A 104,004-nucleotide genomic window follows, 5' to 3' on the forward strand; every position below is an offset into this window, starting at 1 on the left:
CTAAAAATAAAATTTCCCTTCACAATTGTTCTGCTTTCACACTGACTCTTCAGATCAATTTCACAAGTGATTTAGTCAAAGCCTTCTAGGGTAGACAAGCTCTAAGTTGAGTTTCCAATATAAAAAGCCACTGCTATACATCATAAAACAGCACAACACAGGAGCTGAATGTTTTCCTTTTGCAGAAGGGAAGATTTTCCCCTTTTAAGAAATACCCCTATACTATTTTGATGTCACTCATTTTGCAGCTCCTTGTTCCCTCAAAATTTAAATTGACAGATCACATACACTGTGGGCAAAGCAGAAATAAGAGTCACAAGCATTGTTCTACACTAGCTTCATTCTTTCATTTTTAGCAAACATACAAAGCTTTAAAAAGCATGGGACGTTTAACCACTACAATCACCTCTCCTGTCAATACAGAAAAATGTGAGTGTGTCTGCTTTAAATTTCTGGGTGCGTATTCAGCACAAAAAAAAGTTCATAAACTATTTCATTTAAAGAGAAGTCAGTACATTTTATTGACATATAGACTCTCTAAACAGCCTATTTAAGAGAAATAGGAAGATTTTAAAATACAAACTGTTAAAGCTTCTGTAACTTGCATTCAGTGTAAAAACTCTGAGGTATAAACAGAAAACCAGAAGTTTGGAAAGTTAAGTACATTTCCAATCCCACAGTGCAGAAAACAGAACTCATAACAATGGCATTCACTCTACATTTACAATAGAGAAGTGTTCCCAAGTTTCATCCTGCACATAAATATCTCCTCCATACAAACCCATTTGAGAATTTTCTATACAAAGATATTTGACATCCATTTTCCTACATAAATACATAGTTTTCATGACTGAACACATAACAGTTGAATAATTTGACTGTCAAGAGCACAAACAGAATCTCTCTATACAACAAAAATTAAAGTTTCCAATGGCAGTGTTTTAAAAATATGAAATCCAAGTAAACTAATCTTAGAAGATAGATAACTGTTGCCCATAAAACACATGGGTTGTACTACTTTGTGGAGGGATTATTGCATACATATTTGACACACCTGATTTTCGATTACAGTAATTAAAATCTATAGTTTGAAAGATGTGAGTGCAAGACAGCCAATTCTGGCAAGTGCTAGTTATAAGAAGGCTCATATGCACTATGAAAATAAGTGTAGTGCTAGTGTATTAAAAAAAAATATTGCAAGCTTATATTTCTTAATAGTCTTCCCCATTAAGACTTAAGGCAACCATGACTTGAGAAGCTTCAGTTTGGCATCTAGCTCCATCAGCTTTCCCCCGATCAGTGTATTTCATTTTAGCAGACCAAACTTGGTTCATAACACAGTTAAAGAGAAGCAAGAAAAGAGACAGGATCTGCTGTCCATAAGGAATATAAATTCAGTGCAAAGTTTAAGACTCCTCTTTAGCAATCCAGTTAAACATTCCTGATTACTATGAGCTGAACAATCTTAGATGCAGGTATCTTAACACACAGTATTATTAATCCTTTCACCAAAGTAAAGGCTTTTAGGACTTACTTCCATCTTGTGGACTATTTTCTGCATTTTAGGGTGCAAAATGACCATAGATATGATATTTCATAAAGAGTAAAAACTTGGATTTTACGAAGTACAATGATCTCCATTAAAAAAATGAGTATATATACACAATAGAGCAAGAGGTTTATGACAGGCATTTCTTTTATGGCTTTTATCACTGAGGTACTGTTATGCCAAAATCCAGCCACTGGATTCTAATATTCAGCGTTTACATGAAGGCCACATTCATAATTAACGTATGCCTCAAGTTTATAAACCAAGTGGCAACGGATTATAAAAGTCCAGCTTTATTGTAGGTGTATAAAACTATTTTTTTTTTCTATTAGCAGAGAAGGTGCAAGCTACAAAAAGCCTTGAAAGGCAAATGGCATCAAGAAGGGAGACGAGCACGAAAGTCCTACTCCATTTGAGAGGAGATTCTTCTAGTAAATTTGAGTCTTTCAATCTGACCATTACTTATAACTAGCAGCAAACATCTAGGATTTAATATATCATGGCAGCAGGACTGTATGGCATCATGGGCATGAGGAGTAAGACTAGTGATGTGAAGTGCCCTTGCGACTGACCGGTCTTTAAGCTAAGCACATGTCAAGGCTGAAAACAGCCAGACTGCCCATTACAATACCACACTGAAAGTAAAATTCTGTAGGCCAAGAAGGAATAATTTATCAGAATAGAAGTGGATGACCAATTCACAATTTCAATTCATGATGTAACGGGTATAGAGGAATAAGCCCTGGGTACCATGGATGATATTTTCTCAGCTTCAAAGAATGAAGGATTATACTTGTTTGTATATGAGTATTTACAATTCTCTACCTTTCTCCAGTTTACCACTTGTGGAGAAAGGTTATGCCAAGTCAGTTTAACCAACTACTTCCAATAATGTAACCACCTTAGTGATTATGCAGAGGTTCGTATCAAGGACATAAGTTAGAGAGAAATAGCTTAATTCCTTATGACTGTATAGCTATTTTATATTTCATTTTTTTCTTGACATACTACAGTACAGCCATTTCACAACAAAGCAGTGTTGCTCTTTAACCCATGTAAAATCTGTCTGCAGTAAACATTGCTAGACTGAAATGGAAGTATATCAATGCCTTTCCACAGACTATATAAAATATTAATTATGATAGCTAGTTCTTTCAGTGCTAAAGATCTAGGTTATGATTTTAGCATACTGGCTGAAGTCAGATGCAGACTCTTGAAGGGAAAAATTCCATCATTAGGATACAGCATAACATTTAAAACCTAAAGTTTTTAACATGTACAACTCTCACTGAAATTTGTGCCAATACTTTCATTTCTCAGCTCAAGTCATGTCAAATCACTTCACTTAAATCAACAAACTCATCATCTCTCTTGGCCAAGTCATCTTCATCTTCCAAGTCTTTCCAGGTGCTGGTGGGCAGAACTGGCTTGAGAGAATGTCTCTGAAGCAAAGCAAATGGAAACAAGGATGACAAACGGGCAGAATTTCTCAGCATTGGAAGAGCTTCCCTGCCTTGAGTGACTGTCGGACTATGTTTTTCATCCATTTTCTTCTGTAAGCGCTGAACTTCCTCTATCATGTCCAAGATTTTAGTTGCAGTGGCAACTGTACCACCGCCAAGCAGCTGTGCTTCAGGAATCCATCGTAAATATCGCTGCGCCCAAACTTTGATTCCTGGCCCTTCAATATGAGGCAGCAGAAGTCCATGAAAGTCAACAGGTTTACAGTGCCAGCTATCGTAGAATTCTGAAAAGTTATTATGAAGCTCATCTGAAGAATTTATCAGTTTGCTAATTCTTTTGCCCAGAATGTTTTTAATAAAGTGATCAGTTTCCTCCCTGAAAAATCCTCTTTTTGGAGAAGATTTTGTTTGCGTCAGTGGCAAAGAAAGCTGTCGGTGATGCTTAAAAAAAAAGTAACGAAAAAAATTAATAAATGCAGAGGTAAACTGCACTAGAACTATATTTTAAATTGAAGACATTTGAAATGAGCCACGTTATACAAAAGTTATATTCAAATAATGCTGAATTAAGACACCTACCAGTAAACAAAGTCATACTGGTTTATTTAACTCATACATTTGTCTGCTGTGTATATGGTCGATATCTGTATATGTATATGGCGGAGGCAGCCAATGCACAGAGTCAGAGAAAAAAAAGCCTGCTTATGTCAGCTTGGTTTCATAAGACTTAGTACTATACTAGTTTTGTTGCCTTGTACTGAAATTCACTCTTATTTGTTCTCCAACTATAGCAACTCAGTATCACTGGGGCATGAAGTCTTTTTTCAGCAAAATCAGAGGAAGATTTTAAAAGCACTTTTAAGGAGCTATAGCGATTAAAAGTGATAAAACAACTCCAGTAAAGCATGGATTTCAAGCAGTCCATACACACTAAAGAAAATTTATATTTTCACACTGTTCAGCCTCCAATTGCAGTTTCTCAGCATAATGTTGTAGCTGTCCAGATACACAGTTAGTTATTTGTTGAGCAGCTAGTGTTCTTAGTACAGAACAGAACGTTTAGCACCAGCCCCAGGAAATTTAGGATGAAAAACTCCTAGTTAGACAGACACCATGTAATGCCATGACAGAAACCAAGTATGTTTTATATGAATTTTTACTACCCTATAATAAAAAAATGCCTATCCACAAAAATGGATGCCCAGGACAATCTTAAAAATACTGTAACAGACCCATTAGTTACCAGATCAAACTCAGATTAAGGTAATCTATCAGCTTTATAATGTATCTATGCATTTGTATTAGATGTTTCATGAACCACAGCAAAGCAAGTCTAGTAAAGTGTCTATTAAATAGTTTGGCAATAAATGCTTTGGCACTGCAATAAGCCATATATTGAGTTTATTACTACACTTACCCTTTCGCCAACTAATCATCCAGACATAGCAGCCCAGGTTAGGTCTTCCATCTAAGTGTTTCTGCATTAGTTTGCAGCGGTAGCAGGCAGATCAAATAGAACTGCTTCTTGCTAGTGCAAAAAGAGGTCTCAGAATCCTTTGGATTCTAATGTGGGTTTTTAAATCTCACCAAATACAGTGTACATTTTGGCTCCAAGTATAAATGACTTGCACAAAAAGTGGAAAATACATTTTTATGGTTTCTGAATGAAGATGATCAACCATCTTACTTTGAATCGTGTAGTTTTCCGCTGACTTTTGTCTAGCTTTGGCTTATCCACATAAAGAGGGTTGTTGAGCAAAACTTGTGCTTTAGGTTCAAATTGCACAGACCAATCCCAAACTGTGAGAAACCTGAAATGGCTGCTTTGTGCATTGTGGCCTTCTCCAGACTGCCAAAACAAACAGATCAAATAGTTAGAGGTGGCCAAGAACGGAATTCCACAAGACTTACGATGAAATCAGAATTTTAGACCAAGCCCTACATACTCTGCAGCAAACTGGACAATTCTGCAGCTAGATCCTTGGATTCTGCAGTAAACTCAGATAAAATTAAAAAAAAACAGAGGTTTTTAAATATAGAAATTAATGCAGTCTATATAGTAACTTCTGTTTATTTTGGTATTAACCATTTTATTTTATACTGTCTCCCTATTGGGTTTTCAATATGCAAGGTTATTGCAGTGAAAATCCGTAATTGCATCATGAAGGTTGTCAAAAGGGAAACTGGAGGTTTGAAAACTAAGTAGGAGACTGACAGGGCTTGTGGCACCTGGGAGGCATGTCAGGACTGTGAGATAAGCATATTAAAGGAGAATCTGCTAAAATGATAATGTTGCCAACTGAATTATATTTAAACATCACAGTTAACATCCAGATAGATGAATGGGACACTGCATATCAGCTGTTTTTTCAGGCTGTTTGTAGACTTCGGAAGGACATGCATTGATTCACAGCTGGTTCATGTTTTCAAGGTTTTCTACTATCAAGGGGGCTACACGAAATGTACAAGAAGTGAAGCGTCGATTCTTGAGCACAATTCTACAGCAAGTGAATTCTGTGGCCATGGAATGCAGAGGACCCAGTCCACAGCTGTAACAGTACTAGACATCTTTTAAAGATATTTTAGTTACTCTTAAAGTCTTACACTCCCATAAATAAATCCCAATTTTGCTAGAACAGTAGCAAAAAACCCAGATCTAATATCTATAATGCTTCAAACACAGTGTTATAATGCTTCACACTCCTGCTCAAGTATCTGACTTTTACAGTTTGACGACAGAAAAGAGATGAAATGACTTACCCAAATCCATGAGTCAATGACAGAATCAGGATCAGAACTCAGCACCTCCAAACTCCCTACCCTGTGTTAATTCATCTAGATTACACTGCCATCAAATTTTCCTTGGAAACAATTTTGTAGCTAATTCTAATGCCAGTCAATTTTTGTTAAATATTACCCATACCGTTGGCAAAAGGGTTCTCTAACACACCACTTTTCCCCAAAAGCACACCCTTACCATGTTAGCGTCCTTTTGATGCTGTGAATTGAAGAAGAAGGTGCTAAAAATAGGTATATAGAGACTGTCTGATAAGACAGTTAAGTAAGTTTCAGTGAACTCAAATGCCGGAGGATACTGTTGTACCAACTGCCAAACACAATCTAAGAAGAGCAGAAAAACAGGAGCCTAAATAAAAAGAAAATATTAAATCAATTTCATGAAAAAAAAAAAAAAAGACACCACACATTGGCCTATCATGCAGATGGCATACTTCTAAATAATTTGAATGTCTCGAAATACACAAACCTATCTGGATTTATAGTGAATTGTGTTGAACTGTTTTACCCAATTGTTTTGTCTAAGACAGTGGTCTCCAACCTTTTTACGCACAAGATCATTTTTTGAATTTAAGTGCAACCCAGGATCTACACCGCCCCTTCCCCAAATCCCTTCTCACTCCATCCCCCCCCGACCCTGTTGCTCACTCTCCCCCACCCTCACTCACTTTCACCCGGCTGGGACAGAGGGCTGGGGTTTGGAAAGGGGGGCGTGGGCTCTGGGCTGGGGCAGAGCATTGGGGTGCAGGAGGCGGTGTAGGCGTGCGTATGGTGTGCTGGCTCCGGGAGGGGGCTCAGGGCTGGGATGCGGGCTCCCTCCGGGTGGCACTTACCTAGAGCAGCTCCCGATCAGTGATGCAGCAGGGCTAAGGCAGGCTCCCTGCCTGCCCCAGCCCACGCTGCTCCCAGAGGGGGCCCCAGTGCGTCCCCTAGAGGGGACACATGTTTCCACGCACTGCCCCTCTCTGCAGGCACCACCCCTGCAGCTCCCATTGGCCACAGTTCCCTGTTCCCAGGGAACGGGAGCTGCAGGGGTGGTGCCTGCAGAGAGGGGCAGTGCACAGAGGAAGACCCCTGCCCTCCCCCAGGGGCACGCTGGCTGCTTCTGGGGGAGCGGTGTGGGGCCAGGGCCGTCAGGGAGCCTGCCTTAGTGGCAGCCCCGCTACACCACCGGACTTTCAGTGGCCAGAAATCACAGTGGACTGGTTGGTGACCACTGGTCTAAGACAAAGCATAGTTTGCTCTTTGCTGATGCATATAGTTTAAAATTTTGTAATGCCAATTGCTAATCTATAGATTAACAATTTGCCTTTTTGCAAGAGACATGAAATGCATTAGCTTGTGATGAAAACTGTAGATCTGCCAGAACTACTGGATTAGCAGTGAATGCTAGAGATTAGTTTGGATCAAGAGTCACTGGAAGCTATGTCAAAAAGTTTCAAAAGCTATAGATTTCCTTCTCTTGATAAAAAAATAATGCAATTACCTTATTCCTAGAACTCAGACTACATAGGGAACTAAATGGTAGTCAATCCAGAGATCTAATTAAATCCATGTTAAAAAGTCAATATTGCGTGGAATCCCAAACTGTGGATGTTTCAAATCACTCCCCTGCTTGATTAGTTAACTCTATGCTCGTGCTCTATGCTCTACTATTTTCGAAAGACAACTTCGGAGTGTTTCGCTACACCTCCTTCGAAAACAGGAAGTCCATGCCAAACAGTGCAATCAGACAGGCATATTTATGGTGGAATTGTCACCTCTAGAGCATGCTTTACTGCAAGTTTATGAATGATGAAATACTTATCTAAAAAACCAAAACACACTCAACTGTAACCTAGTGTATATACTGTAACCTAGTGAATAGTAATATTCCAAGATAACATGTCATCAAGGTAAACTTTTTAAAAAGAGCTATTTCCCAACGGAATAAAGAATACACAATGAAGTATCTGCAATCCATAAGACAAGATTTACAATTAAAATATCTTCAAAGCAGACACCTTTAGCCCAAACATAATCCCTCATAGTGAACAAGCTTTGTGAAGCTGTTCATAACCAAGAGTCGAGAAACATACCTCCTCTTTGTCGTTCTGCCGTAAATGGTTGCAGCGATCCAAAAAACAATGTCCTCCCATTACCCACTCTTTCTGAATAAGGCTCTGAAAGCCAAACTTTGTTCTGTAGTGTGAATCCATCATCACTTGAACTAGACTGGAGATCACACAGCACAGATCAGAGGCATTCTCCTCTAGATAGTAGTATTGAAAAGACAAAAATGTCACTGGTAATGCATATTGCTCCCCTCACTATTCAAATGCTTTTTCACATTAGTTTGGTGTGACTGATACTTATGGAAATATAATTTTGACCAAAAAAATTGCTAAGACTTGTTTAGACTTGGATGCCTAAGGAAGAGACTTTTTAGAGGTGCTGAATACCCCCTGCATTGGTAGCGTCTTTACAGAAAAAGATGTTAATAGGTAACATTGCAGTAAGTGCTATTCTATTTTATGGTCTTATTCCATGATCTTCTCTCCCACACTGAAAATCATCCTGTTATCTAAGCACCCAAAACTTGTTCTTGCATTTTCTGTGGAAAAATTAGCAATGTTTAAACAAATTGGTACTCTCTTTCTCCCTCAAAAATGGTTCTATTGTATTTAACAATTTGTTAATTAGAGGAAATTTAGTTTGATGTCTAAAAAGCTCCTGTCAGGTCAAGCCACAATTGCCCTAGAAAAATACATTTACTAGTCAGCTTATGAAAAAAAACCCAATTCACACATTTGGCATTTTACATAGAACTAGACACACTGATGATCCACTCTGGTTCACATCTCTAGCTCACCTACTGAATCCTTAATATTAAACATGATCTTCAAAAGAGTTTTCAAAGTTTGTATGTATCAATTCTGGCTTCTGCTGCTCTCCAGCAGGGAGAGACACACTCAACATTAGACTCTGGAGGGCATCTCCCAAGTAGTTAATCTGCTTTATCCCCATGTTCTTTAACCCTCCTACACTCAATCCAAATGTTCATGATGTGAAAAGATGACAGAGGTGGTAATGATGGAGGGCTGGATGAGGTGACAGATAGCAAAAGGGAACAACTAAAGGGAGGAGACATGGGAGGAAGGGGAAGTCATGGAACAAGGTGTATACCAAATTGTGCCTCATTCATTTTGCTTTGTTATATCCCCTTGCCTCCTATACTGTCTTGTTCACTATATTGCAAGCTTTTTGTGGCAAATACCTGTCTATGCCTTTGAGACATGCAGCATGTTTGCCAGCACTAAATATATTTGTATACTTCAAATCACTGTACTCTCTAATGCCCTCTCCCCATTATTTAACATAAAAATAACTCCCTCATTTCATATTTTCAACATAAGATAGAGCTCCCAGTCTCAGTTTATGACCCAGAGTTGACCCACAATTTGAGGAAACTAACATGTCTGGGAAAATCTACTTTGCAATTAAATACACAGATATGTGGACTAAGTTTTAGATATAGACCAGTATAGTTAGGGCTTGATCCTGTATATCATATACCGTATATACTGGTGACTACATGTGAATGTAAATGCAACAACTATTCTCAGAATTGCCATGTATCAGATAAACGTACTGGGTTCTGTCTGCGTAGGCCGAATTAAGCCATTATCCCCTGTACAACGTTCACAATGACAACACTACACACATTATTTGAGCAAACTCGGGTGAATAGATTCACCTTTACATTTGCTTTTTATTTAGCGGTTTAACTATATTGGGGGTTAACCTGTAAATTTAAAGTTTTTAGACCAAAAAGCGTTACTAAAAATTTTTTTGACTCAAACATAATAGTCCTTTAATTATTCATCTTTACCCCCTTCAAGTGATTCCCTCATGGGCTGAGACTACGCATGCCAAAATCTCAAAGAAAAATACTAGTTACACTACAGACGGAAGTTTTGTATGTGAAGTGCCACAACATTAAATATAGCAGACGTTTATGAATTTTAAACTCTGTTTACCATTATTTCCCCCTTCCGTATATATATTTAAGGGTGTATCTTAAACTCAGTACATTTCTCAAGGTGGTAGGCGGGTAGGAGGAATAAAGAGAAGATTTATCTGTTATCATCTCTCGGTGAAAGATTCTTACCTACAAGGAGAACGTTTGTGTTCTGTTCTTCCAAATATTCAACGACCTCTATTGCTTTTTTCAGACATCGCCTAATGTGGTATGGAGAAATAAGACAAAACTAATATTTTCAAATGTGGTTTTCAACTAGTTAAGTTTGAGAAGCATTATGACAGTTCATATAGTTTCAGTGATCGGTTATATTAGTTTCCCCTGAAAAAAACGACCATGCCAATCAGAAGCAAGTTTGGGTAGAGCAGATTCCTTAATCAAGTCTGTGGTTTAGATTGTTTCTCTCAAATTTTAACCAATTACAATTCATGTTTTAAGTTTAATCTTTGGGCTCAGAAGTTTTCTTGTTTTCTGATTTTACAAAAGTTTCTATTTCCAATGTGCACGTTTTTGAAGAGTAGTTTTATATTTCCAGTTTATAACTATCTTTCTGTCGTAGGCATTCATAGCACATCAATATATCTAGCCTTCAAGTAGAGTTTACTTCATTCTGGCCTTTTTCTAACTGCATGTTATAAAGAAATTATTATTGTGAAGCACCGGAACTCTATACATGCTTTACATTGAGAGCAATATAGGAATCCTCAACAAGCTTGAAAGGTAGGAAAATATTTTCTGTAAGAGTTTGGGAATGGTGATTAACCAAAGCCTCTGAAAATGCAAATAAAAACCAAAAAACTTTTCACATTAGAGACAGTATTTTCTCCTAAGGAAGAACAAGTGAGATTTTAAAAAAGGGAAACGAAATACAAAAACAATTTGGAGAAGTTTTGGGTAAGTTCAAACCTATCTTTAAAGTTAGCGACTTTTTACATTTGCACAGAGGTAAGATTCTTGCAAATGAGCCAACATAAATCAGTACTTTCATCTGCAGTGTCTATTTTGTCATACTGCTTCATTCAGAAGTTTGGACTCCAAAACGAAGACTGCTCTGCAGATTCTTGGCACTTCAGCAAGCAAACTGGGCCAAATAAAGGAAATTGCTTCTTTTCAAGAGTGAGGATGTGAAGTGGGTAGAAGTTTGCATTTGGTTTGATTGTGTTTATCACTAGAAGTTATGCTCACACATTAATGCATGCAGGTTGAAAAATTCTTGTATAAAACTCGCAGGCAACCCAGAAAGGGGAAATGCAATCCAGGAAACAGGAGGAGAGAGAGTGCAAACAATGTATCATACTACTCCTCTAGTCGTGGGGTGGGGTCAGCAGGTGGGGAGGGAGGAAGGAACAGGATTTTAGTATCCTGAAAGGTAATGTCTCCAACCAGTCTGGCTGTTTTGAAAGTTTTTGGTCAGTCTCCAAGAAAGAAAAATGTGTTACACTTGATAGTACTTACTTCTCAACTTTACATACAGGAATTATATAAACACAGATGGATACTACAGAGGACATTTCAGGAGATCAGGACAGGTTTTCCATATTCTGGAGTTCAGGATCACGTCAAAAACTGAAATTTTCTGAGACCGATTCTATTTGGATCTTCTACTGAAGACAGACTTTTGCAGGACACCTAGCTTCACATGCAGTAGAATTTTTTTTGTTTAAGGCCTTGTCTACATATAAAGCTTACAAAAAATTACTACGGTTGTAATCACTGGTTCAGGTAATCTGGTGTTTATGCTATAGCTACCAGCAGTGCAGATGACCACTATTTCAGTTGGGTTTGCTTTGCAACAAGTATTGCTACACCACTGAAAAAAGAATGAGTTTAGCCACCAGACTCATCTGCACTCTGGTTCCCACCAGTTGACCTGAATTAGCATGAGCACAAGTGGGAATTTAAGTGTCCCCAGTACACAAATAGTCCACAGTACCACAAATCTCTTCTCCAGATACCCTGTCTATGGGGCGTGACGGCATGCACTCTATTGTAGTCCAGAAGTTGAAGGCTTAAAGAAGTCTGTCCTGTTAGGTTTTCATTTATTCTTCCATTCTTGATGAAGTTCATGAAACAGGTGATGTGAAGTCCCTTTCCGCCAATGAGAAAAAAGTTTAGTGACCAGAGTTTGGGAGGTTTTTGTCCTCCAAACAGCTGTTTTACACCTGCTCTTGCTGTTGCATGTAAATTTTCTATTGATATTAGATCATAAAGAAAAAAAAATTAATGTATTCTATGCATCTCAGACTCCTGAACCAAAGTGTTTTGATAAAGATCCCAAGAAATCTATTTCATATAAAAAGCATTATTGATTTAAAAGTAGTTTTCCAATAACCATAGCTGGAAAAAATCACCACAGATTCATTTAATAAAGACTGAACCTATAGAACATATATTAACAAACCTAACGATTTCCAGCCAATTTGTGCTCTCCAGTAATGAAAACCATTTTACATCAGTATCCCAGAAGTCTGTACTGTTGTTATCTGTAAAAATAGAAAATTGGGATGTGAGTGCAAGCATCACGCTAGTTAACAGTGGTCTGTCAAATAAAAAATAACCAAGCCCTTCAACCAGAGTGGGCACAAGGCACTGAACAGACATTTTCTTTTAAGACTGTGAAGACTAAATCTAACTGAAAATTCTATCAAACCTGTTCATTGTTTAAAAGTGAACACTTAGTTTGGGCCCAAAATATAAAGTTATGTAAAAAGCAGTTTTACAAGCCTTTATAAAGCTTCATGAAAATATTTCTAAAACAATCTGAGGAAAGTTTGGATTCCAGTATTCCCTACTGTATGTCCATATCTAGGTAAACCAAATAAGGAAGTTTGTGGAGCGTCATGAGGAGACAAGAGGAAATTAAACTGGAGATGCGAGTTCTCAGCAATCTTCTATATACCAATTTCTGTATTTTTAGAACACATTTTATGCTGAACAACATACTCAGGCCTACCTGCTTATTTAGAATTCTAAATAAAGTTGTCCCAGCAATGGGGAGAGAAACACTGGAAATAAGAAAATGGAATAGTAAAACCACAGAATTGGCAGTGGGATTCCGACAAGTGCAGTACATTAAGCTACATAAAACTTTTTTTTGTTAAAACTTTTCTGAAGCCGATTAAGTATCAAGTTGACTGCTTCCTTTTAAATCAAATAGGTACTAAAATCCCAGGGACCCAACAGACATATAACCAAGGCTGAGACTAGTTTGCAGAAGGGTTTAAGATTTTTGTAAATTTCATTTAAAAATGAAACAAAAACATCTGATCATCTTCTCTATACACGCTTCTCTAGAGTGCTAGACCTCGGGAGTTGCTCCAGGACTCAAGTCTACCTCATCCCACAAACGAAAAAAAGCTTCTCCCACACAAAAAAGTGTTTCTGCTGCCACTCACTCTGAGTTTGAGATTTGCTGCATATCTCTTGTTTTGATCTTCAAGAACTCTTCAAATCTTCTTTACTTCACTGACAGTTTTTTTTTTTAATTGAGAACTTTGCTTCCTTAACCCCTACCCTGCCCTTTCAAGTCTTTCCCTTCATTAATTTCCTAGTTTTCTGTCCCCATGACATCTTACTCATACTTGCCCTTACCTCTCACACAGCTCTCACGTATGATCCTTAAACCCAGTCCTTTCCTTCTGTATTCTGGTATCTGTTCCCTGTTCTCTTCAGTTCACTCCATGCTTTTTTAAAAATTGTCTCTGGTTATTTTCCTACTCCCATCCTTCCCACTAATTTTCTTCCTTCTTTCCTACACCATGCAGAACCCATCAGTTCATCCTCTGCACTCCAAGCCATTCCAAGTTCACCCTCAAACCTGACTGACCAGTTCTGCCCACACAGGCCACCCTCTCCCACTCCGTCTTTCTCAACGAACCATCCCTGAATTTCCTGACCCAACCCCCTGAATAGGTTATCTGCCTCCACAGATTTCCCAATCCACTCTCTGCCCTTCCAAAATATTTGGAAGAGCAGCTATTTCTTCCCCACCTCCTTTCTGGATTCACAGGAGGCAGCTTGAGTGCTCTTGGGGGCTGCAGGGGAGGAGACACCCTCTACTGGTTCTCATGAAGTGTTTACAAATGTGGGCTAAGAATGCACTAGAAACAAAGACAGGAACTGGCCTATTCTCAGTTAAGCTGCATGAAGTGCAAAAATACATTGTGTGAACATAGTCAATTAACTAAAACATGTTTTTAGAAAGTTTAAGAGCATTCCTAACAGGCAAAGCAGCTTTCAAAGAAGGGTCAATTTTAACTTAAGTGTCCCTTTGATTGCAGATCAGTTTTCATCTTGTGGGTCACAGGACAAAGAAAGCCCAATATATGCAACTTCTCCTTCCCCTGCAATAATGGACTGCATATAGGATCCATCCAAAAAAAAAAAACAGTAAAATCTATGAAATGTTTGCTTTAGGAGATGAACAGAAATCCCTCCTTTTCAGAGACAGACTTTAAGGGGATATGATCCTCCCATAGGTGCAGATCAGACAAGGCCAAGTTACTAAAGAAAGCAATTTTAAGTTTAATGATCTGACAGTGCCTTGAACTGCTCCAAACCCAGACAACAAGCTCTGGAAGGTGTAACAAGTAGCACTGGAAGAATCTTACAGTTGACATGCACTGTTTGTCTCCAATATAAAGAAAAAACAGTTACTCACTTTCTTGTAACTGTTGTTCTTTGAGATGTGTTGTTCATGTCCATTCCAAGCAGGTGTGTGTGCCGCGTGCACATCAGCCAGAAAATTTTCCCCCTAGCAGCGTCCGTAGGATCGGCCTGGGCGCCCCCTGGAGTGGCGCCTTAATGGCACCCAGCATAGAGGCCTGCCGATCCCCAACCCCCTCAGTTCCTTCTTACTGACTATTCCGACAGAGGGGTAGGAGGGTGGGTATTGGAATAGACATGAACAAATCTTGAACAGTTACGAGAAAGTGAGTAACCATTTTTTCTTCGAGTGATTGTTCATGTCCATTCCATGTAGGTGATTCACAAGCTAGAGCTCAGGAGGTGGGGTCGGAGTTATCCACAGAATAGAGCACGATTCGCCCAAAAGCCGCATCGTCCCTGACCTGTTGTGTAATTGCATAGTGCGACGTAAATGTATGTATCAAGGACCACGTAGCTGCCCTGCACATTTCCTGAATAGGGACTTGCGCCAGGAACGCTGCAGTGGAGGCCTGGGCCCTGGTAGAGTGGATGGTTATCTGCAGAGCGGGCTCCTTTGCCAGGGTGTAGCACTCCCTAATGCAGGACGTGATCCACAAGAATATGCATTGAGAGGATACCGGGAGGCCTTTCATTCTGTCTGCAATGGCTACAAAGAGTTGGACGGACTTCCGGAACGACTTAGTTCTCTCTGTGTAGAAGGCTAAGGCCCTACGCACGTCCAGTGAGTGTAGCCTGTGCTCCCTATCGGAGGAGTGTGGCTTGGGATAAAACACTGGGAGGAAGATGTCCTGGGTCATGTGAAAATGGGAGACAACCTTCGGGAGAAAAGCCAGATGAGGCCTAAGTTGGACCTTATCCTTATGAAAAACTGTGAAGGCCCTGAGCTCCGAAACCCGTCGAGCCGAGGTAATTGCTGTAGGATATAGATATTCAGGCCTGTCTGCAAAGGCCTGTACTTTAAGAATTTAGGTGTATTCTTATCAGTTGGCTAGATATAGAGGTATAAAAGAAAGAATCAAAATCACTGTCTGGCGGTGCAAGGTCCTTCTCTTACTGTGACAGTCTGAGGCCCTGTTCTTAGGCTAAGGCCTTTGGCTAAGCAACGGAGGCAGCCATAAGCTGGGAAGCGACCAGTCACATCCTCATATTCCAAACTAGTCACATTGAAATAAGGTCCTATTGGGCTGTTAGGTTTCAAAGTAACAGCCGTGTTAGTCTGTATTCGCAAAAAGAAAAGGAGTACTTGTGGCACCTTAGAGACTAACCAATTTATTTAACCATAAGCTTTCTTGAGCTACAGCTCACTTCATCAGATGCATCCGATGAAGTGAGCTGTAGCTCTTGAAAGCTTATGCTCAAATAAATTGGTTAGTCTCTAAGGTGCCACAAGTACTCCTTTTCTTATTGGGCTGTTAGGAATACAATCCTGTCCTGATAATGCCTATCGCCTCCAGAGAAAGGGAAGTGCCTAGAAGATGTAAAAGGAAACTTAGTTTGATAACATCTTGTCTGGCAAGAACTCACTTGTCAATAGCTGGGATGTGAAATCCTCACTTCTGTATTGTTTTGTCATTATAGTTCCCACTTTGCTATTGTTTGTCTGTATAATCTGTCTGGTTCTGTGATTGTTCCTGTCTGCTGTATAATTAATTTTTCTGGGTGTAAACTAATTAAGGTGGTGGGATATAATTGGTTACATAATCATGTTACAATGTGAGGATTGGTTAGCTAAATTTCAGGAAAATGATTGGTTAAGGTATAGCTAAGCAGAACTCAAGTTTTACTATATAGTCTGCAGTCAATCAGGAAGTGAGTGAGAGGGGGTGGGAGGGGGGAAATGGGAACAGGGAATGGGGGTAAGGAAATTGGAATCATGTTTTGCTAAAGGGGAAATGGGAACAGGGACACAGGTGTAAGGCTCTGTGGTGTCAGAGCTGGGAAGGGGGACGCTAAGAAAGGAAACTGGAATCACGCTTGCTGGAAGTTCACGCCAATAAACATCGAATTGTTTGCACCTTTGGATTTCGGGTATTGTTGCTCTCTGTTCATGCGAGAAGGACCAAGGAAGTAAGTGGGTGAAGGAATAAGTCCCCTAAAAATTGCGACCAGGAACGTGACCTTGAATGAAAGATATAACAAGGAGCATGTGGCCAGAGGTTCGAATGGAGGGCCTGTAAGCCTGGAGAGGACTAAATTGAAGTCCCAGGCAGGGACGGGCTGACGTGTGAGCAGGAAGAGCCTGTCAAAACCCTTGCAAACCCTATAGTCAGTCGTTTTCTCAAAGACAGACCATCTGAGCCCGGATGTAAGGCGGAGATAGCGGCTAAGTGGACTCTTACTGATGACTGGAACAGGTCTTGATGTTTTAGGTGAAGGAGGTAGTCCACTATAAATGGTATGGGGGCAAGGAGCAGTGACTGACTGCGTTGCTCCACCCAGATGGAGAACCTTTTCCACTTGGCCAGGTACGTAGCCCTGGTAGAGGGTTTTCTACTACCCAGGAGGACTTGTCTGACATTGTCCGAACAAGACAGCTCTGCGGCACTTAGCCATGCAGCATCCAGGCCATAAGGTGGAGAAATTCCAGATTCGGGTGCCGGAGTTGGCCCTGGTCCTGCGTGATCAGGTCAGGGACCAGTGGTAAGGTGAGTGGGGGCACTATAGACATTTCCAGGAATGAGGTGAACCAGTGCTGACACGGCCATGCCAGCGCTATTAGTATAACTCTGTCCCGGTCCCTGCGGATCTTGAGGAGCACCATGTGGACTAGGAGGATGGGTGGGAAAGCATATAGCAGGCGGCCCTCCCAAAAGAGAAAGAGTCCATCAGGGATGCCTTCCGAGCTGTGGCTCCCGGGGCAACAGAATGTCTGACATTTCCTGTTGCCCGGAGTGGCGAATAGGTTTATCTGGGGAGAGCCCCAGAACCGAAAGATTGAGCTCACCACGTCTGGCTCACCACGTCGTGGCCATGGAAGGTCCGGCTGAGGCTGTCTGCCAGCATGTTTCAGACCCCTGGGAGGTATGAAGCCTCCAGGTGGATCGAGTGCTCTATGCAGAAGTCCCACAGCATAAGGGCTTCCCAGCACAGGGGAGAGGAGCGTGTACCCCCGTTTGTTGATATAGAACATCGCCGAAGTGTTGTCCATGAGGATTGAAACACTCCTGCCCATTATGTGCGTTTTGAAAGCGTAGCATGCCAGACGCACTGCCCTCAGCTCTTTGATGTTGATGTGAAGAGCGAGGACCACTGGAGACCAGAGGGTGTTGAGGTCCCCTAGGTGAGCACCCCAACCCAGATCAGAAGCATCTGTCACCAAGGAGAGCAAGGGCTGAGGGCTGGCAAAAGGCATTCCTGCGCAAACTACTCGCAGGTCGAGCCACCATAAGAGGGAGTCCAGCACCAGGCGGGGCAGGGTTACAATCCTGTCCAATGCATCTCGGGCTGGTCAGTACACCAACGCCAACCAAGACTGGAGCTGCACAGCTACAGACTAGGGACCGAATGGCTAGGCAGCAGTTCTGCGGAAAAGGACCTAGGGGTGACAGTGGACGAGAAGCTGGATATGAGTCAGCGGTGTGCCCTTGTTGCCAAGAAAGCCAATGGCATTTTGGGACGTATAAGTAGGGGCATAGCGAGCAGATCGAGGGACGTGATCGTCCCCCTCTATTCGACATTGGTGAGGCCTCATCTGGAGTACTGTGTCCAGTTTTGGGCCCCACACTACAAGAAGGATGTGGATAAATTGGAGAGAGTCCAGTGAAGGGCAACAAAAATGATTAGGGGTCTGGAACACATGAGTTATGAGGAGAGGCTGAGGGAGCTGGGATTGTTTAGTCTGCGGAAGAGAAGAATGAGGGGGGATCTGATAGCTGCTTTCAACTACCTGAGAGGTAGTTCCAGAGAGGATGGTTCTAGACTATTCTCAGTGGTGGAAGAGGACAGGACAAGGAGTAATGGTCTCAAATTGCAGTGGGGGAGGTTTAGGTTGGATATTAGGAAAAACTTTTTCACTAGGAGGGTGGTGAAACACTGGAATGCGTTGCCTAGGGAGGTGGTGGAATCTCCTTCCTTAGAAGTTTTTAAGGTCAAGCTTAACAAAGCCCTGGCTGGGATGATTTAAGTGGGGATGGGTCCTGTTTTTGAGCAGGGGGTTGGACTAGATGACCTCCTGAGGTCCCTTCCAACCCTGATATTCTATGATTCTATGGAGTGAGCGCAGCCTGACCCTGGCGTGCTGCACCATGTACATGCAGGAGGCCATGTGTCCCAACAGCTTTAAACAGTTTCTTGCCGACATCGTGGGAAACTGTCTGAGGCTCTGTAGGATGTCCTGGAGTGTGCGAAACCCGGCTCCCAAGAGATACGCCCTGGCTTGGGTAGAGTCCAGGACCATGCCTATGAACTTTACCTTCTGCACTGGGGACATAGACTTTTCCTCGTTCAGGAGGAGACTTAAGTTGAGGAAGGTCCTCCTTATAAATTCGACCTGAGCCTCGACGTGGGCTCTCGAGCAACCCTTGATCAGCCAGTCATCAAGAAGGTATGGAGAAACCTGTATCTGGCGCTTGTGCAGGAACGCCACGACTACTGCCATGCATTTTGTGAATATTTGGGGGGCAGTAGACAGTCCGAGCGGGAGGACAGCAAACTGGTAGTGGCCTCTGTTCACCACGAATCTGAGGTAGCATCTGTGATGTGTGACTATTGCGACATGAAAATATGCATCCTTCAAGTCAAGAGCGGAGTACCAGTCTCCTGGATCCAGTGAGGGGATAATGAAGATTAGCGAGACCATGTGAAACTTGTGTTTCTTTACGTACGTGTTGAGCTGTCACAGGTCCAGTATGGGTCTGAGGCCCCCCTTGGCCTTCAGTATTAGGCAATACCAGGAGTAGAAACCCTTGCCCCTTAACTACTGAGGAACCTCCACCGCTGCCCCTACTGAGAGGGGGGACTGCACCTCTTGAATTAGAAGTTGCTCATGAGAGGGGTCCCTGAAGAGGGATGGGGAAGGGGGTGGGAGGGGACGTGAGGGTACAGAATTAGATGGAATATCCTCTCTCTACCGTGCAGAGCACCCATCGGTCTGAAGTAATTCGGGACCAGGCACAGTGGAAAGGGGATAGAAGGGATGAGAAAGTAAGATGGGAAGGATCCAAAGATCGTACTGGCAAGCCGTCCTTGACGATACCCTCAAAAGGGTGGTCTAGAGCCCAGTGGGGCTCTGGGCTGGCCAGAGCTTTGTCCAGAGGGAGGGTGTTGCCTCCTCCAAGTGCTCCTGTTTTGCCTATGAGGAGCATCCTGGCAGTTTTGGGGTTGGTTTTGGGGCAAGGGGCAGGCTAAGGCCTAAAATGTCTGCACTGGGTAGCAGGAATGTGACGTCCCAGCGAACAAAGGGTAGCCCTCAAGTCCTTCAAGCTGTGAAGTCTCTTATCCGTCTTTTCGGAGAAGAGAGCTACACCTTCATAGGGAAGGTCTTGAATGATTAAATTTATAAGAGTCTTAACTGATTCAACTGTATATTTAAAACAATCTAGATTAGTTTTAATACACGGTTTAATATCCATGTACAAAAAACTGTCAACTGTTGGAAATGGGCTATCCTGATCATCACTAGGTTTTTTTCTCCTGCTGATAATTGTTCACCTTAATCGATCACTCTCGTTACAGTGTGTATGGTAACACCCATTGTTTCATGTTCTCTATGTATATAAAATCTCATAGAATCATAGAATATCAGGGTTGGAAGGGACCTCAGGAGGTCATCTAGTCCAACTCCCTGCTCAAAGCAGGACCAATCCCCAATTTTTGCCCCAGATCCCTAAATGGCCCCCTCAAGGACTGAACTCACAACCCTGAGTTTAGCAGGCCAATGCTCAAACCACCGAGCTATCCCTCCCCCCCAGTCTCCCCACTGTATTTTCCACTGCATGCATCCGATGAAGTGGGTTTTAGCCCACAAAAGCTTATGCTCAAATAAATTTGTTAGTCTCTAAGGTGCCAAAAGTACTCCTTTTCTTTTTGTGGAGGAGAGGAGATTTCTAAGCAACAGAAGGCAGTTGGATTAGGTACCTAATAGCAGCTGCAAAGGGAAAAAACTGCCAGGAGGCAGGCTGATCGTGTGAGATAGCTGACCGTCACACCTTTAGTAGCTACACACTAGCTAGCTGAAGTCAGTGGGTAAACTAGAGGGCCTACTAGAAAGAAGGGGCAGTGGGACTACTGGAGGAGCTGCAGAACCAACTCACAAGTACATGCTTTTGATGCAGAAAGGGTTACAGAATTTCAGACTTTTATACAGATATTTTTCCTACTAAGAAGTTTTCACATTTAAAATGCTCATCTAAATTGGGGGGGAAAAAAAGAGTCTAAGGTCTCACTAATATCTTTATTCTGATATCACCACCAACAGCTGATAAATAAATAGCCCATGTTATATTTGCAACCACCACCAGATATACTGAACTTCCTTAAGTCAAGAAAACCGAAATGGTTATATGCCATCAGGGTTTGCAGCTTTAAGTCAGTAGGACTTGTGCTCTTATCACTTAGGGTTATGTCTTCATTGCAGTTAGCCCACATGAGCTGCACCCAGGTTAACCTAGCCTATGTACAGGCAGCTACCCTGCAAAGCCCTACCCGCATTCCTGTGTCCACTGCTGTAAGCCCCATGGATTTCTGGGGCATATCCCTAGGTTCTTTGTGTTGTAGTAGGATTCTTTCCCAGCAAATTGCAGGACAACTTATCTGTCCTCGGCACATGTGGAGAACTGTGAGAAGGTACTACTAGAGGACTATCAGCATTGAAATAATTTAGCTTGTGTCCTGTCCTCACTATAAAACGGGCAGGTTACCAGCCTGAGTGAAAGCCGAACCAGGTCTCTAATCCACATGCCCAGTCAGGCCAGTTAATCTGAGTTAAAAATTTAACCCTGGTGAGAGGTTTGTGTGTGTGGACAGGAGGGCTGTTAGGGGCAACATCTGATGAAGAGTCCAGGATAACCCCACAGTAAAGACACACCGAGTGCTTTTGAAAATCCCACCCATAGGAGTCAAATTTTGGCCTATACGTATAAAAGTTCACAGTAGCTTAGTCAACGGATTGAAAGTCTAATTCTTTTTTATTGTTAAAGTAATTTTGTTTTGAAGTGATAAAGATTTTACACCAGTTTTAATAAAAATACAGTTTTAGAACCTCATTCTGAAAACATTTACGCGCATGCTTAACCAAAGCCCAAGTTGTCCCACTGGCTTCAATGACACTACCTCACAAGTAAAGTTACATATCTGCTGAAATGCTCACAGGATCAGGGCCTAAGTTTCAATATTTTGTTTCTGCCTGTGGCTGTCTTATAAAATTCAAATGAGACCCTATCAGTGGCATTTGAAAAATTTAGCTTATAAATGTTAACCTAAAATTGTAAGAGCAAAAAAAAAAAATCAAATCAGTTCTACAAATTCACAATCTGATCTAAATCAATGGGTTTCGTTCAAAAACAAGTGATTTAAATTAATGATTTAATCCTTCCCCTAAATTGCAGCAGAGTGACTATACAATTTAACAGCTCTTCTCTAGCCTGTTTTAAAAACTGTTTTCTCTGCAGTTAACACAAATGTTGTCTCTATCTTTAGTCCTGTCCACATACGAAACCCCTGAATTGGAGTGTCAGGAGGTATAGGCTACAGAACAACTTGTCAGCTGCTCATAAAATCACTCTTGTTATTTTGCAGTGTCACGTCCCTCACCTGAGCTAGGTTAACACAAAAGTAGTTAACTGGAGTGTAGATAAATCCAGTTAACCAGGCAGTGAAGACATGCCTCAAACAGCACTTCAGAATTTAAAAAGGTACACCAAAAATGGTGAAAGTTCATTTAGTCATTAGGTTTGCAATATATATTGTTAATCAGGATGAAGTCAAACTTAACTGCATTTGTAGAGAATGTAGTCTCATCACCCCAATTATACTGGTGTTCTCTAAAATTCTGAAATACCTCCAAATACTACCAATGCCTATTTGCAAGTATTTTAGGGTTAAAAACATTGATATAACCTCATTTTAATTAGGTATGGGAGGTCTGAGACTTCTGCTTAACAGTGTTCTATTTTAACCATTAGATTTTAATGAGACTTAAGTTGGTTTCCAATTGCTGTGTGTTCTAAGTTTTTGTAACTCATTTTCTAATGGATACGGTGACTTGTTAGTGTGGGCTAACAATGTTGACAACAGCAGGCTTCCAGTTTAATACATCAATCAAATATGCACAGATCTCACTTGAGCTGCAGAGACAATCATCAGATAACTATTCAGAAAGGGCTCCTTTCACCCTACAATCAGAAGAAACAGACCACCAATTTCTTACATCAAGAACTGTATTCAAGATCTGTTAGAGATGTAATTGAGTATCTGGATGCAAAATTAGCAAGTCTCTAAAGGAACTTGCATCACATCTTGGTTCTTCCCACCTCATTTAACTCTAATTTTAACTTACCTATCAGAAACAGCTGTTTAAATCTAGTGTATGCAGCTTGAATGTCTTGAAGAGATGGAAGGCTGCTTGAAAGGTCATCAGTTTTCAAGACTTCATAAGGAGGTTTGTTAATTGTTTTATAAACTCTGAATAATCAAAGAGATAAAACCTTTCAGTTTAGAGAAACTGAAACACTGGTAGTTGTCACTGAAGGTAGCAAGGTTCATGTCCCACCCCATATATACTATACGTATAGCAAAAGCAGAGCAGTTAGCCACAAAAAGGTGTGCATTAGTGGACTATTTTAGAATACACAGCAACAACCTTGCTATGGGTTTGTCCACATGACAAAAGTTTTGCTGCTTTACATATGCTAGCAATCCTAACCAGCAAAATTGTCCTGGTGTGGATGCAACTATATGGTATAAGTCCTTATACTATCAGCTAATCTGTAATAATTTATGAATATTGTAAGCATACATTAAATATATACACTAGCAGGTCTGTCAGGATATGTACCAGGGAAGGGGGGGTGGATACCAACAGTCACATCTAACAAACATTTCAAGTAATAAGAGACAATGCAGAGCCAACTGGCTAAAGAGACACAAGAGAGAACAAAGAACTTTGGCTGGTTTTCAACAGAGACACTCCCTGAATGAGTGAGAAAGGCAAGATAGTCATGAATGACTGTTGTGTTAAAAACCCTTTTCTCTGGTTTTAAGAAAGCTGTTTTGGATCATTGTATTCACCACTGTCACAGCTCCCGAAGGGAGGACTTGCAGACACTGAAGCCAGTTAGACCTAAATAATCATAGTTGCCATAGAGATGCTGTAGTTTGGGGAGCCGGCCTAATGGTATGGCTACACTTGCAGATGTAGAGCGCTGTGAGTTACACCAGCCCTCGGAGAGCGCAGTAGGGAAAGCGCTGCAGCGTGTCCATACTGTCAGATTCAAGTGCACTGGCATGGCCACATTAGCAACTCTTGCAACGTCACAGAGAGCAGTGCATTGTGGTAGCTATCCCAGCGTGCAAGTGGCTGCAACATGCTTTTCGAGTGGGATGGTGTGCGACGGAATGTGTTGTGTGTATGTGGGGGGAGAGAGTGTGGGTTTGGGGAGCTGACAGCATATCACCATGCTGTCTTGTAAGTTTAGACAGCAGCAGACCCCCCCCCTCGCCCCCCGCCTCTCTCTCTCTCACACACTCACAGCAGCAACATTCCACATTAATGGTTGCTTTGTCCCGAAGCAGATAAGCATGCCAGCTGTCAGAAATGGAGCTTTGAAAGGGCATATCTGCATTCCTACAGCGGAGTTCAAAACAATGACAAGAGTGGCCATTATGGGATGTTTCCAGAGGCTGATCGCAGTGCAGTAACGCCACACTTCATTCACACTAATGCAGGGGCCTTTCGGCCGAGGTGCAGCAAGCATTATGCTTCTTGTGGAGGTGGATTACCAGGAGCGCTCCAGCTGCAGAGTCCAGGTGCTCTAAGTGTCTTGCCAGTGTGGACCGGTCATGAGTTAGGGTGCCTGGAGCTGCTTTAATGCACTCTAACTTGCAAGTGTAGCCAAACCCTAAGAGTGGGAGAATCACAAGATTCCACCTGTCACGGTGTCTGGAGTGACTCACAGCTAAGAATGCCTGAACTCAAGACAGACTGTTAGAAAATAGGGCAGATGCCCCTAAACTGGTGGTCTATTCCATCATTAGATTCACCAAGCCAGTAATAAAGAGTACTCCTGGAATACAGAAATCCCCTTGGCACTCCAGCCCCTATTTACAACCCAGGCATACTGGACTTTATGGTGTAAGGTTACTAAAACCAAAACACACCACACAATAGGTTCTTCCAACCCCAAGGGGTTGGCCACTCACCACAGGTTACTGGATACTTCAGGATCTCACCAAAAACAATACTGTGTTAGCCAATCCTTCGTAAACTAACTGAAGATTCATTAAGAAAAAAGAAATGAGTTATTAAAAGGATTAAAGGCAGATTAAATACATTACGGTTGAATCAAAATATATGAGTCTAGTTGTTAGCAGATGTATAATGTCTGCTAATCCTCCATAAGTCTCTTAGAGTTCTTCCATGAATCTTTCAGGGTGTCCTAAAATGTTTTTTTTTTGTTTGTTTTTTTCGGGTGGGGGGGGAGGGCGAGATCTCAGTCCAATGGCTCAACCTCCCCCGATATAGTATTCAGTGGATCTGAGATGCCCAGATCATGCCCAAGATCCAGAATTTATAACTGAAAATAGCCAGGCAAGTGATTTTAGCACAGCATGTGGTGTTCCTCCAATAGAAGAATAGATACCCAAGTCTGTATAAAGTCCTAATAGCTCTGAAGATCTAATGCTTCACCCCTAAGGCTTCTGTCTTGTAAACACAATTAAACAAACTCACATCTAAATATGAAATACATGCCTTTTGATCTAATGACAATTGGGTATAGTTGCATAATATAAAGGAATGATAAGGTAATATAAAGACATTAAAAGGATTTACCAACTACGGGTTATTTTGGTTCCCCTGGTATATGTCTAACAGGGTGAAGGTAGGTTTCAGAGTAACAGCCATGTTAGTCTGTATTCGCAAAAAGAAGAGTACTTGTGCACCTTAGAGACTAACCAATTTATTTGAGCATGAGCTTTCGTGAGCTACAGCTCACTTCATCGGACGCAGCTCACGAAAGCTCATGCTCAAATAAATTGGTTAGTCTCTAAGGTGCCACAAGTCCTCCTTTTCTTTTTGCGAATACAGACTAACACGGCTGTTACTCTGAAACCTTTCTTTTTAGGGTGAAGGTAAATACAACTAACATCTATTCTTGATTTTTATCAAGACAAGAGAATGGGCTTGTCTGTGCTATTTAACATGCCTTTGTTGCCCAAATACAGTGAATTAACACCTCTTTGAGGTCATGCCCTAAGCTAGCTAGCTAGCTGCCAGCGCCACACTCCCCACAAAAGGTAAGAGCATGATGCTTAACACCTGAGGAACTGCACTGAGACCAGAAAAGGAGACAGAAGTACAAGTAGCCCTGTAACCATGATAAACTTATTTTTGTTCAGGAATCTAAAATAGTTATACCAGTATAAGGCACTTCTTTACCTTTATAACTGCATCTATACAAAGGCTTTTACCAGCATAACTGTCAACAAAAAAAGTCACACCACTTACCAACACAACTATGCCAGTAAAATTAAGTGTAGACCAGTTGTATACTAGGAAAAAACCACAATGTTAAGCATGATTTTACCTTCAGCTATACAATGACAATCATGTTTAAAAACTTGATAGTGGTAGTAGTTAGCCACTAGGCACTTCCTAGTACAGACAAGGCAGAGTTCTCAGGTAGTTGAAGACAACAGCCCAAGACAGCAAATCACATCTTGTTGTGGCTATCTGCTATTTGCATATGGTTCTTTACCTTTTGCAAAAAAGTGTTTTTCAAACAATTCTGAAAGTTTATTCAACATATCCTTCCATTATGAAATTTGGAAGCATAAGAAAATATAGGGGAAGGGTTAGAAACCTTCTCTACTGTTTAAAACATATTAAGTTAATTATTTTAGCCCCCTAGAAATTTTGTTTATCTTCATCTTCTTCACCCAAATAAGCTATCATTCAGCAGCTGCTTGTGGCTCAGTCTTCTCCTTTATAATGCACAGGGTGGTAACTGTTCATAGAGCCAAGAAACTACTCCTGAAAGGGCAGCTGGGCCCATGGAGGATGGCAATTTAAAACTCACTTTCCACTTCTTCCTTAGTTTAACAACCTTTAGTCCTATTTTAGATGAATTGGGAGTTGGTTTGGGGCTGCCAGTTCACCTCAACATCAAATGTTGAAAGAATTCAACTGCCTCTGTTGGTGCTGCAGCTCATTTGGATTAGAAATTGGTAACTACTTTAAGGGAAGCAGCTACATCTCCTCTACAGCCTAAATCAATGCTGGAGAAGCAAGGTTTTTAAGATTATATAACCTCTGGAGGCCTAAAACAGGTTTAAGTTGAGCTTTTAAAAAGAGAGGTGTTTGAAGTTCATTTGCCTGCAAAGGATGCAACTAGACTAAGAGAATCTGTAGAAATGACAGGCTTTGCTGCTAACTGCAGCTAAAGCCTACAGTTACCAAAAAAAAAAAAAAAAAAAAGCTAACAGAGGAAGTCTCCCCACCTATCCCCAAACAGTTTCTGTAGAGATTTATTCTAGTGAGTACATACATAGTTGTGAGATCACACCTCCCCCCCTCTCCCCCGCAAAAAAAGTTACTTGACCAATGATACCACTATTACAATGTGTGCTTAAAGCTAAACCCCTAATAAGAAATTGCTTTTAAATACCCTGGATAGAAAACAAAACTTTATCAAAAGCAATAGTCTCTTGTTGCTATGGAGGCTCACAGACATAGAATACAGAAAACAAAAGAAGCACTTTTTATAAAGGTCATGGACAGAAGAGCTATTACTGACCCATCCAAGAAAATTTTGTGCATTTGTGAAGTGTTGTCCTCTTGTTCTTTGGGAAAAGCAGACATTTTCAGAAGAGAAGCACCATTATGGCAAGACCAACACCAAATCTACAGAAAAACACATTTACCTGGTTAGTTAAGTCTCATGTATACATGACAGCTACAGGTTTCTATTTGAGTGAACATTAGACTATAAGAAACCCCTTCCTGCTGCTTGATCACGAATAGTTTGGGGCATCCAATGAATCATTCAGCAGCTATCTTGTACTTTAGAACCAACGGCAAATGCTCCAAACATGACATTCTATAGTATTACCCTCAAGAAGTTTAATCATTAGGTACAGGCAATGGACAATGTAGGTGTAATATGTTTATCAGTTATGGTTGAGACTTTGCTCTTCCTCTGGGCTTGCATACATTGACTAGAATTGGCAATAGCTATTCCATTCAGTTTTCTTGCATAGATAAATCTTTAGACTGCTTTGTCTTGTCCAACAGATAGTAGCTGTACAACTCCTATGGTATGCATCTTCCTAAAACTAGCTCACAAATAGTTCTATTTTACAGGGCAGTATTACACCATGTCTCATTGGAAGACACAGATTTTGATGCACAGGTTTAAACTGCAATCTGAGATTTTCTTCAAGCAAGACTGACAGTATAACAAACAACAAGCCATAAAGAAAGAATGAATCTACACTCGAAAAGAAAAGAAAAAAAGTAGAAATTGCAGAGAAGTTTACTTTATGAAAACTTGTTCCTTTGTCCCTCCAATGGTCCACACTTTTGGAGTGCTAACATGGAGGCATATCCTATCAGTGGCTCCTAAAAGTGCTCCTAAAAGTGGTCACCTTAAACAACTGGGCTTTCAAAGTCAATTTCCTTTTCATACATCAACAGAAATATGATGGCCAAATTATGACTCAGTTACTCCTATGCAACACCATTAGATGCCAACAATTGCACAAGTGTAACCAAGTCATAATTTGGTCTAGAGTATCTGCTAGTGTGAAAGAAGAAAAGCCCCAGCTTGGCTTCCACATCCAAGAGAGAATATGCAGCACTGGCAATTTGGAATACAGCTTTATTTGTAAACTAAAATTTGAACTGGAAGTAATTAAGTCCAATGGTACCATTTTACAAAAAGATTAAGAGCTGTACTTTAACAGGAAGGGGACTGATTGCTTGCATCAAGAAAACTACAAGTCTGCCACATTACCCTGTCATCGCCATCTTAACCGGAACTAATTCGGTCACAGAAGTGATTTTTAAATGTAGTTCTTCACTTGGTGTTTGTAACCGGAAATTAACTTACGGGCTTCAAAAACTTCTTGCTTTCACTAGAAGAAGCCATCATGGTAACAGCAGGCTACTGTATAACAATGCCGTTTGCTGTACTCTGTCCTGTGGCATATTTGAGGATCAGAGCACTGAATTAGGTTTAATGAGGGTAATAAAGGCAGCGAACGTTTTCCTCCAGAAAGTGTCTAGTTTAGAAACTAAACGTGTGAAAGGACTTGCTTTTCATAGGTGAAGTCAATGGGAGCTGTAGGTGCTCAGCACCTAAGACAGAGGTCTCCAAACAGAGGACTGTTCAGGGGGGTATGACAGGGCTGGGGCCAATCCCAATAGGGGGGCAGGAGAGAGCAGCACCCAGCCCCTCCCCACTCCCAGCTCTGCTCAGGTCCCACCCGCAACTGCATCCCCAGATCCTGGCCCCAGGCCTGAACCCATTCCTGGCCCAGGACTGAGGCTGGGGCAGAGCCAGGAGCAGAGCTGCACCTGGCTGCCAGCCTCCACCACAGCCCAGCTGCAGCTCTGTTCCTGCCCACGCCCCCAGCCTCAGCCCCTGGCCCCACCCCAGACCACCCCCAGCCTTGGACCCCGGCGAGGTGGGCGGGGGGGGGGGGGAGAAGAGAGAGAAGATCCTAAAAAGTTTGGGGACCACTGACCTAAGATGATCAGCAGTCTCTATATAAAAAAGTTGCCTTGCTCTCTCATCTCCACCATACCTTATCTGTTCTTATGATGTGACCACACATTCAGTGCCTTAACACTCACTGCTGAAGTACTGTCATAAGCACAGCAACCCAGCACCAAGCAGAGTCCTGCAGATGCCAAGAAACAAGTGCCTCTGGAGAACCTCAAAATCTCAAGGACGACAGACTAGTCAGCAAATGCCATGAGCACGTGTGGGGTCCATTAATACTCTCACATCTGTTCATAGCCTTATTCAGATATGTAATGAGAGGTAAAGTAAAGACTGTTGCTCTATATGTTCTTTAGGGGAAAGGGGAAGCTTTATGTATAACCTCTATTTTCAGCTGCTGCTTCCACTTTTACAGGTGAGTCTGCTGTTACAGAAATGACTTTAATAGTGCAATATGAACTACATTAAGACTAATGTACTTAAATAATGCATAATTTATTTATAGACTAGTCTGTCTGAAGTACAAGTTAAAATTTTCTCATCTACATTTGTTCACACTTCAGCATCACATGTATACTCACAGGAATGCCTCTTCCTTGGTACTGCAAGATCCTCTCTTCAGAGAGGGACATGGGAACAACAAAATACAATGGCAATCTAAAGAAAAGAGAAACATTTCCTACAGCAAAGAATTCCACAGCAGATTTAATGCCCCTTGTATGATGCTGGAAGTACTAGCCACAAAAATCAGAAAATCTGAATAAATTAGTAATTCCCAATTTCCTACATCAAGCAGCAGCTATGTTCTGGAAGGCGCACAATAAAATGTACAACTTTTAAAGACATTTGATACTGAAGGCTAAGTACTTGCAATATGCTATCCAGATAGCTTTAGTAGTATCTTGAGAACTCGCATTCCATTGTTCTGAGAGTTGGTACATAACTGCAGTCAAAAGTTTAATGAAAACCTTAATGCTGCTGAATCTTAAAAACTAAAGGATTTCCACTTGAAAATAAGGTCTTGTCTAAACTTGAAAGGGTTTGCTGACAGATACAAACTCACACAACTCCCTCCAGTGGAGAGAGTTGTGTATCAGCAAAAGAGGATCTGTGGGTGTGGTTTTTTGTTTGGCTGGGGTTTCGGGGGGGGAAGCGGGCCAACGTAGCAGCCTAAATCAGTTCCCCGAATAGAGTAAACTATACTGGCAAAGGACCTTTTTACTGAAATAACAGTGTCTAAACTAGACTATACCTGACCTAGTTATATTAGTGGTGGGAGGGGAATCACACCCCTGAACAACAGCTATGCCAACAAAAATTTTTAAGCATACACCAGGCCTAAGTGTTTCTTAGGATGCTTGAGGCCTTAGAGAAATGAGTTGGAAGATGGATTCAACATGGGACGTAAAGATTTACCACTGGTGTTCATCAGTCATGTTTTGAAACATGAACAGTGACTTCAATATTGAATTTGCCACACGCACTCTTACACTTGAGTTCAAGCTTACTTTTCAGAGACTTTGTAGGCTTCGTTGGCACTCAGTACTTTATATTTCATGTTCCCTTTGGTCCGTTCCAACTCCTCACGCCAATCCTTAATAGCATCAAACATCACAGTTTGGTTTTGTGTGTCTGTCAACAGAAATCCAGTTAGATATTAGGTTTACAGATTTCAGAGTAGCAGTCGTGTTAGTCTGTATTCGCTGTGTATGTCTGTATATACATACACTGTGTATAAAAACAGCCTCAGTGCATTTTCTGCTTTTATGCAACCGATGAAGTGAGCTGCAACTCACGAAAGCTTATGCTCAAATAAATTGGTTAGTCTCTAAGGTGCTACAAGTACTCCTTTTCTTTTTGGGTTTACAGAGACAGTTGTAATTACTTTGCTATCACAAAGGCATTTTTCATTGTAAAGCAACCACTTTAAACCCAGTGCATATACAGAACCCCTAATATATGAATGCTTTGAACACATCAAGTTAATGTGCCTTTGTACAGAACATTCTATGCTTCTGTCTGATCTTTACTACTTGGTCCTCAGTCAAATGCTGCTTAAATCAAGACAAGCGTTCCTAAAGTGATGATGCACACAGGGCTGGATTAATTTTCCTGTGGGCCCAGGGCTATTAAATTTTGTGGGGCACCTGTATACTAGTCTTTTTCCTAATTTAAAACTAAATGATCACAATTATGGCATCAAGGCTATTAATGCTATACTCAACTTGCCTTTTAATTAACAAAGCCATTCTGGCCTTGGGCTGCAGCAGGGGCTTTAGGGGTATTAATTCAGTCCTGGATGAACACGAAGATCTATACATATATTTTTTAATAGTGCTCCCATATGCTTAAAGGCTAGTTAGCAGTCTACAGACAAGACCTACCATGTGCTCTGCAACACGTGCAACCAACACTGTTTACTCTGCTTATATGTTGCATCCCTTTCTCCCACTTTGTCTAGTCTATTTGGATCAAACTCTTAAGGACAGGGCCTGTCACTAGTGTTCAGTGCCAAGAACACTGTGACCTCAATGCTAGCTGGGATCTTCAGACCCTACTGGAATATTGGAAAAAAAAAAAAAATTCAATTTCAAGCTAAATGCCTGAGCCAACATCATGGTGCATCAAAACGCCTCTTGATAAAATAAATAGATGTTTTGGGTGCACAAGGAATGAAGAATCAGCAGGAACATCATTAGAACAGCACTATTACATCAGCTAGGTTTCTATTAAAACTGGCAATTTAAGAAATTGACGTTATCTACAACTGCTTTGCTTGTTCAAAATAAACAAGCCACTTTGTGCGACTTAACCAGATATGGCTAAATTGGAACTTTTAAATTATTTTGCAGGATGCGTTTCACTGATAAACCTGCTGGATTAGTAAAATTTAAGTTACCATCCATGCTAGGCTGATCAGTGCATCTTTCCTAGATGACTGGGGGGAAATCCAATCCTGGAATAAGGGTGGGTGTGTTTATATGCAAAATCTCTTTTGAATGATGCAAGAACAGTTTCACTGAGTCCAAAAAGTGAGAGCAGGAAGTTACATTCACCCTTCTGACAGTATTTTAGCTAAAATAGAAAGAAGTACGAAAGGGAAAAATCAACAGCAGTATTTTGTTGGAATTGGGGGAAAAAAATTGTATATGCCAAATGTGTGCACAAATTGATCATAAATAAGGCTACAATTTAGTCACTGGTATTTTTAGTAAAAGTCATGGACAGGTCATGAGCCATGAATTTTTGGTTATTGTCCGTAACCTGTCCAGGACTTTTACTAAAAATACCAGCTCTTGCCTGCAAGTTGCAGGCTTTGTGCAACCTCTAGCATTAGCTTAATATAATGAATTGATTCCCTTAGGCTCATTAAGTGGGCATATGAAGACCACCTTCTCTGGGCTAAAAATTGTATTTAAGTTTTATATTACATACAAAAAAATGACACCAAAAGCCCATTGGGGGCTAGGAGCATGCAGCTGGCACGTTTGGAGATTTTAGCGCTTTCTGCTTAGCATGTACAAATGAAAATGTTCAGAGGCTTATAACTCTGCCAAATGTAGGGATATTGTCATAGGTCTAGCACACTTCTGGGCATTAAAAATCACACGCAGGTATAGTCTGGGAAGCAGGAATGACAGCATGTGGTAGTTACAACAAACTAAAAAAAATAAAGAACTAAGTTTACCTGCATTGGTTGGCGCAGCTGTTGCATAAGAGAACAGAAACAAGCGTTTAAGTAGTTTAGGAGTCTGGCTATGATGAACTATGCCACTGACGATCTAAGAAAGGATCAACAAATATACAAGTATATATCAGATTGTAATACAAGCCAGCTGATGCAAAGAGCAGCTGACCCTCAAAGGCAAGCCAAGGAGAGGAAGAGATTACGCATTTTAAATGGACAGTGTCAATAAGATTCAAATGTAGCAAGATATTAAAGACCCAATTTAAAATTCAAAAAGATGGCTTTGCCTGAGCATCTATGCAGCTCCTATGTCTAGCACTATATTTAAAGGGCAATCCTGAAATCATAACATTACTCCACTTTAATTTTTCTGGAGCCCTTTAGTAAAGATTTATACTTTTTTTGAAGGAATGTCTTAAGAGTTTAGAAAGATCATTAGATGAACTTCACCCTAGACTAGGACTCAACCTTAGTTTCAGTGCATCCTTTGACACCAAGGTATTTGATATTTCACCTGAGTACATTCCTATGATGTATGTGTGAAACTCCCTTAATACCAGCAGGAGTTGCATGTGTGTATTTAGACAACTATGCTGCCTAGTTATTTCCCTTGTTTGTGTAATGTCAATCTTGGACATTCTTCATACACACCTTTTGGCGAGAGCCGTCTCAGTTGAAGGTTTTGGTTTTTTTATGTTAAAGGTCAGAACTGAAATTCTTACCAAGAGAATGTACTTTGGTGTTGTCATAAATATAAAGGGAAGGGTAAACACCTTTAAATCCCTCCTGGCCAGAGAAAAAACCCTTTCACCTGTAAAGGGTTAAGAAGCTAACAACCTCGCTGGCACCTGACCAAAATGACCAATGAGGAGACAAGATACTTTCAAAGTTGGGGGGGGGGGGGGGGGCAAAGGGTTCTCTGTCTGTGTGATGCTTTTGCCAGGACCAGAGCAGGAATGCAGGTCAGAACTCCTGTAAAAAGAGTTAGTAAGCAATCTAGTTAGATATGTGTTAGACTGTTTTGTTTAAACGGCTGATAAAATAAGCTGTACTGAATGGGATGTATACTCCTGTTTGTGTGTCTTTTTGTAACTTAAGGTTTTGCCTAGAGGGATTCTCTATGTTTTGAATCAGATTACCCTGTAAGGTATTTACCATCCTGATTTTACAGAGATGATTCTTTTACTTTTTGTTTAATTAAAACTCTTTTAAGAACCCGATTGTTTTTTCATTGTTCTTAAGATCCAAGGGTTTGGCTCTGTGTTCACCTATGCAAATTGGTGAGGATTTTTATCAAGCCTTCCCCAGGAAAGGGGGTGTGAGACATTTCCAAGTGGGCACTTCCCCTGTTCTTTGTGTAACACTCTGGTGGTGGCAGCTTTTAACCTAAGCTGGTAAGAATAAGCTTAGGGGGTCTTTCATGCAGGTCCCCACATTGTACCCTAGAGTTTAGAGTGGAGAAGGAACCTTGACAGGTGTGTATAAGGTAGATGTAGTGTTGTGAATCAGCCTGTGTCTCTGATCCAAGAAAATTGAGTTCTATTCCTAGAAGCTACAATCTTACTGTGTGACTCAGGAAAATCACCTACCTTTGAAAATACTACATCTCCCTAGATCAATATTAAAAGGTATGTATACTGAACGTGTTAAACCTTTTAAAAGTACAGTTAAGTCTGGAGGCAAACTAGCTACACCAAACTGTAAAACAACTCAAAAGCCAACTATTAATCATTGTCTTAAAATTTAAGTTCTAATTCAAAGAAAGCCAAATAAATCCTTCAGTGTCAGAAGAAATAATTTGCATGCCAAGTTATCAGAGAATTGTTAATGATGGGAGCTGACAAGGTAGCAGGAAGATAAAAGGTTAGCAAGGCAGTACAACAAGTACAACAGCTTACATTATATTCTTTAGCTAGACAAGCTCTAGAGCAATTTATGCAGTATTTCCAAGCTGGTAGAACATTTCCACAGTAAAAGCCAGTGCACCCGACATTTTAAGTTATTAGATGCACACAAAGAAAGATGGTTAAAGAAGCAAGTTTAATCAAACCAAAGAGTGACTTTTCCATGATAGTTCACCCCAACAGTGAATGACTCAAAAGGCAAGCTTTGTCATAAGGGTTTCAGTGAACAGCTCTCAAATCAGTCTCCCTATTCTCCAGAAATCCTACATCGTTTCCCTGTAATTAAAATAGCCTGTTAACATCCCACCCCTGATTTTTAAGGGGGAAAAAAGTTATCAAATATGTAATGTTGCTATACTTACCCTTTTTACCTCCTCTTCCTTTGTGTACCTCAGACAGAAGTGAAATACTCTAAGATCTTTACAGTAGATAATTAATTTATCTGGATATTTCTTCAGTTGTCCAGACAGAGATTTCTTTTTCTCATCGTAAACTACAGAGGTAAAACACCCAAGAAAGAATATAACATTAAAAATTCTGGCATTTCTTGTTGGGGTCCCAGCTAAACCGAGTCAACTTAAGAGTTTTACTAAGTATCCTAAAACACAGACTTGCAGTGCAGACAGACATACTTGTCAACAGGATCTTTACAGGGGAGATAATCTCAAGATTTTGTGCTCTGTCCTAGGTCTCCTCTTTTTCACTCAAATAGAGAGTACTGAGTTTTTGGCTGCAGTTCTTAGTTCTGACTACATACCACCATTGGTTTGGTTTGCTGAACAGGGCAGAGGCTTCTCTTATGCTGTTCACTGGTCCCTTGGCTGCTTCCCACAAGCAGCTAACCACAGTTTCAGCGTGGGCATTAAATTGTGCCAGAAAGGACAGGGAAAGAAGCCCACCAAGTTGCCATGGGAGCAAATAAAACTTAACTTGTCACTTCAAATAAAACTATGATAGCATATAGGCTTTCCTTCAAGATAATCCAGAAGAGGGGCGGTTTTATGGGAAAGCTATAGGGCCTAGTGGAAACCTCTGAACCTTGGTTCAGATAGAATTTAAAAGTTACCGTAGGGTGCTTATCTGAACTAATCTTTGGTGCGCACACAGCCACCAGCCGGGGGGGGGGGGGGTAAGAGGGGGAAATGGGGAAGCAAACCTACCTCCATAAATGTGGTCTATACAATGCAGAGTTATGTCATTTTCTCCTATGATCTTATTCTTAAATTCTGGCTCCTATAAGACAAAACATTTCATGTTATACAAAATTCCTGTCAATAAAGCCCATTATAGTCAAACTAAACAATGGCACCTTCCCATTAGAGAGCTATATCCTATGTATTCAGTAAATATATATTTACTTAAGTAAAAAGTAGCTAAATACTTGTCACTAATTGGCTTTTCAAAGCAAGAGTGGGAGATTGCACTAGTTGTATTACTCCAAATTGTTTTCTAGCCTTCAGTTATGTAATATCTTTAAAGGCAGGCAAAATCTGGTCTGCAGAATTTGTTATTGATAGTGACATGAGTAAGAAAATCCCACACAAGTTTGCAGGGTTTATAGTTAAAGACTTTTGAAATTAAATCATGAAATTAAATTAAATTTAAACATAAAATTAAATCATGCCAGCTTTGCAATCACTTTTTAGACTAGAACTTAATTTTCAGAATGGGCTTAATCTTAGTCTGATGTATTGCCATGCATATCAAGTATACTATACTACACTACTACAAGAAACACATGTACTACACATATGGAATTAGAATCTTGCTTCAATTAGTTTAGTTCACAAAATTAACTGTACAGAGTTTTGGGGGGAGGGTTTGGCTGAGTAATCTAAAATAACTTCAGATTTCTCTCTGACACCAACTCAGTGCTTCAGTTCCTAGATTAACCTCAGATATTTGAAAAAAGGAAGTCATTTTGTTCCAATGTCACTGAAGAACACTGTGCTCTATGAAACTGGTTAAATTCAGTATAATTTTTAAGTCACTTTGGCAGATGTGCTCTGTTGCTTCTATATATTAAGCATAGCAGTAATAAAGTTGATTTTTTTTAGCAGACTGTTACAAGTGTAAGTCTTCCAAATAAATGTTTTTAGCTGTACTAACTTCAAATTAAAATTTGATTTTTTGGTTCTTATTAATTTAATTGTTAATATGTCTAATTTAAAACAGACACTGAACATGTGTCATGCAGCTATTCACATTCTACAGACTCCTAACATTCCTATCAGATTCCAGGTGACAAAAGGACTGTTGAGATTTTCAAAGCCGATAAGGGGATTATTTATTTCTATTGTTGGAGCACCCAAAGGCTCAAAGACTGGGATCTTATTGTAGAAACATAAGGCCATTCCCACTCTGAAGAGCGCACAGTCCAAGTAAACTAAGTTAAGGGAAGATGTCAATTCCCTACACTGTTTTGAAGATCTCCTGGACTGGAGGGGGGAAAAAGTGTGTAAACAGCCAGAATTAGTTAGCCTCAATCAAGGATTCTCCACAGCTGTGCAAGACCTGTTCAGAAAATACCTTGTCTTACACATCTTGAGAAGGATGGTGCAGTGGTTGAGGCACTACACGTGGGATTCTTGGGAGACCTTAGTTCAAGTTCCTTGCTCTGCCACAGACTTCTCAGGTGACTTTTGGCGAGTCACTTAGGCTATGTCTACACTACAAACTTTGGTCAACGCAAGTTACACTGGCATACAGATGACAAAGTTTCTATATCACTCATGCATGTGCATATTATGTTGGTGCAGCAGGTACTTACCAAGAGCACTTAGGCTGATGTAAAGCACTATGGGTAGGTATCCCAGTGTGCCATGTGCTGCCATCTGGCATGATGCCTTTTGGGAACATTTCATAATGTGTTGCGAGATAGAAACGACAAGCGCTGGGAGGTCAGACCTCAACATGTAGCTCTCTCTATCCCACAATACCATCCATATCCTATAATTTTCACACTTTATAATAGGGGCTGTCAAGTAATTAAAAAAAAAGTAATTGTGATTAATCACACTTAAAACAATAATAGAATACCATTTACTTAAATGTTTTTGGATATCTTCTACATTTTCAAATATATTGATTTCAATTATAAAACAGAATACAAAGTGTACAGTGCTCACTTTATATTTTTGATTACAAGTATTTGCACTGTAAAAAACCAGAAATAGTATTAGATGAATTGAAAAATACAAGTACTGTAGTGCAATCATAAAAGTTGAACTTAAAAATGTAGAATTATGTACAAAAAACTGCATTCAAAATAAAACAATGTAAAATTTTAGAGCCTGCAAGTCCACGCAGTCCTACTTCTTCTTAAGACAATCGCTCAGACAAACAAGTTTGTTTACATTCACAGGAGATAATACTGCCCGGTTCTTGTTTACAATGTCACCTGAAAGTGAGAACAGGCATTCTCATGGCACTGTTGTAGCCGGAATCGCAAGATACTTATATGCCAGATGCACTAAACCAGGGGAGGCCAACCTGCAACTTCAGGGCCTCATGCGGCTCTTCAGATGTTAATATGTGGCTCCTGCATAGGCACTGACTCCAAGGCTGGAACTACAGATGCTAACTTTCCAATGTGCTGTGGGGTGCTCACTGCTCAACTCCAGGTCCTGCCACCACTCCACCCCTTCCCCCAACGTCTCTGCCCCTTCCCCTGAGCCTGCCATGCCCTCGCTCCTCCCCCCTCTCCACCAGAGCCGCCTACACATGAAAAACAGCTGATTGCGGTGGGCGGGAGGCGTAGGTGCTGATTGGGGGGCTGCTAGTGGACAGAAGGGGCTGGGGGCTAGAGGGGGATAGCGGATGAGGGGCTTCTGACATATTACTGTGGCTCTTTGCCAATGTTCATTGGTAAATTCTGGTTCCTTCTCAGGCTCAGCTTGGCCACCCCTGCACTAAACATTCATATGTCCCTTCATGCATCAACCACCATTCCAGGGGACATGCGTCCATGCTGATGACAGGTTCTGCTTGATAAGAATCCAAAGCAGTGCAGATTGACACATGTTCATTTTCATTATGGGTCAGATGCCACCAGCACAAGGTGGATTTTCTTTTTTGGTGGTTCAGGTTCTGTCGTTTCCACGTTGGGAGCGTTAATCTTTTAAAGACTTCTGAAAGCATGCTCTACACCTCGTCCCACTCAGATTTTGGATGGTACTTAAGATTCTTAAACCTTGGGTCAAGCGTTGTTGCTATCTTTGGAAATCTCACATTGGTACCTTCTTTGAGTTTTGTGAAATCTGCAATGAAAGTTGTTCAGTTCAAGAACACATGTGCTGGGTCATCAGCCGAGACTGCTATAACATGAAATATATGGCAGAATGCGAGTAAAACAGAGCAGGGGACATAAATTAATGCATTATTTTTTTAAAACGAGCATCATCAGTATGTCCTTTGGAATGATGGCTGAAGCATGAAGGGGCATACGAATATTTAGCATATCTGGCATGTAAATACCTTGCAATGCTGGCTACAAAAGTGCCATGCAAATAAATGCCTGTTCTCGCTTTCTGGTGACATTGTAAATAAGAAGAGGGCAGCATTATCTCCTGTAAAGGTAAACAAACATGTTTGTTTGTCTTAGCGATTAGCTGAACAAGAAGGAGGACTGAGTAGTCTTGTAGGCTCTGAAATTTCAGTTATGTAACAAAACAAAAATCCACATTTGTAAGTTTCACTTTCACAACAAAGACTGCTCTACAGTACTTGTATGAGGGGAACTGAAAAATCCTATTTCTTTTGTTTATCCTTTTTACAGTACAAATATTTGTAATAAAAAATATACACTTGATTTCAATTACAACACAGAATACAATACATATGAAAATGTAAAAAAAAATCCAAAATGTTTAATAAATTTCAATTGGTATTCTATTGTTTAACAGTGCAATTAAAACTGCAATTAATTGCAATTAATTTTTTTTGAGTTAATCGTGTGAGTTAACTGTGATTAATCGACAGCCCTACTTTATATTTAAAATTGCCAGTCTTCGGTCTCCCCCTTACTGACAGAAGAATGGAGCCTGCAGAGCTCTGCACTATTCTCATGAATATTACAAATAAAGGAGGCACAATTCTCCTATACCTGCAGACCCACAGGACATGACGATTTCTTGGAGGATAGTCTGCTGAGCCACATAGCAAAAAAACAAAAAACAAAAAAAACAATTCAAGGTTATTGGTAGCGTTCATGCAGCAAGTGCAGATGGTGAAGTGCCACTTCTAGGCATGAGAAGCAGTGACTGGTGGGACTGCATCATAACGTAGCCTTGGAATGATGAGCAGTGGCTGTAGAATTTTTGAATCTGAAAAGCCACATTCCTGGATCTGTATGCCAAGCTTGCTCCAGCCCTCCAGGACAGGGACACCAGAATGAGAGCAGCCTTGACTGTGGAGAAGAAAGTGGCAACCCCACTCTAACAACCGGCAACACCACAGAGTACATGAACAGAAAAGGCTATTTTTCTATGGTTATGCAAGCACTGGTGGATCACTGGGGGCACTTCACTAACCAGCCCATATTGATATCAGTGAAGGCCCACTACACACCTTTAAGAACACATACAGCTCATTGTTAAAGAGATGTCTACAGCTCAGCACAGATCTGTTGCACTCCCTTGCCTTGTGGCATGTTGCTTCTCTTTCATGCAGCACTGCAGCGGATCCCTGATGTACTCCTTTGTCTGCATCTGCCTGTAGAAGTCTACATTTCTACAGCTGGTCCATAGCTGGGCTTGCATAGCCTCTTTCCCCCAGAGGCCTGGGAGATCAAACATCTCCTGTCTACTCCAGGCAGGACCGCATCTAGGGCGTAGGACCAGCATGTTTGGTTGGGCAACTGCCCACAACAAAGGAGCACAATCATGAAAGGCATTTCAAAAATACATGCCGGGGGTTGGGGGTGGGAAGGCTTCTAGTTTCCATGACCTCTGGCAGTCGAGTTCACAACTGTTGCACTATGGGACAGCTGCTGAACAACTGTCAGGGTTGACACAGGTCATGCAGCGTTTACCTTCACGCTGCACTGATCTCAGTAGGTGGACCAGGGTTCAATGCTATTCAAGGAGATGGTTACGACAACACAGCAAAACAAGGTGCTTACATCAGCAGGACACAAATTTGCATGCAGACACATGCACAAATAGGTTGATGCACGGCAACTTACGTCAAGCTAACTTTGTAGTGTAGACCAGGCTCCTCCGTGCCTCAGTTCTGCATCTATAAATTAGGGCTAGTAGCTCTGTACCTCACAAGGGTTTGAGGATAAAAGATTGTGGGGCAATGGGGCAATTGTGGGGCAATTACTATAGTAATGGGGCCAGATAAATAACTAAGGCTAGACTTTACATTACAAGTTTCATGGGTCTAAATAAAGATGTATTTTATTTTTTAATTAAAGCAGTGTTTTTAAGATGTAATTAAACCAGTAAAAGCCCCTGTGTGGACACTCAAATAGATTTAAGCTTGACCTATACAGATTCCTTACCAACTCACAAGGAATTGATATAAACCAGGTTTAAATTTGTTAAGAGGGCCCACAGGGGCTTGCACTGATCTATTCAAAAGAATGCTTTTAGTCCCATCCCCACTTGCAATATAGCCATGGACTTAATCTTTTCCCTAAAACTTGGGAGTATTATAATATAAAAACGCATTATTCTCAGGAACAATTTTCAATAGGGTGTAGTAGTTAGTAGTTTAGTAGTTCTAAAACAGGCCATGAGAACTAGAGACTGAGACTTCACCTAGAAACAGGACAGCATTAGTTTTATCATAGCACTCTGTTCTGACTCTGGGACATAACAACTGGTGCTTTTGAAGAGAAAATTGTGACCTCTCACAGAAGAGATGGACTCAAGAAATAAAAGTTATCTGTCATGACTAAGAAGGAGACTGCTGTTGCTAATCATTACGTGCCACAGAGGGTCCTGTGGGGACAGTGAGTGTACAAACTGGGTTTAGTGAGTTTGTGGTGCTCAAGGCTTGCTACAAAGCTTTCTTTTTCATTTCTTTATAAAACATTCCCTCTAATGGGGAAGGGAAAAAAGGCTGCATAGAGGCAGTGTATATTACTTGCTACTGAGAAGTACATTCACAAGACTTAGCCAAATGAAGTTTGTCTTCCTACGTTATCATCTGAAGCAGATTCATCACCAAGAAAAGCAATCTTGAAGTTTGTGCAAATGAGTTTCCCGCAGGCTCCACGATTTGACCCATCTTCTTGTACACACTTTAATACTGTGTTTGCCTCACAGAGCAGCAATTCACCTGATTGAAATAAACAGTCTTAGCTTGCAGCGTAATGGAACATTCAGATATTAAGACACAAAGTCATCTATTCAATCTCCAACTCAACATTAACTTTGAGTCCAACTTCCAATGCATTGGCTGGCTGAGTTTACCACGTCACAGAAGTGCCAGAAAAATCAGAGAAATAGCTCATGGGACTGATGTCTTCTCAACTGGGCATTCTATCTATAGATTATTGGTTCAAGTTTAAACCAAAAAACAAATCAATGGCCTTTGAAATGAACTGCTGATCTTAATTTCTAATGGACAAATGTCCATATTACAATTTGTACCCTTGTGGACAGTTACATCTAAGCAATATATTGAGTTTAGATGTAAGGGTGGGTCCAATCCAAGTGGCTGCTCCAGATTCAAATTGGAGGCATAATTCTGGAGAAGCTTAAAGTAATGCTGCCTCCCTGTGCTGTAGACAGGGATTGCACCAAGTGTCTTGGGAGATTAGTCTCTAAGGTGCCACTAGTACTCCTTTTCTTTTTGCAAATACAGACTAACACAGCTGCTACTCTGAAACCTCCATGAAATCAAGTCTCAATTACAATTTCTCTCACTGTCAAGTTTTTGTAACCTACAGCATTCTAATGCTTTGCATCAATTTCTACCTACAAATTTAATTATCTTAATGATGTTTTGGCTGGGAATCATGACATGCATTTGATAGGTTACCAACAGTATACAGGTTCTGAGGACATTCCAAGGCCTTAAGACCACATTTGTAAGTGTCATTATGGATCTGTGATGGCGAGAATTAAGCTCTATATCCCACATGCAAAGACTGACCTCCAAGCTTAATACTAACTCCACTAGCTTTTGTTGATTTTTTATAGGATACAGGAAAGATTTAAAAGTGGACTAAAGAATTCTAAACAGTTGGGCTCGTGCTCTTTCTAGCATCTTTATGAAGAATGCAAAGGCTTGACTTTTTATTTTATTACTGCTACATTCTCCCATTTTTGTTGGAGAACATTTGGAAGATCTCAGGGATGTTTATTGTGATTTCTAACATCTTAATCAAAGGGAAAAGGGATTATCTTTACCAAAGGCTTTTTATCTAAAAGGTTAGTCACTGAAGTTGAATAGGTGTAAAAAAACCCAAAAGTGTAAGAGTAATTTTGATCTGTAACTAAAAATCTTTTCAATAGCTCAACTTGCATTGTTTTCTTGAGGTCATTGCTCTAGCTCTCCAGTCAGGCTTTCAGCCAAGACATGACCTACATTTCTAATATTATATATTTTCCTAAATTCCTTCTAAGTCTTCTTTATAAAATAAAGAAACGTAAAACCTGAGCACAATTTTTCCCCATGCAGGACACCTATAAACACAGTACTCAAGTTCAACAGAAATACCAACTTTGCATTTTAGAACAATCCATGCAGATGCAAAAACAGAACATTCAGCCTGTATGGTTACTTACCTCTCATCCTCTATTTTACTACTCAAGATACCGGTGTCTCTTGAGCGTTTACTGCACCAAACAAATGAGAATATTTTCTTATGAAGATGTGGCTATATAAAAGACATAATTTTGAGTTCTAAATTCAATACACAATGTAACACAACAATTACCTGGTAACAAGTGAAGGTTTACTTCCTTTTCTATGGGTTCCTTTATGTGTATTTCCTAAAACAAAAGAAGAGTCATTGTTCCTTTGAAAAGAACTTTAATACATTAGTACCATTTACAGAATGACTTTCTTAAATGTAAACACTAGATTACCTCAGAGATCAGCAAAGCACTATTCCGTTCAAGAGGCAGGGGGAAAAAAGTTATTAACTTTTCAGTTTGCAAGAGAGAAGAGATAGGGATATTTAAAAGGACACCATCCACTTGAAATAAATTTCAGACCAGAGCTAGAAGCTGAGGCCCCAACACCTCATGCAATATTTGTAGTTTTACAATAGTCTTTGCAATATTAGTAATTTTCCTAATTTAAAAAAGTTGTTACTCTTCTGGTTTGTGAAAGATCTGAATAAGAGCGCTGTCAAACACGAAATAAAACTGAAGAGATATTTTCCTTCTAATATTTCAATTTATTAATAACCTTAGGTAAAAAAAAATTCTAGGCAGAAGTGTGACTTTTTTCCCCTTTTAAAACAGACCAAGTTTGGCAGTAGTTCTTATAGGTCATTTGTCCACCATGTTTATGTTTAAGTTGGTGGCTGGCACCCATAACGTGAAACTGTGCAGTTCTTTTAAAATGAAGATTAAATCTCTGTGCTGGGAACCCAACTAGTATCCAGTTCAGGACTGAGTAAAAAAGATATTAAATAAAAAGCCAGCATCACTGCCATTAGTACCTTTAGCACAGGTAACAGCACAAGTAGGTAGACATTTCTCAAGTAAAATTTAGTTTCCCCAACTTCCCCGCTCCTAAAGTTACACATCCACTATGGTCTCCATATAAGACAAATCTGTCAGAACTATAGCATTAGTATTGAAGTTATGTAGCATCTTTCTAGTGCCATGAAGCTTTATATTTTAGTAACTATAATGTAACAAACAAACGAGTAAAATATGCAAGTTACACCTAAAAAGCACTGTCACTATTAAAGAGATCTCACAGAAAGTGACTCCAGAAGCTCAGACAGAAATCCTTTACACAAACTGAACATGGCATATTTCAATTAAGAGTCATACACACAGTACAACCCAGATGAGGGTCCCAGAGAAGGTCTTAATATTGATTACGCTAGCCTTAGTGGTACTCAGCATGATTAGTGCAACCTTACTGTAGCCTCCCAAGATCAAAGAACATAATCCTTCCTGCACAGGCAGTTCAGAATGCTCCCTCGCCCCCCTGGAGTCACAATGAACAGCTTCACCTAACATGCATTAGGAGCCCTTGTGGAGAACTACTGGTTAACTGGAAAACCAAAGGAACCACAGCTGTTGCAAACTAAGGTTAGTTTGTGCCCAGTATTCTAATAAGAGATTGTGACTCAACCAAGAAAGCCAGTTGGAAATTTATTAAAGGTCAAAATAAGAGGGAACAATAAACAGTATGCCTGAGTCTTGTCAAGCTAAGCACAAAGGAAGAGAAATACCTCCTGGCACAAACACAAAATTAAGAACTCATATCCAGGCATATAAATACAGATACTTGTATCCAGACCCAGAAGAACCTATATGCAAAATGGTGACGTTATTTATCAGCATCTAACAAGGAAAAGGGTATGTTTACACAGCCAAGAAAAACTGCCAGCGGACTCTAGCTTGCAGGGCTCTGGCTGAGGGGCTGTGTAGATTTTTGGGTTTGGGCTGGAGCCCAAGCTCTGGAACCCTTCCATGCTGCAGGATCCCAGAGTCAGCTGGCATGGCTAGCTGCAGGTTTTTCTTTGCTGTACAGACATCCCAAACAAAATACCAGGAATCCTTTGCAGGTCAGCAGCAAAAAGTATTGAGTGCTGGGACAGAAGACAGAAAAGGTAGTTAAACTTGTAAAAAAAGTAAGGTAAGGCAATCATGGAAAAAAATTCAAGCCGGAAGATGACAGCTAATGGAAGAGGGGGAAAAAATAACAGCTACTCGTGTGTGTTTATTGTATCATGAATGGAAGCTTGAAACAATTAAATGAAACTGAAGAGTTCAGAAATTCAGAAGTGCTTTTAAATCAACAAAGTTTGTCTACAGGCAGCAACTCCAGTAATTCACTAAAGCAGACCAACATTACATCAAACCTCCACACAAACACGAACATAAGGAAAATTGAACTATTTTCCCCCACTGTTGACGCTTCATCAACGGGAGAGAGTATTGCTATAATTGATGAAGAATTATAGTTCCCATTTTTCAGAACACAGACACAGTCGCACATGTACACACAGCCAGCTCTGCAATTCCTGTGTGCTTAGTTCATGTGCACACACCAGCCAGCTTTCCTTCTGATGGACAAACATGATCTTATTTTTAGTTTTCCTAAACTACTGAAGCCAAGTTTAACATACATAATTAAGACTATTTAAAACAACTTTCTCTGTTTCAAAATTGTATGGCTATGAATGTTAATTTATCCCGTGGAGATTACTTGTGGCTCACTAGCAGGCAGTTGGCAAAATTAGAACCAAAAGAATTATTCACTTAAATCAATGGGAACAGCCGTGGATTTTTGAAAGTTTACGTCCATCAGTTAACACAAACTGAAACACTTACAAGAGAAAAGGAGTACTTGTGGCACCTTAGAGACTAACAAATTTATTTGAGCATAAGCTTTCGTGAGCTACAGCTCACTTCATCGGACTGTCTTTAAAAGGGGTGAGCTAGAATCTCTGAAATGTATAGCTGCAGTCCTGTGAAGAGAAGCAGGCAAAACAAGATGGCCTTTTTAGTTAAAGGTGATCTACAAAGGAAAAAAAAAAAGCCTTATAAAAGATCAAAAAGGACAACCTGAAAGGTTTTCCCAAAAGAATGTTTTCTGCATTAGAAATTCAACTTGCATCTGCTTGAGAAACCTGGTATGAAATGGCAACACACCTGAGTGTGACAACTATTGTTAATAACAGGTTTCAGAGGAACAGCCGTGTTAGTCTGTATTCGCAAAAAGAAAAGGAGGACTTGTGGCACCTTAGAGACTAACCAATTTATTTGAGCATGAGCTTTCGTGAGCTACAGCTCACTTCCACGGTAAACATCTGATGAAGTGAGCTGTAGCTCACGAAAGCTCATGCTCAAATAAATTGGTTAGTCTCTAAGGTGCCACAAGTCCTCCTTTTCTTATTGTTAATAAGTAGTTTAACAGCCTGATACCTTGATAATTTCAGTTAACAGATATAAATTTGAGAAACTAATTGTCTGCTAAAGATTTAGACTTCTCACTGCCTCAATTAAGGAATGAGTTCAAAATACACATCTCAGACATCCAGGATATCTTCCTGGAAAAATAAGGAAGGATCAGACTTTACATTCCTTACTTTGTAAGAAAAAACAAGAAAAGACACTTTCAAACAAGTCAGGCCTTCTGTCTACATCAGACAGAAAGAGGGCACAAGGTCATTTTTAAGAAACATCTCTGAAGGTTAATTTAAGCAGATATGTTGTATCCTCAAGTAGTCCAAGGGTCTTTACTGGTAGTATGCAGGAATTTTACATTAAGGTAAACTGCATCCCAAAAAGTTACCCATCTGTCTCCTTTTCTTTAGCCTTATTCCCTGGCCCAGACCACCCATCCTTCTACTCAAGCCTGACCTCTACATTAGACTTACTGAAAAGTTGGGAGAGGAATAGAGGCACATTTTTCAGAGTGCAGGTTATCTTCTTCTGAAAAGCCTGGACAGCGGGTGACAATTAAAAGTAGATTTATAGTTTTTAATATTAGAATGTTTTAATCTAGTACCTTGTGTATGAATCTACTGCTTCCTCCCCATTTATTTTGGAGCAGATTAGGTACCCTTTTCTCCTTGCCTGATGGCCCTAGGGGAAAAAAGAGATATACTTCAACTGTTCCTAGACAAATGGCAACCTCCGAGTCATCTTAACCCTCTAAACTCATATTTATCAGCTAGAAGTTACCTTGTTTCAGTCATCGTTCATAGGAACTGATGGAGAAACTATGGAATTTTCTGCTGGGGCTCTATGGATTTGCAGTTTCATCTCAGGTTCTGGACAGTTCTCAATACAGAAAGATTGCTTGCAGTCTCTGAACCAAAGCAACCCAAAATACCTACTACAGCTGTTATACCTGCAAAAAATTAAAAATAAAAACCTTTGGCATTCCACACCAAGCAACCAAAAAAATCAGCCTGTGCTTTAGGAGGATATCAAACGCAGACATTGCCCCCTTCATTCCAGCTTTGATACAGTTCTCTGTGCAACAGTCTCCGAAGCCTGAACCTCCAGGAAAATCAGCTAGACTGGGAATAGCATTAGGGCATGTCTGCACTAGAAACTTTTTGCAGTGTTTGTGTATCTGTTATCTGGAGCAACCGATGTGAGCAGTGCACAATACTGCAGTGTTAAGATGATTAAGGTACTTTTTCCTTGTATCAATGAAGTCACACAGTACAGCAAAGTTTCAAAATAAGTGCTAAGTATTCTGGTGGGACAGCCTATGGTTTATTGCTCCATCACGGTTATGCATTCTGGGATTTTTTGACTGCAGTGGCTAGAATTCAGATGAGCCTGTACACACTCCACTCTCCAGAGGGCAATGAAGTCCAGGACATCTGCATAGGACAATGCTAAGCACAAGGCATACTCCTGATGATGGAGCAGTCATAACAGGTATGTGAATCCCCATGAGCTGGAACCACAAAGGACAGCACTTGGCTGCACACCAGCTTTTAAATAGGAAAGCGACATCCATTCAGGATAACTCTGGAAGAGTAGCGGGTATATCGGTAAACAAAACAATAATCCAGGTAAAGGGCAAAGCTGTGTATGATAGAAGTGGAAGGACTTGGAGATATGCAACAGTTGTTCAGGACGGAGATGTATCCACACTTACTTCATGGCGGGTACTCTCATCCCACTTCCCTGGAAGTGGGTTTTTTAAGTGGGTTCAATAACGTACAGTAAAATGCCAGACGACTCACACTAGAAGATTCTGTATGTGGACAGAAGTCACTAAAGAAAAGTAAGTTATCCCTCAATAAATGTCAAATGTAGACAAGCCCTTAGTCTTGTATCCTATGTATGAGGGCAGTTTCCTCAACTGGAGTACTATGATGCAGAAAAGCATTTATATTTTCACAAAAAAAAAGATAAATGTTTTGAAGATAAAGCCCATGAAGATTAGGGTTAGGATAAGGTAATCTGATTTCTGCACTACCTATTCGGTTGATTAGCTAGAGTTCAGGCAATAAAGCATATCCAATCAAGTGCTGTCCATGAGGACCAATTCCTGTGAGCTCCACTAAGGAAGGGATCAGAGTGGTAGCCGTGTTAGTTTGTATCAGCAAAAAGAACGGGGAGTACTTGTGGCTATGGTGCCACAAGTACTCCCTGTTTTGTTTTTTTTAAGGAAGGGATATTATTCATAACGTACTGTTTGTGAAATTTAACCAGTTCTACAAACTGCAAATTAGATATCGTCTATTACATAATTGTTCAGAAATAAAATCTGAGATCTTTTTGCGAAGCCTAGATAAATGTAGCTTTCCAGTGACACTTATCTTAGCCAAAGTCAGCAAGTGGTGGCAGCCAAGCTATACATAGAATCATAAGACTGGAAGGAACTTTGAGAGGTCATCTAGTCTAGTCCCCTGCAATCCTAGCATTAATTATTATCTAGACCACCCCTGACAGGTGTGGGTCTAATTTGCTCCTAAAAGCCTCCAATGATGGAGATTCCTAGGCAATTTATTCCATTGCTTAAGTACGCTGACAATTATGATATTGGTAGATGTCTTGATTCCTAAATCCTTTTAATCAGGTTTCAGATAGTTTTTAACACACAGCACAAACTACTACTGACCTGCTTACAGGACATAACTAGGATAGATGTTACAGCATTACACCTCTACCCCGATATAATGCGACCTGACATAACACGAATTCGGATATAACGTGGTAAAGCAGCGCTCTGGGGAGCGGGGCTGCGCGCTCTGGCAAATCAACGTGTCAGGCTCCGACACACTGCTCTGAGCGGCATGTTAAGAGTGCTGGACCAGGGCTGAGGTGTTGGACAAGGGGCAGAGGGTCTCGGGGGCTGGGGAGGAGAGGTTGGATAGTTCAAAGGTTTGGGGGCAGGGCGGTCAGGGGTGTGGATAGGGGTCAACGGAGTCAGGGGACAGAGAGCGGAGGTGTGGGGGGTTGGATGGGTCGGGGATTTTGAGGGATCAGTCAGGGGGCGGGAAGTGACTATTAATAATGGAAATGCTTGCGACCAAAGCAAGTTTGACATAACGCAGTTTCACCTATAATGCGGTAAGATTCTTTTGGCTCCTGAGGAGCCCATTATGTCAGGGTGGAGGTGTACCATGAAATCATCTCTCTCCAAAAGGAGCATGAATGTAGTGTGGGGCAATTACTCCTCTTCCCCAAAAAACTTCACCTGCACAATCCCATCAATATCTACCATATCACTGTTTGGAGATGTAGCGAGAGGTCAACAATATGACAAAATTATTTAGCTGCATTATTTTCCTCAGGTATAACCAACACAATCACAGGGATGTCACAATGCCTTCTATGAATCATCATCTGGATGAAATGGCTAACACTAAACCCAGGCATAACTGAAGAGATGTTTGTAAGAAGAGGGAAACATTCTGAAGAACTAGTCAAGATGCTGACTTCCCTCTCAAAGGGGTCTTCCTCCTAAAAGCAGCATGCAGCCTTGGAGTCTTAGTAACAGGCCTCAATAACCAGGTAGCATCACTGGCAAAGAGTAACTTCTTTCATCTCCAATTTGCTAGGAAGCATAATTTCCTCCTGGCCAGAGAAATCCATACAGAAGCATTGCAAAGGCTCTAGCTTGTGCAGAGTGCATCTGCCTGCCTCTTCAATAGGTCAGACCATCATGAGTATTTCACTTATGTGTTCCATTCCATTCAGTAGTTCTTAGCCCATGGCTTCACCTTCAAAGACATCAATGGGGTCAGAAACAAGCTACCACAACTACCATGAATTGTCAAAACAGCTGTCTCAAAGAAGCACAACAAAGCTTACAAAGGACAAAGTACATGAGTAGAGTCCTGCACGGGTACAAAATTTGTATCTGCATCTGATTTGCAAAAATGGTTCGCAGATATCCACATCCGTCAATCTAAGAGCTGGTAACTAGGCTGACAGAAAATTCTTCAGTTCACCTAGCTGCATTTATACCAGGGGTTGGATTGATCTAACTATGGAGATGAGGGCACAAAACTTTTTCATAGCTCTAAGCAACATAGCAAAGTCCATCTAATTTTTAAGCATAGACCACAAACTATAATTTAAGAAAGTTTTAAATCCTTAGGATTGAAGGTTACATCAGTTTGCATTTGGGAAATAAACATCAATTTAGTTTGAAACAGCTGAGAGGTGTGAACTGTCCCTAGTTATCTCAATGTGGGTGTTAAAATAGTTAATTGGGTTTAATAGTTAAGGGAGTATCTCAAACAAGGTGTATAACTGTGTATCTAGTTTGCATTCAACCAGTACAACTGTGAGAGTAAACTCAGTAATTGCATGGGTGCAGATGGGGGGCATCTTCTCCCCCAGATATGTTGCAGAAGCAATGCATTGGGAAGGGGGGGTACCCAGATTTCTCCCTTAGCCCTGCTTCCTCCCTGCGGAGGAATGTAGGACAGGACTAGTGGTGACATCAGGAGCTCTGTACCCTGCTGGGCAGTTTCCCCCACATGGTCTGCGTAAGGGAAGGGCAGGAGAGCTGCTCCTGTTGATTCACTGCACAACCCATGTGGGGAACTGACTGGCAGGCACAAAGTATCTTCAGTTTCTGCTCTCTCCCCCCTAGCCCCTTAGGGGGGCACAGAGCAACGTTCGGGGGGCGGGGGAGCAGTGATGCCACCCAGGTGTTCTCTGTATAAGGGGAGGGCAGAGACCAAGGAGAGCCAGGCAACTGAGCTGCTTCCCTAGCATACGGTATACAGCCCAGGTGAGTGAGCGAGTGAATTACTCCTGGGGGAATTGGAATTCTGCACCTGGCTCAGCTGCTAAGGGGGTGGGGGTAATGGGACTTCCTCTTTCCCTAGAGCAGCTGGGGCCAACCCCCAGGGACCTCCCTGGTTGGGGGAAGCTCTGCACGTCCCCTCCGCTCCCCCATCGCTCCTTGGCCTCAGGGGGCAGGAATCACTCTAGGGCATCTGTCCAACCCACCTGCATCTAGCACCCCACACACACTCAGAACCCCCTGCACCTGAATCCTCATCCCGCCAAGCCTCTCACTCCCTGCATCTGGACCGCCCCTGCAGAGCACCCACCATGATCTGGAACCCCCTGGAGAAGAAATGTTTATTGGAAAGGATCCATTGAATATGGGGACTTACAGAAGGGAGAGAGTTATGTTCAGACAGGTGTGAATCAGGAAAATATTAACATTGTTTTGAGGTTAAAAGAAAATGAAACCTAGTAGCATGTGTTTTGTCCAGAGGAGGGGCTAGCCAGGTTATACGGGAGACCTGATACTAACTTTAAAATTCAAACCATGCAGAGAAAGTGCCTCTGGTTACACTGAACACTCTGGGGACATGTGACCGCATACTGACCAGACAGAAAGGTTGCTCTGAAACGCAAGAGGAAGGATTTCACTATGAAAAGTAATCAGACTTTATTTTGGCACTACGTTTACAGACTGTGCATTCTATAATGGATTACAAGATCTGGGCAGGGACTGTCTTCACTCTCTCTTATACAGCACACAATAATACACTGTCTGTGTTTAGTAGTCTAGACAGGTTTGCTTCTATTATGACAGGTTTCAGAGGAACAGCCGTGTTAGTCTGTATTCGCAAAAAGAAAAGGAGTACTTGTGGCACCTTAGAGAGTCTCTAAGGTGCCACAAGTACTCCTTTTCTTCTATTATGAGTTTCTGCACTATCACTTTAGTTTAGTTTAGGGCAACATGAATTACGTTCAGAGAACTTTTTGGCTGAACCTGGAAAAAGCGAAAGGGAGATGGACAATGATGTCAGGTCATAAGCACAGAAAAAACATGCTGTCTTCCCCTCTGAAACAGGATCACAGATAGTCTGGAGAGGGTGTTTGTGTGCCCAGATAGGGATAAATAACCTACAAGGTACCAGGCACAGTTCCAGATTCTTCATATACAGACACTCCCTGACTTATGCAAGCATTCTGTTCCGGAATGCCTTGCATAAGTCAGAACTGTATCTCTGGCCATTACACCAACAAAACCAAAAACAAACATACAAAAAAAACCACACCCCCCAAAACCCCCCTCCACCTCCTATTTGTAGCTTACGGAAGTTTTTCCGTAAGCTCTGGTTTGCGTAAATCAAGTTTGCGTAATTCAGAAGCGTCTATTCAGAATGAGGAATGACACAGGAAGGAAGGAAGGAAAGATAGAAGCAGTAAGAAACAATAGACTGAAAAACCCCTACATAAGATCAGCATCTCCAAAATACAAGAGTCCTAAGAACAAAGAGGCTCGAGTAAAGTCATCCAAGACAGGGATATTGAGTCTGGACAGAGTGGGGGGAAAGGTAAGTCTCAGCACATCTGAAGACAGATTTTATATTTAATGAAGTTTTAGGAGCTTCTCACCTCAAAGAGATGTGGACAAAGATATTTGATCTAACATATGCTTCAGTGGCTGAACAAGAAGGTGGAAACTCAGGAGTCTAACCAGGTCACTTAAGACCCATTTAGCTCTCAAGTGTGTGACTGCTTTGAACTTGTATGTTAGATGAAAAAAAGGCTGTCAAAACTCCCACAATTTCTTATTCATACATGGCAGTGGATAGTCTAGACTGAAAAAGCTATAAAAATGAGTTGTGTTAGGAGTGAATGAGCATTCATCTGAAATTAATGCTATAGTACATGCAAGATCATTAAAGCAATGTAAAGTGTACAAGATTTAGAACATTCCAAAGCTAAAGTTATTCTGGAAATGTTAATTGTCATAATTTCATATATAGTATTTTCAATGCCTTCCCTTGTTAAATGCAAGCCTTAAGTCATACTATATTACTTATCAAGGTATATGGAATGCACCATAAAAAAAAACAGATTATGCAACATTGCTCATCAAACATGACAGGATGGAACTCTTGCCATCATCTGATTTGAATGCTTAGTTTTACAACAGTACTACTGTTTTTGCTTTTTGCTTTAGTTTCCTGTGAGTTTAAAAAAAGAATTTAGCATTAGTTTGTTTGCAAAGTTTTTGAACTCTACAGTGCATTCAACTTACAGTGCACAGATGTGTATCTATATATAATTCAAACAGTCACATCACAAACCAAAGCCAATTTCTCAAACCAAGTAAATTCCCACTGAAGACCAATGCTTTATTTATTAGTTTAACAAACAAAGGTCTATTAAAAATGCTTAGCAACCTTAACCATTATTAAAGCTATCAAATGTCTGTTATAGATATAACCAATCAGATTTTTCACAGATTACTACTACTGGTAAATTTATTTATTTCAGTCTGGAAAGTGTTGTCTCTTGATTTGAATAAAGTAATAAAATATGAACTCCAGCTGTACATGTGCATTTTAGATTCTTCCTTTGTCTTGCAAGGCCTAACCAAAATCTAGACAAACCAAACCTGAGCTTTTCAAGTTTTGCTTTGAGAAAAGCAGACCCTAAAAGGAGGTATTGATAAATTACTGCATGTGTGCACTTAATCTTAAAGCGTTTTGAGACACTATTAGGCACAAATCTGCATTAAGGACTTCATGTACAATAGAACCCAGAGTTATGAACACCAGAGTTACAGACTGACTTGTCAACCACACACTTCATTTGGAACCAGAAGTAAGCAATCAGGCCATAGCAGAGACACCCCCGCCCTCCCAAAAAAAAAAAAAAAAAAAAAAAAAGAAGCACAAATACAGAACTGTGTTATATGTAAACTACTAAAAAAAAAGGAAAGTTTAAAAAAAGATTTGACAAGGTAAGGAAACTGTTTCTGTGCTTGTTTCACAGAAGTTAAGAGATTGAAAGGAGCATTTTAATTCTGTATAGTACGGTTTCAAAGCTGTATTAAGTTAATGCTCAGTTGTAAACTTTTGAAAGAACGACCGTAATGTTTTGTTCAGAGTTACAAACAACTTCTAGTCCCAAGGCATTCAAAACTATAAATGTGTTTAACAGTTTTACTTACAGTGGAACTTCAAAGTATGCAATGTTGTTGTAGTCCACATAGAGATAAACAACCTAGAAGGTATCAGGTCATCTGAAGAAGAGCTCTGTGTAAGCTTGAAAGCTTCTCTCTCTCAGCAACAGAAGTTGGTCCAATAAAAGATATTACCTCACCCACCTCGTCTCTCTGAAGAGATTTGAATTGACGCAATCAAAAAGCATAGATCGTTTTAATGAAACTGGATCAAGCAAGCCTAAAATCTGCACAGTTTAATTTGAAGAACTACTGTATCTAGTGCTAAGTTATAAATCAATAATAGAGATTTATATATACTGACAAACTGAAGTGGGGGAAAGTGTGGTCCTAGAGTCTAATGATATTCTTCAATACATGTTTAGTAAATGCAAGTTATGATACTTGAGTATTATCTAATATTTCCATGACTCATTCAGACTGCTGCTGAGCAATGTAGGAAGTGCTTTAACAAAAAAATTATACACATATTCCAACCCAAGAGTAAAGGTGGCCAGCAGGCTACCACTGTTGTGAAAATGCAAAATACTTCAGTGCTGTGAAAACTAGAGCTTTGCTGTAAAGAGATCAGTTTAAAGAAAATTGCACTAAGATCAGACTTGCTTTGAATTTCAGATTTTCTCCTATACTTATCTTTGCAGGGCTGAACTGATAGCTTTCTTAATCACATTCCTTTCATTAACAACCGTACTTTTCATTCCCAAGTAATATTTACAAAATATTTTTTGTATTGCCTAAGGAGATTTGATACTAAAAAAAGGATGCAGTTTAAATTTTAATCTGGACTCTTTGGATAGAAAAGGGGACTTGAAGACAATGTATTTGCAGTTGATTTTATTATTCACATTTAGCATTTGAAGACCATTTCAAGAACACACCTACACTTGGCTTGACAGCAATTGGTAACACTTGCAGTTTAGAGGAACAATTTACTGTATTTAGTTATAACATTTTTTTAAAATTTATCCTGCCTCTAGTGCTTTTGTTCTCTCTCTTTTCCCAGTTCACTCCATTATTCACTATCCTGTCAGATCACGGTGTATATTTCCCTGCCTGTTCCATCTTTTTATCCTTTCCTCTTTTCCTGCATCGTTATTTAGCTCTTCTTGCTTCAACTCTTCTCTCCAGCCACACTAGCCTAAGTCTAAATCCTCTGTTTCTAACCCTAACTCATTCTCAACCTCCTGCAACAACCTCCATGCCAGTTCATATAGTAAGTGCTCCAGCCCATATTTCTTTCCTTCATCCTATGCTGTAAGTAAACAGTGACAGATGGCTTTTGAGACATCTTACATGAGACATCACTGTAGACATCTGAGCACAAAGAAATGTATGCTGCCTAAGAGGGAGCACCATAACTGATAAGGATTACAGATTTGCTGTGATGGGGCCTGACAAATATATGAAAATCATCTGTAACGCAAAGAGCCCCAAAGTGGACTCAAAATTGTAGAAGCCAAGGTCATAATATCTGGAATACAGCCTTCCTGCTGTACTTCAACTTTCATCAATATTCCATGAGGGACACAGGCCTCCTTTCCCTATGAATGAGAACTTTCCCTCCCACCTCTGCTCAGCAGGATGGATTTAAAAAGGATGATTTATTTTTATATCAGAAATAAAATTTGAAATGGACAACCCATATTAAGGCTTAACTGTATTATAATCTATTAAAATTAAATAAAACCCCAAAATTAAAACAGTACATGTTTGCTGTCAAGTTTTAAAGAAAGTCAAACCACTGAACCGATGGAAGTCACTAGCTAAACACGTGTAATCAGAGCTTGTTCAAATACTAAAATCAGCATTTGATAGCCATAGCCTCTTCCACAGGTGCAGAGAGAAGATTTTCTTCCTTTCAGTTTATTCAATTACTTCACTTCAGTGACTAGTTCATTCAAAGTTAACAAACCGACTGAGTTAAAAAAGCAGGAAAGCTTGTTTATACTTCCAATCTATGAATAAAAACTAAGTGTGAGAGGATGAGATTTACTGGTTCTAAAATCTCAAAGGACATGGTGACCAAAAATAATGACTTCAATTCACTACACTATAGACAATTCTTTCTTTGTTTAATAAATCAGTTTTAAATCCAAATAATGTTTGGGTAAATTTTGATAATTGTTTCCTAATATATTCAGTATATTTAAGGTACTTTAATTTAAAAAAATGAAAATGCTGTTTGTGAATTTAAAAGTGAACTTACACTTCCATCCAACTAGAGCTTGACACAAATCACAAGTACAAAAAAAGTAAAGAAATGCATCATTTACCATTTCCTACCATAAAAATGTAAAAATAAGTAATCTGAATAACTTAAACTATGTAATTGCTTCAGTAAATGTGTATAGATATAGCATGTTGTCCTCGTTCACAAAAAGTAAAACCAAATTTAGTGTAAAGGATATATTTAGTTCCAAGCAACACATTTTAATGGTTGCCAAATAATGAAAAAGTCAACCTTCCTTTAGAAAGGTAACTAAAGTACAAATGCAAAACAGGATTAAAACTGATTTAAATCAATCCACCCTATTGCAGAGGAATTTTCATGGCTCCCAGTTAGATAAGGGATGACACTTGTGCAAAAGTCACCAAAGTACAAATTTCACAAAGAAAGGACTGATCTAGAAGACAGGATTTATTGGGTGGCCTAGAGAAAAGGGCTAACACAGATTGTAATAAATGGAAAAATTAAGCGTCCCAAAAGCGAGTGAGGTTTTTAGGAGTGATATGAAAGAGGATGGTGTCCTGGCAAAAATCAGATTTAGAGGACATTTCATGCATAAGGGATAACACGGTAAAAGCATTTTTTAAACTTATGAGACGACCCTGGAGAAGCAGTTTAAACTCATTTTAAAGACTAAGACCTTTGGCTTTGAACTGACAGTGGGTTTGTAACTAAAGTTCCATTTTAAGAAAAATGGCATTCAGGTTGTTAGCCAGTAGCGGTTTAACATCTCAAACACTTGAAACAATGATAGAAAAATGGATGTACAGTAGAACCTCAGAGTTAAACACCTCGGGAATGGAGGTTATTCGTAACTCTGAACAAAACATTATGGTTGTTCTTTCAAAACTTTACAACTGAACATTGACTTTATACAGCTTTGAAACTTTGTTATGCAGAAGAAAAATCCTGCTTTTAACCATCTTAAATGAAAAGCAAAGAAACAGTTTCCTTACCATGTCAAAACTTTTTTTTAAACTTTCCCTTTATATTTTTTTAGTAGTTTATGTTCAACACCCTACTGTATTTGCCTTTATTTTTGGGGGGGTTGGGGGTGGTGGGTGCTGCCAGCTTGCAGGCTTCTGGTTCCAAATGAGATGTGTGGTTGACCAACCAGTTTGTAACTCTGAGGTTCATAACTCTTTGAGGTTCTATTGTATAGATGTGAAATATATACCTGTGCAGGAAAAAAAGCTTCAAATGAATCTACATTTACAATAAGAACATAAACATAAGAACAGCCATACTGGGTCAGATCAGTGGTCCATCTAGCGCAGTATCCCGTCTTCTGACAGTGGCTAATGCCAGAAGCTTCAGAGGGAATGAAAAGAACAGACAGAGTCATCTAGTGATCCATCCCCCGTTGCCCATTCCCAGCTTCCAGAAAACATAGGCTCAGAGCATAGGGTTGTATCCCTAACCACTCTGGTCAATAGTCATTGATGGACCTATCCTTCATTAACTTATCTAGTTCTTTTTTTAACCCCGTTATACTTTTGGTCTTCACAAAATCCCCTGCCAACAAGTTACACAGGTTGACTATGTGTTTGTGAAGCAGTACTTCCCTGTGTTTGTGCCCTGCTGCTTATTAATTTCATTGAGTGATCCACGGTTCTTGCGTTATGTGAAAGAGCAAATAAACACTTCTTTATTCACTTTCTCCACATCAGTTAAGATTTTATAGAATATCATATCCCCTCTTAGTTGTCTCTCTTCCAAGCTGAAAAGTCACAGGCTTTTTAATTTCTCTTCACACGGAAACTGTTCCATAGTCCTAATCATTTTATTGTTTTCTGTTCCTTTTTCAATTTGAGATGGGGTAACCAGAACTGCATGCAGTATTCAAGGTGTGGGCGTACCATGGATTTATATAGAGACATTCTGATATTTTCTGTCTTATTATCTATCCCTTACCTAATGGGTCCTAATATTGTTTGCTTTTTTGACTGACATTGCACACTGAATGACATTTTCAGAGAACTATTCACAATGGCTCCAAGATCTTTTTCATGAGCGGTAACAGCTAATTAGATCCCATCATTTGGTATGTATAATTTGGATTATGTTTTCCAATGTGGATTACATTGCATTTATCAACATTGAATTTCATCTGCCATTTTGTTGTCCAGTAACCCAGTTTTGTGAGATCCATTTGTAAGTCTTCACAGTCTGCTTTGTATTTAATCTTGAGTAATTTTGTATCACCTGCAAATTTTGCCACCTGTTTACCCCTTTTTCCAGATCATTTATGAATATGTTGAACAGCACTGGTCCTAGGACAGATCCCTGGGGGACACCACTACTTCCCTCTCTCCGTTCTGAAAACCACTTATTCCTATGCTTTGTTTTCTATCTTTTAACCAGTTACTAATCCATGAGAGGACCTTCCCTCTTACCGCATGACTGCTTACTTTGCTTAAGAGTCTTTGGTAAGAGGAATTACAGACTACTGTTTTACTTCCAAATCTGTCAGATTAGCTAATAAAAATACACGTAATACTGTAAAACAGATCAAGATATCATAGGTTGATATTAGTAAGGCTTCTTTAGAGAAAATGCAGATCTTCCTATCACTTTGAGTTGACAGGACAGTGGATAAAAATAAATTATTTGTCCTTTGAAGTGGCTACTAAGGAAACTAGCTATCAATGAACTGGGGAAAAAAACGCCAAAATTCTGTCATGACTTAGACATTGATTGGGGAGACAAAACGAAAAGCAAGAGAGGCTAATTTTCAGTATAATAAAGAGGTTAAATAGTGATATACCCAAGGGTCTGTGCTAGAACCAATGATGATATATTTATTAATCATCTGGAAGAGGAACAAACAGTGAGATGGCAAAATATGCTATTGACAAGACTATTTAGGTTAATCAAATTCAAAGTGATTTAAAGCTGTGCAATTGGGCAAAACAGTAACAGATTAAGTTTAGTAATAGATAGATGAAGGGTAAAGTACACTGGAAAAAACAATTTGAAGCATTTGCACACATACGCTTTCTAAACTAACTGCTCAGGAGAAAAACGCTGTCCACAATGAGGCCTGCTCAAAGAAAAAGTTTGTTCGATACAGAGCAGCAATTAAAAGCAAAACAAAATACCAGAAATGTATATAAGAAAGGAATAGAAAATAATGGAAATATGCCATTTTACAAGTTGATTGTATATCATAACCTTAAGCATGACATTTGGTTTATCTGACCTGATCAATTACACCATGGAAAAGTTTAAAAATTTAGCTTAAAAAGTTGGAATTAACACGCTAAAGTATGAGACACTGAAAGCTACACACATTTGTTTGTCAAGTTATCTTATGTAGCAGCATTAATTTCCGTAAAATGCTTCCCCTTGTTCTGCAAGTACAACTTATCTTTACGGAACCAGATTTGTACATTAAACCACAATTCTCCAATACTAGTTGTAAGTATTTGGTCAGCTATGACAGTGGATTTTTAGCATATATGAGCTATAATTTAGGTCTTCAGAACTCTAACAATTTCTATTTCAAACTTTGTTTTAAACATACAATTAGTACCAGAGCTGAATGAAAGTGAAAAACCAAGAAAAACCAGTACAGTGCTGGCCTCAAGGGCAAGTTCAAGTATCTATCAACTTTAATTCCTTTTGCAGGTTTGGCAGTACCATTATCCTCTCCAAACAGTCTAAGCGACCAGCTGGCCACCGGTTTTCTTTAGGTTACAAAAGACATGCTACTGTTACAGTATCCAACAACTACTTGAGTGTGCGAGTTGCATGCTGATGCCCCTTTACACTCTGCTTTTGGGAGGCAAGAGTGCAGCTCTCTGACTGATCTCACATCTGTTTGCAAAAGTAGGAGTGCAGTAGTTTGCGCAAAGTGCAGATCGGTCCCAAGACCCCTGTGTCAGCCAACTTTCGTACAATCATAGAATATCAGGGTTGGAAGGGACCTCAGGAGGTCATCTAGTCCAACCCCCTGCTCAAAGCAGGACCGATCCCCAATTAAATCATCCCAGACAGGGCTTTGTCAAGCCTGACCTTAAAAACTTCTAAGGAAGGAGATTCCACCACCTCCCTAGGTAACGCATTCCAGTGTTTCACCACCCTCTTAGTAAAAAAGTTTTTCCTAATATCCAACCTAAATCTCTCCCACTGCAACTTGAGACTAGTACTGCTTGTTCTGTCATCTGCTACCACTGAGAACAGTCTTGGGCCATTCTCTTTGGAACCCCCTTTCATGTAGTTGAAAGCAGCTATCAAATCCCCCCTCATTCGCCTCTTCCATAGACTAAACAATCCCAGTTCCCTCAGCCTCTCCTCATAAGTCATGTGTTCCAGTCCCCTAATCATTTTTGTTGCCCTCCACTGGACTCTTTCCAGTTTTTCCACATCCTTCTTGTAGCATGGGGCCCAAAACTGGACACAGTACTCCAGATGAGGCCTCACCAGTGTCGAATAGAGGGGAACGATCACATCCCTCGATCTGCTCGCTATGCCCCTACTTATACATCCCAAAATGCTATTGGCCTTCTTGGCAACAAGGGCACACTGTTGACTCATATCCAGCCGCTCATCCACTGTAACCCCTGGGTCCTTTTCTGCAGAACTGCTGCCGAGCCATTCGGTCCCTAGTCTGTAGCGACGCATGGCATTCTTCCGTCCTAAGTGCAGGACTCTGTACTTGTCCTTGTTGAACCTCATCAGATTTCTTTTGGCCCAATCCTCCAATTTGTCTAGGTCCCTCTCTATCCTATCCCTGCCCTCCAGCGTATCTACCACTCCTCCCAGTTCAGTGTCATCTGCAAACTTGCTGAGGGTGCAATCCACACCATCCTCCAGATCATTAATGAAGATATTGAACAAAACCGGCCCCAGGACCGACCCTTGGGGCACTCCACTTGATACCGGCTGCCAACTAGACACGGAACCATTGATCACTACCTGTTGAGCCCGACAATCTAGCCAGCTTTCTACCCACCTTATAGTCCATTCATCCAGCCCATATTTCTTTAACTTGCTGACAAGAATACTGTGGGAGACAGTGTCAAAGTCTTTGCTAAAGTCAAGGAACAACACGTCCACTGCTTTCCCTTCATCCACAGAGCCAGTTATCTCGTCATAGAAGGCGATTAGATTAGTCAGGCATGACTTGCCCTTGGCGAATCCAAACTCTGGCCTGGCGAAGGTGCCTGCCACCACAATACAGATAAAGGCACAGCTCACAGTGCCCCATTCCACTTGGCACAGCTCCACCACCACCAGGCACCTCACTGCCCCAAGGCTCAGCACCCAAAGCTCCGCAGCGGCTGAGCCCATCACCGCTACGTCTACTCGGCAGCCGGGAGCGGCAGCTCGGACTCACGCGCCCACCGGACCTCCCGGGTCCGAGTCGGGGGGCTGGCCTGGGTCTCTGAAGCAGCAACCGCCACATCGCTATTTTTAACGAGCGAGCTCGAGCTCGGCTGACCCCTCCCACAGACACCCACCCCCCCCCTCCAGCCCCACACCTAGCTCCCCCCCCCCCCCGAGTTCCCAGTCCCCACATGCAGCCCCCACGCCCAGCTCCCGGGCCTCTACTCCTCCCCACCTCGCCCAGCGCCACACCCGACTCCCCCACCCACAAAGCCCAAGCCTGCCCGCCCCCGCTCACCTCCGGGCTGACGTAGGACACGAAGGAAGGCTTGGCGGGCTTGGCCCCGCTGCCGCCGGCCCCTTTCCCCAACATGGCTCCGGGCGCTTCCTGCCCGCCCCAGCTCCCAGCGGCGGCGCTGGCCAGCGGGCGCGGCGGCGGCAGTAGCACCAGCTCCTCCCAAGCCTCCTCGTCGGGTTCCTCCGGCTGCAGCGCCGCCCGCCTCCGGCTCACGTAGTTAACCCCTCCCATAGCAGCTCCCGCCCCAGCCCGACGTCACCGGCCCTTTCTTGGTAACCGCCTCACGGCGTCTTGCTTCACTGTTGGACGCTGATCGCTGTCAATCAAATTCAGCCCCGCCTTAACAGCCAAATCCCCTGCTCGGATTTGCTAAAGTGGGGAGAGGCCGGAGCTCACTGCTGGGTCCTAGCGCCGGTCAAGTTCGAACGGCAAGAGGGACACAGCTCCTGTCGACAAACCAATAGCGCTTCCTTGAGCGCTCCGCTGATTGGCTGCTGGAGCTGCCTGCTCTGGGCTAGTCGCGCCGCTCTTGGAGGTGGAGTTGTGTGTCGTTTCTGGAAGTGGTGGGTCCGTGTGTTGCTGTGACTTATGGTTATTATTTAGTTTGCACCTCACTAACCCTTCTTTTCCAGTCAGGAGAGTCTCTGCAGCCTCCCCCACTCGCAAGAGACGAGCAAGGCTCGGGACCGTGCAGATTCTGGAGGTTTTGTTTGTAACATGAAATAAAACACCCAAAATGCAAATCTGCTCTAGCCTGGAGGGCAGAGGAGAGTGTTCACCACGGTTATGTCTACACTACCAGAAAAAACCGGCAGTGGGCGGCTCGGGCTGCGGGGCTATACAATTGCAGCATGTTCGGGCTTCTGCAGCTCCAGCGCAAGCGCTAATGTTCACACTGCAACTCAGGTCAGCCTGGATCTTTTACTGCAGTGTAGACATGAGAGCAGCAAGCCCATGAGAGCAGAGCTCTTCCAGCACTTTGCTAAGCCGCAAGCCAATTCTTTAAGAAATGCCAGGTCTGTCATCTGGAATAAGCCTTCCCGCACCAGACGTCTGAGACCTCACTTAGGGCACAAATTTGGCTCTGCCATCTGTGTCGAACCTAGGCTGCACTTTGCATGTCCTCTATTATCAAATCCCATAAGGTTTCCCTTTCCCTCTCCAAGTACTGTTCGATGGAAGGATTCTTTCGGTGAGCTCCCTTTTTATGTTCCTACTGTTGCACCTGGCAGATGCTGGCTTCATTCTTAACACATCCCAGATATTTTCATCTTCTTTTCTAGATAACTTTGGAGAGAAGTTAACTCTCTGACAAACCTCAAAATTTGTTGGCCTAACTTGCAAGGCTTGTCAACTCAATGGTGTTTCTCTCTATATCTATATGTTCCATGGTAACCTTTGAACTCTGCATCTGATCAATTCTAATATTTCAGGGAATGTTCTAGGCATCAGTGAACAGAACCCTATTGGTTTTGGGGACAACTGAACTATCCTAAGGGGAAACACGGGAGACACATGGACTCACAGTCATCTGCTGATCACACTCATCTCATTAACACCTTGCAGCATAACAATAACCCTGTTCATCCTCCCAATAGAGTTAACATGTTAACACCCTGAATGACAGAAGAGAAATAACTGGTTTCTGCTGAAAGTCACAAGGCAGATAAGGGAGAAGAGACAGAAGACTTCCTTCCTTCCTTCCTTCCTTCCTAACGTTCTGCCTCCTCAGAGCCTGCTCCAGTCAGGAAAGAGAGGGCACCATCTGTCCATCTCTTCCTTCTAATCTAGGGAAAGGAAGGCACACAGAGACACATAGAGCCCCTGGCATGATACAGAGAATGAGGACTGTGATGTGGGCTGTGGGGAATGAAGGAGAGCAAAGCCCCTGGTATGGTGGGAAGAATGGGGGACCTACTGTGGAGGAGGGGAGCTGTGATGGGCTGGACTAGGATCTGAGGGCCCCCTACTGGAGGCCTCCTGGCCTTCCTGCACCTGTCCCAGAAAAGGGCAGTGGAGAGGGTTCTCCAAGCTGCCTAGAGAAGCAGTGTGGGATGCAGCCAATCAGGGCCCAGCCAACTCATATAAAAGGAGTGGCAGGGCTAAAGTGTGTTCAGTCTGCTGGCAGGAATTAGGGAAGTAAGAGGTGTTTCTGGCTGGACAGATGAGTTACTGGGGGAGTGAGGAAAAAGCTGCTGGCTGGCTGGCTGCTGGGATTCAATTAAGACACACTACGGGGAAATGATCCAGGAAAATGTAGAGCAGCAGTTAGTAAAGGGACGCAGCATGAGGCTGCTATATTTAAAGTGTCCCTGGGTTGGGATCTAGAGCACTGGATGGGAAGTGGGCTACGCACTAAGTAAGGGAATTAGAACTGTGGTACCCCAGGGAAGTGGGCTGCACTGGGACTGACTCAGTAGGAAGCTGTGGTCAGCAAACTAAGTCTAAGCCCTGGTCTACACTAGGACTTTAGGTCGAATTTAGCAGCGTTAAATCAATGTAAACCTGCACCTGTCCACACGATGAAGTCCTTTATTTTGACTTAAAGGGCTCTTAAAATCGATTTCCTTACTCCACCCCTGACAAGTGGATTAGCACTTAAATTGGCCTTGCTGGGTCGAATTTGGGGTACTGTGGACACAATTCGACGGTATTGGCCTCCGGGAGCTATCCCAGAGTGCTCCATTGTGACCGCTCTGGACAGCGCTCTCAACTCAGATGCACTGGCCAGGTAGACAGGAAAAGAACCGTGAACTTTTCAATCTCATTTCCTGTTTGGCCAGTGTGGCAAGCTGCAGGTGACCATGCAGAGCTCATCAGCAGAGGTGACCATGATGGAGTCCCAGAATCGCAAAAGAGCTCCAGCATGGACTGAACGGGAGGTACGGGATCTGATCGCTGTATGGGGAGAGGAATCCGTGCTATCAGAACTCCGTTCCAGTTTTCGAAATGCCAAAACCTTTGTCAAAATCTCCCAGGGCATGAAGGACAGAGGCGATAACAGGGACCCGAAGCAGTGCCGCGTGAAACTTAAGGAGCTGAGGCAAGCCTACCAGAAAACCAGAGAGGCGAATGGCCGCTCCAGGTCAGAGCCCCAAACATGCCGCTTCTATGATGAGCTGCATGCCATTTTAGGGGGTTCAGCCACCACTACCCCAGCCGTGTTGTTTGACTCCTTCAATGGAGATGGAGGCAACATGGAAGCAGGTTTTGGAGACGAAGAAGAAGATAGCACACAGCAAGCAAGCAGAGAAACCGGTTTTCCCGACAGCCAGGAACTGTTTCTCACTCTGGACCTGGAGCCAGTACCCCCCAAACCCACCCAAGGCTGTTTCCTGGACCCGGCAGGTGGAGAAGGGACCTCCGGTGAGTGTACCTTTTAAAATGCTATACATGGTTTAAAAGCAAGCATGTGAAAGGATTACTTTGCCCTGGCATTCGCGGCTCTCCTGGATGTACTCCCAAAGCCTTTGCAAAAGGTTTCTGGGGAGGGCAGCCTTATTGCATCCTCCATGGTAGGACACTTTACCACTCCAGGCCAGTAACACGTACTCGGGAATCATTGTACAACAAAGCATTGCAGTGTATGTTTGCTGGCGTTCAAACAACATCCGTTCTTTATCTCTCTGTGTTATCCTCGGGAGAGTGAGATATCCTTCATGGTCACCTGGTTGAAATAGGGTGGTTTTCTTCAGGGGACACTCAGAGGAGCCCGTTCCTGCTGGGCTGTTTACCTGTGGCTGAACAGAAATGTTCCCCGCTGTTAGCCACAGGGAGAGGGGAGGGTTGAGGGGGTAGCCACGCAGTAGGGGGAGGCAAAATGCGACCTTGTAACGAAAGCACACGTGCTATGTATGTAATGTTAACAGCAAGATTTATCCTGAAAGAGTGTAGCCACTCTTTTATAAAATGTGTCTTTTTAAATACCGCTGTCTTTTTTTTTTTTTCCTCCACCAGCTGCATGTGTTTCAATGATCACAGGATCTTCTCCTTCCCAGAGGCTAGTGAAGATTAGAAAGAGAAAAAAAAGCACACTCGTGATGAAATGTTCTCTGAGCTCATGCTGTCCTCCCACACTGACAAAGCACAGACGAATGCGTGGAGGCAAATAATGTCAGAGTGCAGGAAAGCACAAAATGACCAGGAGGAGAGGTGGCGGGCTGAAGAGAGTAAGTGGCGGGCTGAAGACAGGGCTGAAGCTCAAATGTGGCGGCAGCGTGATGAGAGGAGGCAGGATTCAATGCTGAGGCTGCTGGAGGACCAAACCAGTATGCTCCAGTGTACGGTTGAGCTGCAGCAAAGGCAGCTGGAGCAGGGACTGCCACTACAGCCCCTCTGTAACCAACCACCCTCCTCCCCAAGTTCCATAGCCTCCACACCCAGACGCCCAAGAACACGGTGGGGGGGCCACCGGCCAACCAGCCACTCCGTCACAGAGGATTGCCCAAAAAAAAGAAGGCTGGCATTCAATAAATCTTAAAGTTGTAAACTTTTAAAGTGCTGTGTGGCATTTTCCTTCCCTCCTCCACCACCTCTCCTGGGTTACCTTGGTAGTTATCCACCTATTTGTGTGATGAATGAATAAAGAATGCATGAATGTGAAGCAACAATGACTTTATTGCCTCTGCAAGCAATGATTAAAGGGAGGAGGGGAGGGTGGTTAGCTTGCAGGGAAGTAGAGTGAACCAAGGGGCGGGGGTTTTCATCAAGGAGAAACAAAGAGAACTTTCACACTGTAGCCTGGCCAGTCATGAAACTGGTTTTCAAAGCTTCTCTGATGCGTACCGCGCCCTCCTGTGCTCTTCTAACCGCCCTGGTGTCTGGCTGTGCGTAACCAGCAGCCAGGCGATTTGCCTCAACCTCCCGCCCTGCCATAAACGTCTCCCCCTTACTCTCTCAGATATTGTGGAGCACACAGCAAGCAGTAATAACAGTGGGAATATTGGTTTCGCTGAGGTCTAAGCGAGTCAGTAAACTGCGCCAGCGCGCCTTTAAACGTCCAAATGCACATTCTACCACCATTCTGCACTTGCTCAGCCTGTAGTTGAACAGCTCCTGACTACTGTCCAGGCTGCCTGTGTACGGCTTCATGAGCCATGGCATTAAGGGGTAGGCTGGGTCCCCAAGGATACATATAGGCATTTCAACATCCCCAACAGTTATTTTCTGGTCTGGGAATAAAGTCCCTTCCTGCAGCTTTTGAAACAGACCAGAGTTCCTGAAGATGCAAGCGTCATGTACCTTTCCCGGCCATCCCACATTGATGTTGGTGAAACGTCCCTTGTGATCCACCAGAGCTTGCAGCACTATTGAAAAGTACCCCTTGCGGTTTATGTACTGGGCGGCTTGGTGCTCCGGTGCCAAGATAGGGATATGGGTTCCATCTATGGCCCCACCACAGTTAGGGAATCCCATTGCAGCAAAGCCATCCACTATGACCTGCACATTTCCCAGGGTCACTACCCTTGATATCAGCAGATCTTTGATTGCATGGGCTACTTGCATCACAGCAGCTCCAACAGTAGATTTGCCCACTCCAAATTGATTCCCAACTGACCGGTAGTTGTCAGGCGTTGCAAGCTTCCACAGGGCTATCGCCACTCACTTCTCAACTGTGAGGGCTGCTCTCATCTTGGTATTCATGCGCTTCAGGGCAGGGGAAAGCGAGTCACAAAGTTCCGTGAAAGTGCCCTTACGCATGCGAAAGTTTCGCAGCCACTGGGAATCATCCCAGACCTGCAACACTATGCAGTCTCACCAGTCTGTGCTTGTTTCCCAAGCCCAGAATCGGCGTTCCACAGCATGAACCTGCCCCATTAGCACCATGATGTATGCATTGGCAGGGCCCATGCTTTCAGAGAAATCTGTGTCCATGTCCTGATCACTCATATGACCGCGCTGACGTCGCCTCCTCGCCTGGTATCACTTTGCCAAGTTCTGGTGCCGCATATACTGCTGGATAATGCGTGTGGTGTTTAATGTACTCCTAATTACCAAAGTGAACTGAGCGGCCTCCATGCTTGCCTTGGTATGGCGTCCGCACAGAAAAAAGGCGCGGAATGATTGTCTGCCATTGCTCTGACGGAGGGAGGGGCGACTGACGACATGGCTTACAGGGTTGGCTTCAGGGAGCTAAAATCAACAAAGGGGGTGGCTTTACATCAAGGAGTATTTCAGGCAGGACTTCACGGAGGGTTCCAATAAGAAATGGTGCACCTAAGTTATTGTTCTTATTGGAACAATGAGGTTAGTCTGGCCTCTGATTGATACATGGCTAGATTTACCTTGCTGCACCTTCTCTGTGAGTGACTGCAGTGTGAGCTAGAGGAATGAGTCCCCTAGACGGGGGAGGGGGGGGAAGCAAAGGAGTACAAAACAAATCTGGTCTATTTCTTGTTTTGATCCACTCCATCTATCTTTTACATCTTTGGCTGGCAGCAGACGGTGCAGAAGGACTGCATGCCATCCACATCTCATGGCTGCCCGGCAGAAGATGATGCAATAGGACTGCTAGCAATCCATATCACCTGCCTGCTCACCATAAGACGGTTCAATAGGACTGACTGCAGGACTAAAGAGAATGACCTGGTCGAGTCACTCCAAATTTAGTCCCTGCGCCCATGTCTGTCCAGACGCTCCTGGCCAACGTGGCCAGGAGCACCTCGGACATGACGAGGACGGCTACCAGTCGTACTGTACCATCTGCTGTCACAAGGCAATGGGTTGCTGCTACTGTGTAGCAATGCAGTACCACGTCTGCCAGCACCCAGGAGACATAGGGTGACGGTTACCTGAGCGGGCTCCATGCTTGCCATGGTATGGCGTCTGCACAGGTAACTCAGGAAAAAAGGTGCAAAACGATTGTCTGCCCTTGCTTTCACGGAGGGAGGGAGGGAACAGGGGCCTGACGATATGTACCCAGAACCACCCGCGACAATGTTTTAGCCCCATCAAGCACTGGGATCTCAACCCAGAATTCCAATGGGCAGCGGAGACTGCGGGAACTGTGGGATAGCCACCCACAGTGCAATGCTCCGGAAGTCGACTCTAGCCTCGGTACTGTGGAAGCACTCCGCCGAGTTACTGCACTTAATGCACTTAGAGCATTTTCTGTGGGGACACACACACTCGAATATATAAAACCAATTTCTAAAAAACCGACTTCTATAAATTCGACCTGATTTCGAAGTGTAGACATACCCTAAGAGAGGTGGCTCAGCAGCAAGGCTGGAGTCACTGAGGACTCGAGTCCTCAAGGAAGAAGCCCTCGGGGTGCTGCTCAATTCCAGAGTAGGAACCTTGCAACCTAGCCAGACCAGGCAAGGACACTGTGATGGGTCCTGTTGGATTGGTTAAAGACTGAGCCCAGGGAGGGCTGCAGAAAACGACACACCAACTGAGGGTACCGTGGTGGGCCCTGTTGGACTCTCTTAGAAGCCTGAGTCCAGGAAGGGCTGCAGGACATTGGGGACATTTTGGACTGTGTACCCCAAAAGGGGTTTGTTTGTTTTGTACATGAACAGCGTGTGACCTGGCTGGAGGGCTGAGTCACCGAAGACCTGCCTGACAAGCACAGAGGCAGACCGAGGGCACTGTGAGCAGAGAAGAAATTGCAGGGATGCACACACTCAACCAGGGGCACTCAGATTACTCTCTTACTGGAGCACACAGAACCTCTGGTATGCAACAGCTGGGGGACCCTGGTATGGGAGTAAGGGGTTGGTTGATATATAGAAACCTTAGTGGGGGACATTGGTGGTGGGGTGAATGGGGGCACACAGAACCCATTGTGTGTGGGGCGGGGGAGATTGGAGGAGTCTGAGAAGTGGGGAAGGAGGAGACACAGAGCCCCTGGCATAAGGAGAGAGGTAGCAACCAGAGTTGCTGATATGGAGAAAAGAAGGGGGAAACGGGAGGGGTCACAGAACTCTTACCAGTGGTGAGAATGTAGGGAGTCCCTAAAATAGATGAAAATGGGAGGGTGGTACACAAGGAGCTTGTGGGGGCATTGGAAGGATGCAAGAAACTCCTGGTGTTGCAAGCCAAAGCCTGCAGAAGCTATGAAGTATGCATCCCCCCCGATTATAAATTAATTCTATTTAATGCCTAGAATTTTCATGAGGTTGCTGCTTTCGAAGGCAGTTGGCCATCTCTCTATACCCTCAGTGAATTTCCAGTTTTCACATACATATGTTAAGGTCTATCTCTTGTTTGTTTTCTGTGACAGTTGTATAGCTGGGATGTGGGCTGCTAACTAGGACAGGTGAGAAAGATCTATGTGTCTTGGTGTAGGTCTTGTGACTAAGATTCTTGGGTCTTTGACATGCCAGATGTTTGAAGTCTCTGAGTAGTTAATCTTTCCCTGTTAGCAAAGAGGTAGTGCTGGACAGTATGTCTTAGTATATGTAATTTGCAAGGCAAACTTTTGAGTAGGCAAACAGTGGAGCTTCAAAGGGGATGTGATAGCCTTGCTTGCCAGGTACAGTTCTATGCTCAGTACTATGATGGCCAGTGACAGAACAGTGGTTGCGAATCTGCAATGGATGTGGGATGTTTTCTTTTCACCCTGAAGCCAGAATGAACTTCCTGGGTCTGATGTGTAAATTGATGGCTGTGCTAGAAGAAGATTCTTGGTTTGGAAGGGCAAGTACAGGCACTATGGGGCACCACAGAGAGGCTGGAGGAACTCTTGGAAAACCAGAGTTGGGAATCATTACCACCTCAGATTTAAGGAAGACAAGAACTGGCTACGAAGGAAACACAGGAAATCAGAGATGAGGTTTGGCAGTTCTAACCACCAGCGGTAAGAGGACAAGGCAGCACTCTATACAGTTGGAGGCATACAAGGGTGGGCAGGCTGTGATTCCTCCTGGTCCTCGTCTCTCTGGTAATTCCACATACCTAGAAATTTCCAATAGTCACCAGGTCCTCAGCACTGAAACAACTGAGTGAACAAAGAGGAGTATGGGACCCATCTGTGTGGGGCTGCTCAGCCCAACCCAGGAGAAAATCAAATGTTTTCATAAAGAGATCTTCAGTCCTCCAAGACTATCCTTTTTGGGAATTCTGTACTAAGAAGAATGGAAAGAACATTCTGCAGTGGACAGGCAGACAACAGGATGGTGTGCTGCCTTCTCAGAGCCAAGACAAAAGTCATTAACATTGGACAGGCTTCTGAAGTTCAGGATCCACTGGTGTTAGTGCCAACATGCACAATCAACATTGCTTTGCAGGATACCTAACCGATCGTAGATGACTTCAGGAAACTCAGAGTGCAGAAGAACAACATCCAAGTGATCTTGGAGCTCCTTGTGTCGTGAACAAAGGAAGACAGAAGATTCTGGAAGTGAACCACTAGCTAGGTAAGTGATGCATGCGTGCTCTCTCTCTTTTTTATATATAAAAACTAAAATATGCTTCATGCAAAAGGTCTCTTGTAAGGTATCATTACAAAGCTTATAATCTACTGTATGGTCATTCTATTTGTATAAATGTATCACTCTTGTATCTGAAACTAGAAATAATATAACTGAGGGCTTATTGTAGTTATGCAAAGTGAGGGCCATTAATGGTGGTTTGGAATCTTGATCCCATCAACCAGGACAATTTACTGTGGATGGCTATTTGCAGGCAGGCCTTCCTGTGAGTCAGGCTGGGAGGAATGAAGGCTTGGGGCCTCAGAGGACATGTGATCATGCCACCTGAAATGGAATCCATCTTTAACCTGGTGCTTTTCCACTGAGAAGGAGGGGTGGGAACCCAGAGGGACAAAGGATTCCGATTCCCACCTTAAGCAAAAGATATTTAAGTGGGTGGAACAGAACAAGGGGAGAGCCATCAGGAGGAATCCCCTAGCTACCACCTGAGCTGGAACAAGGGCTGTACCAGGGGAAAGGATTGTGCCCAGACTAGGAAGGCATCCAGTCTGCGAAAGAAATTCTTGAAACATCTGAGGGTGAAATTTTATCTGTATTCAGTTTTTATTACTGTACTAGACTTAGACTGGTGTGTTTTATTTTGCTTGGTAATTCACTTTGTTCTGTCTGTTACTACTTGGAACCACTTAAATCCTACTTTCTGTACTTAATAAAATCACTTTTTACTTATTAATTAACTGACAGTATGTATTAATACTTGGGGGCAAACAGCTGTGCATATCTCTCTATCAGTGTTACGGAGGGCAAACAATTTGAGTTTACCCTGTATAAACATTATACAGGGTAAAAACAGATTTATTTGGGGTTTGGACCCCATTAGGAGTTGGGCATCTGAGTATTAAAGACAGGAACACTTCTGTAAGCTGCTTTCAATTGAGCCTACAGCTGTTAGGGGATGTGGTTCAGACCTGGGTCTGGGTTTGCAGCAGGACAGCGGGCCTGGCTCAAACCAGGGAGGGCACTGAAGTCCTAAGCTGACTGGGCAGGAAAGCAGGGGCAGAAGTAGTCTTGACACATCAAGTGGCAACTTCCAGGGGGTTTCTGCAATCCAACCCGATACAGTAAGTAGAGTGTGTTTTCATTTTGTGGAACATTGGTCTACCTTCAATGAGGAGAGGGGACTGTAGAATTCAGATGGCTTCCATCTCAGCAGAAGGGGAACCAATCTTCTTGGAGAAAGGCTGGCTAGACTAGCAACAAAAAGGGTGAAAAGAAGGAACAAATAAGCACTTATTTAGCATAAAAGTGAGGTGATGAGAGCAAAATTAATCAAGACACAAGAACTTAAAGAGAAGAAATTCTTTAATTGCCTATGTACCAGTGCTACGAGCCTGGGTAATAAACAAGAGGAATTGGAACTGCTCATTTCTGAGCATAAGTTTACCCAGTTGGGATTGCTGAACCCTGGGGGGGGGGGAGATTTGCATGATTGGAATGTTAAAATCACTGCTAAAATCAGGGCCATCCTTACCCATATGCAAAGTTGCAGCTGCGTAGGGCACCAGGAACTTTGGGGCTCCAAATTTCCTGGTGCCCTGTGCAGCTGCATGCTGCTCCAGCCCCTGCTCCAGCTCTTCCCCAGGGCTCCTGCTCCGCCCCACTCCTTCCCTGCCCCCACTCCTCTGAGCTCTGCAGCAGGGCCGGGGCTGCACTCACAGCAGCGGGAGTACAGCGACCTGGCCCCAGCCGCGCTGCTAGTGAGTGCTGGTTCCCACCCCCCGACCCCCAAGCCAGCCCTGCCACCCCATGGAGGCCTGGGGCCTGCTCCCCCCCGCAGAAGCCTTGGTCCCCCCCTCACTACATCCATTTGATTATGTCCGGGGAACTAGTCTGGCCGCGGGGTCTCACGCCGCGGTAGAGGCAAAACAGTTACTCGCGCCCTGTTGCGGTCCAAATACAAGACAGAACAAGGCTTTAAGCAAGCAAGCAGGCTGGTCTCCCAATGGGCTGGTCTCCTGTCAGCTTTCCACACTCTCTTTTATTCTTTCTCTCCCCCCGTGCATTACATACTCCAACAGATAAAAGGAATACACTGGCTTTGTTTAATATTCTTATTTACCAATATCTATCTACCGCATTCCTTGCTCTCGGGCCTTGAGCCCAGTCCTGGGAGGCTTCCCACGGTTCATGTCCTCTGGGCGAGTTTCCAAGGTTCATGCCCTTGAGAGGAGCCATGTGTGCACTGCTCCTACACAACACTCCGGGTGTGCCCTGAATGTTCCAAGTGCATGAACCTTGCATGAATGCTACATCCCCTCCTTTTTTGTTTATTTGTGCTCAGCCATCTCATGGTAGCCATCAATTTGCTTTTGCAAGCCAATTAACTCCCGGACAGACAAGGTCATAACTCGTGGAGCCTGCCAGGGCAGGTCTCGACAAAGCCTTAATAAAAAGGAAATACATTGCACACAGCAACAGCAAAAAATAAGCCCAAGAAGGTAAAGTGTAGTTGGCCGGGCCCCAATTAGCCATGCTAGAGTACTGGGAAGAGAGGTTCGCGTAGGCAGCGAGCATCATCTCATTCCCTGTTTCCTCAGGGTGATGACATCCTGGAATAAGGCACGTACCTAACAATTCTTCAGCTGCTACAAAATCAAATAAACAAAAGTGGGTAACATTTGCTATTGAAGCCAATCTTTCCCATAGGTTATACGTCATTTGGGCCCGTAACGGAGGAGGCGCTCCCGAGTCAACCCCTACAGGAAATAGCAGGCACATAAGGCACACAATCAATACAGAATTAGCAGTGATTTGGGCGAGAATGGCCACAAACAGAGTCTCAGGAGTCTCTGGCTGTTGGTTTGCTGCCAGTCTTCGTTGAGCTGCGGCGACCAATGCTTTCACTGCTCCCCATGTCACAGGCTGGCTTGGGATGCTACATCTCCTCCGTCTCTGTCCTGCCATTGTCGACCCGGGAGGCACCACGTTCTCCTCCAAGGTCAGCTGAAACTCCGGTATGGGGTTCGACAGCCCCTGGTCCCACACCGTGCTGTTTCAGTGCCGGTCGCACACACCGGGCCAGAACCCACAACGGTCCTGCAGGGAGAGACACAGCAGCATATCCCCGACCCCAAGTAATTAAAAGTACTGGACCCAACCATTGCGGATCGGGCAGCTGACGGTAATAGACACGCGGTCTTTCCAGTACCTCGGACTTATGAAAATGCTGATCCGCGGGGGTCTGCTGATCTGTATTCGGTGTTAAATTATTTAAAGTAAACAAAAGGACATGCAATTGTTGCTGAATGTCTCCTAAGTTTCGGAGACGCAGCTCCCCTTGTTTTAATTGTTTGTCAAGCAAGGTTTTTAGCGTGCTATTTGCACGTTCAACAATGGCTTGGCCTGTGGAATTATAAGGGATCCCGTGTTTTAGACGGACGTCCCATTGGGCACAAAAGGTGGAGAGGGCTGTGGAGCAATAGGCTGGGGCATTATCCGTTTTTATCTGGCTCTGGCAACCCATAAGAGCAAAACAGGCTAGCAAGTGGTGAATAACTTTGGGAGTGGCTTCCCCACGCTGTGGGGTCGCCCAGAGGAATCCCAAATAGGTATCAATGGAAACATGTAAAAACGAATAGGGGCTGAATTGTGGCACGGGAGTTACATCCATTTGCCACAGCTGATTCGCTGCGGTACCTCTGGGGTTAATGGCATAAGAAAAGGTAGGGGCAGCAGCGGCACAGTGGGAGCAGGAATGAACAATAGAATGTGCATGATCAGCAGGAATGTGAAACTGTCGGGCCAAAACAGAGGCAGACTGATGAAAAAAAGAATGGCTTTCAATGGGGTCAGAAAAGAGGGAATTTACCTGACCACGTAATGCACGATCGGCGCGCGCATTGCCTTCAGTAAGTAGCCCAGGCAGAGGGGTATGACTGTGAAAATGAGCAACAAAATAAGAAAAATTACAAGTGGTGAGGAGATACTGTAAGGACAAAAACAGGCAAAGAAGGTCCGCATCGACCTGAGGGGTAATGAGGGCAAGGGGTAAATGATCAATTACCTGATAAACATAATGGGTGTCCACAATCAAATTAAAGGGACAATCAGCAAAAAATTGAAAGGCCAAAATAACAGCAGCTAGTTCCGAGCGCTGCACGGAACGCTGGGGCAGTGTAAAACGAGCATGCCAATGAGGGGGGTCACCTAATTGATAGGTGACGACACCGCAATGTGGAGAGCCATCAGTAAAAAGAGAGATAGCTGAAACAATAGGTCGAGAGCAGCTAAGACGATGTACGATTAGTGGCACCTTTTGTGTGATCACCAACCAAGGATCTTTTGGGGGATTATAAGAAATCTCTCCCACATAATCACAAAGAACAACCTGCCAGGCCAAGGAGGTGTGATACAAGAAATCAAATTCACTACGTGATAAGGGGAAAACAATGGCAACTAAATCAGTGCCTGTGAGTTGCACTGCACGGTGGCGGGCTTTACGAAAAAGGTCGGACAGGGTGTCTAAATAAGGATAAATGTTCTGAGGAGGAGTGGAAGACAAATATATCCACTCTATGATAGAGACGGCTGTGTCTGTACGAGGTACAAACAGAGCCGCAGTAGGCGTATGAGGGGTGGCAAGGCGAACTAACCGCAGGGGACGAACCTCAGTGAGTCTATCCGCAAACTGCTGACTCAACATTGCATTGATCTGTCGAATGCAGGCAATGTGCTCCTCAGTGATGGCAATAACTGCGCCCGGTGCCCGAGCTCCAGGTAGGAGCTCGAACAACGGCTGCAGCATCGATGTGGGGAGACGGAAATAGGGTCGAATCCAATTTAAATGACCCAAAATTTGTTGTAATTTAACAAGGGTTAGGGGTTGGGATAGGACCACTTCCGGGCGAACAGGGGCAGCATAGGTTTGTAAAACCTTATGCCCGAGATATTGGTAGGGATAAGAGCGTTGGATTTTTTCTGGTGCCACTAACAGGCCATTCTGGCCAAGAATCTGAGACAAATATTCAAGCTGTTGTGCCGTGACCTGGGGACCACTAAGCAAAATATCATCCATATAATGGTAGACCTTTAGTGTGGGGTATTGGGCACGAAAAGGGGCAAGGGCCCAATCCACAAAAAACTGACACAAGGTTGGACTATTTTGCATTCCCTGGGGCAAGACCTTCCACTGATACCTTTGAGAGGGTCGCTGATTATTATATTCTGGCACCGTAAACACAAATTTTTTGCGATCTTGCGGGCAAAGGGGGATTGTGAAAAAACAATCCTTTAAATCTAACACACAAAGCTGATGGGTTTGAGGAATTAAATTCGGGTTTGGCAACCCAAACTGCAAGGGGCCCATGGGTTAGATGCATTTATTTATTTCCCTTATATTGTGTAACAGCCGCCATGCACCAGATTTTTTCTTAATAGCGAACACTGGGGTGTTCCAGGGACTAGTGGAGCTCTCCAAGCGCTGTGCATGCAAATGTTGTTGCACAAGTGAATGAAGCGCTTTCAGCTTTTCTAGGGGGAGGGGCCACTGGTCAATCCATACGGGCTCTAAGGATTGCCATACCAATGGTAATGCGGAGGGCAAGGTGGGTGGGGGAGGGTTTTGGGCCATTATATATTAATATCGAGGGTGGTGTCCAGCTTTACAAGTAAGTCACGGCCCCAAATATTGAGGTGGACAGGGAGCACAAAAGGGCAGATCGTAGCAAGGGCACGGCCTCCTGGTTTAGAGACCGTGACCCAAGACAAACTTTGGCGCCCGGGTTTGCTACCCCCGATCCCCCACAACTCTTTAGAAGGAACTGTTGGCCAACTGACCGGCCAGTCCTGATCACGAATCACCGTAACGTCAGCTCCAGTGTCCACCAGCCCTGTAAAAGGAAAATTATTTAAAAGAAGTGTTAACTGAGGTTTCGAGGGGTGGAGCGACATTGTTAGAGCAACAAGTTGAGAGGACGTGTTGTGAGACGGCAACTGAGACAGATCCAAAGCCGCCTCCACCCCGGGCTTGATCCTCTGCAGCTGGCACCTGATAGGGGACTAAAATCAATTGCGCAATTGACCGTCCACGCGGGAGCAACTGCGGAAGATGGGTCCACATCTGAACCTTAATAACGCTGGTGTAATCGGCGTCAATGACCCCTGGGATGACAAAAAAACCCTGTTTCCCAGCGTGTGAGCGAGGGAGAACCAGACCCACAAATCCGGCAGGGAGAGGTCCCGTCACCTGTGTAGGTATGGCGCAAACCTCCCCCGGCAACTGAAAATCAGTGTCCTCCTGCATAATCAAATCAAGCCCTGCACTTCCGGCAGTCGCTGCCCTCATGAAGTCTATGGATTTTAAAGCAGAGGAACAGTTGTTTGAGTGGGGAACACCCCTGTTTGGTCGTGGGTTAGGGGGGGACCTGTCGAGCGGTTTCCCGACCCGCTACGACACTGATTAGCCCAGTGATAGCCCTTCCGACACTTGGGGCACTTCTTTGAGGGGCGGGCGGGCGCCGTCGATGAGTGGCACTCCTGCTGAAAGTGACCCTCCTTACCACAGCGATAACAACGCTTCCCATCCTTCCTGCTTTTCCGCAGGGCGGCGGCCAGAACCCCAGCTTTATGTGCTTGTGTGCCGATGTTTTGGCATGCCCGCAGCATGTCCGACAGCTCTAGAACGCCAGCGGCTTGTGCTGCCTGGAGAGCACAGCGGCAATCCTCGTTCGCATTTTCAACCGCCATTTTTAACAGAATCTCCTGAGCTGCCGCAGGGTTATCCACCTGTCGGAGGATAGCCTCCTGCAATCTGTTGGTAAAATCCATAAAGGACTCTGATGCACCCTGACGGATACTGGCAAAGCTTTTGGTAGGCTTGCCTGAATCCGGGACCTTCTGGAAAGCATGCTGGGCGCAGGCAGAAATAATGGGGAAGACAGCCTGCTGGAGTTGAGACTGCATCTGAACGGTAGCAAACGGGCTCTCCCCTGCTAACTGCTCATAAGTGACACCTTGCTCTCTATATACCTGGGCTTGGCGTTCCGCCATCTGCCGATACTCACTAAGCCAAATAACATACTGACTGGGCGTCAGCATCATGCGCAACAGCGCCTTCCAATCTTCAGGGACCAGGGTGTACCCAGGACCTAGCCCTTCAAGGAGACCACGTACATACGTGCTAGTGAGGCCGAACTCGCGAATCGCTTTCTTTACCTCTCTGAACACTGAGTAAGGCAAACTGACCCAGTTTGCAAGCTGGTTGCCCTGGCCATCATCCTGCCAGGTCACTGGGCAAACTGAGACCAGATCAGCTAATTCCTCTGCTGTAAGATCTGGGCGAGTCTTCGCTGTGTGAACCATTTGTTGCACCAGCGAAAGCCCTGAGCAGACGCGGATGACCCCCCGGGGGGCCCCGGAGCATGGGGCCCCACGGTGGGATGGTGACCACTCACCAGCTCCAGAGGGGAAGACAAAGGAGGTGGCAGTAATTGATGCACTGGGGGCGAAGCAGGGGGAGGGATGGCTGCAGGAGCGGACGGGGGTGGCGAGATCGGCAGCCCCTCTATTGGCACGGGAGAGGGTCTTTCCGAGGCAACACGCTGTGTTGCATCGCCAGGAGGGGGGATGGCTGCAGGAGCGGATGGGAGTGGCGAGATCACCAGCCTCTCTATTGGCGCGAGGGAGGGCCTTTCCGAGGCGACACGCTGTATCGCGTCGCGGCAGAGGTGCCAGGCATGTAAAGCCTGCATGGGCGCCCGAGGCTCTTTGTGCAATGTCTGGCCCAACCGCTCCCAGTCCGCTAGCTTAAGGGTTCCGGCTTCAGGGTACCACGGGCATTGGGCACTCACCTCCTGTAGCAGGAGAGTGAGTTCTCGAGAGGGGCAGTCATGCTGAGCCTTACGCAGCAAATACTGTAGCTCATTGCGGTGTTGCACTTGCAAAGCAGAGAGGGAGCTTCCCATACTTACCACAACAAAAAATACTCACTGGGATCCGCGAAGCAGATGAGTGACGCGTCTGAAACCCTTGCCGGGTGAGGTGAGTGCTGAGGGCCCCATGTTGGGTGCCAGTTGTTGCGGTCCAAATACAAGACAGAACAAGGCTTTAAGCAAGCAAGCAGGCTGGTCTGCCGACAGGCTGGTCTCCTGTCAGCTTTCCACCCTCTCTTTTATTCTTTCTCTCCCCCCGTGCATTACATACTCCAACAGATAAAAGGAATACACTGGCTTTGTTTAATATTCTTATTTACCAATATCTATCTACCGCATTCCTTGCTCTCAGGCCTTGAGCCCAGTCCTGGGAGGCTTCCCACGGTTCATGTCCTCTGGGCGAGTTTCCAAGGTTCATGCCCTTGAGAGGAGCCGTGTGTGCACTGCTCCTACACAACACTCCGGGTGTGCCCTGAATGTTGCCAAGTGCATGAACCTTGCATGAATGCTACAGCGCCCAGTTGGCAGGCAGTAGCGAGTCCCACACTCCAGTCCTTGGACAGGGCAAACTGTGTTAAGCAATAACCCCAAGCCCTGTGTTAGGGCAGGCAGCAAAGAGTCCGTGGCTCAGGCCCTCAGGCAAGGGCTGAGCAAACAAATAAGCAACAAGCCCAGGCCCTGGGGCAGTGCAGTGTTTGGGACTCAAGTCCTCGGGCAGGGGCTGAGCAAACAAATAAGTTCAGGAGGCCCAGGCCCTGGCTCCGACAGGCCTGGGAGAGGGGGAGACTGCCACCTGCTCACTGGGTGGCAGGGGGGACAGAGGCCCACCCACTCCACTGCATCCCAGCCCGGGGCCCTAGCAGCGGCAGACGGCCTGCTGCTGTGTCAGTGGGGATCCTGGCTGCAAACCACTGACATCGGCTCTGGGTGTGCAGCAGCCAGACTAGATCAGCTGTCCCCAGGTTACTTCCTACCTCCCCCTCTAGAGGTACCTGCGTCTGGATGGTGTCCTCCAAGGAATCAAGCACCATGGGCTCCTCCGGGTACCCAGTGAGCGGTAGGCTTGGTAGCTCCTCTGGGTAGCTTGCCACGGGCAGACTTAACTGCTTCTCCGGGGTCTGGTCGGCTTCAGGCCTCGGCTGGTCTGGCCAGTCCTCGGGTCAGTCGCCAATTGCCAGTGTCTCCCAACCGGGAGCTAGGCCAGAGGTTTCTCTGGCGGCTGAGTCTCTTGTAAGTTCTGGGGTTGGGCTTTTGTACTTCCTGTCCTGGGCCTTGACTTCTGGGGGGTGGGCACAGGCTCCACTGGCTCCCCCCACTTTAGCATCCAGAGGGGCACGTCCCTCTACGGGGTGGCAGGGAACCACGCTGCCTTGCTACATAGAGGTATAAAAGAGAATCAAAATCACTGTCTGCCTGTGTAAGGGCCTTCTCTCACTGTTTCAGTCTGAAACCCTGTTCTTAGGCTAAGGCCTTTGGCTAAACAGTGGGAGCAGCCATAAGCTGGGAAGCGAACGGTCACATCCTCACATTCCAAACTAGTCATATTGAAATAAGGCAATCTGGGGCTGTTAGGAAGGTGATCGGATCTATCACCTCCAGAGAAATGGAAGAGCCTAGAAGATGCAAAAGGAAATTTAGTTTGATAGATTTCTGTTTGGTAAGAACTCACTTACCAACAGACACAGCTGGGAAACCCTTATGTCTTTATAGATGTAGTTGTGAAATCCTCACTTCTGCATTGTTTTGTCATTATAGGTCCCACTTTGTTGTTGTTTGCATGGTTTCTGTCTGGTTCTGTGATTGTTTCTGTCTGCTGTATAATTAATTTTGCTGGGTGCAAATTAATTAAGGTGGTTAGCTAATCATGTTACAATATGCCAGGATTGGTTAAGTAAATTTCAGTAAAATTATTGGTGAAGGTAGAGCTGAGAATATTACTATATAAATTAGGGGCAAACAGGAAGTAAGTTGGGATTCAAAAATAAGGAAAAAAAACTTGGATTTAAGCTTGCTGGAAGTTCACCCCAATAATCACTGAATTGTTTGCACCTTCGGACTTCAGGTATTGTTGTTCTCTGTTCATGCAAAGAGGACCAGGGAAGCAAGAGGGTGCAGGAATAAGCCCTCAAACAGAAACCACCAAAGGGCACTGTGATGGGCCTGGCACTGCACCGCCCCTTTGTGGCAAGGGTGGAATGGCACGTCGGAACCTCACCACTCCCAAGTCCACGTGCTCGCCTCTCTGTGGGCGGCCCGATGCGGCCTAATGACCTCCCTCCATGCAATCACCCCTTGGTCAGGGCGGTGTGCCCTAACGGCCAAAGTCCATATAAATCGCTCCCAGCATTGGAGCAGTGCAGCCCAATGGCCAGAGTCCATAGAACTCTCCCCTCACAGGTGGGTTAGTGCAGCCTAGTGGCCGGAGTCCATGTAACTCGCCCCAAGAGTCAGGGCAGTGTGGCCCAATGGCCAGCATCCATATAATCACCCCTCTCAGACAGGCTAGAGTCTGTATGATTCCCGTGGTGTGCAGGGGTGGTAAGGGGACCCAGGCCTGCCCTCTCCACCAGGTCCCAACCTAGGGCCCTGGTAGTGGCAAGTTCCCCTTACCACGAGCTTGGTGGGGATCCACCGGAAACATGCTGAGCCTCTGTGTGGCTCTAATGCTGTTCTCCTCTAAAGTTCCCCTGGGTGACTTCTCACTATAACCTCCAGTTCTCTGAGTAAGGCCTCCTCTGGTCTGTTCTCCTCCTGTGACGTACTCCGGGCATCAGGGTGTGTTCTGGCTTGGCTGACCTCAGATCCTGGAGCTCAGGCTATCCCTCCTTGGGAGCTGGCAGTGTGCCTCCTTCCCCTCTGGCAGTCAGCCCTGACTGAGCAGCTCTGCAGGCTTTTATACCTGTTCTCCAGCTGGAGCATGCCCAGCAGAGCCTCAGGAGCATGGCTTCCTCTGCTATAAAGGAAGGTTTAACCTCTGTGGTACCAGTGTGGGGCCGCTCTGCCCCGTCACAAGCACAAGATGAAATCTATAGCCAGCAGAGTAAAGGGAATAAGACATTTTTAAAGTATATCTGGAACAAAGGAATCCTAATAATGGTATGAGTCCATTACTAGATGGAAATAATAGAATTATCAATAACACAGAAAAGGCAGAAGTGTTCAATAAATATTTTTGTTTATTTGGGGGGGAAAGCCAGATGATGGAGTCATATGATGATTAAATACTTTCCATTCCAACTATTGGAAGGATGTTACTAAACCTTGAGATTTTTAAATCAGCAGATCCATATAACTTGCATCCAAGAATTTTAAAAGAGATAGCTGAGGAGCTCTCTGGACAGCTAGTGCTGATTTTCAATAAGTCTTGGAGCACCGGCGAAATTCCAGAGGACTGAAAGAAAGCTAATGTTATGCCAACATTTAAAATGGGCTAACAGGACTACCCATGTAATTACAGTTACCTACCTTTTTGTAACTGTTATTCTTCAAGATATGTTGCTCATGTCCATTCCATTCTGTGTGTGCGCACGCCCACGTGCACGGCCGTTGGAGATTTTTGCCATAGGATCGGCAGTGGTGCCCCCTTGAGTGCCACACCTATGTACAGTGTATCAGTATACTAAGCGTCAGTATATCAGGTGCTGCCGGCCCTATGCCCTCTCGGTTCCTTCTTGCTGGCAACTCCGACAAGAGGGCAGGTAATGGAATGGACATGAGCAACACATCTCAAGCACCAGTTACGAAAATGTAGGTGTGATGTTCCCCTCTGGTGTTGTCTGGACCGGTGATCTGCGAGGTCGCTCCAATCCTTGACTCTGGGAACCTGATCTGCTGTGAGAACCCCCACTCCTGGGCTGTACACGCACAGCCTCTGGCATGTAAGCTGCTCCCAGCTATTTACAACCGAATGACACTATCTCCGGTCCCAGACACAACCCTAGGAACCTCCATCTTGCAGTGTCCAGTTATGCCCGCTGGACGCTGCAAGCTTATATGAGTTCAAAGAAATTTAACAAAGAAATTGATATGTACCAGGCTTGTTATTCCAAGGGGAGTCTCTGACGCACTTCAAACCAAACACACAGCTTTGGGTAGAATAAACAGATTTATTAACTATAAAGCTAGATTTTAAGTGATTATACGTCAAAACATAAGTCAGATTTGGTCAAATGAAATAAAAGCAAAACACGTTATAAGCTGATCTTAACACTTTCAGTGTCCTTACAAATCTAGATGCTTCTCACCGCAGGCTGGCTGGTTGCTCTTCAGTCAGGCTCTCCCCTTTGATGAGCGCTTCAGTCGCTTGGTATGGTGTCTGTAGATGTAGGTGGAAGAGCATGACAAACATCTGTTCCTTTTATCATGTCCTTTACTCCCCCTTGGCTTTGCCCCCTCACCCTCCCATTCAGAGTCAGGTGAGCATTACTGAGTCCCTCCAAGCAAGGTTGAGTAACTCCCCTGGTGGGGCCTCACCCAGGTGAGTCATTGCATTGTAGCTCCTTTGCTGGACAATGGCTGTTGATGGGTTGTTTGACATCCCACTTGGGCGTTGGTTACTTTCCTTGCTGTTGCCTCTGGGGAGCTAATAGCTGGCTGATTTTCCCCAACTTACAGCATGTTTTAGTGACAACCATGCTACACAATTCTCATAACTTCATATGCATTAATGATATACATATATGGATATAGAAATGACTTTCAGCAGATCATAACCTTTCCCCAATACCTTACAAAGCATGCTTTATACGTAAGATGATGATTATATGAAAATGAGGAATATGGGGGTTACAGCACATTCCCCCAAGAGATAGAATGTCACAGTAGGTAACCATTTTTTCTTTTTCGTGTGCTTGCTCATGTAGATTCCATTCCAGGTGACTCCATTGACACTGCTTATGAGGTGGGCTCAGAGTTCATGGTCTTACAGCATGCAGCACTGTTCTGCTGAAGCAAACATCATCGCAAGCCTGCTGGGTAAGTGCATAATGGGACACAAATGGACAGAAAACCACGTAGCGGCTCTGCCGATCCAAGAGATCTGTAATCTGAGCCAGGAAGGCCGCTGATGATCCTTGTGCTCTCCTTGAGTGTGCTGTGACTATTGCTGGTGGAGGTACTTTTGCCAGCTCATAGCAATAGCAGATGCAGGCTGTGATCCAGGACGAAATCCTTTGAGCAGACACTGGGTGACCTTTCATTGTGTGTGCCACCGCAACAAACAGCTGCATTGCAAAATGGCTTTGTCCTGTCAATGTAGAAGGCCAGTGCCCTCTTGACATCTAGGGCATGCAACCTGCATTCCTCTTCTGATTTATGAGGCTTCGGGAAGAAGACAGGTAAGGATATGTCCTGGTCCGTATGAAACTGGGAAACTACCTTGGGCAGGGATGCCGAGTGTGACCGCAGCTGGACCTTATCTTTGTAGAATAGGGCAGTTCTGAAGTAAGCACCCTGATCTTAGACACCCTGCGGGCAGACGTTATCACAACCAGGAATGAAACCTTTCAGGAGACAAGGAGAAAAGAACAGGAAGCAAGAGGTTCAAAGGAGGGCCCCATGAGGTTCAAGTCCCAGGTAGGGACAGGGTCCTGGACATGAGGGTAAAGACACTCCAGACCTGAGCGAACACTGACCTGCCTTGGAACAGAGGGTGGAAAGCTGAAATAGCAGCCAGGTGGACCCTTATCAATGTCAGGGACAAGCTTGAGACCTTGAAGTGCAGAAGATAATCCAGGATCACCTGCAGCGAGGCCTGCTTGGCACAGGTACATCGTTCCGAAGTCCAGCACGTGAACCTTTTCTACTTGGCCAGGTAAGTAGCTCTGGTGGAGGGTTTTCTGCTACCCAACAAGACCTGTTGAACCCAGGCTGAGCATTCCCACTCTTCCACATTCAGCCATGTAGTAGCTATGCTGTCAAGGGTAACACACCAGGTTTGGGTGCAGCAGACTGGCATGGTTATGGGACAGAAGGTCTGCAGCGGGGCAGCTACTGAAAGGTCCAGCAGCGTGATGAACCGGTGTTGGTGAGGCCACTCAGGGGCTATCAGGCTAACGTTCGCCCTGTCCTGTTTGATCTTCACGAGGACTCCTGTGGATCAATGGCACTGGTGGAAAGGAATACATCAGGGCCCCAAACCACAAGAGCAGGAAAGCGTCTGACAGGGGAACCCCTGTCCATCCCCTGGAGTGAACAGAACACATGACATTTCCTGTTCTAACAGGATGTGAACAAGTCTACTTGGGGAGTCCCCCACTTCCAGAAGATCATACTGATCACCTTCGGATGCAGTGACCACTTGTGGCGAGATGAGAAGGTCCTGCTAAGGCGATATGCAGAAACGTTTCTTGTCTCGGGCAGATGTGTGGCTACCAGATGAATGGCCTGCCGCACACAAGTCCCAGAGGCAGAGAGTTCTTGGCCAAGGGGTGACGACCTGGCTCCGCCCTGCCTGTTAATGTAATACATCATGGCGGTATTGTCCATGAGGACCTACATCACCTTGCCCCTCAGGTGGACCAAGAAAGCCTGGCAGGCCAGGCGAACCACTTTGTGCTCTCTGACATTGACATGGAGGGCCAGATTGTCTTGCAGCCAACAGCCTTGCATGCTGAGCTTGCCCAGGTCTGAATCATCAGAGATCAGAGGAGAGGGCCATGAAGGGAACTCCCTGCAATACTGACCCAGGGCTCATCCACCAATCCAGGAACCATAGGATGTGATCCGGCATCCTGACTACCCGGTCTAGGCCGTGCCTGTTGGGGACAAAAACCAACACCAGCACCATCGATGTTGACATGGCCTCGGGTGCCATGGTGGGGTCTGGTTGAGGGACTGAACTGCCCTTCTGTGCCTGAGGAATCCCCTTCCAGTGACCACAGTGGGGCCGTCTATGCCTGCATCTGCCTGCTGACCATCACCACCAGAGACCAGTGTCTGGAGTGAGCAGATTGGTGCAGGTATTGAGGGAACGGAGATGTGATGGGGAACTCTCCTCCGGGGCAGGCAACCGAGATCTGTGCCGAGAGAACATCCTGTGGGAGGGCGAACAGTGCCGGTAGCATGGAGACGGACGCCTCCCTTTAGGCGATCTGTGTAGAGACGGTGGGGACCACAATCACAGTGCCAGTTTCCAAGGGTGAGCCCCAGATGATCTGCGCTGCGACTCTGGTCATCTGCGGTGCAGAGGTGGAGAGAACTGTCTTGTTTCAGGGGATTGGTGGCGCTCCACTGCCCCCTGAGGGGTCTTTGCAGCTGGCTTGCCCTTGTGGGGAGCCTTTTCCTGTGGCATGTGCTGTGTCAGTGGAGTGGGCAGAGGCCTCTGCTCTCTCGGTGCCAGCGGAGCTTGGGAAGGCTTCAGTGCCGTCAGGAGTTTGGGTCCCATATTACTCCCGGGAGTCGGTAAGGGACATTTTTAAGGGGTCAGGGAGGCACAGACGTGTGGCTCCAGAGTGGCTGGGTGGCCCAAACTGCGTCTCTCTTTCCATGGCCCTTCTTGCCTGCTGCTGGGGAGCCATGCTTCCTTGCTTTCTTCTTGGGCACCAGCAATGGGGAGTGGTACTGGGCAGAGCCCAGTGCCAGGGGCGCACTGCACGCTGAGGCCGACGTACCCAGTGAGTCTTGGTGGGACGGCTCAGAAGCCGGACAAAGGGCAGACTCGATGAGGAGAGCCCTCAAACTAATATCCCACTCCCTCTGAGTCCTGGGCTGAAAGTTCTTATAAATGCAGCACTTGTCCTTTATGTGATTTCCCCCTAGCACTTGAGGCAGCTGTTATGGGGGTCACTTACAGACATAGGCCTGTTACAGTCTGTGCAGGGCTTAAATCTGGGAGACCGAGGCAAGCCCTGCCTGGGGCAAAGTCCCCAGTGGGATTCTAACTACTAACTGCATGTAACAACTACTTAACGCTGACTATTATAGACAAACTATATTTACAAGGCCCTAAGGCTCAAAGTCAGTACAAACAAAACCAGTAGCTCTTGCTATGCAAGGAAAGGTGCTCTGACTGACCACCACGGGCAGTAAGAAGGAACTGAGAGGGCGTAGGGCCAGCAGTGCCTAATATGCCAATGCATAAGCATGGCACTCCAGGGGGCGCCACTGCCGACCCTACAGATACCACTAAGGCAAAAATCTCTGACCGCACACGTGGGCACGCACACACCTAGAATAGAATTTACATGAGCAAGCATTCGAAGAAGAACTGTGCAAAATCAAATTAAATGGCACACATTAATGGATTGAAAACTGGCCAATTGAGAGATCTCAAAACGTAATTGTAAATGGAGAATTAGCATTAAGCAGGTGTGCGTCTTGCAGGGTCTCACAGACTTTAGTTCTTGGCCTTATGCTACTTAACATTTTTTTTCAATAAGCTGGAAGAAAACCTAAAATTACTGATAGTTTGCAGATGATATGAAGATTGATAGAGTGATAAATAATGAAGACAGTTCACTGATATAGAGTGATCTGGATCGCTTGGTAAGCTGGGTGCAAGCAAATAATGTTTTAATACAGCCAAATGCAAGGTCACGCATCTAGAGAAAAATTAATGCAGGTCACACTTACAAGATGAGGAAAAGAAGTGCATCCTGGAAAGAAGTGACTTTGAAAAGGACTTAGATGCATAACCAGCTGCAGTTAGGCGACTGTGATCCTTGGATGTGTAAGCAGGGTCAGGATGAGCTCTACCCTGACATCAGGTGGTGAGTCATGGTGGGTTGTGGAAAAAAACTTCAGAGGCTGATCTCATTTGCATAGGCACACCCACCCTGCCTGGATGGTCACTTTGGCTGCTGTAGGAGTCCCACTTTCTCTGTTATTGGGGCAGGAATAAACTGTTATTATCCTGATTATGTGACTCAAGGACAGTGGAACTGGACTTGGCCTTTTGTTATGGTGGAGGGACTCACCATCAACTAACCAGCACTTGCTAGGCAAGGGTCATGGGTTCCAAAACCCAGTGAATGGAGAGAGGTATTAATAGCTGGTGGTAAGGGTCTTGCATGCTAATTGCACTTCCTCCTCTCTCCACTGAGGAACATCAGAGCTAATTTTGATTCCATTAGGAATCTAGTTACAGGCTGCTGAGCTGAATTCACTTTGGGCTAATGGTGCACCAGCACTGAGGCTCCCTTACTACAAGCTGAAATCACAAAAGAGCTAAACCTACTAAGAGCTGAGATCACTGAGTGTTGTGTTAAGTAAAGGGGGAGCCTGAAGATATATTGCGGAGAAAGTTTCCAGGATGGCTGGCAGAGCAGAGCGGCTCTTGGAGCACAGCAGTTTGCGGGACAGCTGGAGCGGCACATAGGATGGCTGGCAGAGCAGCTGGTGGAGCGGAGCAGTTTGTGGGATGCCTGGAGCAGCTCATGGGGGCAGCTGGCAGAGTGGAGCGATTCGTGGGATGGCTGGTGAAGTGGAGACCCATGGAGAGGTGGGGCAATCAGCTTTGGGCCATGCAAGGTGCCCCTTAACCCACCCCCCATCTCCACCTAGGTTGGGAGGTAAAACTCTGCAGATAAACTTTTGAACTCTGGGGCTGCACTGACCAGGGACAGAGACTTTTGGGGTGTTGGCCTTTTGGGACTTTGGGTGATTTTGAGTTGCTGGACTCAAGAACCAAAGGGAAAGGACATGGATGAATTTGCTTGGGGTGGGTTTTTGCTCATGGGTTGTGTTAGGAATCCTGTTGGTGGTGTTTCCCCAACATAATGCCACATTGTTTCTCTCTGTTATTAAAAGGCTTTGCTACACTCAGACTCTGTGCTTGCGAGCGGGGAAGTATTGCCTCTTGGAGGTGCCCAGCGGGGGTGGTATATATTTGTCCCAGGTCGCTGGGTGAGGGCTTGAGCCGGTTTGCATTGTGTTATTGGAATGGAACCCCTAGATCCTGAACCCAGCCCTTGTTGCTGCCAACTCTGATGGGCAGAAGGGTTACAGGTGTATAAGCAGGAGAATACCATGTATTATCTCCATCTATGTCATTAGTAAGATCGTTAGTGGAATACTCTGTCAAGTTCTGGTATCCGCACTTCAAAAAGGACACTGAAAAATTAGAAAAGTTTCAGGGAAGAGCTACAAAAATTACTCAAAATCGGGGAAATGTGCCTGATAGTGAGAGACTTTAGAAGCTCAATCTATTTAGCTCATCAAAGAGAAGGTTAAGAAGTGACTTGATTATGGGCTATAAGTATGTACATGTGATGAAGAATTCTGATAGTAGAAAGGACTTCATTCCAGCAGTCTGGAAGCTGAAGCTAGACAAATTCTAAATAAGTTGAAATTTTTTTTTAGTCTGAAACAGTGAGGGTATTTAACTAGTGCAGGGGTGGGCAAACTACAGCCCGTCAGCCATTTTAATCTGGCCCTCAAACTCCTGCTGGGGAGCAGGGTCTGGGGTTTGCCCCACTCCGGCACTCTAGCCAGGGAGCAGGGTTGGGGGCCATCCATGCAGCTCCCAGAAGCAGCAGCATGGCCCCACTCTGGCTCCTATGCCTATGGGCAGCCAGGGGACTCTGCTCTGCATGCTGCCACTGCCCCAAGTGCCGCCTCCGCAGCTCCCATTGGCCAGGAACCACAGCTAATGGGAGCTGCGGGGCGGTGCCTGTGGATGGAGCAGCATGCAGAGCTGCCTGGCCATGCCTCTGCATAGGAACCAGAGAAGGGACATGCCACTGCTTCTGGGAGCTGCTTGAGGAAAGCACCGTCGGGACCCTGCCCCAGCCCTAATCCCCCTCCTGCCCTTCAAACTCTCGATCCCAGCCCAGAGCACCCTCCTGCACCCCAAATCCCTCATCCCCAACCCCCTGCCACAACCCTGATCCCCCTCCTGCCCTCTGAACCAGTCAGTCCCAGCCCAAAGCGCCCTCCTACACCCCAAACTCCTCATCACCCAGAGCCCACACCCCCAACCAGAGCCCTCACCCCCTCCTGCACCCCAACCCCAATTTTTTGAGCATTCATGGCCTGCCATGCAATTTCTGTTCCCAGATGTGGCCCTCAAGCCAAAAAGTTTGCCCACCCTGAAATAGTGGAACAGCTTGCCAAGGGATGGGGTGGTTTCTGCATCACAGGAAGCCCTTAAATCAAGAATGGATGTATTTCTAAAAGATGTTCTGTAGCTCAACCAGAAGTTATGGGCCGAATGCAGGAATTACTGGCTGAAATGCTGTGTCCTATACTATGAAGGAGGTCAAACTAGATGACCATAAGGGCCCCTTCTGTCCTTAATCTTTAAACTGGTGAATCAAGGGTAGGTTTTTAAGAGGGGGTGGAGGGAATAAAAACATGCTTCATATACCAAAAGGAAAACTAATACAAGGAGGGTGAGAGCTTGAGAAATATATTGGGAAGATGCTGGACTGGAGAAGGGGGAAGAAAATGGGTAAGTAGGAAGGGATGGGTTCTCTGGGTAGATAGAGCTCAGCTTCCTTGATTGGGGAGCGGGGGTGAGGAAGGGGGAAGTAGCAAAATATTGACCTATATTAAAGAACTACATTTAGCAGTAGGACTATTTTAAAAATTTTCAATTTTGACTACATTTTTATTTGAAATTTTGAATGTTGACAAATAAATTGGTTGAAATTTTTGAATAACATTTTCTGTGAAAATTTCTCTTTTTTTAATGAGCTCTACTCGGCAGTGTTTGTAGGATCAGATCATATGACAATGTGGCAATTACTTTTAGGGTTGCCTGGTCCAAAAATAGTTGGTCAGTTGACCTGTCAGACATTGGTAAAATGTTGTCAAATCATGTAAAAAAAATGGTCTGATGGTTTTTAAACACTAATTTATTAGAACCGTAACAAAAAAGAGTAAGACTTTATGGTCTTCAATAGGCTTAGCCTTAGATACTGATGCCTGATTACAAAAAAAGTTTATTTTAAATGAGTTATTTTAACTCAGGAAAAATATGAAACAATGAAATGAAGTTTTGAAAAATGCTGAAAAGGTAATTCTATCTATGTTAAGTTAGTGTTTAAATGTGAACATTATTCAAGCTGAACAGTTACAAAAGAAATGAAATTAAAGAGAAAAAACATCTAGCAACTATAAAATAAGTCATTTTTAAATATACTTAAGCTAGGTAGGCAGCAGTCTAACTCTTCAAGCATCTTGCTCTTCATTATTTTATTTTTCTTCATAAACTTCAACTGCTTCATATAGACATCTTTTATTGTAGTCATTAAATTCATCCATATCTCCTTCTTCCTCTTCATCTGCTGGATATTGAATCAACTCATCATCTATTTTCTTCTCCAATCTTAAATTGTGATATGTGGTCAGCAGATGCCAGCCGTGGAGGTCTTCAGTCTATTTCTTGTTTTTTGAATGGATGATTCTCCAAACTGACCTGTTTGCTACTGCAAAATGAAACTGAAGTGTTAAAAGAATTTCTGCTGCTGTTGATGTAGTGCAGGGAGGAACACCACCTTTTCCACCAGTATGAAGGAGCAAGCTGTTTTGATTCAACTGCTGGGATTATATTCACATTGTTTTAAAATGACTGAGCAGGATGATTCTTGTCTATAATATATGCCTCTGTCAGGATTGTTTGTTCATTTGTATATCCCTTAAAACTTGCATCAGCCATTATGCGGTCACAAGCTGGATCAGATTTGTCATTAAAAGGGTCTTGGTCCTGGAAGCATGGATCAAGACAAGAGGCAGTAACGACATTACTTTGTCTGTCTGTAAACTTTTTCACTTTGGTGGTTGTACGTGGACAATGTCTGCAAGCAGAGTCTGAATGAGCTCTCCCTTGACATCTAGTGGGGAGCTGTGGAAAGACTTCAGAAGCTGATCTCATTTGCATGGATACACCCACCCTGCCTAGGTGCTCAGCATGCTAAGATTGCTTGCCCAAATGACCATTTGTGGCTGTTGTTGGATCCCCAGTCTCCTTGTTATTGGGGCAGGATCCAAAGCGTTGTTATCCTTATTGTGTGAACAAGGGCAGCAGAACTGTACCTGGCATACCCCAATGCCTTGCCCTCAACTGAATGGCACTCACTAGGCAGGGGACATGGGTTCCAAAGCACAGTAAGTTGAGAGAGGGTGTGGGCCTTGTTTAAGGGTCTTAGACACTATTTGACCCAGTCTCTCTCTATGGTATAATAAGAGTGTTCTAGATTCAACTGAGAGTCTTGTTACATACTGCAGGGCTGAAATCACTGATTCCCAGGTCTATGTATTAGACCTACTTTGGGACAGTGTCTCTATTGTAAGAGACTGCCCAGTGTGCGCCAGCAATGAGGCTCCCCTACTAACAGTTAAAATCACTGAGAGCTGTGTTAAGTGTGTGGGGGGGCGCTGAAGACATCTTGGTGAGTGGCCAGCTGAACAGCTGGTGTAGAGGCGCAGCAAAGCAGCCAGCAGGGTGGTGGGCAGAGAGACGTGGCCAGCAGGGCGGCTGGGGGAGAGGGCAGAGCAGAGCCCTGCAGAGGTGCGACAATCAGCCGTTGGGGTGATGAGCGAGTGCCTGAGCAGCAGAGCATGTAAGGTGCCTCCTTACCACTCCCTCCACAGAGGCTGGGAGGTGAACTCTGGGGCTGCCCTGGCCAAGGACAGCAACTGTGAGTGGGGTACAGAAAAGGGATGGGCACATTACATGGATTTTTGGGTTGCTGGACTTAAGAACCTGAGGGGAAAAGGACAGTGCCCAACTTACTTGGGGTGGGGGGTCTTTTGCTCACAGTTTGTGTTTACGAATCCTAGTTGCAGTGTTTTCCCAAATTAATGCTGAGTTACTTCCCTCCTTTTATTAAAAGGTTTTGCTACACTCACGCTGCGTCTACACTACCCCAAATTCAACCCAGGAAGGTCGATTTTAGCGCTACTCCCCTCGTCAAGGAGGAGTACAGCTGTTGATTTTAAGAGCCCTTTAGGTCAGGAACAGGGTTGGTTGTGTGGACTCCTTCATTATAAAATTGACCTAGTGCTGCTAACCTCATAGTGTAGACCAGGCCTCAGAGCCTGTGCTTGCAAAGGGGAAGGTACTGCTTCTTAAAGGCACCCAAGGAGTGGTGTGTAATTATCCCAGGTCACTAGGTGGGTGCTTGAGCCGGTTTTGTGTTGTATTGTTGAAAAGGAAACTCTAGATATTGAACCCGGCCCTTGTTGCTGCTGTCTTTACCTGGCACAAGGGTTACATGTTCAATGTTCTCACAAATATGCTTCTTGTGCACAGGGTTGTTGTAGCCGTGTGGGTCCCAAGATATTAGAGAGACAAGGGGGTGAGGTTATATCTCTTCATTGGACCAACTTCGGTTGGTGAAAAACACAAGCTTACACAGAGCTCTTCTTCAGGTCCAGGAAAGCAAACGTGCTTAGTATTTAGGAACTCATTCCTGACATCAGACAATGTAGAACTAACATTTTTGATATTCTAATTGGACTGAGCTATGGGCTCAAGCAATGAAATGAGTTTTGCATCCAAAAGACTTTGTCCTCAAAAATGTCAGTATGGATTATGCAGTGGCAACACCCACCCACCCATTCTTCAACAGCAGCTGACTGAAGAGCCTTCTTTCACATGTGAAGATCTTTGAAACATTTAATAAAAGATGTCCATTGAGTATAACAAGGCTTACTCAACATGAATGACACTGAGTGCTGCACTAAATGACTCTGAAAAATGCCAGCTGGTGCTTTTTTAAAAACTGGACAATGCTTTTCATCTGACATGATGAGAAAGCTGTCAATTTCCAACATCACCAATGAAAAGCCGCATCGTACGGGCAGCTCATCCATAACACAAAGTATGGATGCTCATTTATGAACAAAGTCCAAGCAGCTTTCGTATTAGCTGTGTTGTTGGTCACAATCAAACTAATCTTCCATAGACCCAATTCATTAATTGTATTTTTAAACTAGTTACCAATACCTTGGGTTGTCTGGTAATCCTCAGTTTTGCACTGGAATGAGGAAAATACTGGTGATGGAGTTGTTACTATAAAGTTGATGGCACCCTTTGCACGACTGTTGTTCCATCCATCAGACACTAGAGACATGTGAAGAGCTTGCACAATAAGAACATCAACACTCTCTTTTTCACATCGTCTACTTAGGCATCCTAGAAGCCCTTTCCTACTTGGTACTGTTAGGGGGCTTATTCCTTCACCTGCTTACTTCCCTGGTCCTTCTCGCATGAACAGAGAACAACAATACCCGAAGTCTGAAGGTGCAAACAATTTGATGTTTATTGGGGTGAACTTGCAACAAGCATGATTCCAGTTTCCTTCCTCAGTGTCCCCCTTCCCAGCTCTGACACCACAGAGCCTTACCTGTGGCCCTGTTTCCATTTCTCCCCCCGGCTGAGCAAAACATGATTCCAATTTCCCCACCCCCATTCCGTTCCCATTTCCCCACCACCACCTCCACCCACTCACTTCCTGATTGACTTCAGATTATATAGTAAAACTTGAGTTCTGCTTAGCTATACCTTAACCAATCATTTTCCTGAAATTTAACTAACCAATCCTAACATATTGTAACATGATTATGTAACCAATTATATCCCACCACCTTAACTAGTTTACACCCAGCAAAATTAATTATACAGCAGACGGGAACAATCACAGAACCAGACAGAGATTATACAAACAATAGCAAAGTGGGAACTATAATGACAAAACCATACAGAAGTGAGGATTTCACATCCCAGCTATTGACAAGTGAGTTCTTGCCAGACAGGATGTTATCAAACTAAATTTCCCTTTACATCTTCTAGGCACTTCCCTTTCTCTGGAGGTGATAGGCATTATCAGGACAGGATTGTATTCCTAACAGCCCAATAGCACCTGATTTCAGTGTGACTGGTTTGGAATGTGAGGATGTGAATGTTCGCTTCCCAGCTTATGGCTGCTCTCACTGTTTAGCCAAAGGCCTTAGCCTAAGAACAGGGCCTCAGACTGCCACAGGAAGAGAAGGCCCTTACACCGGCAGACAGTGATTTTGATTCTTTCTTTTATACCTCTGTAACTAGTCAAGTGATAAGAATACACCTAAATTCTTAGAGTATAGGCCTTTACAGACAGGCCTGAATATCTATATCCTAACAGGTACTTTGTAAATTGGATGTAGAGTACACAAAATGGTATATAGCTGGTATAAATACCTCTAGCAAATGTATAGTCAAATTTGTTTTTCTGGTCATGGGATATTCTAACTAAAAATCTTTTAAATGCCATTTAATGAACAGCTGAAGTAGTCATTCCAGGAGTAGTCATTTTAAATGCTGATGCAGATGGAGTTGCAAAATTCTTATTAGAAGATAATGAAGGTGAAGCTAATTCCATTTCTTCATCACCCATATCGCTATCTTCATCAAAAGACTCTATGCTTTGTGCTGATGCTGCCCAAGACTAAGAAGGCGAATGCACAGAAGAAAACACATTTTAATACAGACCAGCTTTCCCTTTCTTGCTGTTTGACTGCAACAATCTATCTTTGACAATAATTAGACACACATCATGAAAATTCTAAGTGTCACATCGACAGAAGAACAGAACTTGCATATAGCCCTGTTCACATCTAGTGAAACATTTCCACACGAATGGTTTTGACTTTCCCCAACTCTGCAAAATGCATTATGTCACTGTTTTTAATGTCTCACTACTTCTGGAATGCTCTCTGGATTGAAACATGAGATATTTCGCAATCAAGCAGTAGCTATTCAGTTCAGTACAATTTCTAACTGCTGCTGTTCCGAAGATTCCAGCCAATCAAAATGTTTTCACACATCCTGCCCACTCCCTCCCAGAACCCTTACAGACTCGTAGAGGTCACACATAGGAAGAGGAGTCTGGTGACCTCTCCTCCTTGCAGCAAACACAATGGACTCAGAAGCAGGAGCAGAAGGCAGTGCAGGAAGGGAGGGGCTTCTATAGAGATGTGATGTAACCCCCATTCCATTAGCATAGACCTTTTCATAATATCGGCAAAGTTTGGCTGGAGAGATGTGTGTATACATGAGCATGATGGTGGTGGTGGGATGTTATGAAGGGAATTTTTGTTGTAAGGGCCAAGTGAGGTTCATTTACATCGTCATTTAATGTGGCTTGTTTGCCTTGATATGGGCAGGAGAGACGTTTGGGGGTGTTTGGTTAAGAGCTGTGATACTTTTTTCTTAAAGGAGATGTTTAATCATTGTGCATCTTTTCTCTTTGAGTTGGGAGTTTGACTGTGAATCCTCCTCCTCCCCTACTCCCTTCTGAGTTAATTGTTGTATGTTTGTCCAGTCATTTTAGATTGTAAACTATTTGTCCTTGGCCTTGTTTAATGTGCTTTGTAAATCACCATGTACATTGATGGCCTGGTATACAAATAGTGATATATGTACATACGGTTTTTAGAAAATTCTAGCCTATCAAAATACTCCACTTTCAATTAGTTCACCTTTTGCCCAACAAGTGCTATTAGCATATAGTAAAGTGAGTGATCACCATTTAGGTCATGTCTACACTACCACTTAGTTTTTCCCGACCTATGTCGTTTCAAATATCCATGCACAAGGGCCCCATTCCTTCTACCCCTAATACACAACTTTTATTATGTCTTTTGACCTTCTGTGGGCACATTTGGTATCCTAGAACCCGGCTCCTGATGATAGTAATATGCCTAATGAACTCTATACCAGCCAATAAGTTTATGAGGTGTTTGACACTTAGTCAGCAAATAGTTTATTCATCAACATGCACCAGAAGCTGAATGGCATGATTTCCTGAAACAATATAGCAGTTAATAGATCACAAGAATTGCTTTATTCAGGCAAAGCAAAATATCATCATGCAAACCACGCTATAACCACCATGGAATTTGATCTTTGGACACAGAATAATTAGAGCTGGTAATTAGTGCTTAGTTTTCCCAAATGTCTAGGTTACCCTGAAAAACTTATCCTTTAGCCTGCTACAGAAGAAAACAAATATTATAAATCTCCTTGCGTTATACAACTAGTCCACACAGCAGCCTAAATGTTGTTTGGTGATGAGTCTGACATTTGGTATGTAGTCTTGACTCTGTGAAATTATGTCTACCACAAATAAAAAGTGCTTTACTAACAAAACAAAACCGCGCACACAGAATAAAGAACAAGAAAATAAACAGCTCCATCCACTCACTATTGTTAGTGATAAGCAATCTTTATGCATTTCCCTTCTCCTGGTATGATACTGCACTTTGTCACCCCAGTCCAACGCCAGCCACAGAAAAAACAAAAGAATATGAATGAGTCAGCCAAGTAAACTTATAAAAAGTTACCATGTTTATTCAAACTTTTTTTTTTTACTGCTGCCTTCCTAAACTGTGTCAGGGAGATCTCAGGGAGCGGCGCTGGGTCCTTGGACTGGTCACTGAGAACTGGTATAGGTTGTTAGAACTTTGGTTTTGAGACAAAAGTGATGTTTATCAGAATAAATTAGCTCTTCACCAGCCACTTAATGATTAACATTTTAATTACCCTATTAAAAATGTCAATTAAGCAGCAATTAAAATGATTTAAGTATTAAGTGTTTAGCTGCAGTCCAGAAGTAGCAGGACTCTGGGGGCAGACCTCAGTGCGTCACAGGAAGAACTGAAGCCCAGGGTTAATTTGGAGTAGTTGGCAAGCAGGGAGAACAATAAAGCTCTGAACTGTGATGTGTAAGCATCTTTGGAAGCTGGCAGATCTACCACAGTCCAGTGAAGGGGTGCTGCCCTACATCTGCAGTAGAGGCAGGAGAATGGGCTTGGGGGCAGGAAGCACAGAGGTAGTTGTCTATACTGCATAGTCAACTCAGGGTCAGACTAAGGTTTAAGCCCAAGCCCCACTACTGTCCACACACAAATCAGTCTGACTTGGGCCAGAAAGCCCAGGATCATCGATCCAGCCAGGGGTACGAGGCTGAACCCAAGTCCTGCTGTCATGCAGGCATTTTGCAGTGTGGACGCTGCTGAAGTCCAGGTTGCCAGATGCAGGTCTGGAAAGTCTGCCAATGACATGCTACAACTCCAGTGTTTCCCAGCCCTCCCATCCCAACATTTCCAACTGGATTTCCAGGAACCAGAATCAATGTCCTGGTTGAATTACAGTTGGTCCCTTCCTTTCTACATGGAATGCTCAGCTGAAAACACAGTTAACCCTCACATTAGCTATGGCCAGCACTTGCAAGAAGTCCTGTACCAAGCAGGCTGCTAGCTGGTCAGAAGAACATACCCAAATTCCGGTTAATCTTTGGAGTGATGCAAGCAAGACATTCCATTTCAGCAAGAGCACAAGAAATGAGCATGTCGATAAGGCTATATCTGAGTGGCTGTCAGCATTGGGGATCTACTGCATCAGCAATCAATGCAGAGAGGAAAATCAAGTGGCTCAAGACTGATAACCACCAGGACAAAGTTGCTAAAGGCACCTCTGGGAATTTCCCTATCTTCCTTCCTCTTTTATGAGGATTTTGAGGAAGGTGCTGAGAACTTCCCTGAGCTCAGAGTGCTGCCTGGCAATCTGCTGAGCAGGGATGGCACCTTACGACCGCCCCCAGTTATAGGCACCACCAGAAGACAGCCAGCGGCTGGATGAAGTACATGAAGTGTCCGGGGTGCTAATGCCAGTCTCTGAAGAGGCTATGCTGCTGGAAAAGCTACAGCATGTCTTATGTTGGTATTTGGAGGACCCATTAGTGGACATCCTTGAGGTCATCTTGCAGTGGAACCCACAGCAAAGGAAGCAGAAGAGCCTGGTAAGTTTCTGTTACCATGTTTGTTAATAATATATGGCTGGGAAGGATTGCGGGTTTATGGCCCTATTCATTTATTAATACAAGCCGGGGTTGTAGTGCACTTCTGTTCAGGGCAGAACATATGCCATGTCCCTAGGGTCCCTTTCTCCTCATGTTGCATTCAAAATAGACACCAGAAACGGAAGGGAGAAAAGTTAAACAAGCCGCTATCATGAATATTTTACTCATTACTCACTGATTGTTAGAAACATGGGTTGCGGTACTACAATTATGAGCCTTACGTACCCTCTGTTAATACAGAGCAACTTATAAATCAGCCACACTCTCAATGTCCCAGACCACCTATACACTGAGGAAAAAGGAAAAAAAAAAGCCTCTGTGTGTATTTGGTCCATAGTTGGCTGAAATAAGAGCCCAAACAGTACTAGTGTGTGTATATACAGTAACTCCCCACTTAATGTCCTCCTGCTTAATGTTGTTTCCAAGTTACGTCACTGCTCCATTAGGGAACATGCTCGCTTAAAATTGTGCAATGCTCCCTTATAAAGTTTGGCTGCCTGCTCTGTCCACTGCTTGTAAGACTCTGTGGAAGAGCAGCAAGTTTACAAGGGAGCATTGCACAAGTTCCTCTTCTCCGCCTCTTCCCTCTCCCTCCCAGTGCTTTCCCTGCTGCCAAACAGCTGTTTGGCAGCGCTTAGGGCTTTCTGGGAGGGAGGGAGGGAGTGGGGAAGCTTCCCCCCCACCCCCGGCCAGGCAGGGCCACCCGGAATGCAGGGGCATTAGGGGCTGCAGGGCCCTGGCCTGCAGCTCTAAAGCCCCTTTCAGAATGCGGCCCTGCAACCGCAGGGCAGAGGACTCAGGAGGACCAGGGGCAGCCAGTGGCCGGAGAGAAGCAGTTCTTTCCCCTTCAGGTGGTCCTGCCTGGTTAGGGGGGGTGGTGGGACAGGATGGCAGCTCCCAGAATCATGGCCATGGGGGTGATGCCACGCTGCATGGAGCCACCTGCACACCCCCTGCCCCAAACAGGAGCTGCCCCAGGTAAGTGCTCTGCACCTCCTGCCTGCCCCAGCCCTGAGCCTCATCCCGCACCCTAACTCCCCCCCCAGACCCTTCACCCCGAGCCCCAGGAGGAGAATGGAGAAAAAAAGAAAAGAGCAAATGCTCCCCCTGCAGGGGGGAAGGGCGGGGGTAAAAATGAAGCTGAGCATAGGGCCCAACTAACTCTAAATCCACCAGTGGAGGGAGGGGGAGGAGCAGGGAAGCACTGCATCTCCTGCTCCTCCCTCCTAGAAAATCTTAAGTGCCATCAAATAGCTGTTCGGTCGCAGGGAAGCGCTGGGAGGAAGGGGGAGCAGCGGGGACACGGCCTCCTCTGGGGAGGAGGTGGAGTGGGGGGTGGGAAAAGGTGGGCCTGCAGTGGAGCAGGGATGGGAAGAGGTGGGCCGGAGAATCCCCCGGCACAGTCAGCACCTGTTCTTCTTGGGGGGAGCTGCTGCTGCGCAAGGTGCTTCCTAGCATCCTTTCCTGCCTCATTGTCTGCAGCGAGTTGTGTCTGTGTGGGGTAAGCCAGGGGCAGCTCCCCACCACAGTACTGTACAGTATATGCCTTTTGTCTGCCCCCCCCCCCAAATTTCCTTGGAACCTAACTCCCCGCATTTACATTAAATCTTATGGGAAAATTGGATTAGTTTAACATCGTTTCACTTAAAGATGCATTTTTCAGGAACATAACTACAGTATTAAGTGAGGAGTTACTGTTGTTCACATCTGCCTGTATCTTGAGTCCAAATCATAGTAGAAGCTGTTACCTGAGTTTTCAGAACCCAAAGCAGGAGTAACTTAACTGTTTCACTCCAGGTGATGTCAGGAATAAGTCAATGGGAACACAGCACTTCCAGCTAATAAAAAATGGATACAAGGAAGCATGCTCTTATCTAAAACTACTATTTATTACATTTAAGCGCATACAGACCTAAGCAATAAGTTTAGAACATCCCAAATAATTACCTAGAATTGAGATGGTATTGAGTAAATTAGCAGGTCAGCGATGGCCAGTCACTTCCCTGCCAGGGAATATGGTGTCAGGAAAAAGTACCTTAGAATAGATAGCTTCAGAGAACTGCTCCAAAGTACTCTATTATCTAGTCTTTTTATAACTAATTTTTACAAAACACATAGCTGATAGCTAAGTTCCCTGTGCAGCCACAGCAGGCTATCAAGGCCCACCCACGTCAGCTGTAGCTCTTTAGGTGTCCCTCCCCCGACTGTTGTGTGCTGCTCCTGCCTTCTGCCTTGGAGCTGCTCCTGGGAGCCTCCTGCATGCTGTGCAGAGGAAGGGAAGCGGGGCACTGATGTCAGGGTGTCCCCCTCCCCTCATCTCCACAGAGCAGTATGTGCGGGTGGGGGGGGGGCATGGGGAACATAACAGGGCTCACGACAGAGGGAGCTTGCTGGCAGCTGTTGCTGTGTCTGAATGTGCGGATCTACTTGAGAGCGCAGCATACTTAAAGTGGGGGCAGCATACTTAAAGGGGCAATACGTCTCTCTCTCTCTCTCTCTCTTACCCCCACCCACCTCCGAACACATACTTGTATTAATAGAATCACAGGGTTGGAAGGGACCTCAGGAGGTCATCTAGTCCAACCCCCTGCTCAAAGCAGGACCAATCCCCTGATTCCTAAACAGCCCCCTCAAGGATTGAACTCACAACCCTGGGTTTAGCAGGCCAATGCTCAAACCACTGAGCTATCCCTCGCACTAATAATGTTGTTGTTACTTCTTGATACTTCTTTCAAAGTGTTATTTTAGTTTTTGACTGGTCTATGCATTTCATAATTTTTATCTCTTTCTCTTAAATTGAATTCTTTGAGTAGTGAGTTCTAAAATGCCTAACCTGTCCTGGCTAAAGTAATTATCTCTATGGTGGTAACTTCTAAAAAATATATCTAGGTTTTTGGTTTCTACGGGTGGCACACGTCGCATTATCCCAATATGGTGCACATAACAAAATTCATTCCCCACATGGATGGAAAAAATTAGAGGGAACATTGGCTGATAGTGACCCATATTTGGTCATCACTTCTTCTAACTTCAATGAACTACTTATCAACAAAACATTTGTAACAATCTAATCATAAGCTTTTGTAACAAAGATACCTAAAGTCAAGGTCTCCATCCACTTATTTTCTTTGTCTAAATTTGTTGACTCTCTTCTTCCCTTCTCCCATTCTGATTAGCAGAAACTGCAAACTTTCAGCTAGCATTTGACCTTCCTTCTGGAAGCCCTGCTTGTTCAAATTAGCCCTTCGCGATGTGGTCTATTTTATTAATTCATGGTGGCTGAATGCACAACTGAGGATCTGGCCCCAAATCACAAACACACACACACACTCTGAGGCAGCAAAATTCTCAGTGGACAGCACCCACCAAATTTTAATACATCTTTTTATCACTATATATTCTGAGTATGTAAACTACAGCAGGAACATCTAAAAAGTTGACTCTAGCTGTAGTTATTACTGGATAAAATGGTATTCCCCATTTTAAGTATAGGAAACACTCCCTGAACCCCATAATACACTTTTGAAACTGGAGTGAGCTTTTTGAATGCACCTACTGTATTTTTTCTATAGTATTGAGTTTGATGGGCTGTTACAACATTAACAGTTCTTGTTTTCTTAGGACTATATTTACCATCGGATATAAGAGTTGCTTGATCTGTGTTTGTCCAGTACACCTTTGTTTCTAACGATGTGTCTAGTAGGGATACACGCAACTATTTGGTCAGTAAGAGATTACAATTTAGAGGTTCTTACACAGAGGTGGTCTTGAATTGTTAAAGATTTTTGTTTGTGGAGCTTGTACATGCTTGTATGGAAGGTCTAACTTTTACAAGCTTTGTATGATTAAGTTAAGGTATTAAAATTTGTGTACACAATGCTGAGAAAAAGATGTGAGTTGGTTCATTTAGGATAGGTCTACGCTTACAGGAGCATGTCGAGTACATATTCTGCATGCTCAGCTAGCACAGGTATAAATAGCAGTGTGGAGTGTGAGACCTGCCTGAGGTGAGTAGAGTGCC

At 43.7% G+C, this 104,004-nt stretch overlaps 2 protein-coding genes across 2 annotated transcripts; one reads left to right on the forward strand and one right to left on the reverse strand.

The window, feature by feature from the left end:
- Positions 1 to 226: 226 nt before the first annotated feature.
- MTMR12 (myotubularin related protein 12) lies at positions 227 to 63,125 on the reverse strand. The gene is made up of 16 exons (XM_073343676.1): positions 62,895 to 63,125; positions 43,862 to 43,916; positions 42,116 to 42,255; positions 36,129 to 36,201; positions 35,331 to 35,461; positions 33,065 to 33,158; positions 30,885 to 31,008; positions 29,958 to 30,033; positions 27,448 to 27,554; positions 22,992 to 23,116; positions 12,231 to 12,312; positions 9,959 to 10,029; positions 7,887 to 8,059; positions 5,990 to 6,157; positions 4,700 to 4,861; positions 227 to 3,453 (listed from the first exon to the last, which is right to left on the reverse strand). The coding sequence occupies exons 1-16, from the start codon at positions 63,123 to 63,125 to the stop codon at positions 2,881 to 2,883; spliced, it is 2,385 nt and encodes a 794-aa protein (XP_073199777.1). The 3' UTR covers positions 227 to 2,880.
- A 2,573-nt stretch (positions 63,126 to 65,698) lies between these two features.
- LOC140911922 (myb/SANT-like DNA-binding domain-containing protein 2) lies at positions 65,699 to 67,137 on the forward strand. The gene is made up of 2 exons (XM_073346083.2): positions 65,699 to 66,260; positions 66,852 to 67,137. The coding sequence occupies exons 1-2, from the start codon at positions 65,699 to 65,701 to the stop codon at positions 67,004 to 67,006; spliced, it is 717 nt and encodes a 238-aa protein (XP_073202184.1). The 3' UTR covers positions 67,007 to 67,137.
- Positions 67,138 to 104,004: the final 36,867 nt, after the last annotated feature.

The sequence above is a fragment of the Lepidochelys kempii genome, chromosome 5 (assembly GCF_965140285.1).
Source record: "Lepidochelys kempii isolate rLepKem1 chromosome 5, rLepKem1.hap1, whole genome shotgun sequence".
Taxonomy (NCBI): Eukaryota; Metazoa; Chordata; order Testudines; family Cheloniidae; genus Lepidochelys; species Lepidochelys kempii.

Bases quoted from the DNA above. Each gene is read 5' to 3' on its own strand.
- LOC140911922 (XM_073346083.2), top strand. From the start codon at position 65,699: ATGCAGAGCTCATCAGCAGAGGTGACCATGATGGAGTCCCAGAATCGC. The intron at 66,261-66,851 runs GTGAGTGTACCT...TTCCTCCACCAG, and splicing joins AGGTGGAGAAGGGACCTCCG to CTGCATGTGTTTCAATGATC.
- MTMR12 (XM_073343676.1), bottom strand. From the start codon at position 63,125: ATGGGAGGGGTTAACTACGTGAGCCGGAGGCGGGCGGCGCTGCAGCCG. The intron at 23,117-27,447 runs GTCAGTAATAGC...TTGATTATTCAG, and splicing joins CACAAAATTTTCTTGGATGG to AGTTTATAAAACAATTAACA. The intron at 6,158-7,886 runs GTATGTTTCTCG...CTTTTTATTTAG, and splicing joins GGCAGAACGACAAAGAGGAG to GCTCCTGTTTTTCTGCTCTT.